The sequence below is a fragment of the Neovison vison genome, chromosome 6 (genome assembly GCF_020171115.1).
Source record: "Neovison vison isolate M4711 chromosome 6, ASM_NN_V1, whole genome shotgun sequence".
NCBI lineage: Eukaryota > Metazoa > Chordata > Mammalia > Carnivora > Mustelidae > Neogale > Neogale vison.
Window position 1 is genome coordinate 135017489 of NC_058096.1, and position 144179 is coordinate 135161667.

At 39.3% G+C, this 144179-nt stretch overlaps 1 pseudogene; it reads right to left on the reverse strand.

Annotated features, from left to right (window-relative positions):
* Positions 1–124851: 124851 nt before the first annotated feature.
* LOC122910137 lies at positions 124852–125801 on the reverse strand (annotated as a pseudogene).
* Between the last annotated feature and the right edge of the window lie 18378 nt (positions 125802–144179).

Below are 144179 nucleotides of genomic sequence, written 5' to 3' on the forward strand. Positions count from 1 at the left end.
AAAATGTTACCACTCATCTCCCCATTTCTGTATGTCTCCTTCTTCTGACTGTACTAATGGTTGTAGTGGCTAACCTTACTTACTGTGTGTTAGGGACAATGCAAAGAACAGGGGCGTTCTTGTTATTAGTTGTCATGGAAGCATCATGTAGCAGATATTATTATAATTTTCATTTTATAGAAAAATAGATAAACTATAGATAGTTATTAGCTGGTAGAGCAAATTTTAAAGCAAGTATGCTTGACTTAGAGGGCTGCTTTTATCCAGTACACAATGCATTTTTCTGCCTTTAGCCACAGTTAGAGACACCCCTGGAAGTTTGTTTCCCCTCGGGTAACTACTATAGTTATCCTGGGAATCTTTAAGCTGTGTCCCATGAGCACTCATTAATAAAATTCTAAAGTTAACCTGAGGAATCTACCCTTTCCCCACTCATAATCTTTTCTATTTTTTTAAAATTAATTTGTTTATTTTCAGAAAAACAGTATTCATTATTTTTTCACCACACCCAGTGCTCCATGCAAGCCATGCCCTCTATAATACCCACCACCTGGTACCCCAACCTCCCACCGCCCCCGCCTCTTCAAAGCCTTCAGATTGTTTTTCAGAGTCCATAGTCTCTCATGATTCACCTCCCCTTCCAATTTACCCCAACTCCCTTCTCCTAACACCCCTTGTCCTCCATGATATTTGTTATACTCCACAAATAAGTGAAACCATATGATAATTGGCTCTCTCTGCTTGACTTATTTCACTCAGCATAATGTCTTCCAGTCCCATCCATGTTGTTACAAAAGTTGGGTATTCATCCTTTCTGATGGAGGCATAATACTCCATAGTGAATATGGACCATATCTTCCTTATCTATTCATCCGTTGAAGGGCATCTTGGTTCTTTCAATAGTTTGGCAACCATGGCCATTGCTGCTATAAGCATTGGGGTACAGATGGCCCTTCTTTTCACGACATCTATGTCTTTGGGGTAAATACCCAGGAGTGCAATGGCAGGGTCATAGGGAAGTTCTATTTTTAATTTCTTGAGGAATCTCCACACTGTTCTCCAAAGAGGCTGCACCAACTTGTATTCCCACCTACAGTGTAAGAGGGCTCCCCTTTCTCCACATCCTCTCCAACACATGCTGTTTCCTGTTTTGTTAATTTTGGCCATTCTAACTGGTGTAAGGTGATATCTCAATGTGGTTTTAATTTGAATCTCTCTAATGGCTAGTGATGATGAACATTTTTTCATGTGTCTGATAGCCATTTGTATGTCTTCATTGAAGAAGTATCTGTCCATATCTTCTGCCCATTTTTTGATGTGTTTGCCTGTTTTCTGTGTATTGAGTTTGAGGAGTTCATTATAGATCCTGGATATCAACCTTTTGTCTGTACTGTCATTTGCCAATATCTTCTCCCATTCCGTGGGTTGCCTCTTTGTTTTTTTGACTGTTTCCTTTGCTGTGCAGAAGCTTTTGATTTTGATGAAGTCCCAAAAGTTTATTTTCACTTTTGTTTCCTTTGCCTTTGGAGACATATCTTGAAAGAAGTTGCTGTGGCTGATATTGAAGAGATTACTGCCTATGTTCTCTTCTAGGATTCTGATGGACCTATCTCACGTTGAGGTCTTTTATCCATTTTGAGTTTATCTTTGTGTATGGTGTAAGAGAATAGTCGAGTTTCATTCTTCTACTTGTAGCTGTCCAGTTTTCCCAGCACCAGTTATTGAAGAGACTGCCTTTTTTTCCACTGTATATTTTTTCCTGTTTTGTCGAAGATTAATTGACCATAAGGTTGAGGGTCCATATCTGGGCTCTCTACTCTGTTCCACTAGTCTATGTATCTGGCAAAATCTTCTTTATTGTCTTAAGATCAACTCAGGAGCCACCATGTCTCAGAACTCCTCCCTGTTTGCTACAACCAATAAGTTGCCCTCCTCTGTGCTTCCATAATGCCTTTGACTTGTCTGCAATGCTGCCCTGATATGTTGTATTATTAATATTGCATATGTATCTGTTTATCTCACTAGACAATTGAGTGCATTATGCAGTTGAAGAAACCGATTGTTATTCATCTTTGTGCCCCAGCACAGTGCCTGGCATTTAGTACCAGGTCAATAAATGTTAAATAATAAATAACTCCTATGAGTCTAACTAGAATAACTGGGGGGGGATGGATGACTCAGTAAATCTTCCTTATTACATTTCCCCTGACCTTCTTACATTTCTCCTTCCTTATTACATATCCTAAGTAAATCTTCCTTATTACATTCCCCAGATCACACCTTTATCATCTCTCACCTGGACTCCTAAAACAGCTTCTTAACTTTTTTATTGTGGAAAAATATATGTAATATTAAATTTACCATTTCAATCATTTTTAAGTGTAGAAACCCTTTAACTCTTAACCCATGTCCCTGACTTCACCAAGTCCTTCTCAATTCCAGCTTTCACTTGGTTGCTCAAATGAACTAAAATCACATTTACCTGCTGTTTACGATGCTTCACTGACTCCCCTTTGCCAACAGAATATAATGCCAATACCTTTAAAAATGTCCTATAAAATCCATGTCTGCAACTCCTTAGACCTAGACAAGTAGGTTATAGTAGACTTTCAGTAGGTCTATGCAGAATTGATATGAATATTTATGGAGATGTCCAGTTACAACATCAAGGCTTATTTGTCCCCAGCAACCATAACATCTCTTAACAAACTGACTTCTTACCCTGACTTCTTCAGTTTTCTCTTTTCCTGGGTGAGAAACCTAAAGGCCTATGCCTCTCTCATCCCATTATATCTTGACTGTTGTCAAGCTGTGTTTCTTTTTCCCTTTGAAATATCTCACAATTTTCCTTTAATCTCTGTCACTTCCTAGCTTTATGATTTTGGATAAGTTACCCAATCTCTCTCTATTTCAGCTTCCTTATGTTTGAAATGGGATAAAAAATAATGTGTGTTTTACATATATCCTTTTTAATCCCTTAGTCTGGGGTTCTTGCGAGAATAAGTTAATATATTTGAAACACTTAAAACAGTGCCTGGCACTTTTGGTTATGGAATGAAAATGTCATGGAAATAAAAGATATAGCATGGGGAATATAGTCAAAGTGGTGTATGGAGACAGATGGTAGCTGTACTTGTGGTGAGCATAGCATAATGTATAAACTTGTGGAATCACTATGTTGTACAATTTAAGCTTAAGGTAACATTGTGTGTCAACTATCCTTCTATTAAAAAAACCAAAAAACTGGGACAAGATGGCGGGGGAGTAGGAAGAGGCGCCTTTTCAGCCGGTACCCCAAATTGAGCTGATTACCTACCAAAGAACTCCGATCACCCATGAAATCAGCCTGAGATCAGAATTATACACATCTGGATCTCTACAGGGGCAGAAGACGCCAGTGGGCAGGTAAAGCAGAATGGGAACAGCTGACCGATATCGGAAGATAAACAAAAGGGGAAGGGAGCCACCAGAGGCGACTGGTTGGAAAGTAATACCCCAATACAAGTGAGAGTGCCCTGCGTTTGGGGACCAGCATTAACTTGGAGACTGGTTGAAAGCACTCCAAAAGAGCAAAGGATTGTGGGGGGAAATTGTGGGAATCGGGACGGCTAGGGACAGGGGCTTAAGTCCCCGGTCCCAGACAGCCTCCCCGGCACTGAGGAAGAGAGAGTGCAGCGGAGAAACCACTCTTGGTCCCTAAGCCACCAGCGCGGCCGAGAATGCGTGGGTTCTGGCTCCTGTGAGGGGATGGGAGCCGAGCTGGTCAGCAGAAAGCGCGCTAGGCCTACCACAAAGCTTGAGAAACGCGCGCACGTCCCTCATGCTCCCCTGAGTTACAAAGGCCCAACCGGCGCTCTTTTACCCGCGCCATTGTTTCAAAGCCTAAGACGTGCGACAGAAACTCTTCCCCTGACAGAGGGGGACTTACGGACCAGCCTGGGGCTTACGGACCAGCACCCTGTTCTCAGTGCCCCAGAAGTGTGCCCGACCCATAGCCGCCTCTGAAAAGAGGTGCGCACAAGCTGGGCACTCCCAACCCGGGCCAGAGGCAAAATCTCAGTGTGCGATCACTGCTTGGAACCTCTCTGGCGATCGGGAGCTCCCAGACAGCCGCCACTGCCTTGGCTTTGGGTACAAGAAAAGATCCTGCTCCCCCAGGGTCTGCAACTTAGAAACTGCATTGCCAGTGGCCAAGGGGGAACTTATTCAGCTTCTGCACCCAGACTGAGGCTTCTCTCTGAGAGGGAGATCAGGGTGCGGTTAGATTTCTTCTAATACTACAAACAACATCAAAGGCGGTCAAGGTGAGAGGAAAAAAAGTGAACAAGCATAAAAACCGCCAGAGAACAAAAGCCTGAAAAAAACCAGTTTCCCCAGAGCCCACCCCCTGAGGGGGGCGGGGGGACTCAACTCAGGAAACATCATTGACTGACAACCCACGTGGCAGGCTCCTCCCCCAGAAAACAAACCAACAAAGAAAAAAAAAAAGGACTACAAGAGAACAACCACTACTTCATAGGAAAACTTGTATTGTTCACTTGTTCACACTATTCCGGTTCATATTTTTTTTTACACATAGGTAATTTTTTAAACCTATTTACCATCACAGCGAGGTGTACAGTACATCAAATTCCATAATACCTTTTTAACCTGAACTTTTTGATACATACACCTCTGTTTTTCTTTTGCATTTTTATTTTTTGAATTCCTTTTTTAAAATTTTAGTTTAGTTTAGTCTAGTTTATTCCTTTTTATTTTTTATACTCTAATATTCATATAGAGTTAAAATTCAAAGTAATACCCTTTCCCCAATCAATACTACCCCTATAGGTAAACCAATTTTTAATCCCTTTTATCTTAGGAAAGTTGAGTCCTTTAACAAAGATATCAAGATACATCCAGGAAGAATCAAAACAACTTTCCTCGCACACACTGAGAATTTATAAGAACTCTCCCATCTTCTTCCACGAGTGTTTCTGTGTTTTTTCTGTTTGTCCTGATAGCATATAAATTTTACACTTGTGGTTCTTTTGGACGAGGTTCTTTCTTTAATTGCATATATATATATTTTTTTTCTCTTGCTATATACTTGTATCAGTCTTTTTATTGTCTACTTCATAAATCTTGCCTTGGGGCCCATCTGGGCTGAACCTTCTTTTTCATCATCCCCTTCTTTCCTGTCTCTCTCTCTATATATTTTTTTCTTTTTCTTTTTCTTCTTTTCTTTTTTTTCTTTTTCTTTTTCTTTTCTTTTGTCTCTTGTTTGGGTGGGGAATCCTGATTGCTCAGAAGTGTTCCAGGGTGCCGCTTGACTGCACCAGAGTTGATACATCCAGCTACATCTGTTCAGTCATCTCCCACCAAAATCACTAGGAGGAGGAATGCCCAACAGAAGAAAAATACAGAGGATGGACCTTCTGCTACAGAACTAATGGCTATCAACATAGACAATATGTCAGAAAGAGAATTCAGGTTAACAATTATCCAGGCAATAGCTAGGTTGGAGAAAGCCATGGATGACCAAACAGAATTGATTAGGGCCGAACTGAAAGCGACCAGACGTGATGTTCACAATGTTAGGGTGGAGCTTAAAGCTACCAGGGAGGAGGTTCACAATGCTCTCAATGAGTTCCAATCTAATCTAAACTCTCTTAAAGCTAGGGTAACTGAGACAGAAGATAGAGTTAGTGATCCGGAAGACAAACAGATAGAGAGAAAGGATCAGGAGGAAGCCTGGAACAAACAGCTTAGAAAACACGAAAACAGAATCAGGGAATAAATTGTGCCATGAAGCATTCCAACGTCAGAATTATTGGAATTCCTGAAGGGGAGGAGAAACAAAGAAGTCTAGAAGATATAGTGGAACAAGTCCTTCCTAAAAATTTTCCCTATCTCGTGAATGGAACCAGCGTTCATGTACTAGAGGCTGAACGGTCTCCACCCAAGATTATACATTCCAAAAAAACATCACGACACCTGATAGTCAAATTGAGGAATTATAATTGTAGGTATAATCTCTTGAAATCCGCCAGGGCAAAGAGGCTCCTTACTTACAGAGGGAAGCCCATCAGATTAATGTCAGACCTGTCCACAGAGACCTGGCAAGGCAGAAGAGGCTGGTAAGATATATTCAGGGCACTAAATGAGAAGAACATGCAGCCAAGAATACTTTATCCAGCAAGACTGACATTCAAAATGGATGGAGAAATAAAGAGTTTTCAAGACCGGCTAGGCTTAAAAGACTATGCAACCACCAAGCCGGCACTGCAGGAAATATTAAGGGGGGTTCTATAAAAGGGGAAAAATCCCAAGAATAGCATTGAACAGAAATATAGAGACAGTCTACAGAAAGAAAGATTTCAAAGGTAACTCGATGTCAATAAAAACGTATCTATCAATAATCACTCTCAATGTGAATGGCCTAAATGCACCCATGAAACGGCACAGGGTTACAGATTGGATAAAACGACAGGACCCATCCGTATGTTGTCTACAAGAGACCCATTTTGAACCTAAAGATACACGCAGACTGAAAGTGAAGGGATGGAGAAGCATCTTTCATGCCAATGAGCCTCAAAAGAAGGCTGGGTAGCGATTCTCATATCAGATAAATTGGACTTCAAACTAAAGACTGTAGTCAGAGATACAGAAGGACACTGCATAATCCTTAAAGGGACTATCCACCAAATGATCTACCAATTGTAAATATCTATGCTCCCAATATGGGAGCAGCCAATTACTTAAGAAAACTGTTAATCAAGATAAAGAGTCATATTGATATGAATACACTAATCGTAGGAGATCTTAACACGCCTCTATCAGAATTAGACAGATCATCGAAGCAGAAAATCAATAAACAAGAGCATTGAATGACACATTGGACCAGACGGACCTCATAGATATATACAGAACATTCCACGCTAAAACAGCAGAATACTCATTCTTCTCAAGTGCACATGGAACCTTCTCCAGAATAGACCACATACTGGGTCACAAATCAGGACTCAACCGATACCAAAAGACCGAGATGATTCCCTGCATATTCTCAGATCATAATGCTTTGAAACTGGAGCTCAATCACAAGGAAAAGTTCCGAAGGAACTCAAACACCTGGAAGCTAAAGACCACCTTGCTTCAGAATGCTTGGACCAACCAGGAGATCAAAGAAGAACTGAAACAATTCTTGGAAACTAATGAAAATGAAGACACTTCGTCCAAAACCTATGGGATAGAGCAAAGGTGGTCCTAAGGGGAAAATACATAGCCATCCAAGCCTCCCTCAAAAAAATGGAAAAATCTAGAATACACCAGCTGTCTCTACACTTTAAAGGACTGGAGAATCAACAACAAATCAAACCAACTCCACACATAAAAAGGGAAATCATCAAGATTAGAGCTGAGATCAATGAGGGAGAAACCAGAGATACAATAGAACATATCAATGAAACTAGAAGTTGGTTTTTTTAAAGAATCAATAAGATAGATAAGCCACTGGCTACAATAATCCAAAAGAAAAGAGAGAAAACCCAAATTCATAAAATTATGAATGAAAAGTGAGAGATCACAACTAACACCAAGGAAGTAGAAACAATCATCAGAAGTTATTACGAACAGTTATATGCCAATAAGCTTAGCAACCTAGATGAAATGGATGCATTCCTGGAAAAATATTAACTACCAAAACTGAACCATGAAGAAATCGACAACCCAAATAGACCAATATCTAATAACGAGATTGAATCAGTGATCAACAACCTCCCAAAGAACAAGAGCCCAGGACCTGACGGATTCCCTGGGAAATTCTACCAAACCTTCAAAGAAGAAATAACACCTCTTCTCCTGAAGCTATTTCAAAAAAATTGAAGCAGAAGGAAATCTTCCTGACTCTTTCTATGAAGCCAGCATTACCCTGATCCCCAAACCAGGCAAGGACCCTACCAAAAAGGAGAATTCCAGACCAATATCACTGATGAATATGGATGCTAAGATTCTCAACAAGATCCTAGCCAACAGGATCCAACAGCACATTAAAAAGATTATCCACCATGATCAGGTGGGATTCATCCCTGGGCTACAAGGATGGTTCAACATTTGCAAATCAATCAATGCGATACAACAAATTAATATGAGAAGAGAGAAGAACCACATGGTCCTCTCAATTGATGCAGGAAAAGCATTTGACAAAATCCAGCATCTGTTCCTGATTAAAATGCTTCAAAGTACAGGGATAGAGGGAACATTCCTGAACTTCATCAAATCTATCTATGAAAAACCCACAGCAAATATCATCCTCAATGGGAAAAAGCTTGCAGCCTTCCCATTGAGATCAGAAGAAGACAAGGATGCCCACTTTCACCACTCTTGTTCAACATAGTATTAGAAGTCCTAGCAACAGCAATCAGACAACAGAGAGAAATAAAAGGTATCCAAATTGGTAATGAAGAAGTCAAACTCTCTCTCTTCGCAGATGACATGATTCTTTATATGGAAAACCCAAAAGACTCCACCCCCAAACTACTAGAACTCATACAGCAATTTAGCAACGTGGCAGGATACAAAGTCAATGTGCAGAAATCAGTGGATTTCTTATACACTAACAATGAAAATACAGAAAGGGAAATTAGAGAATTGATTCCATTTACTATAACACCAAGAACCATAAGATACCTGGGAATAAACCTAACCAAAGAGGTAAAGTATCTATACGTGAGGAACTACAGAACACTCATGAAAGAAATTGAAGAAGACACAAAAAGATGGAAGACCATTCCATGCTCTTGGATTCGAAGAATAAACATTGTTAAAATGTCTATACTGCCTAGAGCAATCTATACTTTTTTTTCCCAATTTATTTATTTTCAGAAAAACAGTATTCATTATTTTTTCACCACACCCAGTGCTCCATGCAAGCTGTGCCCTCTATAAAACCCACCACTAGAACTCATACAGCAATTCAGCAGCGTGGCAGGATACAAAGTCAATGTGCAGAAATCAGTGGCTTTCTTATACACTAACAATGAAAATACAGAAAGGGAAATTAGAGAATCGATTCCATTGACTATAGCACCAAGAACCATAAGATACCTGGGAATAAACCTAACTAAAGAGGTAAAGGATCTATACTTGAGGAACTATAGAACACTCATGAAAGAAATTGAAGAAGACACAAAAAGATGGAAGACCATTCCATGCTCTTGGATCTGAAGAATAAACATTGTTAAAATGTCTATACTGCCTAGAGCAATCTATACTTTTAATGCCATTCCGATCAAAATTCCACCGGCATTCTTCAAAGAGCTGGAGCAAATAATCCTAAAATTTGTATGGAATCAGAAGAGACCCCGAATCGCTAAGGAAATGTTGAAAAACAAAAATAAAGCTGGCGGCATCACCTTACCTGATTTCAAGCTTTATTACAAAGCTGTGATCACCAAGACAGCATGGTACTGGCATAAAAACAGACACATAGACCAGTGGAACAGAGTAGAGAGCCCAGATATGGACCCTCAACTCTATGGTCAATTAATCTTCGACAAAACAGGAAAAAATATACAGTGGAAAAAAGACAGTCTCTTCAATAAATGGTGCTGGGAAAACTGGACAGCTATATGTAGAAGAATGAAACTCGACCATTCTCTTACACCGTACACAAAAATCAACTCAAAATGGATAAAAGACCTCAACGTGAGACAGGAGTCCATCAGAATCTTAGAGGAGAACATAGGCAGAAATCTCTTTGATATCAGCCACAGCAACTTCTTTCAAGATACGTCTCCAAAGGCAAAGGAAACAAAAGCGAAAATAAACTTTTGGGACTTCATCAAAATCAAAAGCTTCTGCACAGCAAAGGAAACAGTCAAAAAAACAAAGAGGCTACCCACGGAATGGGAGAAGATATTTGCAAATGACAGTACAGACAAAAGGTTGATATCCAGGATATATAATGAACTCCTCAAACTCAACCCACACGAAACAGACAAACACATCAAAAAATGGGCAGTAGATATGAACAGACACTTCTCCAATCAAGACATACAAATGACTATCTGACACATGAAAAAATGCTCATCATCATTAGCCCTCAGGGAGATTCAAATTAAAACCACATTGAGATATCACCTTACACCAGTTAGAATGGCCAAAATTAACAAAACAGGAAACAACATGTGTTGGAGAGGATGTGGAGAAAGGGAAACCCTCTTACACTGTTGGTGGGAATGCAAGTTGGTGCCGCCTCTTTGGAGAACAGTGTCGAGATTCCTCAGGAAATTAAAAATAGAGCTTCCCTACGACCCTGCAATTGCACTCTTGGGTATTTACCCCAAAGACACAGATGTCGTGAAAAGAAGGGCCATCTGTACCCCAATGTTTATAGCAGCAATGGCCACGGTCTCCTAACTATGGTAAGAACCAAGATGCCCTTCAACGGATGAATGGATAAGGAGGATGTGGTCCATATACACTATGGAGTATTTTGCCTCTATCAGAAAGGATGAATACCCAACTTTTGTAACAACATGGACGGGACTGGAAGACATTATGCTGAGTGAAATAAGTCAAGCAGAGAGAGTCAATTATCATATGGTTTCACTTATTTGTGGTGCATAAACAATAGCATGGAGGACATGGGGAGTTAGAGAGGAGAAGGGAGTTGGGGGAAATTGGAAGGGGAGTTGAATCATGAGAGACTATGGACTCTGAAAAACAGTCTGAGGGGTTTGAAGTCGCAGGGCAGGTGGGAAGTCTGGGTACCAGGTTGTGGGTATTATAGAGGGCACAGGTTGCATGGAGCAATGTGTGTGGTGAAAAAATAATGAATACTGTTTTTCTGAAAATAAATAAATTGAAAAAAACTAAAACTTAAAACAAAACAAAAGAAAAAAACCATGGCTTGGCATATGGGATTAAATAAATGTTAGATGTAATTGTTACCATTACTATTTCTAGTATCATTACACTACTATAGGATTATTATGATACTCTCCTTGGAGGTTTCCTTACCCATACTCTAGCCTTCTTGAATAAACCTTCCCAATCATTCTTCTAAAACCACTTGAATCATATTTTTATCATGAAAGGCTTTTAAGGCCTTCACACTACTTATTTAATCTAGCCAATTTTTTTGCCTCATTTTTTCACATAACATGGCCTTGCCTTACTTAGCATTCATCATTCATTCCTTAATTCATTTATTCACACATGCCTGCATGCAACAAGCATGTGCCAGCCACTATGCTAAGCGTTAGGGATATGATGAGGGATACGGATAAGACATAGTTTCTCCCTGAAGGAATTCACAGTCCTGCATTACTATATTTCATTTCCAATGGAGGCACATGTTTTCTAGGGTAGGCTCCCCATTGGTAGGCTCCAATGGGGAGACTACCCTAGAAAACATGGCCCAGCCTGAACGGAGCCTCAAGAGGAAAAAGCAATTATCAAAACAAAGATAAGAGGTAGAGGGGTAATCATGAACGGATGTTGGATTTTGTCAAATGCTTTTTCTGCATCAATTGAGAGGACCATGTGGTTCTTCTCTCTTCTCATATGAATTTGTTGTATCACATTGATTGATTTGCGAATGTTGAACCATCCTTGTAGCCCAGGGATGAATCCCACCTTATCATGGTGGATAATCTTTTTAATGTGCTGTCGGATCCTGTTGGCTAGGATCTTGTTGAGAATCTTAGCATCCATATTCATCAGTGATATTGGTCTGAAATTCTCCTTTTTGGTAGGGTCTTTGCCTGGTTTGGGGATCAGGGTAATGCTGGCTTCCTAGAAAGAGTCTTGAAGTTTTCCTTCTGCTTCAATTTTTTGAAACAGCTTCAGGAGAATAGGTGTTATTTCTTCTTGGAAGGTTTGGTAGAATTCCCCAGGGAATCCGTCAGGTCCTGGGCTCTTGTTTTTTGGGAGGTTCTTGATCACTGCTTCAATCTCGTTATTAGATATCGGTCTATTTAGGTTGTCGATTTCTTCCTGGTTCAATTTTGGTAGTTTATATTTTTCCAGGAATGCATCCATTTCATCTAGTTTGCTAAGCTTATTGGCATATAACTGTTCGTAATAACTTCTGATGATTGTTTCTATTTCCTTGGCGTTAGTTGTGATCTCTCCCTTTTCATTCATAATTTTACGAATTTGGGAAGTGTATTTCTGTTGTTTCAGCCACCCAGCCTATGGTATTTTGTTGTGGCAACCTGACTCAACTGAGACAAGTAATTTAGTAGCTGGGGAGAAGGATGGAAGCGGGGAAAAGGCAAGAGATAAGGTTGAAGACTAAGTGACAACTATACTATAAAAGGTCTTGTATCCCATGGTTGGGCTTCTTCCTGGAGATAGTAGGTGAGTCACTGAATGATTTTAAGCAGAGGAGTTAGTATCTGGTCAATTTAATATGGATAAGGTCATTCTGTGGAGGACAGATTCAAGAAAGACAATAGTGGAGGCTGGGAGAGCGATTTGCTGGCTGTAGAAGAAATAGGGGTGAGCCCTGATGGGGTTCTGAGTTAAGGTGGAGGTGGGTAGGGATGCAGAGAAGTGGATGGATTTGAAGTTCCTCCTGATGAGAGCTATAGCTCTGAGTACATTTGCAGGGATGTAGGAAGACTCTTGAAGACACCAGGAGGAGCAATCAGTCAGTCTCACTTTGGAGAAGCCTCCTCTCTCTGATATGCTTGTCTCTATGACTTTCACCTGTCAAAACATCCTCAACACTGAATTGCCCCACTTCTACAAAATGTTCCAAGACTGACGTGAAGTCATTCCTCCCTGGGTCCTCCTCTCCCCAAGGTCCATTATCTAAACTCCATAATTTAGCTCTTAATTATATCTTATCCATATGGTTATTTGATAGACACTGCTAATTATAAACTCCTTAAGGCCAGGAGCCATGTCTTAACTTTCTTGTAATTATCAAAGTCAACATATCATTGCATGTACCAGGGCACCTGTTCTCAGTGCCCTCTTTCTCTCTGTGAAATGTGATGTTTGCATATCCCTTGTGAAAAATCTGAGTGTCACTGTAATTCTACCCACTTCTCTCTCACTCAAGAAAGCAAATCAGAATAATACACATACAACTATAGGGATGACTTTAAATGTGGTCTAGTTTATAAAGAAGAAAGGAAATTATTCACTCTCTTTAGTAGGTCAGTAATGGTACCATTGATGGTAAGAAATTACTTTATAATTGATGTGTGATGATGCCAGTAAAAAACTTGTACCAAGAAAGTAAATTCTTAGAGGGCAAGGACTTTGTCTCACTCATCCTCATATGGCCTGCCTTAACTTCAAACACACATGCTAGAGAGGTAAATGCTGTGACACTAGGGGATAGGAGTCCAATGATAAACTATGGTGGAAATGCTGATGTGGGAACAGGTGTTTCTGCTCCATGACATAAAAGTTGCTCTGGTGTATTCCAAGTTTTGAGACAAGAATATTTTCTGACTTTAAACAGCATTTCTAGGAAATGTATAGTTTCTGGGAGTCAGACGTAGCTAGCAGAATTTATTTCCTGTGAACTGACGTCAAATAGGAGAGAATTTTCCTCACTCTGAATAAGACAGTGGTGACGATTGTAGAAAGGTTGTCATATGGCTATGAGGGCTAATAACAGGACTTCTCTTGTATTTCAGAGAAAGAAAGAAAAATAAAAAAAATTTTCTTGTGCTCCCTCTTCACTCCTCAAAAGAATTTTTATATGATGAGCACAGGAAATAGAGCTGGAGGTCCTTTCTATTAGCAGGGTTTAGACTTCAGTGACAAAGTTCTACATAGTTGGTATGTGTTTGGCAGGTTTAGAGGAAGAAGAAGTTCTGGGTCATTGTGCCTTTCCTTTTACATGTGAGTGTAGCTTGTAACCCATCCATGACCTGGAGATGAAGTAGGGAGGCAATTTGAAAGGATGACTAGGAAGGTAAACCCTAACATCAGCCCTATAGAGCAAGTGCAGATAGATTGTTCCAGAAGTTCTGAAAAGGAATTCTGTAAAATCAAAACAGAAATCTGTAAAAACCAAAACAAAACAAAAACACCCAGAAACCTGTTTAAAAAAAAAGTCTATCATTGTTTTTTTACATATTTTACTCATGAGGAAATTGAACCCCAGAGGGTTAGGTGATTTGCCCAGAGTTGCTTGGGAGATGAAACTGAATTGCAAAACAAGTTTTCTGACTCCAGACTTACAGCAGAGCAGGGAGTGGGTCTTTGTGTAGAATTTGAAACATAATAAGTGCTTGGTATGTATAAGGCAAGTTACAATTAGGGGATTCCATCTCTAGGCTGTCTCACTATACTGCATTGCTTTTTACTAGTTCTCACCTTTGTATTATTACTCAGGAGGATACTGAGGCTTCCTCATTATCAAGATTAGAGCTGAGATCAATGAGGGAGAAACCAGAGATACAGTAGAACTTATCAATGAAACTAGAAGCTGTTTTTTTGAAAGAATCAATAAGATCGATAAGCCACTGGCTACACTAATCCAAAAGAAAAGAGAGAAAGCCCAAATTCATAAAATTATGAATGAAAAGGGAGAGATCACAACTAACACAAAGGAAGTAGAAACAATCATCAGAAGTTATTACGAACAGTTATATGCCAATAAGCTCAGCGACCTAGATGAAATGGATGCATTCCTGGAAAAATATAAACTACCAAAATTGAACCAGGAAGAAATTGACAACCTGAATAGACCGATATCTAATAACGAGATTGAATCAGTGATCAAAAACCTCCCAAAAAACAAGAGCCCAGGACCTGACGGATTCCCTGGGGAATTCTACCAAACCTTCCAAGAAGAAATAACACCTATTCTCCTGAAGCTGTTTCAAAAAATTGAAGCAGAAGGAAAACTTCCAGACTCTTTCTAGGAAGCCAGCATTACCCTGATCCCCAAACCAGGCAAAGACCCTACCTAAAAGGAGAATTTCAGACCAATATCACTGATGAATATGGATGCTAAGATTCTCAACAAGATCCTAGCCAACAGGATCCGACAGCACATTAAAAAGATTATCCACCATGATAAGGTGGGATTCATCCCTGGGCTACAAGGATGGTTCAACATTCACAAATCAATCAATGTGAAACTACAAATTCATATGAGAAGAGAGAAGAACCACATGGTCCTCTCAATTGATGCAGAAAAAGCATTTGACAAAATCCAGCATCCGTTCCTGATTAAAACACTTCAAAGTATAGGGATAGAGGGAACATTCCTGAACCTCATCAAATCTATCTATGAAGGCCCCCAGAAAATATCATCCTCAATGGGAAAAAGCTTGCAGCCTTCCCATTGAAATCAGGAACAAGACAAGGATGCCCACTTTCACCACTCTTGTTCAACATAGTATTAGAAGTCCTAGCAACAGCAATCAGACAACAGAGAGAAATAAAAGGTATCCAAATTGGTAATGAAGAAGTCAAACTCTCTCTCTTCGCAGATGACATGATTCTTTATATGGAAAACCCAAAAGACTCCACCCCCAAACTACTAGAACTCATACAGCAATTTAGCAACGTGGCAGGATACAAAGTCAATGTGCAGAAATCAGTGGATTTCTTATACACTAACAATGAAAATACAGAAAGGGAAATTAGAGAATTGATTCCATTGACTATAGCACCAAGAACCATAAGATACCTGGGAATAAACCTAACCAAAGAGGTAAAGGATCTGTACTTGAGGAACTACAGAATGCTCATGAAAGAAACTGAAGAAGACACAAATAGATGGAAGACCATTCCATGCTCTTGGATTCGAAGAATAAACATTGTTAAAATGTCTATACTGCCTAGAGCAATCTATACTTTTAATGTCATTCCAATCAAAATTCCACCGGCATTTTTCAAAGAGTTGGAGCAAATAATCCTAAAATTTGTATGGAATCAGAAGAGACCCCGAATCGCTAAGGAAATGTTGAAAAACAAAAATAAAGCTGGCGGCATCACCTTACCTGATTTCAAGCTTTATTACAAAGCTGTGATCACCAAGACAGCATGGGTCTGGCATAAAAACAGACACATAGACCAGTGGAACAGAGTAGAGAGCCCAGATATGGACCCTCAACTCTATGGTCAATTAATCTTTGACAAAACAGGAAAAAATATACAGTGGAAAAAAGACAGTCTCTTCAGTCCCAGTGCTGGGAAAACTGGACAGCTATATGTAGAAGAATGAAACTCGACCATTCTCTTACACCGTACACAAAGATCAACTCAAAATGGATAAAAGACCTCAACGTGAGACAGGAATCCATCGGAATCCTAGAGGAGAACATAGGCAGTAATCTCATTATCACTCTAAAATCTCAAGGACTTGGAGATGGAAGAAATGGTGGATTTTGTCAGCGACGTGTTGAGTCATGTGCTGAAACGACCAGGAAATGGTGTGTGATTGTGCAGCATGAGAACAAAAGAGTTGGAAATTTACCAAACTCTAACTAAGGCAATCAAAGCAATAATTAAGAGGCCAGGCTGAAATAGGAATTTACTTTAGCAAGGGGAAATCTAGTCAAATTTATTATACCAGATTTGGAGACAGACTATATGAATTGGCCAGGTTGCAGGGGATCTTAACCTGAGTGGACTGAACTATGTTTCATTATAATGGTTTCATTTATAATCCTATGTGTTGTTGTAGGTATTTAAAATTACTATTCTAAGAAGGGATTCAAGGGCTTTGTCGGATGGCAAAAGAAGTTGGTGGCCAACAAAGTTAATAATTTCAGACGAGTAACATAAAAAAGGGACACAGAAGGCCAGAACTAGGTGACGGTGCTCAACCCTAGCCTGTTTAGAAGAGAGTGTGTCCTGTCAGGCCTGTGAAAGGGACCATATCCATGCAGAAGCCTGCCCATGCTAGAGATGGAATTCGTGAGGTAACACAGCCTGATGCCACAAATTTAAAAATGGACACTTTACCCCCTTTCCCTTTTGATCTGTTCAAATGAAGAGCCCCTTGGAATATGGCCTTTCATGCACCCTGCCTCTTGGGAGACCTCACTCAAGCAGATGTGAATTGCCTGCCACCTGGTGGTGACATTGTTAATGTAAATTTTTAGAAACCAGCATTCTATTCCAGATGTCCATCTATGTGAGTCTGCAAATCTGAGGTCCAACCTTGCCCTGTTGGGGAATTCTCCACTCGCTGCCATTTTGTGAGTGCCTGGTCGACTAGCTGGCCTTCTCCTGGGAAGTGAGAATTGCTTCTATTGCAAACTACAGGGCGTTTCTACCTAGGAATTTGTAGAGTTATCTTTTGCTTGTTCTTCATAATGAGGTATTTGTTAACAATTATAGTCAAAAGAGATTACTTTTGGTTAGTTCACTGATTACAGGTGGGGAAGTCACACAAAACCATAAATCTAAGACAATGCAGTTCCAAGTGTGCATCTATATAAAGGCCAGACCAGGCTCCTTGACAACCTAGACTTAAGAAGTGGTGATCAGTGTCACAGTCCAATAAGAGAGCAGGAGGGGAGCGGGTTGGGGGCCTGGTGTTGATACAGCTCCTGCAGTGGCCCAAACAGCCAGGAGCGGCACTTCAATAAGTCTGTAAGGCCCAATAAGTCTGTAAGTCCAATAAGCCTGTAAGGCCCTACATAAGTACAAAGATCACTAATGCATTTCTGGTGCTCAAGGTTGTGTTGATGCAAATATTGTAGTGCTATGCTCAGCGGGAATGAAAATCTATAAGCATTCCTGTTTCTTAAAAGTTACTTGCAATGATTTTCCCAAATTGTGACCAATTTTGTCTTAGCACAATTCTGACACATGGTCCATATTCAGCTGTTTTGGCAGAGATGAAATGGAATGCTACCTTAGTGTTTGAATTTTCTCCAGGCCCTATATCCCTCTGTCATTATCCTACATGTGCAAAAAGAACATCCCTGATGGGGATGACCTTCCTTTGTACCAATGCGGTTTCAACACAGAACCTGTGTTTTGTTTTGTCTTGTTTTGTTTTGTTTTCAAGTTGCAAGGCTCAGAGACTGTACCTGCTCACTGATCTCAGAAAAGCATCATCAGGGTTAGGAGTTTTTGTAGGGATACATAGGGAAATGACACCTGCAATTTCATAGCCAGGCACCTAAGGAAGTGAAGTGCCGCTCCTAGCTGTTTGGGCCACTGCAGGAGCTGTATCAACACCAGGCCCCCATCCCCCTCCCCACCCGCTCTCTATTTTAATTACACCACTATTCTGGACCCTCAGTTTCTATTGCTTCGCTTTATGCCAAGCTACAGCTTCTCTGTCACCTCCTACTGCCTTCTTCACTGTTCTCTTGCATTCTATATCACAGTTTGTGTCTGCTTCTGGATGCTTCTGCTGCCTGGCTTCTGCTTCCACTGAGACTTCTAGAGAGAATAGGTTATTGGACTGCGCTGACACTCTTGAGTGCAGCGTGCCTCTGTGGGGTTCTCAGGCTAAACTGGGCCATTGGCTGCTGATCACGGATGTTGGCTCAGCCCCAGGCCCTGATCCCATTTGCTTGTGGCCAAGATGATGGGTCACACAATACAATATATGAAACATGTGGGTGAGAAAGTTCTGCTGGCTGCTTGGATGCTGGGGCGGGGGGCCGGGGTTGGTGAGGAAGGCGTTTATAATTCAGGGACTGTTCATTACACTCCCCAAAGCATCAGTGTTTCCTCAGACCAAAGCTTGACCATATCTGACTCCATTCCAGAAGGTAATGTGCAGCTGAGTACATGCATATTTAGGTGTTATTATTGAGAAACTGTGTCCTTAATTATAGACTGCCTGCTGATAATTTACCGCACCATATATTCCAGAGCCAGAACTAAAGCTGTCGGTTTCCACTTTGATTCACATGTGGCTCACAATTAATGTTTTCCGTAGGACCTGCTGCCCAGTGTGTAGGTGGTGATGGCTCCCTCCAAACCTTTGTATTGTATGAAGGGTTTCATTTGCTTCTGTAATTACCTATTTTGGGAAAGACAGAGGAACTAAAAAGCTGGAAAATACTGTTCAGCTGTAAAGTCCATATGCAATGATTTGTTTGTTCCAGCAAAAATGATAATAATGACACTCAAAATAATATTCCAGTCTTGACATTTCTCATTTAGAAAAAATGGAATCCTTTAGCAAGACTGTTTCCTGTTCAAAGCTTTTATATCACCTTCTAGGGATATCTCTTTGGGGTTCAAGTCCTAGAGGAATTGTTTCCTGCCCTGAGGGAAGAGCATGCTCCTCCCATTTTCTGTATTCAAGGCTCACTTTATGCCATGCTCAGTATTGAGTTTCCCCTACATGGGGCTATGCAAGTGAGAAATAAAGTCCATTCTCTTACTCTCTTAGGTGAAGTTAAAACTGTGGCTTAGGGCCTGAGTAAGGCTCTGTATTTCATACAGCATTGATGGCAAGATGGAACAGTCCATGCTTCAGGCTATTCTAATCTTATCCAGTCTGTGTCAAACCAATCAAAGCTCTGAGAAATGGAAGGCTGCTAAGAGGCACCTTAGTTCCTGTGTTCACCTGAAATTGAGGCTACACTCAATCTTTCAAAAGTGATTTCCAAAAAAAGATTATCTTTATTCTGGATTGTGGCCAACTCTTACACCTCAGGGCAAGATCTTACATGCTGTGACTGGTGGAAGAAGGGGTAGAGTTGCTTACACTTTAGTTCTTGAAGCTTCTCAGTCTTTTTTTTTTTTAAAGATTTTATTTATCTGACAGGGAGAGATCAGGTTTTTTTTTTTAAGATTTATTTATTTATTTGAGTGGTGGGGATGGGCAGAGGGAGAGGGAGAGAGAAACCCAAGCAGACTCTGCACTGTGCATGGAGCCTGACAGGGTCTTTTTCTTTTTTATAAAGATTTATTTATTTATTTGAGTGGTGGGGATGGGCAGAGGGAGAGGGAGAGAGAAACCCAAGCAGACTCTGCATTGTGCATGGAGCCTGACAGGGTCTTTTTTTTTTTTTTTCAATTTATTTATTTTCAGAAAAACAGTATTCATTATTTTTTCACCACACCCAGTGCTCCATGCAATCCGTGCCCTCTATAATACCCACCACCTGGTACCCGACCTCCCACCCCCCCGCCACTTCAAACCCCTCAGATTGTTTTTCAGAGTTCATAGTCTCTCATGATTCACCTCCCCTTCCAATTTGCCTCAACTGCCTTCTCCTCTCTAACTCCCCATGTCCTCCATGTTATTTGTTATGCTCCACAAATAAGTGAAACTATATGATAATTGACTCTCTCTGCCTGACTTATTTCCCTCAGCATAATCTCTTCCAGTCCCGACCATGTTGCTACAAAAGTTGGGTATTCGTCCTTTCTGATGGAGGCATAATACTCCATAGTGTATATGGACCACATCTTCCTTATCCTTTCGTCCGTTGAAGGGCATCTTGGTTCTTTCCATAGTTTGGCGACCATGGCCATTGCTGCTATAAACATTGGGGTACAGATGGCCCTTCTTTACACTACATCTGTATCTTTGAGGTAAATACCCAGGAGTGCAATGGCAGGGTCATAGGGAAGTTCTATTTTTAATTTCTTGAGGAATCTCCACACTGTTCTCCAAAGTGGCTGCATCGACGTGCATTCCCACCAATGGTGTAAGAAGGTTCCCCTTTCTCCACATCCTCTCCAAAACAGGTTGTTTCCTATCTTGCTTATTTTGGCCATTCTAACTGGTGTAAGGTGGTATCTCAATGTGGTTTTAATTTGAATCTCCCTGAGGGCTAGTGATGATCAGTGTTTTTTCATGTGTCTGATAGCGATTTGTATGTCTTCATTGGAGAATTTTCTGTTCATATCTTCTGCCCATTTTTTGATATGATTTTCTGATTTGTGTGTGTTGAGTTTGAGAAGATCTTTATAGATCCTGGATATCAACCTTTTGTCTGTACTGTCATTTGCAAATATCTTCTCCCATTCCGTGTGTTGCCTCTTTGTTTTGTTGACTGTTTCCTTTGCTGTGCAGAAGCTTTTGATTTTGATGAAGTCCCAAAAGTTAATCTTCCCTTTTTATCCTTTGGTGTTGGAGACATATCTTGGAAAGAAGTTACTGTGGTTGATATCGAAGAGGTTACTGTCTATGTTCTCCTCTTGGATTCAGATGGATACCTGTCTCACATTAAGGTCTTTCATCCATTTTGAGTTTATCTTGGTGTACAGTGTAAGGGAACTGTTGAGTTTCATTTTTCAACATATAGCTGTCCAGTGTTCCCAGTGCCATTTATTAAAGAGACTTTCTTTTTTCCAGTATATATTTTTTCCTGATTTGTCTAAGATTATTAGATCATAGACTTGAGGGACCATATCTGGGCTCTCTACTCTGTTCCACTGGTTTATGTGTCGGTGTTTATGCCAGTACCATGCTGTCTTGGTGATCACAGCTTTGTAATAAAGCTTGAAATTAGGTAACGTGATGGCCTCAGTTTTATTTTTGTTTTTTAACATTTCCTTAGAGATTCGGGGTCTCTTCTTATTCCATACAAATTTTTGGATTATTTGCTCCATCTCTTTGGAAAATACCCGTGGAATTTTGATCGGAATGGCATTAAAAGTGTAGATTTTCCGAGGCAGTATAGACATTTTAACCATGTTTATTCTTCTGATCCAAGGGCATGGAAGGGTCTTCCATCTTTTTATGTCGTCTTCAGTTTCTTTCATGAGTGTTCTGTAGTTCCTCAAGTACAGATTCTTTATCTCTTTAGTTAGGTATATTCCCAGGTATCTTAAGGTTCTTGGTGCTATAGTAAATGGAATTGATTCTCTAATTTCCCTTTCTGTATTTTCATTGTTAGTGTATAAGAAAGCCACTGATTTTTGCACATTGACTCTGTATCCTGCCACGTTGCTGAATTGCTGTATGAGTTCTAGTAGTTTGGGGGTGGAATCTTTGGGGTTTTCCGTATAAGGAATCATGTAACCTGTGAAGAGAGATAGTTTGACATCTTCTTTGCCAATTTGGATATCTTTTATTTCTTTCTGTTTTCTGATTGCTGTTGCTAGGACTTCTAATACTATGTTGAACAAGAGTGGTGAAAGTGGGCATCCTTGTCGTGTTCCTGATCTCAACAGGAAGGTTGTGACCTTTTTCCCATTGAGGATGATATTTGCTGTGTGTCGTTCATAGATAGATTTTATGAAGTTAAGAAATGTTCCCTCTATCCCTATACTTTGAAGCATTTTAATCAGGAATTGATGCGGGATTTTGTCAAATGCTTCTTCTGCATCGATTGAGAGGACAATGTGGTTCTTCTCTCTTCTATTATTAATTTATACTCTCACATTAATTGATTTGCAAGTGTTGAACCATCCTTTTAGCCCAGGAATGAATCCCACCTGGTCATGGTGGATAATCTTTTTAATGTGGTGTTGGATCCTGTTGGCTAGGATCTTGTTGAGAATCTTAGCATCCATATTCATCAGTGATATTAGTCTGAAATTCTCCTTTTTGGTAGGGTCTTTGCCTGGTTTTGTAATCAAGGTAATGCTGGCTTCATAGAGAGAGTCTGGAAATTTTCCTTCTGCTTCAATTTTTTGAAACAACTTCAGGAGGATAAGTGTTATTTCTTCTTTGAATGTTTGGTAGAATTCCCCAGTGAATCCATCAGTTCCTGGGCTCTTGTTTTTTGGGAGGTTTTTGATCACTGCTTCAATCTCGTTACTAGATATCAGTCTATTCAGGTTGGCAAACTCTTCCTGATTCACTTTTGGGAGTTTGTAGTTTTCTAGGAATGCATCCATTTCATTTAGGTTGCTTAGCTTATTGGCATATAACTGTTGAAAATAACTTCTGATGATTGTTTCTACTTTCTTGGTGTTAGTTGTGATCTCTCCCTTTTCATTCAAAATTTTATGAATTTGGGCTTTCTGTCCTTAATTTTGGATTGTTGTGGCCAATGGTTTATCGTTCTTATTGATTGTTTCAAAAAACCTGCTCCTAGTTTCATTGATATGATCTACTGTATCTCTGGTTTCTACCTCATTGATCTCAGCTCTAATCTTGATTATTTCCCTTCTTATGTGTGGAGTTGGTTTGCTATGACTCTCCAGTTCTGTAAGGTGTCGAGACAGCTGGTGAGTTCTGGATTTTTCCGTTTTTTTAAGGACGGCTTGAAGGGCTATGTATTTCCACTTTAGGACCACCTTTGCTGTGTCCCATAGGTTTTGGACTGAAGTGTCTTCATTCTCATTGTTTTCCATGAATTGTTTAAGTTCTTCTGTGATCTCCGAGTTGATCCAAGCATTCTTAAGCAGGGTGGTCTTTAGCTTCCAGGTGTTTGAGTTCCTTTCTAATTTTTCCTTGTGATTGAGCTTCAGTTTCAAAGCATTGTGATCTGAGAATGTGCAGGGAATAATCTTAGTTTTGGTATCAGTTGAGTCGTGATTTGTGACCCAGTATGTGGTCTATTCTGGAGAAGGTTCCGTGTGCACTTGAGAAGAATGAGGATCCTGTTGTTTTAGGGTGGAATGTTTTGTATATATCTATGAGGTCCATCTGATCCAATGTGTCTTTCAAAGCTCTTGTTTCTTGCCAGCTTCAATGATCTATTTCTGAGAGAGGCATGTTAAGATCTCCTACTATTAATGTATTAATATCAATATGATTCTTTATCTTTTTTTTTTAAAGATTTTATTTATTAATTTGACAGAGAGAAATCACAAGTAGACAGAGAGGCAGGCAGAGAGAGAGAGAGGGAAGCAGGCTCCCTGCCAAGCAGAGAGCCCGATGCGGGACTCGATCCCAGGACCCTGAGATCATGACCCGAGCCGAAGGCAGCGGCTTAACCCACTGAGCCACCCAGGCGCCCCAATATGATTCTTTATCTTGATGAACAGTTTTCTTATGTAATTGGTTGCTCCCATATTGGGGGCATAGATATTTAAAATTGTTAGATCATGTTGGTGGATAGTCCCTTTAAGCATTATGTAGTGTCCTTCTATATCTCTGACTATAGTCTTTAGTTTAAAATCTAATTTATCTGATATGAGAATCGGTACCCCGGCCTTCTTTTGAGGCCCATTAGCATGAAAGATGCTTCTACATCTTTTCACTTTCAGTCTGGGTGTATCTTTAGATCAAAATGGGTCTCTTGTAGACAACATATGGATGGGTCCTGTCGTTTTATCCAGCCTTTAACCCTGTGCCATTTTATGGGCACATTTAGGCCATTCACATTGAGATTGATTATTGATAGATACATTTATATGTACATCGTGTTACCTTTGAAGTCTTTCTTTCTGTAGATTGTCTCTATATTTCTGTTCAGTGCTATTCTTAGGATCTTTCCTCTTTTATAGAACCCCCCTTAATATTTCCTGCAGTGTCGGCTTGGTGGTTACATAGTCTTTTAAACCTTGCTGGTCTTGGAAACTCTTTATCTCTCCATCTATTTTGAATGTCAGTCTTGCTGGATAAAGTATTCTTGGTTGCATGTTCTTCTCATTTAGTGCTCTGAATATATCTTGCCAGCCCTCTCTGGCTTGCCAGGTCTCTGTGGATAGGTCTGACGTTATTCTGATGGGCTTTCCTTTGTAAGTAAGGAACCTCTTTGTCCTAGCGGCTTTCAAGTGATTATACCTACAATTATGATTCCTCAATTTGACTATCAAGTGCCTTGATGTTTATCTAGAATCTATAATCTTGGGTGGAGTCCTTTTGGCCTCTAGTACATGAACGCTAGTTCCATTTTCGAGATTGGGAAAATGTTCATGAAGAACTTGTTCCACTATATCTTCTAGACTTCTTTCTTTCTCTTCCCCTATAGGGATGCCAATAATTCTGATGTTGGGATGTTTCATGTCCTCATTTATTTTCCTGATTCTGTTTTCGTGGCTTCTAAGCTGTTTGTTCCAGGCTTCCTCCTGATCCTTTCTCTCTATCTGTTTGTCCTCCAGATCACTAATTCTGTCTTCTCTCTCAGTTACCCTAGCTTTGAGAGAATTTAGATTAGATTGGAACTCATGGAGAGCACTGTGAACCTCATCCCTGGTAGCTTTCAGCTCTTCCCCAACATTGTAAACATCATCTCTGGTCGCTTTCAATTCGGCCCTAATCAAATCCATTTGGTCATCCATGGCTTTCTCCAACCTAGCTATTGTCTGGATAATTGTTAGCCTGAATTCTCTTTCCGACATATTGTCTATGTTAATAGCCATTAGCTCTGTTGCAGAAGGCCCATCCTCTGTATTTTTCTTCTGTTGGGCATTCCTCCTCCTAGTCATTTGGGTGAGAGATGGCAGAACGGATGTAGCTGGATGTATCAACCATGGTGCAGTCAAAGTGCACCCAGGAATGCTTCTGAGCAATTAGGATTTCCCACCTAAATGAGAGAAAAAAGAAAATAAAAAGAAAAAAAGAGAGAGAGAGAGAGAGACAAGAAAGAGAGGGAAGATAAAAGAGAAGGTTCAGCCCAGATGGGCCCCAAGGTAACATTTATGAAGTATACAAACAAAAAGACTGATAAAAGTATATGACAAGAGGAAAATAATTATATATATATGTATCAATATATATATATTTTTTCTCTTATCATATACTTTCTTTACATATATATACATATATGTATGTATATATGTAATATGTATATTAAATAAATGTATATTTATATTATAAATGTACATTTATATTAAATAAATATATATTAAATATATGTAAATAAACAAAGAACCTCTTCAAAAAGAACCCCAAGTGTAAGATTTATATACTATCTGGACAAACACAAAAACACAGAAACACTGGTGGAAGAAAAAAATGGGAGAGTGGTTATAAATTCTCAGAGTGGACGGAGAAGTTTGTTTTGATTCTTCCTGGATGTACTTTGATATCGTTGTTGAAGGACTCAACTTCCCTAAGATAAAGGGTGAATGAAAATGGTTTACCTATAGGGGTTGCATTTATTGGGGAAAGGGGATTACCTTGAAGTTTAACTCTATATGAATATTAGAAAGTAAAAATAAAAAGGGAATAAACTAGACTAAACTAAACTAAAATTAAAAAAAGAAATTTAAAAAATAGAAATGCAAACGAAAAATACAGGTGTATGTTTCAAAAAGTTCAGACAAAAGGTTATTATGGAATTTGATGTACTGGACATCTCATTGTGATGGTAAATAGGTTAAAAAATATCTATATAAAAAATGAACCAGGGCACCTGGGTGGCTCAGTGGGTTAAGCCACTGCCTTTGGCTCAGGTCATGATCTCAGGCTCCTGGGATCGAGTCCCACATCGGGCTCTCTGCTCGGCAAGGGAGCCTGCTTCCCTCTCTCTCTCTCTCTGCCTTCCTCTCCATCTACTTGTGATCTCTGTCAAATAAACAAATAAAATCTTTAAAAAAAAATGAACCAGATTGTGGGAACGAATTAAAAATAAACGTTGTCCTATGAAGTAGCGGTGGTTGTTCTCTTGTCGTCTTTTTTTTTTTTTTTTTTCCTTTCCTGGTTGGTTTTCTGGGGGAGGGGCCTGCCATGTGGGTTTTCAGTCAATGATGTTCTCTGAGTTAAGTCCTCCCACCCACCTCAAGGGGGTGGGCTCTCAGGAAACTCTTTTTTTCAGGCTTTTGCTCTCTGGAGGTTTTTCTGTTTGTTCACTTTTGTTTTCCTCTCTTGCCTTGACCACTTTTGATGGTTTTTGTAGGTTTAGAGGAAAGCAAACTGCACCCTGACCTCCCTCTCCAAGAGAAGCCTCAGTCTGGCTGCAGAGTCCAAATAAATTCCCCCTAGGCCACTGGCAGAGCAGGTTCCGAGTTGTGGTCCCTGGGGACGCAGGGTTTTTTGCTTCTACCCAAAACCACAGCAGCAGCTGTCTGGGCAGCTCCAGACCGCCAGAGAGGTTCCGAGCAGTGATCGCACACTGAGATTTTCCCACTGGCCTGGGTTGGGAGTGCCTGGTCTTTCTGGGTCCAAAGAGCACCGGGCTGGCCCCTGTGTGCACATTTCTCAGGGGAGGGTGCAGTGTGCGACCCAGACTCTGATAGCACGACACGGCACTCAAGTGGGGACTTCAAAAAGGCTGTGCTTTTGCTGGCTGGCGAGGCCCCTAGCCCCTCATGGGAGCCGGATCCCACGCTCTCTCAGGCGCGCTGGTGGCTCAGGTACCAAGACCTGGTTTCTCCACTGCCCTCTCTCTGCATCTGCACCCAGGGTGTCTGTCCTGGCTCTGGGGACTTAAGCCCCTGTCCCTAACACCCCAATTCCCACAATCCCCCCGCCCCGTGATCCTTTGCTCTTTTTGAGTACTTTCTACCAGACTCCGAGTTAATGCTGGTCCCCAGACGCAGGGCACTCTCGTATTGGGATATGACTTTTCACTGGGTCACCTCTGGTGGCTCCCTCCCACTTCTGTTTATCTTCCGATATCAGTCCGACTTTCCCACTCCAATTTACCTGCCCAGTGACATCTTCTGCTCCTGTAGAGATCCAGACGTGTATAATTCTGATCTCAGGCTGATTTCGTGGGTGATCGGAGTTCTTTAGAAGGTAATCAGCTCACTTTAGGGTACAGGTTGAAAGGGCGCCTCCTCCTTCTTCCCCGCCATATTTTCTCCCCAGAGAATTTGCCTTCTACATTGCCAATTTGAATTCTGTTGTTTCTCTTTGTGTCTGATTGCTGTTGGTAGGACTTCTAATATTATGTTGAACAAGAGTGGTGAGATTGGGCATCCTTGTCGTATGCCTGATCTCAAAAGGAAGGCTGTCAGCTTTTTCCCTTTGAGGATGATATTTGTTGTGTGTTTTTAATAGATACAATTTTGTGACGTTGAGGAATGTTCCCTTTATCCCTATACTTTGAAGCATTTTATTCAGGAACAGATGCTGGATTTTGTCAAATGCTTTTCCTGCATTCACTGAGCGGACCAAATGGTTCTTCTCTTTTCTTTTATTGATTTGTTCTATCACATGGATTGATTTGTGAATATTGAACTATCCTTGCAGCCCAGGGATGAATCTCACCTTGTATTGGTGGGTAACCTTATTAATGTGCTGTTGGATCCTATTAGTTAGGACCTTGTTGAGAATCATAGAATCCATATTCATCAGTGGTATTGGTCTGAAATTCTCCTTTTTGGTGTTTGCATTGTTTGGAGATCAGGGTGATGCTGGCTTCTAAAAAGAGTCTGGAAGTTTTCCTTCTGCTCAGTTTTTTTGAACCAGCTTCAAGAGAATAGGTATTATTTCTTCTTTGAAGTTTGATAGAATCCGCAGGGGATCCCCCAGGTTCTGGGCTCATGTTTTTTCTGAGGCTTTTGATCACAGCCTCAATCTCGTTACTAGATATTGGTCTATTGAGGTTGTCCATTTCTTCATGGTCCAGTGTTGGAAGTTTACAGTTTTCCAGGCATGCATCCCTTCCATCTGTGTTGCTTAACTTATTGTCATATAACTGCTGATAATAATTTCTTATTTTTAAATTTTTAAAAATTTATTTATTTTCAGCATAACAGTATCAATATTTTTTCACCACACCCCGTGCTCCATGCAATCCGTGCCCTCTATAATACCCACCACCTGGTACCCTGACCTCCCAACCCCCCACCACTTCAAACCCCTCAGATTGATAATTTCTGATTATTGTTTCTATTTCCTTCGTGTTCATTGTGATCTCTCCCTTTTCATTCATAACTTTATTAATTTTGGTCTTCTTTTTTTTTCCTTTTGGATTAATTTGGCCAATGGTTTATCGACCTTATTGATTCTTCCAAAAAACAGCTTCTAGTTTCATTGATGCCTTCTACTGTATCTCAAATTTTTATCTCATTGATCTCTGCTCTAATCATGATTATTTCCCGTCTTTTGTGTGGAGTTGGCTTAATCTGTTGTTGATTATCTAGTTCTTCAATGTGTAAAGACAGCTGATGTATTCTGGATTTTTCAATTTTTTTGAGGGGGTTTTGATGGCTATGTATTTCCCCTTAGGACCACCTTTGCTGTATCCCATAGGTTTTGGACTGAGGTGTTTTCATTCTCATTGGTTTCCATGGATTGTTTAATTTCTTCTTTGATCTCCTAGTTGATCCAAACATTCTTAAGCAAGGTGGTCTTTAGCTTCCAGGTATTTGAGTTCCTTCCAAATGTTTTCTTGTGGTTGAGCTCCAAATTCAAAGTATTGTGATCTGAGAATATGCAGGGACTAATCTCAATCTTTTGGTATCAGTTGAGCCCTGATTTGTGACCCAGTATGTGCTCTGTTCTGGAGAAGGTTCCATGTGCACTTGAGCAGAATGAGTATTCTGTTGTTTTAGGGTGGAAGGTTTTGTATGTATATATGAGGTCCATCTGTTCCAATGTTTCATTCAATGCTCTTGTTTCTTTATTGATTTTCTGCTTAGACAATATGTCTATTATGGATAGTGGTATGTTAAGATCTGCTACCATTAATATCTTTCTATCAATATGACTCTTTCTCTTGACTAACAGTTTTCTTATGTAACTGGCTGTTTCCATAATGGGGGCATAAATATTTACAATTGTTAGATCTTCTTTGTGGATAGTCCCTTTAAGAATGATGTAGAGTCCTTCTGTATCTTTGACTACAGTCATTAATTTAAAATCTAATTTATCTGATATGAGAATTGCTACATTAGCCTTCCTTTGAAGCCCATTGACATGAAAGATGCTTCTCCATCCCTTCACTTTTAGTCTGGGTGTATCTTTAGGTTCAAATTGGGTCTCTTGTAGACAACATATGGATGGTTCTGCCATTTTATCCAATCTGCAACCTTATGTCATTTCATGGATACATTTAGGCCATTCATGTTGAGAATGATTATTGAGAGATATGTTTTTATTGACATCGTGTTACCTGTGAATACTTTGTTTGTATAGATTGTCTCCATATATTTCTGTTCAATGATATTCTTGGGTTTTTTCCCTCTTTTATAAACACCCTCTTAATATTTCTTGTAGTGCTGGCTTGGTGATCACATACTCTTTTAAGCCTTGCCAGTCTTGGAAGCTTCTTATGTCTCCATTCATTCTGAATGTCATTCTTGATGGATAAAGTATTCTTGGTTGCATTTTCTTCTCATTTAGTGCCCTGAATACATCTTGCCAGCCTTTTCCGGCTTGCCAGGTCTCTGTGGACAGGTCAGGTGTTATTCTGATTGACCTTTCTCTGTATTTAAGGAATCTCTTTACCCTAGCTGCTTTCAGGAGCTCCTGTCTAAAATTATGGATCATCATTTTCACAATCATGTGCCTCAAGGTCTTTCTAGGTTCTGTGATCTTGGGGGCAGACCTTTCAGTCTCTAGGACAGGAACGTTGGTTCCATTCACTCGATTGGGAAAATTTTCATGGAGAGTTTGTTCAACTATATCACCTAGTCTTCATTCTTTCTCCTGCCCCTCAGGGTTTCCAATAATTCTCACGTTGGAATGTTTCATGGCATCATTTAATTCCCTAATTCTGTTTTCATGGCTTCTAAGTTGTTACTTCCAGGCTTCCTCCTGATGCTTTTTCTCTTTCAGCTTGTCTTCCAGATCACTAATTCCATCTTCTGCCTAAGTTACCCAAGCTTTTAGAAAATTTAGATTAGATTGTAACACATTGAAAACTTTGTTAACATCATCCCAGGTGGCTTTCACTTCTGCCCTAACCAATTCCATTTTGTCATCCATGGTTTTCTCCAACCTACCTGTTGCCTGGATAATTGTTAACCTGAATTCCATTTCTGACATACTGTTTATGTCCATATCCAATAGCTCTGATGGAGAGGGCCCAGTCTCTGAATTGTTCCTCTGTTGGGCATTCCTACTCCTAGTCATTTTGGTGAAAGATGGCTGAATGGGTGTGTAGCTGAGTATATCAACAGTGATGCAGACAAGGTGCACTCTGGAAGTCTTCTGAGAAATCAGGGTCCCCACCAAATAGAAAGAAAAAGGAAAAGAAAAGAGAGGGGGGGCAGAAAAAAATAAAGAAAGAGAGAAAAAAATAAAAGGGAAGGCCTAGCCCAAATGAGCCCCAAAGATATGATTTATGAAGTATAAAAACAAAAACAGATGAACAAAAAGACAGACAAAAGTAGATGACCAAAAAAAGGATAAATAAATAAAGAAAGAACCTAGCCAAAATTAACCCCAAGTATAAGATTTATATACTACCAGAACAAAAACAAATACACAGAAACACTGACAGAAGAAAAAGTTGGGAGGATGGTTATAAAATCTCTGTTTGGGCTAGGAAAGTTATTTTGATTCTTCCTAGATATATCTTGATATCTTTGTTAAAGGATTCACCTTCCCTGAGATAAAAGGGGATTAAAACTGGTTTACATATATGGGTATCATTGATTTGGGAAAGGGGACTGCCTTGAAGCTTAGCTCTATATGAATATAAAATAATAAATAAAATAAAATAAATAAATAGAAAAGCAAAACAAAACAAAACACAAGTATATACGTCAAGAAAGTTGAGATTTAAAAGTCATTATGGGATTTGATGTACTGAATCTCATTGTGATGGTAAATAGGTTAAAAATTACATTAAAAAAAGAAAAGAACCTGAATAGTGGGAACAAATTAAAAATAAAAGTTGTGTTTGTATCTATGAAGTAGTGGTGGCTGTCCTCTTGTTTGTTTGATTGTTTGTTTTTGTTTTTTTGTTGTTGGTTTTTTGTTGTTGTTGTTGTTTTGTATTTTGGGGGGTTTTTTTGGTTGGCCTTCTGGGGAAGGGGTCTACTGCATGGTTTTTCAGGGAGTCTTGCTAGAGTTGAGTCATCCTACTCCCATCAAGGGGCTGACTGGAAACCATTTTTCAGGCTTTTATTCTCTGGAGGTGTTTTGTTTGTTTGTTTTTTTCTTCCCTTGACAGCTTTTGGTGGTTCTTTGGAGGTTTAAAGGAAAGAAAACTGCACCCAGATCTCCATCTTTGAGTGTCGCCTCAGTCTGTTGCCCTCTGGGTGTTCCAGAGCACATATATTCCCCCTTTGCCACTGGCAGATCATGTCCCCAGTCATGGTCTCTGTGGTCACAGGAACTCCTGCTTGTACCCAAACCCATAAGAAAGACTAGCCGAGGGGCGCCTGGGTGGCTCAGTGGGTTAAGCCGCCGCCTTCGGCTCAGGTCATGATCTCAGGGTCCTGGGATCGAGTCCCGCATCGGGCTCTCTGCTCAGCAGGGAGCCTGCTTCCTCCTCTCCCTCTCTGTCTGCCTCTCTGCCTACTTGTGATCTCTCTCTGTCAAATAAATAAATAAAATCTTAAGAAAAAAAAAGAAAAAAGAAAGACTAGCCGAGGCTCTCTGGGCAGGTCCAGACCCCCAGAGAGGTCCCAACCAGAGATAGCCCACTGAAATTTTCAGGCTGCCCCGGGCTGGCAGTATTCAGAATCTTGCAGTCCTAGAGAGCACCGGCTAGCACCTGCAGGGACCTCTCTCAGGGGAGGGTGTGGAGCCTGACTCAGACCCTGGTCTCACAGTGCCCGTGCAGAGTGCAAAAGGGTGTGGTTTTAGAGAGCATTGGCTGGCATCCACACCAGACTCCCTCTCGGGTGCCGTCATCCAGTTGCTCACAGGCGCACCTGTGGCTCAGGGACCAGGACCTGACTTCTTTCTGCACTCTCTAGTTCTGCGCCAGCAGTGTCCTTCCTGGGTTCTCTTTGGTTCTTTTTAAAATAAATTTGTTTATTTGCTTATCTCTGTGATTTATGAGTTATTTGTATTTTGGATAAAATACATTTTATCAGATGTGCCATTGATAAATACTGTCTCCCAGTTTGTGGTTTCTCTTCCTTTTTTTTTTTTTTTTTTTTTTTTTGATATTGCATTTCTCAGATCGGGGGTTTCTTATTTTAATGAAGTCCAGATGAGCAGTTTTTGCTTTTGTGGGTCATGACTTTGGTGCCATGTCTAAAAAGCATCATTGGGCACCTATGTGATTCAGTCAGTTAAGAATCTGACTCAAGATTTCACGTGAGGTCCTCGTCACTCAATGGAGAGTCTGCTTGGGATTTCCTGTCTCCTTCTCCATTCTTCCCTTCTCCCCTACACTCTCTATATATAATAAATTAGTAAATATAAATATTAAAAATAAAAAAGACAAAAGAAACCTCATCATACCCAAGGTGATCTAGGTTTTCTCTCATGTATATTCTAGGATATTGATATGATATGATATTTTAGCCTATATCAATTTTGAATTAATTTTTGAAGAGTGGAGGTTCTATGCAATTTTTTTAACATACAGATGTCCAGTTACTTTGCCCCATTTGTTGAATATACAATTATTTACATTGGATGCCTTTGATCCTTTTTCAAGGATTTGTTGACTACATTTATGAGTGTCTATTTCTGGATTCCAAAATCTATTCCCTTGATCTTTTTGTATTTTTTTAACAATACTAAGTTCTTTTGATAATTGTAGCTTGTAAGTGTTAAACTTTGTGATGTCAGTCATCAAGCTTTTTTTCTTTTTTTAAAAAAATAATATTAGCAATTCTGGAAATTTTTATTTTGATTGGTATTGCATTGAATCGTTACTTTTTTAAAAAAGATTTTACTTATTTATTTGACAGACAGACATCACAAGTAGGCAGAGAGGCAGGCAGACAGAGTGGAAGGGAAGCAGGCTCCCGGCTGAGCAGAGAGCCCAATGTGGGGCTCGATCCCAGGACCCTGGGATCATGACCTGAGCTGAAGGCAGAGGCTTTAACACACTGAGCCACCCAGGCCCCCCTGAATCTTTACATTTAAAGGTTTATTTATTTTAGAGAGAGTGAATGACAAGGGGCAGAGGCAGAGAGAGAGAAGCAGTTTCCCCACTGAGTGTGGAGCCAGAGTGGGGCTTGATCTCATGACCCTGAGATCATGACCTGAGCTGAAATCAAGAGTGGGACACTCAGTTGGTTGAACAATCAGCCAACTGAGCCACCCAGGTGCCCCTGCATTGAATCTTTAGAACTGATATCTTGACAACATCAAGTTTTAAAATCCATCAACACTCCATTTAATTTATCGTTTATTTTGTTTTTCAGTTTTGTAATTTTCTCATTTAGATCTTCTATATGTTTTCCTAGATATATACTTAAGTGTTTCATATTGAGAGGTTTATTGTATATGATATTGTTTTTAAATGTAAATTCAATTTGTCACTGCTGACATATAGGAAAGTCATCCATCATTGCATATTAACTGTTGTCCTGCAGACTTGTTATAATTACTGATACATTCCTAGGGCATGTTTTTTAGAGTTTTTGAATTGTCCTTCTTTTTTTTCCCTTTGTTTTTTATAAATTAATTTATTTATTTTCATAAAAACTGTATTCATTTTTCTTCACCACACCCAGTACTCCATGCAATTCGTGCCCTCCATAATACCCACCAATCAGTACCCCAAACTCCCACCCCCCCGCCACTTCAAACGCCTCAGATTGTTTTTCAGAGTACATAGACTCTCATGGTTCACCTCCCCTTCCAATTTCTCCCAAATTTATTCCCCTCTCTAACACCCCTTGTCCTCCATGCTTTGTTATGCTCCACAAATAAGTGAGACCATATAATAATTGACTCACTCTGCTTGACTTATATCCCTCAACATAATCTCGTCCAGTTCCGTCCATGTTGCTACAAAAGTTGGGTATTCGTCCTTTCTGATGGAGTCATAATACTCCATAGTGTATATGGACCACATCTTCCTTATCCATTCGTCCATTGAAGGGCATCTTGGTTATTTCCATAGCTTGGCAACCGTGGCTATTGCTGCTATAAACATTGGGGTACAGATGACCCTTCTTTTCACAAAATCTGTATCTTTGGGTAAATACCAAGGAGTGCAATTGCAGGGTCATAGGGAAGCTCTATTTTTAATTTCTTGAGGAATCTCCACGCTGTTCTCCAAAGAGGCTGCACCAACGTGCATTCCCACCAACAGTGTAAGAGGGTTTCCCTTTCTCCACATCCTCTCCAACACATGTTGTTTCCTGTTTTGTTAATTTTGGCCATTCTAACTGGTGTAAGGTGAATCTCAATGTGGTTTTAATTTGAAACTCCCTGAGGGCTAGTGATGATAAACATTTTTTCATGTGTCTGATAGCCATTTGTATGTCTTGATTGGAGAACTGTCTGTTCATTTCTTCTGCCCATTTTTTGATATGTTTGCCTGATTCGTGTGTGTTGAGTTTGAGGAGTTCATTATAGATCCTGGATATCAACCTTTTGTCTCTGCTGTCATTTGCAAATATCTTCTCCCATTCCATGGGTTGCCTCTTTGTTTTTTTTTTTTTTTTGACTGTTTCCTTCGCTGTGCAGAAGCTTTTGATTTTGATGAAGTCCCAGAAGTTTATTTTCACTTTTGTTTCCTTTGCCTTTGGAGACATATCTTGAAAGAAGTTGCTGTGGCTGATATCGAAGAGATTACTGCCTATGTTCTCCTCTAGGATTCTGATGGATACCTGTCTCGCATTGAGGTCTTTTATCCATTTTGAGTTTATCTTTGTGTATGGTGTAAGAGAATGGTCGAGTTTCATTCTTCTACATATAGCTGTCCAGTTTTCCCACTTATTGAAGAGACTTATTGAAGAGACTGTCCTTTTTCCACTGTATATTTTTTCCTGTTTTGTCGAAGATTAATTGACCATAGAGTTGAGGGTCCATATCTGGGCTCTCTACTCTGTTCCACTGGTCAATGTGTCTGTCTTTATGCCAGTACCTTGCTGTCTTGGTGATCACATCTTTGTAATAAAGCTTGAAATCAGGTAAGGTGATGCCGCCAGCTTTACTTTTGTTTTTCAACATTTCCTTAGCGATTCCGGGTCTCTTCTGATTCCATACAAATTTTAGGATTATTTGCTCCAGCTCTTTGAAGAATACCGGTGGAATTTTTATCGGAATGGCATTAAAAGTATAGATTGCTCTAGGCAGCATACACATTTTAACAATGTTTATTCTTCTGATCCAAGAGCATGGAATTGTCTTCCAACTTTTTGTGTCTTCTTCAATTTCTTTCATGAGTGTTCTGTAGTTCCTCGAGTACAGATCCCTTACCTCTTTTGTTAGGTTTATTCCCAGGTATCTTGTGTTTCTTGGTGCTATAGTAAATGGAATCGATTCTCTAATTTCCCTTTCTGTATTTTCATTGTTAGTGTATAAGAAAGCCACTGGATTTTGCACATAGACTTTGTTGTATGCTGCCACATTGCTGAATTGCTGTATGAGTTCTAGTAGTTTGGGGGTGGAGTCTTTTTGGTTTTCCATATAAAGAATCATGCCATCTACGATTAGAGAGAGTTTGACTTCTTCATTGCCAATTTGGATAATTTTATTTCTCTTTCTTATCTGATTGCTGTTGCTAGGACTTCTAATACTATGTTGAACAGGAGTGGTGAAAGTGGGCATCCTTGTCTTGTTCCTGATCTCAATGGGAAGGCTGCAAGCTTTACCCATTGAGAATGATATTTGCTTGGGTCCTTCATAGTTAGATTTGATGAGGTTCAGGAATGTTCCGTCTATCCCTATACTTTGAAGCGTTTTAATCAGGAACGGATGCTGGATTTTGTCAAATGCTTTTTCTGCATCAATTGAGAAGACCATGTGTTTCTTCTCTCTTCTCATATTGATTTGTTGAACCAGGGATGAATCTCACCTGATCATGGTGGATAATCTTTTTAATGTGCTGTTGGATCCTGTTGGCTAGGATCTTGTTGAGAATCTTAGCATCCATATTCATCAGTGATATTGATATGAAATTCTCCTTTTTGGTAGGGTCTTTGCCTGGTTTGGGGATCAGGGTAATGCTGGCTTCATAGAAAGAGTCTGGAAGTTTTCCTTCTGCTTCAATTTTTGGAAACAGCTTCAGGAGAATAGGTGTTATTTCTTCTTTGAAGGTTTGGTAGAATTCCCCAGGGAATCCGTCAGGTCCTGGGCTCTTGTTTTTTGGGAGATTTTTGATCACTGCTTCAATCTCGTTACTAGATATCGGTCTATTCAGGTTGTCGATTTCTTCCTGGTTCAATTTTGGTAGTTTATATTTTTCCAGGAATGCATCCATTTCATCTAGGTTGCTAGGCTTATTGGCATATAACTGTTGATAATAACTTCTGATGATTGTTTCTACTTCCTTGGTGTTAGTTGTGATCTCTCCCTTTTCATTCATAATTTTATGAGTTTGGGCTTTCTCTCTTTTCTTTTGGATTAGTGTGGCCAATGGTTTATTGATCTTATTGATTCTTTCAAACAAACCAGCTTCTAGTTTCATTCTCATTTGTTTCCATGAATTGTTTCAGTTCTTCTTTGATCTCCTGGTTGATCCAAGCATTCTTTTTTTTTCCAATTTATTTATTTTCAGAAAAACATTATTCATTATTTTTTCACCACACCCAGTGCTCCATGCAAGCCGTGCCCTCTATAATACCCACCACCTGGTACCCCAAGCATTCTTAAGCAAGGTGGTCTTTAGCTTCCAGGTGTTTGAGTTCCTTCCCAACTTTTCCTTGTGATTGAGCTCCAGCTTCAAGGCATTGTGGTCTGCGAATATGCAGGGAATCATCTCAGTCTTGTGGTATCGGTTGAGTCCTGATTTGTGACCCAGTATGTGGTCTATTCTGGAGAAGGTTCCATGTGCACTTGAGAAGAATGAATATTCTGTTGTTTTAGGGTGGAATGTTCTGTATATATCTATGAGGTCCATCTGGTCTAATGTGTCATTCAATGCTCTTGTTTCTTTATTGATTTTCTGCTTCAATGATCTGTCTAATTCTGAAAAGGCGTGTTAAGATCTCCTACGATTAGTGTATTTATATCAATATGACTCTTTATCTTGATTAACTGTTTTCTTAAGTAATTGGCTGCTCCCATATTGGGAGCATAGATATTCACAATTGTTAGATCATCTTGCTGGATAGTCCCTTTAAGGATTATGTAGTGTCCTTCTGTATCTGACTACAGTCTTTAGTTGAAAGTCTGATTTATCAGATATGAGAATTGCTACCCCAGCCTTCTTTTCTGGCAGATTGGCATGAAAGATGCTTCTCCACCCTTTCACTTTCAGTCTGGGTGTATCTTTAGGTTCAAAATGGGTCTCTTGCAGACAACATATGGATGGGTCCTGTCGTTTTATCCAATCTTCAACCCTGTGCCGTCTTATGGGCACATTTAGGCCATTCCCATTGAGAGTGATTTTTGATAGATACATTTATATGTACATCGTGTTACCTTTGAAGTCTTTCTTTCTGTAGATTGTCTCTATATTTCTGTTCAGTGCTTCTTAGGATCTTTCCTCTTTTATAGAACCCCCCTTAATATTTCCTGCAGTGTCGGCTTGGTGGTTGTATAGTCTTTTAAACCTTGCTGGTCTTGGAAACTCTTTATCTCTCCATCTATTTTGAATGTCAGTCTTGCTGGATAAAGTATTCTTGGTTGCATGTTCTTCTCATTTAGTGCTCTGAATATATTTTGCCAGCCCTCTCTGGCTTGTGAGGTCTCTGTGGATAGGTCTGACGTTATTCTGATGGGCTTTCCTTTGTAAGTATGTAGCCTCTTTGCCCTGGTGGCTTTTAAGAGATTATAACTACAATTATAGTTCCTCAATTTGACTATCAGGTGTCGTGATTTTTTTTTTTTGAATGTATAATCTTGGGTGGAGACCTTTCAGCCTCTAGTACATGAATGCTGGTTCCATTCACAAGATTGGGAAAATTTTCATGAAGGACTTGTTTCACTATATCTTCTAGACTTCTTTCTTTTCTCCTCCCCTTCAGGGATTCCAATAATTCTGACATTGGAACACTTCATGGCTTCATTTATTTCCCTGATTCTGTTTTTGTGGTTTCTAAGCTGTTTGTTCCAGGCTTCCTCCTGATCCTTTCTCTCTATCTGTTTGTCCTCCAGATCACTAATTCTATCTTCTGTCTCAGTTACCCTAGCTTTGAGAGAGTTTAGATTAGATTGGAACATATTGAGAGCATTGTGAACCTCCTCTCTGGTAGCTTTAAGCTCCACCGTAAAATTGTGAACATCCTGTCTGGTCGCTTTCAGCTCGGCCCTTATCAATTCTGTTTGGTCATCCATGGCTTTCTCCAACCTAGCTATTGCCCAGATAATTGTTAGCCTGAATTCTCTTTCTGACATATTGTCTATGTTGATAGCTGTTAGCTCTGTTGCAGAAGGTCCATCCTCTGTATTTTCCTTCTGTTGGGCATTCCTTCTCCTAGTCATTTTGGTGGTAGATGACTGAACAGATGTAGCTGGATGTATCAACTCTGGTGCAGTCAAGGTGCACCCTGGAACACTTCTGAGCAATCAGGATTCCCCACCCAAAGAAGAGACAAAAGAAAACAAAAAGAAAAAGAAAGAAAAACAAAGAGAGAAAGAGAAACACAGGAAAGAAAGGGAAGATGAAAGATAAGCTTCAGCCCAGATGGGCCCCAAGGTATCTTTTATGAAGTAGGCAAACAACTAGAGACAAAAAGACTGATACAAGTATATGACAAGAGAAAAAAATATATATATATATATATGCAAATAAAGAAATAACCTCGTCAAAAAGAACCCCAAGTGTAAGATTTATATGCTATCAGGACAAACACAAAAACACAGAAACACTTGTGGAAGAAGAAGATGGGAAGAAGAAGATTGGGGAAAGGGGATTACTTTGAAGTTTAACTCTATATGAATATTAGAGGATAAAAATAAAAAGGAATAAACTAGACTAAACTAAACTAAAATTTAAAAAAGGAATTCAAAAAATAAAAATGCAAAAGAAAAACGTAGGTGTATGTATCAAAAATTTCAGGTTAGAAGTGTATTATGTAATTTGATGTACTGTACAGCTCACTGTGATGGTAAATAGGTTAAAAAATTACCTATGTGTAAAAAAAAATATTCCGGAATAGTGGGAATGAGTCAATAATACAAGTTTTCCTATGAAGTAGTGGTTGTTCTCTTGTAGTCCTTTTTTTTTTTCCTCTTTTTTTTTCTTTCTTGGGTTGTTTTCTGGGGTAGGGGCCTGCCACGTGGGTTGTCAGTCAATGATGTTTCCTGATTTAAGTTCTCCCGCCCCCCTCAAGGGGGTGGGCTCTGAGGAAACTGTTTTTTTTTTTTCAGGCTTTTGTTCTCTGGCGGTTTTTATGCTTGTTCATTTTTTTTTCTCTCACCTTGCCCGCCTTTGATGGTTTTTGTAGTATTAGAGGAAATCAAACCGCACCCTGATCTCCCTCTCATAGAGAAGCCTCAGTCTGGGTGCAGAACCTGAATAAGTTACCCCTTGGCCACTGGCAGAGCAGGTTCCAAGTTGCAGACCCTGGGCGCAGGATCTTTTGCTGGGAAGGCAGCGGCGGCTGTCTGGGAGCTACCAACCGCCAGAGAGGTTCAAAGCAGCAATCGCACACTGAGATTTTGCCGCTGATCTGGGCTGGGAGTGCCTGGTCTTGTGGGGTCTAAGAGTGCCCAGCTTGCGCGCACCTCTTTCAGGGGTGGCTATGGATCGCACGCGTGTCTCAGGCACTGAGAACGGGGCGCAGGTCCAAGAGCACCAGGCTGGCCTTTTGCACACCTCTGTCAGGGGAGAGTTTGGGGCACGCGGCTTAGGCTTTGAAACAATGGCGTGGGTCAAAGATCGCCGGCCCAGCCTTTGTAACTCTCTCATGGGAGTATGAGGGGCATGCGCGCGTATCTCAGGCTTTGTAGCAGGGCTCGCGCATTCTGCCAACCGGTGTGGCATCCATCCCCTCACAGGAGATAGAACCCATGCATTCTCAGGCGCGCTGGTGGCTTAGGGACCAAGACCTGGTTTCCCCGCCACACTCTTTCTGCCTCAGTGCCAGGGAGGCTGTCCTGGGACCAGGGACTTAAGCCCCCGTCCTTAGCTGCCCCGATTCCCACAATTTCCCCCCACGATCCTTTGCTCTTTTGGAGTGCTTTCATCCAGTCTCCAAGTTAATGCTGGTCCCCAGATGCAGGGCACTGTCGCTCATATTGGGGTATTACTTTCCAACTGGTCGCCTTTGGTGGCTCCCTCCCCCTTTTGTTTATCTTCTGATATTAGTCCACCTTCCCACTCCGCTTCACCTGCCCACTGGCATCTTCTGCCCTTGCAGAGATCCAGAGGTGTATAATTCTGATCTCAGGCTGATTTCATGGGTGAATGAAGTTCTTTGGTAGGTAATCAGCTCACTTTGGGGTACCGGCTGAAAAGGCTCCTCCTCCTGCTCCCCCGCCATCTTGTCCCAATCCTGAATTGTTCTTCTTAAACAGTTATGCTATTTGTAAAGAAAAAGCTATTTTAACTTTTGCATACCAATGGTATAACTTTAAAAATAAACACTCATTGAGCACTTACTATTGGTCAGGTGTGGTTCTAGGTGCATGGGATACATGGTGGAACAAATCTATTAAATTTCCTGCACACATAAAATCTGCTCTCTAGGGGCGCCTGGGTGGCTCAGTGGGTTAAGGCCTCTGCCTTCAGCTCGGTCATGATCCCAAGGTCCTGGGATCAAGCCCCACGTCGGACTCACTGCTCTGCAGGGAGCCTGCTTCCTCCCCCCCTCTCTCTCTGCCTGCCTCTCTACCTACTTGTGATTTCTCTCTCTCTGTCAAATAAATAAAATCTTAAAAAAAATCTGCTCTCTAATGGGAGAAAGGTGACTGTCAACAGACTATAAAGAATAACATCATGATTTTGTAAATCACATTGCAGTTAGAAAAGTGTTAGTAATTTGGGAAAAATAAAGAAGGTAATGGTGATCAAGAGTGCTGAAGAACTAGTTATAAGTTTTAAAAGGTGGTGCAAATCTAGTATTTGAATGAAGACTTGCAGAAAATACTAAATGATCTCTATCTTTCCTTTTTTTTAAATTATCATGAAAGAAAAATTGTTCTCTGACATCTGGAAATGCTTATTGATCCTCATCCAGCCATATAATGATGAAATCATACAACTGAGTCAATCTTAAATATCACCTAAGCACATGGGAGACACGTCTTTGGCACACTGAGGAATTGTAATAAAATTATCCAAGATATAGATCCATTTCAATTTATCTGCTTAATTATATTTTGTTCAACAGCTTGGATGACCTGAAAGGGTAAAATGGTACATTAAACAAGTCAAGTAAAACAGATATCTTGTGATTTTACTCACATGCAGAATTTAAGGTAGAAAGAGAGAGAGAGAGAGAGAGAGAGATCAGCAAAAACCAGACCTAACTACAAAGAATAAAGTGGTGATTGCCAGGCAGGAAGCGAGTTGGGTTGAGATAAATAAGTTAAGTGAATGAAGAATGCACTTATCAGGGCACCTGGGTGGCTCAGTGGGTTAAAGCCTCTACCTTCGGCTCAGGTCATGATCCCAGGGTCCTGGGATCTAGCTCCAAATCAGGCTCTCTGCTCAGCAGGGAGCCTGCTTCCTCCTCTCTTTCTGCCTGTCTCTCTGCCTACTTGTGATCTCTGTCTGTAAAATAAATAAATAAAATCTTTTAAAAAAGAATGCGTGAATACTGTTTTCTGAAAATAAATAAATTGGAAAAAAAGAAAATAAATAAATATATTAATCAAAAACAAACAAACAAACAAAAATAGAATGCATTTATCACGAGTAATTTATAGAATTATTGAATCGTTATATTATATACGTCAAACTAATATAACACTAAATGTGAATTACAATTGAATTAAAAAAAAAATAGAAGTAACCCACGGAATGGGAGAAGATATTTGCAAATGACAGTACAGACAAAGGTTGATATCCAGGATCTATAATGAACTCCTCAAACTCAACACACACAAAACAGGCAATCATATAAAAAAAAATGGGCAGAAGATATGAACAGACACTTCTCCAATGAAGACATACAAATGGCTATCAGACATATGAAAAAATGTTCATCATCACTAGCCCTCAGGGAGATTCAAATTAAAACCACATTGAGATGGCCCTTCTTTTCACGACATCTGTATCTTTTGGGTAAATACCCAGGAGTGCAATTGCAGGGTCATAGGGAAGCTCTATTTTTTAATTTCTTGAGGAAAATCCACACTGTTCTCCAAAGAGGCTGCACCAACTTGCATTCCCACCAACAGTGTAAGAGGGTTCCCCTTTCTCCACATCCTCTCCAACACATGTTGTTTCCTGTTTTGTTAATTTTGGCCATACTAACTGGTGTAAGGTGATATCTCAATGTGGTTTTAATTTGAATCTCCCTGAGGGCTAATGATGATGTACCCCAATGTTTATAGCAGCAATGGCCACAGTCGCCAAACTATGGAAAGAACCAAGATGCCCTTCAACAGATGAATGCATAAGGAAGATGTGGTCCATATACACTATGGAGTATTATGCCTCCATCAGAAAGGATGAATACCCAACTTTTGTAGCAACATGGACGGGACTGGAAGAGATGATGCTGAGTGAAATAAGTCAAGCAGAGAGAGTCAATTATCATATGGTTTCACTTATTTGTGGAGCATAACAAATAGCATGGAGGACAAGGGGCATTAGAGAGGAGTAGGGAATTTGGGTAAATTGGAAGGGGAGGTGAACCATGAGAGACTATGGACTCTGAAAAACAATCTGAGGGGTTTGAAGTGGTGGGGGGTGTGGGAGGTTCGGGTACCAGGTGGTGGGTATTATAGAGGGCACGGCTTGCATGGAGCACTGGGTGTGGTGAAAAAATAATGAATATGTTTTTCTAAAAATAAATAAATTGGACAAAAAAACACATTGAGATATCACCTTACACCAGTTAGAATGGCCAAAATTAACAAGACAGGAAACAACATGTGTTGGAGGGGATGTGGAGAAAGGGGAACCCTCTTACACTGTTGGTGGGAATGCAAGTTGGTGCAGCCTCTTTGGAGAACAGTGTGGAGATTACTCAAGAAATTAAAAATAGAACTTCCCTATGACCCTGCAATTGCACTCCTTGATATTTACCCCAAAAATACAGATGTCACGAAAAGAAGGGCCATCTGTACCTCAATGTTTATAGCAGGAATGTCCACGGTCGCCAAACTATGGAAAGAACCAAGATGCCCTTCAATGGATGAATGGATAAGGAAGATGTGGTCCATATACACTATGGAGTATTATGCCTTCATCAGAAAGGATGAATACCCAACTTTTGTAGCAACATGGACGGAACTGGAAGTGATTATCCTGAGTGAAATAAATCAAGCAGAGAGAGTCAATTATCAAATGGTTTCACTTATTTGTGAAGCATAACAAATATCATGGAGGACAAGCGGTCTTAGAGAGGAGAAGGGAGTTGGGGTAAATTGGAAGGGGAGGTGGATCATGAGAGACTATGGACTCTGAAAAACAATCTGAGGGGTTTGAAGTGGCGGGGGGTGGGAAGTTGGGGTACCAGGTGGTGGGTATTATAGAAGGCACGGATTGCATGGAGCACTGGGTGTGGTGAAAAAATAATGAATACTGTTATGCTGAAAATAAATAAATTTAAATTTAAAAAATAGAGGTAAGATGGTAGTGGGGTAGGATGACTCTAAGCTTGCCTTGTACCATGAATACAAACATAACAATCAAATCATCCTAAATACCCTAGAAATTAACCTGAAGATGGGAAGAAAAAGCTACACAACTAAAGGTAGAGATGACACCATAATGAAGGAGGTAGGAAGTGTGGAAAAGTGGTTTGGGAGAGAAATGAATCATGGTCCACACAGTAGGGCAAGAAGAAATGAAAAGAAAACTTCCAAATTCTATTAATGGGGTCAACATTACCATTATATAAAAAGCAGATAAAGAATTCACCAAAACAAAGGACTTCAGGCCAAAGTCCCTGATGAACATGAAACCAAAAATTCTCAATAAAATGGTAGGAAACCAAATCCAACAGTGCTGCATTAAAAGAATCTTTCACCATGATCAAGTTGGGTTTATACCTGAGTTGCAAGGGTTGATGAATATTCACAAATGAATTTATTTTATAGAATGGATAACAGCAATATGATCATTTCAATAGGTGCCGAAAGACATTTGACAATGTACCCTTCTTCTGATGGTGGAAACCCTCAGCAAAAATAAGTTTAGAGGGAACACACTTTAACATAATAAAGACTATATATGAACACACTATGGCAAACATCCTTCTGGGAAAAACCTGACAGCTATTACTTTACATTCAGGAACAATACTTAGATATCCATTCTCACCACTATTATTTAACATAATACTAGAAGTACCAGCCACAGCAATTAGACAAAACAAAGAAATAAAATGTATCCAAACTGACATGGAAGGATTCAAAATTTCACTATTTGCACATGACATGATACTTTATAGAGAATACCCAAAAGACTTCTCCAGAAAAAAAAAAATCCTGGAACTGACACACACATTCATAGAATGTAAAATAAAATTTCAGATATCTGTTGCCTTTTTACACACCAATTCAGAAAAATAAATGAAGAAATCAATCCCATTTACAACTGCACCTTAACCCATATGATACTTAGGAATAAGCTTAACCAAAGAGGTAAAAGACCTGTACCCTGAAAATTATAAAATACTGATAAACAAAATTGAATGGGTGACTGAATGGCTGAGTCAGTAGAGCATGTGCCTCTTGATCTTGGGGTTTTGAAATAAATAAATAAAATCTAAAAGGAAAAAGGAAATGGAAAAAATCTTCCATGCTCATGGATTGGAAGAAGCAATATTATTCAAATGTCTATATTACCAAAAGGAATCTACACATTTAAGTCATTCCCTATCAAATGTCAACAGCATTTTCCATGGAACTAGAAGAAACCATCCTAAAATTTGTGTGGAACCACCAAAGACCCCAAATCACCCAAGCAACCATGAAAAAGAAAAATCAAAGCTGGTGGCATCACAATTCCAGGTTTCAACATACATTACAAAGCTGTAGTGATCAAAACAATATGGTACTGGTAAAAAAAACAGACCACAGATCAATAGAACAGAATAGAAAATGCAGCAATGAACCCATAACTATATGGCCAATCATTCTTCAACAAATAGGGAAAAAAACATCCAATGGGAAAAATAATGTCTTTCCAACAAGTAGTGTTGGAAAAACTGGACAGAAACATGCAAAAGAATGAAAGTGTACCACTTTATGACACCATACACAAAAACAAATTCAAAGTGGATTAAAGAACAAATGTGAGAACTGAAACCATAAAAATCCTAAAGGAGAATACAGGCAGTAACCTCTTTGACATTAGCCTTAACCATTCTTACTAGCTAGGTCTCCTGAGGAAAGGGGGGGAAAAGCAAAAATAAACCATTTGGGCTTCACCAAAATAAAAAGCTTCCTCACAGCAAGGGAAACAATCAGCAAACCTAAAAATCAAGCTACAGAATGGTAGGCGATAATTGCTATTGATCTATGTGATAAAGGGTTAGTATCCTAAATATACAAGAAATTTATACAACTCAACATCCAAAATAAGAATGATCCAATTAAAAAAAAATGGGCAGAGGACTGAATAGACATTTTCCTGAAGAAAACATCCAGATGGGCAACCCACACATGGAAGTATGTTCAACTTTACTGATCATCATGGAAATATAAATCAAAACTACACTGAGATGTTGCTTCACACCTGTTAAAGACTAGAATTAATGACACAAGTAACAACAGGTCTTGGGAGAATATGGCGAGAGGGCCACCTTCTTACACTGTTGCTGTGAATGCAAACTGGTGTAGCCACTCTGGAAAACAGTATGGAGGTTCCTCATAAAATTAGAAATAGAACTACCCTGTGATTCAGTAATTGCAGTACTTGGTACTTATCCAAAGAATACAAAAATACTAATTTGAAAGGATACATTCTCCCTGATGTTTATAACAGCATTATCTACAGTAATCAAATAATGGAAACAATCCATGTCCATCAACTGATCAATTACATATATATATATATATATATATATATATATATATATATTTCACCTAATATAATCCCTCCAACTCAAAGGAAACAGTTAACAAAACTAAAAGCAACCGATGGCATGGGAGAAAATATTTGCAAATAACCTTACAGATAAAAGGCTAGTATCCAAGATCTATAAAGACCTTCTCAAACTCAATCCCCCCCAAAAAAATAATAATCCAGTCAAGAAATGGGCAGAGAGGAGTATGGGGAGGAGAGAAGATGGCAGGAAGTAGGAGAATTCTCCATTTAACCTGTACCCTAAAATGAGCTGATTACTGACCAAAGAACTCTGATCACCCATGAAATCAACCTGAACATAGAATTATACATTTCTCAATCTCTGTGGAGGCAGAAGACGCCAGTGGGCAGGTAAAGCAGAGTGGGAACATCGGTCTGATACCTGAAAATAAACAAAAGGGAGAGGGAGCCACCAGGAGTGACCCATTGGAAAGTCATACCCCAATACAAAAGTGTCCTGCAATTGGGGACCAGCATTAACTTGGAATCTGGTTGTAAGCACCCCAAAGAGCAAAGGGTCCTGGGGAGAAATTGTGGGAATCAGACAGTAAGGGATGGGGGCTTATGTCCGAGGACCCAGGACAGCCACCGCTGGTGCTGAGCCAGAAAGAGTGCAGTGGAGAATCGAGGTCTTGGTCCCTGAGTCACCAGCATGCCTGAGAGCATCTGGGTGGTGGTGCCAGTGAGGGTGAGAGAGCCTCGCTAGCTGGCAGAACCACAGCCTTTTGCCCTCTCCACACACGTGCTGTGTGACCAGAGTCTAAATTGTGCCCCACACCCTCCTCTGAGAGAGATGCGTGCAGGCACAGCCAGCACTCTCTCAGACCCCTGAGAGTCTGAGCACTCCCAGACTGAGCACAAAGCCCAGGCAAGTGGGAAACTCTCAGGGAACTGTCGCTACTTGGGACCTCTCTGGTGGTCTGGAGCTGCCCAGATAGCTGCGGCTAGTATTTCTTGTGGTTTTGAGTACAAGCAGGAGTTCCTGTAACCCCAGAGACTGTGACTGGAAATGTGTTCTGCCAGTGGCAGAGGGGGAATTTATGTGCTCTGGAGCACTCAGAGGGGAACAGACTGAGGCTTCTCTCTGAGAGAGGTCTGGGTGCAGTTGGCTTTCCTCTAAACCTCCAAAAACCATCAAAAGCTACCAAGGGAAGAGAAAACAAACAAACAAAAAAACAAACAAAAAAAAACCCCTCCAGAGAACAAAAGCCTGAAAAACCGGTTTCCTCAGAGCCCACCCCATGATGAGGGCAGGAGGACTTAACTCTAGCAAGACTCCTTGAGATCATGCTGAGTGAAATAAGTCAAGCAGAGAGAGTCAATTATCATATGGTTTCACTTATTTGTGGAGCATAACAAATAGCATGGAGGACAAGGGGCATTAGAGAGGAGAAGGGATTTTGGGTAAATTGGAAGGGGAGGTGAACCATGAGAGACTATGGACTCTGTAAAACAATCTGAGGGGTTTGAAGTGGCGGGGGGGGGGGGGGTAGGAGGTTGGGGTACCAGGTGGTAGGTATTATATAGGGCACAGCTTGCATGGAGCACTGGGTGTGGTGAAAAAATAATGAATAATGTTTTTCTGAAAATAAAAAAATTGGAAAAAAAAAAAAAGACTCCTTGAAAACCCATACTGAGACCGACCCGTCTACCAGAAAGCAAAAAAAAAAAAAAAAGAGGGCAACCACCACTACTTCACCACTTCATACATACAACTTTTATTTTTAATTCGTTCCCACTATTTTGGTTCTTTTCATTTTTTCTATATATAAATTTTTAACCTATTTACCATCACAATGAGATGTCCAGTACATCAATTTCAATAATAAACTTTAAACCTGTACTTTTGGATACATATACATGTTTTTTTTTCTTTGCTTTTCTATTTTTTAAAATATTTTTAAATTTAATTTACTTTTATTTTAGTTTATTCTTTTTTAATATTAATATAGAGATAAGATTCAAAGTAATCCCCTTTTCCTAATCAATGCTACCCCTATAGTTAAACCAGATTTTAATCCCCCTTTATCTTAGCAAAGTTGAATTCTTTAACAAAGATATCAAGATACATCTAGGAAGAATCAAATTAAAATTCCTCACCCACACTGTGAATTGATAATCACTCTAGCACTTTTTTTTTTTCTACAAGTGTTTCTGTGTATTTGTTTTTGTCTTGGTAGTATATATCTTATACTTAGGGTACTTTTTGATGAGGTTCTTTTTGTATTTATTTATTTATTTATCTCTTGTCATCTACTTTTGTTGGTTTTTTGTTTTTTTGCTTTCGTTTATATACTTCATATATCTTTTCGTAAAATATTTTATTTATTTATTTGACAGAGAAAGATCACAAGCAGGCAGGGAGGCAGGCAGAGGGAGAGGAGGAAGCAGGCTCCCCACTAAGCAGAGAGCCTGAAATGGGGCTCGATCCCAGGACCCTGAGATCATGACCCAATCCAAAGGCTGCAGCTTAACCCACTGAGCCACCAAGGCACCCCTATATTTCATATATCTTACCTTCGGGCCCATTTAGGCTGGGCCTTCTCTTTTATATTATTTTTCTTTCTTTTTTTCCTCTCTCTCACTCTCTCCCTCTTTTTCCTTTAGTCTTTGGGGACTCTTGATTGCTCAGAAATGTTCCTGGGAGCACCTTGCCTGTGCCACGGTCAATACATTCAGCTACACATCCATTCAGTAATCTCCCACCAAAATGACTAGGAGGAGGATGCCCAACAGAAGAAAAACTCAGAGACTGGGCCTTCTGCATCAGAGCTGTTAGATATGTAAATAGAAAGTATGTTGGAAAGGGAATTCAGGCTAACAATTATCCAGAGAATAGGTAGGTTGGAGAAAGCCATGGATGAAAAAAGGAATTGATTAGGGCAGAAGTGAGAGACACCAGGGATGATGTTAACAATGATCTCAATGAGTGCCAATCTAATCTAAATTCTCTAAAAACTAGGGTAACTCAAGCAGAAGATAGAATTAGTGATCTAACCCCAAGGGTAAAATTTATATGCTATCAGGACAAACACAAAAACACAGAAACACTGGTGGAAGAAGATGGGAGAGTTCTTATAAATTCTCAGTGTGTGCGAGGAAGGTTGTTTTGATTCTTCCTGGATGTACCTTGATATCTTTGTTAAAGGACTCAACTTTCCTAAGATAAAGTGGATTAAAAATTGGTTTACCTATAGGGGTAGTATTAATTGGGGAAAAGGGATTACTTTGAAGTTTAACTCTATATGAATATTAGAGGATAAAAATAAAAAGAAATAACCTAGACTAAACTAAACTAAATTTTTAAAAAAGGAATTCAAAAAATAAAAATGCAAAAGAAAAACAAAGGTGTATGTATCAAAAAGTTCAGGTTAGAAAAGTATTATGGATTTTTTTTTAAGATTTTATTTATTTAATTGATAGACAGAGATGACAAGTAGGCAGAGAGGCAGGCAGAGAGACAGGAGGCAGCAGGTTCTCCACGGAGCAGAGAGCCCGATACGGGGTCTCATGATCCCAGGGCCAAAGGCAGAGGCTTTAACCCACTGAGCCACCCAGGCGCCCCGGTATTATAGAATTTGATTTACTGTACAGCTCGCAGTGATGGTAAATAGGTTAAAAAAATTACCTATGTGTAAAATAAAAAACCAAAAGAACCGGAATAGTGGGAATGAGTGAACAATACAAGTTTTCCTATGAAGTAGTGGTTTTTCTCTTGTAGTCCTTTTTTTTTTTTTTGTCTCTTTCTTTCTTTTTTTTTTTTTTCTTTCTTGGTTTGTTTTCTGGGGGAGGGGCCTGCCACGTGATTTGTCAGTCAATGATATTTCCTGAGTTAAGTCCTCCCCCCCCCTCAAGGGGGTGGGCTGAGGAAACTGGTTTTTTTCACGCTTTTGTTCTCTGGCAGTTTTTATGTTTGTTCACTTTTCTTTTCTCTCACCTTGACCGCCTTTGATGATTTTTGTAGTTTTAGAGGAAAACAAACCTCACCCTGATCTCCCTCTCATAGAGAAGCCTCAGTCTTGCTGCAGAGCCTAAATAAGTTACCCCTTGGCCACTGGCAGAGCAGGTTCCAAGTTGCAGACCCTGGGGGCGCAGGATCTTTTGCTTGTACCCAAAGCCAAGGCAGTGGCAGCTGTCTGGGAGCTCCCAACTGCCAGAGAGGTTACAAGCAGCGATCACACACTGAGATTTTGCCACTGGCCTGGGCTGGGAGTGCCCGGCTTGCATGCACCTCTTTCAGAGGCGGCTATGGGTTGCGTGCACGTCAGGCACTGAGAAGGGGGCGCAGGTCTGTAAGCACCAGGCTGGGCTTTTGCACACCTCTGTCAGGGGACAGTTTGGGGCGCGCGGCTTAGGATTTGAAACAATGGTGCGGGTCAAAGAGTGCCCACCCGGCCTTTGTAACTCAGAGGAGCATGAGGGACGTGGCCACGTATCTCAGGCTTTGTGGTAGGGCTCGCGCGTTCTGCCAACTGGCGTGGCTCCCATCCCCTCACAGGAACTAGAACCTACGCATTCTCCGACGTGCTGGCGGCTTAGGGACCAACATCTGGTTGCTCCACCGCAATCTCTCTGTCTCAGTGCCGGGGAGGCTGTCCTGGGACCGGGGACTTAAGCCTCTGTCCCTAGCTGCCCTGATTCCCACAATTTCCCCCCGTGATCCTTAGCTCTTTTGGAGTGCTTTCAACCAGTCTCCAAGTTAATGCTGGTCCCCAGATGCAGGGCACTGTCGCTCGTATTGGGGTATTACTTTCCAACCAGTCGCCTCTGGTGGCTCCCTCCCCCTTTTGTTTATCTTCTGATATCAGTCCGCTGTCCCCACTCCGCTTTACCTGCCCGCTGGCGTCTTTTACCCCTGTAGAGATCCAGACGTGTATAACTCTGATCTCAGGCTGATTTCATGGGTGATTGGAGTTCTTTGGTAGGTAATCAGCTCACTTTGGGGTACCGGCTGAAAAGGCGCCTCCTCCTACTCCCCCACCATCTTGTCCCCTTTTGTGTATACTTTTGATAAGAAGTCTGTTTTCATTCCACCATAAGAAATATTTCTGTGTATTATGGCCATCTTCATTTTTTTTTTAATATTTGGTTTTCAATACTGTATGTTTCAGACAAAATTTTCTTTGCTTATATTTCCTTGATTATTTTTTTTAGTCTCTTGAATATATGTGTGTGTTTCTTTTTTTCATTAACTATTTTGGGAAAATTCTCAGTCAATACTTTTTCATTCAAAGAATTATCTTTGCCTTGTTCTCTCTATATCTTACCTTTCTGTCTCTATTTACTCATAGGTTAGATGATTGAAACTTTTGTTTGTTGTTGTTGTTGTTTACTTTTTTCTTTATTATGTCCATTTTCTTATGTACATCATTAGATTTTGATGTACTGCTCTTCTTTGCTCTTATTTTACCACCTGTAATTTGGATGAATTCCACTGTTTTCTAGCTTCAAGTTTACTCATTGTTCTCCCTCTGCTCTGTTCAAAGAACAATAGTGACAATTAAATAAAATGCAAATCTATAAATCGTCCAGCTTCTTCTTTGATGAGGCACAAGAGTTGGGAGAACAGTCATTAGTTGAGCTGTGACTGAGTTTTGTTGTTTATATAATTACCTCCTATGTTCCATGAACTTTGCAATTTCCTATTAGTGGGTTACAGCATGCTGAGTACAGGAATTAAGGCATATATAAGTATACACTTTATATAAATTTAGTATTCCTTTTCCACCCCATCAGTTAGCATGTACTGCAAGATCAAAGCCTGAATTTTTAAATCCATTTAGTTAAATGACTATGTAAAGGAAACCCTTCTTTTGTACTACAGCTGGGGGCCTTTCTCCATGACCTTGAATTTGAAACCATGGGTAACTGGCCTGTGATAAGTACAGGATATTATCAGTTCTGTTTCAGACTTTTACCAAGCATGGCCTGTGAAGTGAAGTTTTAGAAATGAGGCTTTTTCTGCAACTTTTCTTTCCCCACTACATGACATAAAACTATTTTTCCCCCTATCAATAGCAGGACAGAGAATGGCATTTTTGCAAATATACCAAAGAGGGTAGACCGCTACTAAGAATCTGTAGATAATCTTGTATATGACTATTTTTCTAGCCACTATGCTCCCAATTGGCAGATGGCCTTTGCTTTTGTCTTCCTTCAACAGAAGCAAAAGTTTGGCTTCAACTAGGTGTAGAACAAATTTTTTTTATTTTATTTTTTCAGTGTTCAAAAATTCATCATTTATACACCACACCCATTGAATGCTCCATGCAATACATGCCCTCCTTGATACCCACCACCAGGCTCAATCAACCCCCACCCCCTCCCTTCCAAAACCTTCAGTTTGTTTCTCAGAGTCCGCAGTCTCTCATGGTTCATCACCCCCTCCAATTTCCCCCAATTCACTGTTCCTTTCCTTCCCCAAATGTCCTCTGTGCTATTCCTCATGCTCCACAAGTAAGTGAAATCATATAATTGACTTTCTCTGTTTGGCTTATTTGAAGTAAGTCGAGCAGAATTTCTCTGCTTGACTTACCTGAAATAAGTCAAGCAAAGTAGGAAGATTTTTAACTCATAGTGGTAAATGCCTTTTGCTCACACTTGCCTCAAGGGCATCAGGCCTTTGACTTATAGAGGAGGCAGGAAGTCTTGGTTATTCCTTCTTACTCTGAGGTTGACAATTCTTGGGCAGCTGGGTGGGTCAATCAGTTACACATGTGCCCTTAGCTCAGGTCATGATCCCAGGGTCCTCTGAACAAAACTCTGGTCAGGCTTCCTAATAAGCAGGAAGTCTTCTCCCTCTCCTTCCCACTCGTACTTTCCTTCCCTATTGCTGTCACTCTCTCTCTCTCTCAAATAAATAAAATATATATAAAATAGTTGATAATTTTTGCTTTACATGAGAGAAGGTTCTGGGACCTAGGTTGGGGAAACTTTTGACACCTTCTTGGTGGATCCAGTTGGAGATCTGTGTAAAGAAAATGGCAGAAAGTTAAATACTGTTTTCTTTGGGAACTCAGAAATTTTGTAAGCCCTCATCGCAGACCACATCAGGACTTTAAACAGTGTTTAATATTTTTTATTTTATTTTATGACCCCTGTTTCTGTCTTTATACTCTACCAACATGAAAGAATTCATACAATTTCTCTCTTCTTGTGAAAATTTATTGTCCTTTGGTATTTAGTGCACCTCCTGGCCTTAAAAACTTATAAACATATAAAAACATAACCTTTCAGAATACTTAGCTTTTTCTGTTGTCAGGATGGATAGGTGTAGTGTTGCTTGGAAATTTCTACCTCTTAAGCAGAAGCAAAACTCACTATTTTTTTTTTTTTATTTTAACACTAGCTCTATTGTTGGCTTTTATATTCTAATGTATTTATTCATGTTTCATCCACTTTGCAATCATTTGATGATATTTATTTTATTTTAATAAAGCCTCCTTTATTATTTTTAGATTTTTATTTAAAATCTGCAAATGATTCCTTATACATCTTTTTTTTTAAAGATTTGATTTATTTATTTGACAGACAGAACACAGGTAGGCAGAGAGGCAGGCAGAGGTAGAAGGAGAAAGAGGCTCTCTGCTGAGCAGGGAGCCCAACAGGGGGCTCAATCCCAGGACCCTGGGATCACGACCCAAGCTGAATGCAGCCGCCTAACTGAATGAGTCACCCAGGTGCCCCTATACATCATTTAAAAAAAATAAACAAATAAAAATAAATAAATTTAATTAGACAACATACACTACAATATTAGTTTCAGATATAGTATTTAATAATTCATCTGTTCCGTGTAACAACTAGTGATCATCAAATCATGTACCCTTCTTAATGTCCATCATCCAATTACCCCATCCCCCCAATCCTCTACCCTCCAGCAACCCTCAGTTTGTTTTCTATACTTAAGCTTCATTGATGACTTTTCTTCCTCTCTGATGACTTCTCAATTTTCCCTCCATTCTCCTATGATCCTCTGTGCTGTCTCTTATATTCCACATATGAGGGAAACAGTATGATAATTTTCTTTCTCTGATTCACTTATTTCTCTCAGCATAATATCCTCCAGTGTCATCCACATCAATATAAATAAATGGTAAGTATTCATCCTTTTTGACAGCTGAGTAATATTCCATATCACATCTTCTTTATCCAAACATCTATCAATGGACATCTTAGCTCTCTTCATGTCTTGGCTATTGTGGACATTGCTGCTACAAACATTGGGGTGCAGATGCCCCTGTGGGTCGATACATTTGTATCATTGGGGTAAATACCGAGTAGTGCAATTGCTGGGTCATATGTTAGCTCTATTTTTAACTTATTGAAGAACCCCTATGGAGTTTTCCAGAGTGGCTATACCAGGTTGCATTCCCACCAACAGTGTATGAGCATTCCCCTGTCTCCACATCCTCACCAACATTTGTTGTCTGTTGTCTTATTCATTTAAGCCATTCTGATGGTATGAGGTGATAGCTCATTGCGGTTTCAATTTGTATTTCTCTAATGCCAAGTAATGTTGAGCATTTTTTCATGTGTCTGATGGCCATTTGAATGTTTTCTTTGGAGAAATGCCTGTTTATGTCTCCTGCCTTTTTTTGAGTGGGTTATTTGGTTTTGGGTATTAAGTTTGATAAGTTCTTTATAGATCTTGGATACTAACCCTTTATCTAATATGTCATTTGCAAATAAGTTATCCCATTTTGTAGGTTACTTTTTGGTTTTGTTGACTCTTTCCTCTGCTACAGAAGCTTTTGATCTTGATGAAGTTCCAATTGTTCATTTTTGCTTTTGTTTTTGGGCATGTGTCTAGAAAGTTTCTGGGACTGATATTGAAAAACTTGCTGCCAGTGTTCTCTCTTTTATTTTCTTTCTTTTTTTCCTCTCTCTCTCTCTCTACTATGCTTTTAATGGATTTCTCTCTCACATTTGGATCTTTCATCCATTTTGAGTTTATATTTTTTGATATGGTTTAAGGGAATGATTCAGTTTCACTCTTCTGTATGTGACTGTCCAATTTTCTCAGCACCATTTATTAAAGAGACTACCCTTTTCCATTGGATGTTTTTTCCTGCTTTGTCAAAGATTAGTTGAACATATAGTTGTCAGTTTATTTCTGAGTTTTCCATTCTGTTCCATTGAACTATTTGCCTGTTTTGTGTCAGTATCATGCTGGGTTGATGATTAAAGATTTGTAATAGAGCCTGCAGTCTAGCATTGTGATACCACTAGCTTGGTTTTCTTCTTCAACATTCCTTTGGCTATTTTATTTTTTCTATGTTTCCATACAAATTTTAGCATCATTTGTTCAAGCTCTGTAAAAAATCTTGATGGTATTCTGATAGGGATTCCATTGAATTACATTGAATTCCATTGTGTAGATTGCTTTGGGTAATACAGACTTTTAAACAATATTTATTTTTCCAATGCATGAATATGAAATATTTTTACTTCTTTTTGTTCTCCTTCATTTCTTTCATAAGTGTACTGTAGTTCTTTTTTTCAAAAGATTTTATTTATTTGACAGAGAGAGATCACAAGCAGGCAGAGAGGCAGGCAGAGAGAGCGAAAAGGAAGCAGGCTCCCCGCTGGGCGGAGAGCCTGATGCGGGACTTGATCCCAGGACCCCAAGATCATGACCTGAGCCGAAGGCAGCGGCTTAACCCACTGAGCCACACAGGCGCCCCTACTGTAGTTCTTAGAGTACAGATCTTTTACCATTTTGGTGAGGTTTATTCCTTGGAATCTTTTTTTTTTTTTTGGTGCAATTGTAAATGATATCTATTCTTTTAATCTTTCTTTCTTCTGTCTCATTATTAGTGTATAGAAATAGAAATGATTTCTGTGTGATGATTTGATATTCTCCCATGTTGTTGAATTCCCGTATGAGTTTCAGCAATATGAGGGTGAAGCCCTTTGTTTTTTCCACATAAGGTATCATGTCATCTATGAAGAGTGAAATCTTGACTTCTTATTTTTCAACTTTAATGTCTTTCATTATTTTTGTTGTCTGGTTTCTGAGACCAAGACGTTTTTAAACAATGGTGGTGAGAGTGAAGCTCTCTGTCATGGTCTTGACTTTAGAGGAAAAGATCTTTTGTTTGTTTGTTTGTTTTTGTTCTGTTTTGTTTTCTCATGGAGAGTAATATTTGCTCTGGGTGTTTTGTAGATGGCTTTTTTGGTAATGAGATATATCTACTCTATCCCTACACTGCGGAGAGTTTAAATCAAGGATTCTGTAGTTCCTTAAATGCTTTTGTTGCATCAGTTGAGAGGATTATATGGCTCCTGTCCTTTCTTTTACTAATGTGATATATCACATCCATTGATTTGCAGATTTTGAAACACCCTTGCAGCCCAGGAATAAGTGATGCTTGTTTGTGGTTAATAGTCTTTCTAATATACTTTTGGATCCTATTATCCTATTGGCTAGTATATTGGAGACTTTGGCATCCATGTTTATTAGGGATATTAGTCTGTAATTCTTTTTGGTGGTGTCTTTGTCTGGTTTTAGGATCAAGCAAATCCTGAGTTTGGAAGTTTTCCTTCAATTTCTACTTCTTGAAACAGCTTCAGAAAGTTAGGTATTACTTTTTAAATTTTGGTAGAGCTGTATTGGCACCCATCTCACTTATCAACAAGCCTACAAAACATGCCGCTAGGCCTCTTAGTAAGCCATGCCATGGGTGGGCCAACCCAGCTAATGAGTGCACCCACAGTAGACATAGTTAGTGTAGCCCACTGGATCGAGAGCCGACCCTCACACCAGTGCACGCAAAGTAAGCATTGTCCAGCCACAAGATAAGGGTACACACAGTTCACCAATAAAAACCTTTGGAATACCTGGTTTTGGTGACCATTGAGATAGCACTATTGAACTCAATGGGATGCCTGCTACACCAGGTCACTCTTTCCAAACTAGCATAATAAGATGACCTGCCTAATAAATAAAAATGAACAGAAATTCAGACAAAATGAGGAAGCAGAGGGATAGGTTCTAAATTTAAAAAGGTGAAAACTCAGAAAAAGAACTAAATGAAATGGAGATAAGCAAGCTATCAGATAAGGAGCTGAAAGTAATGGCCATGAAGATACTAATCAGTCTCAAGAGAAAAGTAGATGAACACAGTGAGATCTTCAACAAAGTGCTAAAAAAGAACCAATCAGAGCTGAATAATACAATAACTAATATATATATGTATATATATTAGACAAAATCAAGAGCAGATTGGGTGATGCAGAAGAACAGAGTAATATTGATGACAGAATAGTAGAAATAATCCAAACCAAAGAGAAAAAAAAGATAAAAGAAAAAGAAAAAGAATTAAAAATTAATTTAAAAAGATAAAAGAAAAAGAAAAAGAATTAAAAATTAAAATAAGCTACAAGAATGCTGGGAAAACATAAACTGTACTAACATTTATATTGTAGGGGTACTAGAAAGTGAAGAGAGGAAGAAAGAGTTAGAAAATACATTTAAAGAAATAATAGTACTTGAAATCATCTCTAACCTGGAGAAGGAAACAGACACCAAAGTCCAGAAAGTACAGATACTGAAAAAAGATGGAGTGAGAACTGAAGGAGGTCCACTACAAGATACATAATTAAATGCCAAATAATAAAGATACAGAGAATCTGAAAAGCAGCAAGAGAAAACCAATGAGTTACATAAAAGAGGAACTCTATAATGTTATCACCTGATTTTTCAGCAGAGGAAAATTTGTAGGCCACAAAGTAGGGCATGATGTGTACAATATGCAGAAACAAAAAGGCAAAACAACAAGAAAACTAAAACAAAAACAAAGCAAAACTAAACTAAACTAAGAAAACAAAACAAAACCTGTAAAACCATGAGTACTACCCAGATAAACTATCATTAATAAATAATAGAGTTTCTCAGGAAAACAAGTTAAAATTTATCAATATTTGATTGGGCTTACAGGAAATGTAAGCAGAAAAAGCCTTAATTAAAGTTAAGAAAATTATAAAAGGGAAAATATTGTACTGGTGAATGGAAAAGCAAACATATATTAGGGACCTAATTGTTAATCACATATAAAGCTAGTAAGAAGACTAAAAAAAAATCAATTATATTTTCAGTAATTACTCAGAGGATACACAAAATAAGGAACTGCAATATATGCCATGTACATTAAATGTGAATAAAGGAGTAAAAATGTAGTGCCTTAAGAATGTGTTCAAACTTAGGTGACTATCAACTTAACATAAACTGCTTTGTAAACATTTATTATATGGTCCTCATGATAACTGAAAGTTGAAAACATGTAAGATATCAAGTGATAGATAAAAATACAAGCATTTTAAGGACACCATCAGGTTGCAAGTGAAGATTTCTCCATATGCTCCATACAGCAGACTAACTTCAGACCTAAGGACACATACAGACTGAAAGTAAAGAAATGGAAAACGATAATTTATGAAAATGGAAATGAAAAAATAAAACTGGGATAACAAAATTTATATGACTCAAAATCGACTTTAAAACAAAGACTGTGGTTTGGGAAGATGGTGATGTAGTAGGAGGTGACCTCCTCCCGTGAATACAACTAAATAACTATCAAATCATCCTAATTATCCCCATCCTAAATTGAGTCTGAAGATGATAGAACCAACTCCACAAGCAAAGGTAGAGAAGAAATCACATAGAAGAATGTAGGGTGTAAATAAACATGGGTTGGGAGAGAAATGGAACATTCCTGCTGTTATCAGAGGGAAATATGGCTGCGGAGAAGGGCAAGAGACAGACTAAAACACAAGGGAGCCCATGGTGAAAAGAATGCCCATAACACTGAGCTCGGGAAGTGAGAGGATCTGAAAGTGCTCAGTTCTTGCAACTAACAGGGAGTTTTAAAGGTCAGTGCTTGTGGCTAGAATAGAACCCAGAAGAAATTCTTTTGCTCTTTGAGAGAAGGTAAGCAAACAACCCATTGATTTGCAACATGCAAACACAAATCTGAAGACTTTCAGATTTTGGCAGCATTCCCAGTATGATTCATCCAGAAGCAAAGGAAATTAAAGGTGTCATTTCCCTCCCCAACCACTCAACATAGACACAGAACTACCTGTGGGAATGAACCCAGCACTAGCACTCCCTATCTAATTTGCTTACACATGTACCCCCTGGTCCTTTGGATACTCGCTTCCCACCCAGTGTTGTTTTAGGCCCAGCATGACAGACAGCTTCCCAAAAGACCAGCCAAAACTCCAACTTAAACTGCTTCTCTCACATCAGCGGCTTTGTGCAGCTTTCCTTCTAGACACAGGGATTATAGGTCTCATATCTATCAAAAAGTATACCAGAGCACAGCTGGATAAAAAGTGCCATACATATAAGAAAACAAAAGAAAATAGGGAGAGAGAAACGGAGCACCTTGATGGTTCAGTTGGTTAGGTGTCCAACTCTTGATTTTTGCTCATTTCATGATCTCAGTGTTGTGAGATTGAGCCCCATGTCAGGCTCCATGCTAAGTGTGAAACTGCTTATTCTTTCTCTTCCTTTCTTTCTGACCCCCATGTGACCTCTCTCTGTCTCACTGTCTCTCTCTCTCTCTGAAATAAATTAATTAGAAAAAAAAGACTAGGATAAATGAAATCACAAATGAGAGAAGAGAAAAAATCAACACCATAGAAATACAATTATAAAGTAATGTAATGAAAAATTACATGCCACCAAACTGGAAAACCCGGAAGAAATGGATTAATTCTAGAAACATATGAATTATCAAACTGAAAGAGGAAGTAATAGAAAAATTGAACAGAATTATAATAAGCAAAGAAATTGAATCATTAATCAAAGATCTTCCAACAAAGATGATCTAGGACCATATGACTTCACAGATGAATTCAACTAAATTTATATAGAAGAGTTAAAATCTATTCATCCAAAACTATTCCCCCAAAAATAGAAAACATAAGGAATGCTTCCAAACTCATTCTATGAGGCCATCAATACCCTGATATAAAACAAAATAAAGGTTCTAAGAGGTGCCTGGGTGGCTCAATGGGTTAAAGCCTCTTCCTTCGGCTCAGGTCCTGATCTCAGGGTTCTGGGATCAAGCCCCACATCAGGCTCTCTGCTCGATGGGGAGCCTGCTTCCCTCTCTCTCTCTCTCTCTCTGCCTGCCTCTCTGCCTACTTGTGATCTCTATGTCAAATAAATAAATTTAAAAAAACTCTACTAAAAAATACCTACAGGCTAATATCTCTGCGATACATAGATGCAAAAATTCTCAGTGAAATAGTAGAAAACAAAATCCAACAACACATCAAAAAAATTCATGCACCATGATAAAGTGGGGTTTATTCCTGTGTTTTGAGTGTGGTTCAGTATCTGCAAATCAATCAATGTGCTAGATCACATCAGTAAGAGAAAGGAAAAGAACCGTATAATCATTTCAATAGATGCATGGAAAGCATTTGACAAGTCACAACATACATTCATGATAAAAATGTTCAACCAAGTAGTTTGGAGAGAACATATCTCAACATAATAAAGGCCATTTATGAAGATCCCACAGCTAACATCATCTTCAATGGGGAAAACCTGAGAGTTTTTCCTCTATGGTCAATAACATGACAGGTATGTCCAATCAAACAACTGGTACGTAATATAATAATTCAATTCCTAATCAGAGCAATCTGAAAATAAAAATAAATAAAAGATATCCAAATTGGCAAGGAAGAAGTATAAATTTCACTATTTGTAGATGACATGATATTCTACATAGAAAACCTACAACCACCAAAAATTGCTAGAACTGATACAAAAATTTAGTAAAGTCACACGATACAAAATCAAGGTAGTGAAATCAGTTGCATTTCTACACACAATAATGAAGCAGCAGAAAAAGAACTTATATAAAAAAACAGTTTATAATTGCACCAAAAATAATAAGATACCTAGGAATAACCTAACCAAAGTAGTGAAAAATCTTTACCCTGAAAACGATAAAACTCTGATGAAATAAATTGAAAAAGACACAAAGAAATGGAAAGACATTCCATGCTTATGGATTGGAAGAATAAATATTATTAAAATGTCTAAATTACCTAAAGCAATGTGTACATTCAATGGATTCTCTATCAAAATGCCAACAGCAGGGAACCTGGGTGGCTCAGTCATTAAGCATCTGCCTTTGGCTCAGGTCATGATCCTGGGGTCCTGGGATGAGTCCCACATCAGGCTCCCTGATTGGTGGAGAGCCTTCTTCTCCCTCTCCCTCTACCACTGCTTGTGTTCCCTCTCTGGCTGTCTTCTTTTGTCAAATAAATTTAAAAATATTTAAAATATCTTTAAAATATTTAAAATAAAGTATTTTCCACAGAACTAAAAGAAATCATCCTAAAATCTGCATGGAAACACAAAAGTCCTCGAATAGCCAAAGCAGTCTTGAGGAACAAAAGCAAAGTTGGAGACATCACAATCCCAGACTTCAATTATATTAAAAGGTGGAGTAATAAAAAAAAACGTGATACTGGCATAAAAATAGATATGCATATCAATAGAAAAAATAGAAAACCCATAAATGAACCCACAACTGTATGGTCAATTACTCTTTGACAAAGAAGAAAATAATATCAAATATTAAAGAGACAGTCTTTTCAACAAATGGCTTTAGGAAAACTGGGCAGCTACATGCCAAAGAATGAAACTTTACCACTTCCTTGCACCATACACAAAAATAAATTCAAAATAGATTAAAAACCTAGATGTGAAACATGAAGTCATTAAAATACTAGAAGATAATACAGGTAGTAACTTAGTTTCACTCAGTCCTAGCAACTTAGTGTAGATATGTCTCCTGAGGCATGAGAAACAAAAGCAAAAATAAACTGTGGGACATCAGAACAAAAACTTCTACACAGGGAAGGAAACAATCAACAAAGCTATAAGGCAACTTACAGAATGGTAGAAGAAATTTGCAAATGGGATACCTCATAAAGGGTTCTTATCTCAACTACTTATAAAACTTATCCAAAGGGAAAAAAAAACACAAATATTCCAATGAAAATTTGGCAGAATACATAAAAAAGCCATTTCTCCAGAGAAAACATACAGATGGTCAACAGACACACATAGATGCTCATTATCATTTACCAAAAATCAAAAATCAAAACTACACTGTGCTATCACTTTACCCCTATCAGAATGACTAAAATAAAAAACACAAGAAACAATAGGTATTGGTGAGCATGTAGAGTTAAAGTCAACCTCTAACACTGTTTGTGGGAATACAAACTGATGCAGTTTGGAGGCTCCTCAAAAAGTTAAAAATCAAGCTACCCTATGATCCAGCAATTATACTACTGAATATTTGCCCAAATAAAGAAACCCCACAATAATTAAAAGGGATACATGCACCCCCATATTTATAACAGCATTATTTACAATATCCAAATTCATGGGAAAAGCCCAAAAGTCCATCAAATGATGAATAGAGAATGAAGAGGTGGTGTATATATACAATGGAATATTGCTCATCCATCAAAAAGAATGAAATCTTACCATTTACAATGATATGATTGGAGCTAGAGTGTATTGTGCTACGTGAAAGAAGTCAGTCAGAGAAAGACAAATATCATAATATTTCACTCATATCTAGAATGTAGGAAACAAAACAGATGAACAGTAGGGAAATAAATAGACAACAGCAACAACAACAACAACAACAATAATGAGAGAGAGGAAACGTAAGAGAGTCTTAACTATAGAGTACAAACTGAGGTTTGCTGGAGGGGAGGAAGGGTTGGACTAAGTGAGTGATGGTTATTAAGGAAAACACTTATGATGAGCTCAGGATATTGTATATAAGTGATGATCGGTAAACTCTACTCCTGAAACTAATTATACTATCCATTAACTAGCTAGAAATAAAAAAAAAGAAACCTTAAAAAAAGTTTTACGCCTAAAGCTAATATAATATTGTATATCAACAAAACTTCAAATATTTTTTTTCTAAATTCCATGAAATATATAAAACATTATCTCAACCATCTACCTGTCAAAGATAAATGCATACACACAGAATATACACAGACACAAGCAATTCAACAAAATCTATCATATATTGCTAACGGATGAGTTAAGGGGCCCCTGGGTGGCTCAGTGGGTTAAGCCACTGCCTTCAGTTCAGGTCATGATCCCAGAGTCCTGGGATCGAGTCGCACATTGGGCTCTCTGCTCATCAGGGAGCCTGCTTCCATTTCTCTCTCTCTGCCTGCCTTTCTGCCTACTTGTGATTTCTGTCTGTCATCTAAATTAATAAAATATTTTAAAAACAATAAAATAAAAAATAAAGGTTGAGTTAAATAAAAAACCTTAAAAACAATTCAAAACTAAAGACAATGTAATTTGTCTTTTAATTACAAATTATTAATTTGTCTTTTAATCTGTCTTGTAATTTGTCTCCTCTTTTAGTGTTAACATTTAAACAAAAATAGTACTGTGGATTTTTATAAAATATGTAAAATTGTATTATACTACAAGATTAGCACAAAGGTTAAGAAAGTAAATAGGAACATATATATTACATATGGAATAGTAATATCTATATATGAAGATATAGATTAATAGGTTAAAATTCACATTGAATTCCCTAGAGCTCCCACAAAAAGGAAAACGACAAATATATATATATAACCAATGAGATAAAAATGAACATAAAATGAGATATTAAAATATTTCATTAACTTTAGATGTTTTCCATAGTAGGATGCACCAATTTATATCCCCAACAGTGTATAAGAGTTCTCTGTTCTCCATAAACTTACAAACACTTGTTATTTTTTCTCCTTTATTTTTAAATTTTTATTTATTTTTTAAATTTCTTTTCACTGTTCCAGAATTCATTATTTATTTATCACACCCAGCGCTCCATCCAATACATGCCCTCCATAACACCCATTACCAGGCTCACCAACCTCCCACTCCCGCCCCTCCAAACCCCTCAGATTGTTTTTCAGAATCTATAGTTTCTCATGGTTTATCTCCCTACCCAATTTCTCCAAACTCCCTTCTCTTCTCCTTCTCCCCATGTCCTCCAAGTTATTTTTTATGCTCCATAAATAAGCAAAACCATATGATAATTGACTCTCTCTGCTTAACATATTTCACTCAGCATAATCACTTCCAGTCCTGTCCATGTTGGTACATGGATAATTCCTTTCTGATGGAGGCATAACATTCCATTGTATATATGGACCACATCCTCCTTATCCATTGGTCCACTGAAGGGCATCTCAGTTCTTTCCACAGTTTGTTGACTGTGGCCCTTGGTGATATGAACACTGGGGTAGAGAAGTCCCTTCTTTTCAGTACATTTGTCTCTTTGGGGTAAATACCCAGTAGTGCAATTGTAGGGTCATAGGGAAGCTCTATTTTTAATTTCTTAAGGAATCTCCACAGTGTTTTCTGAAGTGGCTGTACCAACTTGCACTCCCATCAACAGTGTAGGAAGGTTCTCCCCTTGCCACATCCTCTACAACACACGTTGTTAACATTCTTGTTAATTTTGGCCATTCTAACTGGTCTAAGTTGGTATCTCAACGTGGTTTTGATTTGAATCTCCTGATGGCTAGGGATGATAAACATTTTTTTCATGTGTCTATTTGCCATTTGTATATATTCATTGGAGAAGTGTCTGTTCATGTCTTCTGTCCATTTTCTGATATAATTATCTGTTTTGTCTGTGTTGAGGTTGAGTAGTTCTTTATAGATCCTGGATATCAGCTTTTTCTCTGTACTGTCATTGGTGAATAACTTCTCACATTCCATGACTTGCCTCTTTGTTTGGATGACTGTTTCCATTGCTGTGCAGAAGCTTCTGATCTTGATGAAGCCCCAGAAGTTCATATTCGCTTTTGTTTCCTTTGTCTTTGAGACATATCTTGAAAGAAGTTGCTGTGGCTGATGTTGAAGAGGTTACTGAATCTGTTCTCCTCTAGGATTCTGTTGGATTCTTACCTCACGTTGAGATCTTTTAAAATCATTTTGAGTGTATCTTTGTGTATGGTGTAAGAGAATGGTCGAGTTTCATTCTTCTACACTTAGCTGTCCTATTGTACCAGCACCATTTATTGAAGAGATTCTTTTTTCCACTGTATATTTTTTCCTGTTTTGTCGAAGATTATTTGACCATAGAGTTGAGGGTCCATATCTGGGCTCTCTACTCTGTCCCACTCGTCTATGTGTCTGTTTTTATGCCAGTACCATGCTGTCTTGGTGATCACAGTTTTGTAGTAAAGCTTGAAATCAGGCAACATAATGCCCCCAGTTTTGTGTTTCTTTTTCACCATTTCCTTAGCAATTCGGGGTCTCTTCTGATTCCATACAAGTTTTAAGATTGTTTGCCCCAGCTCTTTGAAAAATGTCAGTGGAATTTAAATCGGACTGTCATTGGAGTACAGATTGCTCTGAGCAGTATAGACATTTTAGCAATGTTTATTTGTCTGATCAATGAGCATGGACTGTTCTTTCATCTTTTTGGGTTTTATTGGATTTCTTTCATGAGTGTTCTGTAGTTCCTTGAGTACAGATCCTTTCCCTCTTTGGTTAGGTTCATTCCTATTAATCTTATGGTTCTTGGTGCTATAGGAAGTGGAATTGATTCTCTAATTTCCCTCTCTGTATTTTCATTGTGAGTGTATAAGAAAGCAACTGATTTTTGTACATTGATTTTGTATCCTGCCACACTCCTGAATTGCTGAATGAGTTCTAGCAGTTTGGGGGTGGAGTCTTTTGGGTTTTCCACATAGAGGACCATAGCATCTGTGAAGAGAGAGAGTTTGACTTCTTCATTGCCAATTTGAATACATTTTATTTCTCTTTGTTGTCTGATTGCTATTGTTAGGACTTCTTTTTGTTGTTGTTGTTGTTGTTAGGACTTCTAATACTATGTTGAACAAGAGTGGTGAAAATGGGCATCCTTGTCGTGCTCCTGATCTCAATGGGAAGGCTGCAAGCTTTTTCCCATTGAGGATGATATTTACTGTGCATTCTTCATAGATAGATTTTATGAAGTTCAGGAATTTTCCCTCTATCCCTATATTTTGAAGCATTTTAATGAGGAATGGATGCTGTATTTTGTCAAATGCATTTTCTGCATCAATTGAGAGGACCATGTGGTTCTTCTTTCTTCTCTTATTGATTTGTTCTATCACATTGGTTGATTTGCGAATGTTGGGCCATCCTTACAACCCAGGTATGAATCCCACCTGGTCATGGTTGATAATCTTTTTAATGTGCTGTTGGATACTGTTTGCTAGGATCTTGTTGAGAATCTTAGCATTCATATATTCATTAGGGATATTGGTATGAAATTCTCCATTTTGTTGGGGTCTTTGCCTTGTTTGAGGATCAGGGTAATGTGGCTTCATAAAAAGAGTCTGAAAGTTTTCCTTCTGCTTCAATTTCTGAAAGAGCTTCAAGTAAATAAGTAGTATGTCTTCTTTGAAAGTTCTGTAAAGCTCCCCCAGGGAATAATCAAGTCATGGGCTCTTGTTTTTAGTGAGGTTTTTGATCACTGCTTCAATTTCATTACTAGGTATTGATCTATTCAGGTTGTGAATTCCTTCCTGAATCCATTTTGGAAGTTCATAGATTTCCAGGAAGGCATCCATTCCATCTAGGTTACTTAACGTACTGGCATATAACTGTTGATAATAATTTCTGATGATTGTTTCTGTTTCCTTCGTGTTCGTTGTGATCTCTTCCTTTTCATTCATAATTTTATTAATTTGGGTCTTCTTTCTTTTCTTTTGCAATAGTTTGGCCAATGGCTTATCGATATTATTGATTCTTTCAAAAAACCAGATTCTGGTTTCATTGATGCTTTCTTCTCTATCTTTAGTTTCTATCCAATTGATCTCTGCTCTAATCTTGATTATTTCCCTTCTTGTGTGTGGAGTTGGCTTAATTTGTTGTTGATTCTGTAGTTCTGTAAGGTGTAGAGACAGCTGGTATATTCTGGATTTTTCAAAATTTTTGAGGGAGGCTTGAATGGCTATGTATTTCCACCTTAAGACTGCCTTTTCTGTATCCCATAGGTTTTCGACCAAAGTGTCTTCATTCTCATTGGTTTCCATGAGTTGTTTTAGTTTTTCTTTGATTTCCTGGTTGATCCAAGCTTTCTTAAGCAAGATGGTCTTAACTCCCAGGTGTTTGAATTACTTCCAAACGTTTCCTTGTGGTTGAGCTCCAGTTTCAAAGCATTGTGATCTGAGAATATGAGGGAATAATCTCAATCTTTTGGTATTGGTTGAGTTCTGATTTGTGACCCAGTATATGGTCTATTCTGGAGAAGGTTCCATGTGTACTCAAACAGAATGAGGATTCTGTTGTTTTAGGGTGGAATGTTCTGTATCTATCTATGAGGTCCATCTGGTCCAATGTGTCATTCAATGCTCTTGTTTCTTTATTGATTTTCTGCTTGGATGATCTATTACTGAGAGTGGCATGTTAAGATCTCCTATTATTAATGTATTCATATCAAAATGACTCTTTATTTGATTAACAGTTTCCCAATGTAATTGGCTGCTCCCACATTGGGGGCATAAATATTTATAATTGTTAGATCTTCTTGGTGGATAGTCCCTTTAAGAATAATGTAGTGTCCTTCTGTATCTCAGACTACAGTCTTTAGTCTAAAATCTAATTTATCTGATATGAGAATCATTACCCCAGCCTTCTTTTGAGGTCCATTGGCATGAAAGATGTTTCTCCTTCTCTTCAGTTTCAGTCTGGATGTATCAATAGGTTCAAAATGTGTTGTGGCTGGCACGACAACACGACCAGGTTCGAGAGGGTAAGAGGATGGTGAGACAAAGACAAGAGGTAAAGAGATGGGGATAAGAGGGACACAGTGGATGATGTCTAAGTAGTGACAACTTTATTAAGAAGTGTGCATAATTATATAGAAAGCAGAAACATTTTGGGAGACTAACCGCCCTCCACATACCAAAAATAGTTTTTCCAGGCTCTTGTTTACCAGTTCCCTTAGGTTAAACATGCAGACATCCTGCCACCAGCATGTTGCTTACTTATGGATAAGTTCCCCATTGATGAAGGGCCTGAAGAAGGGCACCAGGTGCATTTTATGATCCATGCAAGAACAGCAAGGTCCAGGCATGGATTTAAGACTTAGGCCTGCATTGTCATGTGCCTGATAAACCCCAATGGGTAGTCACGTAGGCGATCATGAGACTCATAGCACAGACCCTTTCTCAACGCTATTCAACCTTTCCATTGCTGAGGTTGCTTAACCCCTTAATGTCAGGAAGGCACAAGTCAGGGCCTGGTTTGGCTCATATCTTAAGCTTCTGTGTGGCTTCCCACAAAAATGTGTGTCTTGTAGACAACATATGGATGGTTCCTGTCATATTATCCATTCTGCAACCCTGTACCAGTTTATGGGCATATTTAGGCATTTCACGTTGAGAGTGATTATTGAGCGACACGTCTTTATTGACTCGTGTTAACTATGAAGTCTTCGTCTCTGTACACTGTCTCCATAAATTTCTGTTCAATGATATTCTTCATGTTTTTCCTCTTTTATAGAAGCCTTCCCTTTAATATTTCTTGTAGCCTGGTGGTCACATACTCTTTTAAACCATGCCAGTCTTTGAAGCTCTTTATCTCTCCATCCATTTTGAATGTCATTCTTGCTGGATGAAGTATTCCTGGTTGGTTTTTCCTCTGTTGGACATTCCTCCTCTTAGTCATTTTGTTTAAAGATGGCTGAATGTATGTGTAGCTAAATATATCAACCATTGTGCAGGCAAAGTCTACCCTGTTCTTCTCATTTAGTACCCTGAATACAGATTGTCAGCCCTTTCTGGCTTGCTGGGTCTCTGTGGATAGGTCTAATGTTATTCTTACTGGTTTTCCTCTATATGAAAATTATCTCTTCCCCCAGCTGTTTTCAAGTGCTCTTATCTCTAATTTGATTCATCATTTTCACAACCAGTTGTCTCGAGGTCTTTCAAGAGTCTATGATTTTTGGGGCAGATTTTTCTGCCTCTAGTACATGAACGCTGGTTCCATTCACCAGTTTCAAAAAATTTTCATAGAGAATTTGTTCAACTCTATCCTCTAGTCTTCTTTCTTTCTCCTCCCCATCAGGGATTCCAATAATTCTGACGTTGGAATGTTTCATGGCATTATTTATTTCCCTAATTCTGTTTTCATGGCTTCTAAGCTGTTTCTTTCAGGCTTCCTCTGGATGCTTTTTCCCTATCACTTTGTCCTCTAGGTCACTAATTTTATCTTCTGCTTCAACTACCTTAGCTGTTAGAAAAGTTAGATTAGATTGGAATTCATTGAGAGCATTGTTAACATCTTCTCTGGTGTCTTTCACTTCTGCCCTAATCAATTCCATTTTGTCATCAAAGGCTCTCTCAAACCTACCTATTGCCTGTATAATTTTTAGCCTGAGTTCCCTTTCGAAAATACTGTTTATGTCAATATGCAATAGCTCTGATGGAGAGGGCCCAGTCTCTGAAATTTTCCTCTGTTGGACATTCCTTTTCTTAATCCTTTTGTTGAAAGATAGCTGAATGTATGTGTAGCTGAATATATCCACCATTGTGCAGGCAAACTCTACCCTGGATAGCTTCTGAGCAATCGAGAGTCCCCGCCAAAATGAAAGAAAAAAGTAAAAAATGAGAGAGAGAGAGAGAGAGAAGAAATAAAAAAAGAAAAATATAAATAAAAGAGAAGACCCAGCCCTAATGGGCCCCAAAGGTAAGATTTATAAAGTATATAATCAAAAATGGACAAAGAAAAGATTGACAATAGTAGAGGACAAGAAAAATAAATATGTTAAAAAACCCAGCCAAGGGGGGACAAGATGGCGAGGAAGTAGGAGGAGGTGCCTTTTCAACTTGAACCCCAAAATGAGCTGATTACCTACCAAAGAACTCCAATCACCCATGAAATCAGCCTAAGATCAGAATTATACACGTCTGGATCTCTACGGGGGGAGAAGACGCCAGTGGGCAGGTAAAGCAGAGTGGGAATGGCAACTGATACCAGAAGATAAACAAAAGGGTGAGGGAGCCACCAGAGGTGACCAGTTGGAAAGTAATACTCCAATACAAGCTAGAGTGCCCTGCGTCTGGGGGGCAACATTAACTTGGAGACTGGTTGAAAGCACTCCAAAAGAGCAAAGGATCTCAGGGGGAAATTGTGGGAATCAGGATGGCTAGGGACAGGGGCTTAAGTCCCTGGTCCCAGGACAGCCTTCCCTGGCGCTGAGGCAGAGAGTGCAGCAGAGAAACCAGCTCTTGGTTCCTAAGCTGCCAGCGCGCCCGAGAACGAGAACGCGTGGGGTTAGTTTCCTGTGAGGGAATGGGAGCCACGCCCGGCGGCAGAACTCGAGAGCCCTGCTATAGAGCCTGAGATAGACCCCTGAGAGAGGTATAAAGGCCCAGCCGGTGCCCTTTGATATGCGCCACTGTTTCAGAGCCTGCACCAAACTCCCCCCACCCAGAGAGGTGCGCGAAGGCCCAGCCTGGTGCTCTTGGATCTGTGCCCCGTTCTCAGAGCCTGAGACCCACGCGCGAACCTCAGCCTCCCCTGAAATTGGTGTGCGCAAGCCGGGTGCTCTTAGACCCAGAAAGAACAGGCACTCCCAACCCCGGGCCAGCGGGAAAATCTCAGTGTGCGATCACTGCTTGGAACCTCGCTGGCAGTCTGGAGATGCCAAGAAAGCCGCCGCTGCCGTGGCTTTGGGTACAAGCAGAAGATCCTGCATCCCGAGGGACTGTGACACGGAACCTGCTCTGCCAGTGGCCTATGGGAAATTTATATGGGCTCTGCAACACCCTCAGAAGAACAGACTGAGGCTTCTCTCTGAGAGGGAGGTCAGGGTGCAGTTTGCTTTCCTCTAAACTACAAAAACCATCAAAAGCAGTCAAGGCTAGAGGGGGAAAAAAAAAGTGAACAAACATAAAAACCTCCAGAGAAAAAGCCTGAAAAAATAAGTTTCCTCAAAGCACACCCCCTTGAGGGGCCTGGAGGACTTAACTCAGGGAACATCATTGACTGAAAACCCGCATAGCAGGCCCCTCCCTCAGAACACCAACCAGGAAAGAAAAAAAAAAAAAAAAGACTACAAGAGAACCACCAATACTACTTCATAGGAGAACTTTTATTTTTAATTTATTCCCACTATTCTGGCTCATTTTTTTTCATATAGATAATTTTTAACCTATTTACCATCACAGTGAGATGTCCAGTACATCAAATTCCATAATAACCTTCTAACCTGAACTTTTTGATACATACACCTGTATATTTCTTTTGCGTTTCTATTTTTTGAATTTCTTTTTTTAATTTTAGTTTAGTTTAGTCTAGTTTATTCCTCTTTTATTTTTATTTTCTAATATTCATATAGACTTAAATTTCAAAGTAATCCCCTTTCCCCAATCAATACTACTCCTATAAGTAAACCAATTTTTAATCCCCCTTTATCTTAGGAAAGTTGAGTCCTTTAACAAAGATATCAAAATACATCAGAGAAGAATCAAAACAACCTTCCTCACCCACACTGAGAATTTATACCACTCTCCCATCTTTTTCTTCCACCACTGTTACTGTGTTTTTTTGTTTGTATGAATAGTATATAAATCTTAACTTGGGGTTCTTTTTGACGAGGTACTTCCTTTATTTGCATATGTATATAATTGTTCTCTTGTTATATACTTTTATCAGTCTTTTTTTTCTGTTTTCTTTCTATACTTCAAAAAACTTACCTAGGGCCCATTTGGTCTGAACCTTCTCTTTCATCTTCCCTTTCTTTCCTATCTCTCTCTCTCCCTCTCTCTTTATTTTCTTGTTATTTTCTTCTTTCTCTCATTTGGGTGGGGAATCCTGATTGCTCAGAAGTGTTCCAGGGTGCGCCCAGACTGCACCACAGTCGATACATACAGCTACATCTGTTCAGTCAACTCTCACCAAAATGACTAAGAGGAATGCCCAACAGAAGAAAAATACAGAAGATGGACTTTCTGCAACAGAGCTAACAGCTATCAACATAGACAATATGTCAGAAAGAGAATTCAGGCTAACAATTATCCAGGCAATAGCTAGGTTGAAGAAAGCCATGGATGACCAAACGGAATTGATTAGGGCCAGGCTGAAAGCGACCAAACAGGATGCTCACAATGTTAGGAAAGAGCTAAAAGTTAGCAGGGATGAGCTTCACAATGCTCTCAATGAGTTCCAATCTAATCTAAATTCTCTCAAAGCTAGGGTAACTGAGACAGAAGATAGAATTAGTGATCTGGAGGACAAACAGATAGAGAGAAAGGATCAGGAGGAAGCCTGGAACAAACAGCTTAGAAACCACGAAAACAGAATCAGGGAAATAAATGAGGCCATGAAACGTTCCAACGTCAGAATTTTTGGAATCCCTGAAGGGAAGGAGAAGTAAAGAAGTCTCAATCTCGTGAATGGAACCAGCGTTCATGTACTAGAGGCCAAATGGTCTCCACCCAAGATTATACATTCCAGAAAATATCAAGGCACCTGACCGTCAAATTGAGGAATCATAATTGTAGATATAATCTCTTGAAAGCCACTAGGACAAAGAGACACTTTACTGACAGAGAAAAGCCCATCAGAATAATGTCAGACCTGTCCTCAGAGAACTGGCAAGCCAGAAGGGGCTGGCAAGATATATTCAGGGCAATAATGAGAAGAACATGCACACAAGAATACTTGATCCAGCAAGACTGACATTCAAAATGGATGGAGAGATAAAGAGTTTCCAAGATCGGCAAGGCTTCAAACACTATGCAACCACCAAGCCGACACTGCAGGAAATATTAAGGGGGGGGGTTCTATAAAAAAGGAAAAATCCTAAGAATAGCGTTAAACAGAAATATAGAGAAAATCTACAGAAAGAAAGACTTCAAAGGTAACACGATGCCAATTAAAATGTATCTATCAGTAATCACTCTCAATGTGAATGGCCTAAATGCGCCCATAAAACGGCACAGGGTTGCATATTGGATAAAACGACAGGACCCATCCATATGTTGTTTACAAGAGACCTATTTTGAACCTAAAGCTACACCCAGACTGAAAGTTAAGGAATGGAGTAGCATTTTTCATGCCAATGGGCCTCAAAGAAGGCTGGGGTAGTGATTCTCATGTAAGATAAATTAGATTTTAAACTAAAGACTGTTGTTAGAGATAAAGAAGGACAGCACATAATTCTTAAAGGGACTATCCACTAAGATGATCTACAATTGTAAATATCTATGCCCCAATATGGAAGCCACCAATTACATAAGAAAACTGTTAATCAAGATAAAGAGTAATATTGATATGAATACATTAATAGTAGGAGATCTTAACACAACTCTCTCATAAATAGAAAGATCATCAAAACAAAAAATCAAAAAGAAACAATAGCATTGAATGTTACATTGGACCAGATGGACCTCATAGATATACACAGAACATTCCACCCTAAAACAACAGAATACACATTCTTCTCAAGTGCACATGGAACCTTCTCCAGAATAGACCACATACTGTGTCACAAATCAGGACTTAACCAATACCAAAAGAATGAGATTATTCCCTTCACATTCTGAGATCACAATGCTTTGAAACTGGAGCATGATCACATGGAAAATTACAGAAGGAACTCGAACACCTGGAAGCTAAAGACCACCTTGCTTAGGAATGCTTGGAACAACCAGCAGATCAAAGAAGAACTGAAAAAATTCATGGAAACCAATGAGAATGAAGACACTTCAGTCCAAAACATATGGGATATAGCAAAGGAGGTTCTAAGGAGGAAATACATAGTCATTCAAGCCACCCTCAAAAAATTAGAAAAATGCAGAACATATCAGCTGTCTCTACACTTTAAAGAACTGGAGAATCAACAACAAATCAAACCAACTCCACACATAAGAAGGGAAATAATCAAGATTAGAGCTGAGATCATGAGGTAGAAACAAGAGATACAGTAGAACGTATCAATGAAACTAGAAGCTGGTTGTTAGAAAGAATCAATGAGATAGATAAACCATTGGCCACACTAATCCAAAACAAAAGAGAGAAAGCCCAAATTCATAAAGTTATGAATGAAAAGGGAGAGATCACAACGAACACCAAGGAAGTAGAAATAATCATCAGAAGTTACTATCAACAGTTATATGCCAATAAGCTCAGCAACCTGGATGAAATGGATACATTCCTGCAAAACTATAAACTCCCAAAATTGAACCAGGAAGAAATTGACAACCTGAATAGACCGATATCTAGTAACGAGATTGAAGCAGTGATCAAAAACCTCCCAAAAAACAAGAGCCCAGGACCTGATGGATTCCCTGTAGAATTCTACCAAACTTTGAAAGAAGAAATAACACCTCTCCTCCTGAATCTGTTTCAAAAAATTGAAGCAGAAGGAAAACTTCCCGACTCTATGAAGCCAGCGTTACCCTGATCCCCAAACCAGGCAAGGACCCTACCAAAAAGGAGAACATCAGACCAATAATGCTGATGAATATGGATGCTAAAATTCTCAACAAGATCCTAGCAAACAGTATCCACAGCACATTTAAAAGATTATCCATCATGACCAGGTGGGATTCATTCCTGGGCTATAAGGATGGTTCAACATTCACAAATCAACCAATGTGATAGAACAAATCAATAAGAGAAGAGAGAAGAGCCACATGGTCCTCTCAATCGATGCAGAAAAGGCATTTGACAAAATCCAACATCTGTTTCTAATTAAAACGTTCAAAGTATAGGTATAGAGGGAACATTTCTGAACTTCATCAAATCTATCTATGAAAGCCCCACAGCAAATATCATCCTCAATGAGAAAAAACTTACAGCCTTCCCATTGTGATCAGGAACACGACAAGGATGCCCACTTTCACCGCTCTTGTTCAACATATTATTAGAAGTCCTAACAACAGCAATCAGACAACAAAGAGAAATAAAAGTATCCAAATTGGCAATGAAGAAATCAAACTCTCTCTCTTCACAGATGACATGATTCTTTATATGGAAAACCCAAAAGACTCTATTCCAAACTCCTAGAACTCATACAGCAATTCAGCAACATGGCAGGATACAAAGTCAATGTACAGAAATCAGTGGCTTTCTTATACACTAACAATGAAAATATAGAAAAGGAAATTAGAGAATTGATTCCATTTACTATAGCACCAAGAACAATAACATACCTGGGAATAAACCTAACCAAAGAGGTAAAAGATCTATACTCGAGAAATTACAGAACACTCATGAAAGAAATTGAAGAAGACATAAAAAGAAGAAAGACCCAGGTGCCCCTGGGTGGCTCAGTGGTTTAAGCCGCTGCCTTCGGCTCGGGTCGTGATCTCAGGGTCCTGGGATCGAGTCCCGCATCGGGCTCTCTGCTCAGTGGGGAGCCTGCATCCTCCTCTCTCTCTGCCTGCCTCTCTGCCTACTTGTAGTCTCTCTCTGTCAAATAAATAAATAAAATCTTTAAAAAAAAAAAAGAAGAAAGACCATTCCATGCTCTTGAATCAGAAGAATAAACATTATTAAAATGTCTATACTACCTAGAGCAATCTATACTTTTAATGCCATTCCAAACAAAATTACACCGGTATTCTTCAAGGAGCTGGAGCAAATAATCCAAAAATTTGTATGGAATCAGGAGACCCCAAATCTGTAAAGAAATGTTGAAAAACAAAAATAAAACGGGGGACATCACGTTACCTGATTTGAAGCTTTACTACAAAGCTATGATCAACAAGAGTGCATGGTACTGGCATAAAAGCAGTCACATAGACCAGTGGAACAGAGTAGAGAGCCCAGATATGGACCCTCAACTCTATGGTCAAATAATCTTCGACAAAATAGGAAAAAATATACAGTGGAAAAAAGACAGTCTCTTCAATAAATGGTATTGGGAAAACTGGGCAGCTATATGTGGAAGAATGAAACTCGACCATTCTCTTACACCATACACAAAGATAAACTCAAAATGGATAAAAGATCTCAATGTGAGACAGGAATCCATCAGAATCCTTGAGGAGAACATAGGCAGTAATCTCTTCGATATCAGCCACAGCAACTTCTTTCAAGATATGTCTCCAAAGGCAAAGGAAACAAAAGCGAAAATAAACTTTTGGGCCTACATCAAAATCAAAAGCTTCTGCACAGCCAAGGAAACAGTCAAGAAAACAAAGAGGCAACCCACAGAATGGGAGAAGATATTTTCAAAATGACAGTACAGACAGAAGGTTGATATCCAGGTTCTATAAAGAACTCCTTAAATTCAACACACACAAAACAGACAATAGTATGAAAAAATGGGCAGAAGGTATGGACAGACAATTCTCCAATGAAGACATACAAATGGCTAACAGACACATGAAAAAATGTTCATCATCACTAGCCCTCAGGAAGATTCAAATTAAAACCACTTTGAGATATCATCTTACACCACGTAGAATGGCCAAAATTAGCAAGACAGGAAACAACATGTGTTGGAGAGGATGTGGAGAAAGGGGAACCCTCTTCCACTGTTGGTGGGAATGCAGATTGATGCAGCCTCTTTGGAGAACAGTGTGGAGATTCCTCAAGAAATTGAACATAGAAGTCCCCTAAGACCCTGCCATTGCACTCCTGGGTATTTACCCCAAAGATACAGATGTAGTGAAAAGAAGGGCCATATGCACCCCAATGTTTATAGCAGCAGTGGCCACGGTCGCCAAACTGTGGAAAGAACCAAGATGTCCTTCAACGGACGAATGGATAAGGAAGATGTGGTCCATATACACTATGGAGTATTATGCCTCCATCAGAAAGGATGAATGCGCAACTTTTGTAGCAACATGGACGGGGCTGGAAGAGATTATGCTGAGTGAAATAAGTCAAGCAGAGAGAGTCAATTATTATATGGTTTCACTTATTTGTGGAGCATAACAAATAGCATGGAGGGACATGGAGAGTTAGAGAGGAGAAGGGAGTTCGGGAAATTGGAAGGGGACGTGAATCATGAGAGACTATGGACTCTGAAAAACAATCTGAGGGTTTGAAGGGGCGGGGGGGTGCGAGGTCAGGGTACCAAGTGGTGGGTATTATAGAGGGCACGGATTGCATGGAGCACTGGGTGTGGTGCAAAAATAATGAATAGTGGTATGCGGAAAATAAAAAATAAATTAAAAAATAATTTAATAACTATTTAATAAATAATTTCCTATTAATAACATAACACATGATACATTATCTTAGGTTGCTGGGGGGAGGGGGGTTGGGAGAAGGGGGGTAGGGTTATGGACATTGGGGAGGGTATGTGCTTTTGGGTAAATTGGAAGGGGAGATGAACCATGAGAGACTATGGACTCTGAAAAACAATCTGAGTTGTTTGAAGTGGCGGGGGGGTGGGAGGTTGGGGTACCAGGTGGTGGGTATTATAGAGGGCACAGCTTGCATGGAGCACTGGGTGTGGTGAAAAAATAATGAATACTGTTTTTCTGAAAATAATAAATTGGAAAAAAAAAGTAAAAACAGAAATAGAACAACAACAAAAAATGATACATTATCTTATATTATTATAATTATAATTATTATAATATTATTATAATTTTATATTATATATAATATAACTATTGTATTAATTATTTTATTAATTCAATAATTAAATAATCAATAATTAATAATTTATTTAATTATTATATTATAATATAATTAATTATATATTATAGTGTTGTAATTATAATTATAGACATTATATATGTATTGTATATGTATAATGTATATAATATACATTATACATATATACACACACATATACCTCTATATATGTATAATGTATAAGTGTATAGGCATATATGTGTGTGTGTGTGTGTGTGTGTGTGTGTATATGTATAAAATTTCTTTTTAAGTAAAACATTTACAAAGGGACAGTCATGTATATTGTTGAAATTCTTTATTGGATCTAATCATCCACCATTCCCATTGTTGATTCAAGTGATTCTGATGTGTAACTTACACATCTGCTCGTCTTCTTCCTGGAATTCAGCACGATTTATACAGCCTGTAAAGATTCGGCATGTTTGTTTGTTGATTCATCTCTAAGATTCCTTAAGTAAAAATATGAACTATTGTTTCTGTTGATTAAAATTATAATTTTCCAGTATTTTTATTGTTTCCCCAGCATGATCTGCTTGAGGAAAATACCCACTCTGAAGCATACATTTGTACTGTAAACTCAGCATTAAAATATTATTTTATTTTATCAAAGCCAGCTCAATGTTTAACAAGAAATAGATGACATATACTTAATTGTTGAATTAGTGGATATTTAGCATCACCAGTTTATTATTTTAAAAATAAGTCTAAATTTACAAAAAACATTGAGAACTTGATGATAGCTTATCATTTTGCTTATTTCATATCATTTATAAGATAGTGACATGTTATTATTTCATTAAAAAGCTAGTCACTATAATTGTAAATATAACTATTACTTAATTCTTAACAATGTGAGCAGTACACAGTAAAATATATATATTATATATATACAATATATATATATATGTATATAATCATATCTTAAGGAAAGAGTTTGACTTAATTTCAGAAAACATAAGGGTCAGATTTCAAGAGATTCTTTGTTGTCAACCTGAAGGAGCTGGCATAGTATGTATTCAAGGAAAGATCATAAAGGAGCTATGGAACTCAAGTGTTGATAAGATTTCTTTTATGTTAAGTAACTCCAGAATTTGAATGATAAAAGAGATATGGGAAATGGTGGGCCTTTTGCAGATTTGCTCAGATATTCCCCAGCCACCATCTCTGGTAAGAGTAATATACTTTGTTTATACTATTGAAGAATGTGCCATGCTCTCTTGCTGCAAATATTCCCCTTGGAACCAACTAACACATATTCCCTTGGAACCAACTAACACATATTCCCTGGGAGCCAACTAACACATATGACAGAATACATCTGTCGATAGATTTATACATACTCCATATTATGTTGTTTTGCATGTAAATATAATTTTTATTTAGATTTTCCTAATAATATCATACCACATAATCATGTAGGTGAAAGAGTATCAGATTTTAATGTGTTGATTATTCAAATGGGAGCTTTCTGCTTAGCAGATCAGAATGTGTCCTGAGATTCTGCTTTTCCAAAATCCCTAGTTGATGCTGAGGTTGGTGCTTCCAGTGTGTGGATCCACTTAAAGTAACAAGGCAACATAATCCCCTTTACTTGCTAGATATCTATGTCTGTGTCCTGGATAGCAAGGTGCACTTTCCATACATTCATGCTTTCAGAACATAAGGTACACCCATTTTAGAGAATAAATATATATTATGCTCTGAAGTGTACTAAAATTCTATCTTTAGCTTTGTAGCGGACTAAGTAAGATTTATAAGATGTAGGGAATTCAATGCCTACAAGGTAACATTATTCAATGTTTAATCCATTATTATAAAACAAAAATACAATATGAAAAAATAGACAACAATTCCATACAAGGGGTGGGATGCCAAAGTAATACTGTGTGGAAGGATTTGTAAGGTATTGCATAGTGACTGTAGTTAGTAATCCTGGATGATATAATTGAACTTGTTAAAAGACTGGATCTTAAATATCTTAACACACACACACACACACAATCACACAAAAAACACAATTATGTGATACAATGGAAGTGTTGGCTAACCTTTTTGACAATCCTATTGCAAAATATATGTAGGTTAAATCATCATGTCATATACTTTAACCTTACACATTGTTATAGGACAATTATATATTAATAAACCTAGAAAAAAACACAAATTACATAAAGATAATTGGTTGGTTTCATTTGGTTTACATTATTTTGAAAGCTTTTAGTGGCAAAGAATGCATAAACATATCACTATGGACAGAGCTACCCAAAGTACAGAGCAGTCTGTTACATGTTCTCTCTCAGTAGTTCTCCCAATATCTCATAGGATTATAGTTGCTCATGGTGCTACTCTTTGGTGGCAGTAAACATAATAAACATCTTTATTAGTAAAATTGTTTTCACTTTCTAATTATTTAACTATATTTCTTGGCACTCATGGGTATTTAAGAGACTGCTCCCTAGTTTTCTGATTAAGTAGGAGTTATTAGAAAATAAATTAAAGCCACTCTTGACCTTCAACTCTGAGTTTGGTAAATCAAAGATCACTTTTTAGAACAAAGCTTGGGGAGTCTGAACAAAAGAAATAGGTTGAAAGATCCATGTCATTCATTTAAGAAAAATTCAGAGAAGCCAGTGGTAGCTGGCACACCAGGGCAACTTCCTCCATGAGAGGTATCCATCTCTTCTCAGGGCCATCTACTTCATCCACCTTATTTCCTAACACTATCCCAAAAGAAGGGAGCAGAATGCTTTAACTCATGAGACTGAGTTAACTCCACACTGTGAATTCACAAGACTGTTTGTTTACATGCACACACACACACACTAATTTTGTTTTGTTTTCTGATTATAAAAAAACCCACATTATCTTTTCAAGATCATATGCATACTAAATTTTAATGGAAACTAATATATTACTGACTTTCTGGTATATGGATGTTTATGGATATTTGGAGGTAACATCATGCCCTGAACATTCTGGAGGAAATCTTCTTTGATCACATTAATATATGGTTTGTCTTCCTATCATAGAGGTATCTTTTGATACCTTTCTCTATAAATTTTCCATATTAAGTAGCATTCTCACCTTAAATGATGGCTTTCCAGGTGACCTCTGAAAGGCAGGGCAATGGAATCTTTGAAATAGACATCCTTAACCCAAAGCCAGATACAACAGTGTATTCTCCCTATGTACTTGGTGATGAATTATTTGAATCATCAGTGCAACCCAGAACATTTAGAATATCATGCAACATTCTGACTGAAAGCAAAAGTACAGTGAAATTTTGTGTATTAAGTTTTTCCATTTCATGAGCCCCGAAGGCCTGACCTTTATTGTTCCTGAGCACAGACAGCCCTTAAATTGCCTCGGCTGCCTAGATACATTTCCTGCTGAATACTTTGAAAGTGTCTCATCTCTTTCAGCAAGTCAATGTCACCATGTCCAGAATTCTAACGAACTACTTCTAAAATGATTTTATTTATTTATTTGACAGAGATAGAGACACATTGAGGCAAAGAACACAGCAGAGGGAGTGGAAGATGGAGAAGCAGACTTCCTGCTGAACAGGGAGCCTGATGCAGGGCTCAATCTCAGGATCCTGGGATCATGACATGAGCCAAAGTCAGATGCTTAAGGACTAAGCCACCCAGGTGCTCCCTAACAAACTATTAATAATGGGAAGGCATTACAAGAAATAAATTGGTGTAAATATGTATGGAGTATACAAAGTGTAATTAAAATTCCTGGGGAAAGAGTTGAGTGCGTTCAAATTTTAGAGTGGATGCTTGTTAGGTGTTAAACTATAGGAGTGAAATTCAAAGGAAGAATAATAAACCAAATGTCTTTCAGTAATAATAAGCGGCTCTCTGAAGCAAAAATTATATTTGACTATAACTTTATTTTTTAAATATTTATTTATTTATTTTGAGAGAGAGCTAGAGCACACAAGCGGGAAGGGCAGAGGGAGAAGGAGAGAGAATCTCAATCAGACATCAGACTCCACACCCAGCACAGAGCCTCATATGGTGCTTGATTTCTTGACACTGAGATCACAACATGAGCCAAACTCAGGAGTTGAACATTTAACTGACTATGCCACTCAGGCACCACTATAATTTTGATTTTCTGAAATATAACTCCAGTCCTCCTTCATAGCCTCCTGGAATTTTTATATTTATAGATAATACATAGAAAATAACAAAACCCTGCCTTTTTAGACACATCCCCTGGGGATCAGGAAACAAGTCAGATAAAGGAAACCTTCATAAAGGAGGTAAACTAAGTGGGTCAAAATTGGGAAGTTCATGGACAGCTGAATAACTGCCCAGGCAATAGGAAAAAAAATCCAGAGGAAGTTTTTCCCTATTAAGAGTGTCACCATCTTCTCAGGAATAATCATAATTACTTGCATCCTCAACCTGACAAGTATCCAGGATGTATGTTAAAATCCACTAACTGGAAAAAACAAACAAACAAGCAAACAAACAAACAAACAAACAAAAAAGGGGTGATTCAAGATTTTGATCTGGAGAGAGGCTGAATTATGTTTTCACATGTCAATAAGCCATTTCTAACTATTCAGCAGGCTAATTGTCCTTGTTGCTTATTTTACTTAATTATTTGAATAAAATTGTTCATAATTTTAATGAATATATGTTTATTAGATATATTGAATGCAATTATTTTGAAAACATCAGATGTATTATATTGAATATATACTCATTTAAAAAGTTCATTTCTCTTTTTTTGTGCTTTTAAATATTCATATCTATTATTTAATACCCAGGCTATTGTCCAGAACAGCCTATTGTCCAGAACATATTTGAATGATAATAATCATCATCTTTTTTCCTGATTTTAATGGGGAGCCTGGTAGTAGATGTTTAATTTTGTTAACAAAAATATTTTGAGGGACGCCTGGTGGTTCAGTGGGTTAAAGCCTCTGCCTTCAGCTCAGGTCATGATCCCAGGGTCCTAGGACTGAGCCCTGCATCAGGCTCTCTGGTCAGCAGGAAGCCTGCTTCCCATCCTCTCTTTCTCTCTGCCTGACTTTCTGCCTACTTGTGTTCTCCGTCCAATAAATAAAATCTTTAAAAAATATTTTGATAGTAGTAATAATTCATCATATAGGAGACACAAATATTCACAAGGAAGGAATGCAGAAATTTATAAATATATATTTACCTTTCCATAGACAGTCTTAGCAAATATTTTGAACTTCCACTTCCTGATTAAAAAAAGTCCATACTCAAGTCACATCTAGGTACATTAGGTAACAAGTGTTCTCAATTTTTTAAATGTATATTGAAGCCCAACAGGATTTGACACCTTCGTTTTTTCATATCTGGGTCCCTGCATTTATCATGTTTGGCTGGCAAATGGGCACACTGGGGAAGGTGTAAGGAGAGGGAAGATACATCAGCCAACGGTCACCCGGGATTAACTTCAGTCTAAGTGTGCAATTACTTTTTCCTAATCTTGGAAAACTGGAACCAGTAACCACAAATTCGACAGCATATTGATGGCTCTAGACATTCATTACATCCATGGCAAACTGAATATCTATTCTTCTCTGAATGTGCAGTCTCTTTATAAGTTTGGTCTCATTTTTCTCTAGGCAAATGTGATTGTGTTGATAATGTTTCTGTGATAGTTTCAGAAATGCAGGAAATATGGTGGTTTTACCAAGCTTTCTATGTCCATTTTCCCCCATATAGTCTCTCTTATTATCCTCCTTTCCATTTGATAGGAGGCGTATCTGGTGTGTTGTAACCGGAACAGCAGGAGGGAAAAGGACCAAAGCTGTTTCTGTACCATGACCAGAACACCACTTGAAAGCTTTACACAAACTTTCCCATTTACCTGAACATTGTGCAAATTGCTCGCTTCTCAAGAAAATCCCTTTTCATGTTTTTTTTCCTTAATTCATTTTTCAAGTGTTTATTTAAATTCCAGTTAACACACAGTGTAATGTTGGTTTCAGGTTTAGAATTTAGTAATTAAATACTTAGACACAACACCCTGTCCTAATCATAATAAGTGCCTTTCTTAATTCCCATTACCTGTTTAATCCAATGTTTCCCTCATCTCCCCACTGTTGGTGATCAGTTTGTTCTCTATAGTTAAAAGTCTATTTCCTGGTTTTCATCTGGTTTTTGTTTAACTTTGTTTTGTTTCCTAAACCCACATGAGTGAAATCCTTAGATACTTGTTTTTCTCTGATTTATTTCATGTAACATAAGTAACTCTATCTTCATCCATGATGTTGTAAGTGGCAAGATTCCATTCTTTTTTTCTGAGCCATATTCCACTGTGTGTACACACACACACACATCACAACTTTATCCATTCATCAACTGACAACACCTTGTCTGTTGTAGATAATATTGCTATAAACATGGGGTGAATGATGTATTTTTGTATGCTTTGGATAATTAGCTAGTAGTGCAGTTAGCTAGTAATGCAATAACAATCATATTTTACTTCTATTTTTTAACTTTCTGAGGACCCTCCATAGTGTTTTCCAGACTGGCCACACCAGTTCGCATTCTCACCAAAAATGTGAAGGTTTCCCTTTGTCAACACCCATTCCAAGACTGGTTGGTTCTTGTGTTGTTACTTTTAACCATTCTGACAGGTGTGAGGTGATATCTCATTGCAGTTTTTTTCTTTTTAAGATTTATTTATTTGCCTCTTTATTTGAGAGAGAGAGAGAGAGAGAGAGGAAGCGGTGGGGTGGAGTAATGAGAGAGAAAGAGAGAGTCCCAAGCAGATGCCAGGCTGAGTACAGAGCTCAACCCAAGGCTTGATCTCACAACCCCAAGACCATGACCTGAGCTGAAACCAAGAGTCAGACACTTAACCAATTCTGCCACCCAGGTGCCCAGGTGTTCCATGCATTGTAGTTTTGCTTTGTATTTCCCTGATCAGTGATATTGAGCATCTTCTCATATGTCTTCTGGCCATTTCGATGTCTTCTTTGGGTAAATGTCTTTTTATGTCTTCTGACATTGTTTTATTTAAAATGTGTGTATGTATGTATGTACCTATGTATGTATGTATTTAGATCAAGTTACTGGAGGGAGCAGCAGAGGGAGAGAAAATATCAAGCAGACCTCTGTTCTGCGTATGAGGTTTGATCCTTGAGATCATGACCTTAATCAAAACCAAGAGTCAGACACTCAACCAACTAAGTCACCCAGGATCCACTACCAATTATTAATTGGATTAGATTTTTGGATATTGAGCTTTAAAAATTCTTTATATATTTTGGATACTAAACTTTTACCAAACATGTCATTTTTTTAAAAGATTTTATTTATTTATTTGACAGAGAGAAATCACAAGTAGACGGAGAGGAAGACGGGGGGGGGGGGAAGCAGGCTCCCTGCTGAGCAGAGAGCCCGATGTGGGACTCGATTCCAGGACCCTGAGATCATGACCTGAGCCGAAGGCAGCAGCTTAACCCACTGAGCCACACAGGCGCCCCCAAATATGTCATTTTTAATTGAGTTATTTGTTGTTTGGATGTTGAACTTGGTAAATTCTTTATATATTTCAGATACTAACATTTTATTAAAATATGTCACTTGCAAATATCTTCCCTCATTTTTTAGGTTGCTTTTAGGTGTATTGACAGTTGCCTTTGTTGTGCAGAAGCTTTTAAATTTTTTCCAATTTATTTATTTTCAGAAAAACAGTATTCATTGTTTTTTCACCACACCCAGTGCTCCATGCAAGCCGTGCCCTCTATAATACCCACCACCTGGTACCCCAACCTCCCACACCCCCACCACTTCAAACCCCTCAGATTGTTTTTCAGAGTCCATAGTCTCTCATGGTTCACCTCCCCTTCCAATTTACCCAAAAGCACATACCCTCCCCAATGTCCATAACCCTACCCCCCTTCTCCCATTTTTTCCCAATTTATTTATTTTTAGAAAAACAGTATTCATTAATTTTTCACCACACCCAGTGCTCCATGCAAGCCGTGCCCTCTATAATACCCACCACCTGGTACCCCAACCTCCCACCACCCCGCCACTTCAAACCCCTCAGATTGTTTTTCAGAGTTCATAGTCTCTCGTGGTTCACCTCCCTATCCAATTTACCCCAACTCCCTTCTCCTCTCTAACTCCCCATGTCTTCCATGCTATTTGTTATGCTCCACAAATAAGTGAAACCATATGATAATTGGCTCTCTCTGCTTGACTTATTTCACTCAGCATAATCTCTTCCAGTCTCGTCCATGTTCCTACAAAAGTTGGATATTCGTCCTTTCTGATGGAGGCATAATACTACATAGAGTATATGGACCACAACTTCCTTATCCATTCATCCGTTGAAGGGCATCTTGGTTCTTTCCATAGTTTGGCGACCGTGGCCATTGCTGCTATAAACATTGGGGTACAGATGGCCCTTCTTTTCACGACATCTGTGTCTTTGGGGTAAATACCCAGGAGTGCAATTGCAGGGTCTTAGGGGACTTCTAAGTTTAATTTCTTGAGGAATCTCCACACTGTTCTCCAAAGAGGCTGCACCAACCTGCATTCCCACCAACAGTGTAAGAGGGTTCCCCTTTCTCCACATCCTCTCCAACACATGTTGTTTCCTGTTCTGTTAATTTTGGCCATTCTAACTGGTGTAAGGTGATATCTCAATGTGGTTTTAATTTGAATCTCCCTGAGGGCTAATGATGATGAACATTTTTTCATGTGTCTGATAGCCATTTGTATGTCTTGTTTGGAGTAGTGTCTGTCCGTATCTTCTGCCCATTTTTTGATATGATTATCTCTTTTGCGTGTGTTGAGTTTGAGGAGTTCATTATAGATCCTGGATATCAACCTTTTTTTTTTTACATTTTTTTAAAATTTATTTATTTTCAGAAAAACATTATTCATTATTTTTTCACCACACCCAGTGCTCCATGCAAGCCATGCCCTCTATAATACCCACCACCTGGTACCCCCAACCTCCCACCCCCCCCGCCACTTCAAAACCCTCAGATTGTTTTTCAGAGTCCATAGTCTCTCATGGTTCACCTCCCCTTCCAATTTACCCAAATTCCCTACTCCTCTCTAACGCCCCTTGTCCTCCATGCTATTTGTTATGCTCCACAAATAAGTGAAACCATATGATAATTGACTCTCTCTGCTTGACTTATTTCACTCAGCATCATCTCTTCCAGTCCCGTCCATGTTGCTACAAAAGTTGGGTATTCATCCTTTCTGATGGAGGCATAATACTCCATAGTGTATATGGACCACATCTTCCTTATCCATTAATCCGTTGAAGGGCATCTTGGTTATTTCCATAGTTTGGCGACCGTGGCCATTGCTGCTATAAACATTGGGGTACAGATGGCCCTTCTTTTCACGACATCTGTGTCTTTGGGGTAAATACCCAGGAGTGCAATTGCAGGGTCATAGGGAAGCTCTATTTTTAATTTCTTGAGGAATCTCCACACTGTTCTCCAAAGAGGCTGAACCAACCTGCATTCCCACCAACAGTGTAAGAGGGTTCTCATTTCTCCACATCCTCTCCAACACATGTTGTTTCCTGTTTTGTTAATTTTGGCCATCTCCCAATTTTTTAAAATTTTTTTAGAAGCTTTTAATTTTGATAAAGTACCAATAGTTTACTTTTTGATTTGGTGTCCCTTTCATCAGAAGACATAGCTAGAAGTAAATTGTTATGGACAATATCAAAGAGGTTACAAACTGTGATCTCCTCTTTTTAAAGATTTTTTTTCTCGTATTTAAACATTTAATCCATTTTGAATTTATCCAGTATGGAAGAGTGACACAGTTTCATTATTTTATAAGTTGTTGCTATGTTTCCCCAACACTGTTTCCTAAGACATTTTCCCTTTGGATATTCTTTCCCTCTTTGTCAAATATTAACTGACCATACAGTCATGGGTTTATTTCTGGATTTTCTGTTCTGTTCCATTGACCAATGTGTCTATGTTTTTGTGCCATTACCATACTGTCTTGATCACTATAGCTTTGCATTAGGAGTTTAAGACTGGGATTGTGATGCCTTTACCTTTGTTTATATTTTTCACAGTTGCTTTGTCTATTTGGGAACTTTTCTGGTTTCATACAAATTTTGTGATTGTTTGTTCTAGCATGCTGGAAAATGTTATTGATATTTTGATAAGGATTGCATTAAATATATAGATTGCTTTGGGTAATATAGACATTTTCACAATATTTGTTCTTCCAATCCATGAATATGGGATTTTTTTCTTCATTTATTTGTGTTATCTTTTATTTCTTACATCACTATTTCATAATTCTCAGAATAGAAGTCTTTTACCTCTTTGGTTAGGTTTATTCCTAGGTATCCTATGGTTTTTGGTAAAATTGTAAGTAGATTGATCCCTTGATTTCTCTTTCTGCTGCTACATTATCAGTATATAACAATGCAACAGATTCCCATACTTTGATTTTTTATTCTTTGACTTTACTCAGTTTGGGTATCAGGTCTGTCAATTTCTTGGTGAAGATTTTCAGGTTTTCTATATAGAGTATTATACCGTCTACAGCTAATGAAAGTTTTATTTCGCCATTGCCTATTTGGATGTCTTTTATGTCTTTTTTATTTTTAAAAAATATTTTATTTATCTGACAGAGGGAGACGGAGAGCACAAGCACTGCGAGCAGTGGACAGAGGGAAAAATGAAGCTGATGGGCTTCCCCTATGGGCTCTATCCCAGGATGCTGGAATCGTAACCTGACCTGAGCTGAAGACAGATTTTTTTAAATTATGTTATGTTAGTCACCATAAAATACATCACTACTTTATGATGCAGTTTTCAAGATGTACTGTTTATGTACAACACCCTTTGCTCTATTTAATATATGCCCTTATTAATATCCACCATCAGGCTCACCCATCCCCCCATTCCCTCCCATCTAAAACCCTTAATTTATTTCTCAGAGTCCACAGTCTCTCATCATTAATCTCCCTTCCAATTTCCCCTGAATCAATTTTCCTTTCTTTCTCCTAAGGTCCTCCATGTTATTCCTTATGTTCCTCAAGTAAGTGAAACCATATGGTAATTTACTTTCTCTGTTTGACTTATTTATCTCAGAATAATCTCCAGGCCTGTCTATGTTGATATAAAAGTTGGGTATTCATCCTTTCTCAAGGAGATGTAATATTCCACTCTATATATCTTTATCCATTCATCTGTTGAAGGGCATCTTGGCTCTTTTCACAGTTTGGCAGTTGTGGATACTGTTGTTATGAACATTGGGATGCATATGACCCTTCATTTCACTACATCTGTATCTTTGTGGTAAATACCCAGTAGTGCAATTGTCAGGTCATAGGGTAACTCTATTTTTAATTTTTTTGAGGAATCCCCACACTGTTTTCTAAAGTGGCTGCACCAACTTGCATTCCCACCAAAAGTGTAGGAGGGTTCCACATTCTCCACATCCTCCCCAACATTTGTTGTTTCCTGTATTGTTGATCTTTGTCATTCTAACTGGTGTAAGGTGGTGTCTCAATGAGGTTTTGATTTTAATTTCCCTGATGGTGAATGATATTGTACATTTTATTCATGTGTCTGTTAGCAATTTGTATGTCTTCATTGGAGAAGTGTCTGTTCATGTCTTCTGTCCATTTTTTAAACATGATTATCTGTTTTTTCGGTGTTGAATTTGATGATTTTTTAAATATTTTATTTATTTATTTGACATACAGAGATCACAAGTAGGCAGAGAGGCAGGTAGAGAGAGAGAGGAGGAAGCAGGCACCCCGCTGAGCAGAAAGCCTGATGCAGGGCTCTATCCCAGGACCCTGAGATCACTACCTGAGCCAAAGTCAGAGGCTTAACCCACTGAGCCACATAGGCACCCCTAGAAGTTTTTTTGTAGATCTTAGATATTAGTCCTTTGTCTGTAATGTCATTTGAGAATATCATCCCATTCCATGCGTTAACTCCTGGATTTGTTGATTGTTTCCATTGCTGTGCAGAAGCTTTGATCTTGATGAAGTCCCAAAAGTTTACTTTCACCTTTCTTTACTTTGCCTTTGGAGATGTGTCTTGAAAGAAGTTGCTGTGGCTGGGGCATCTGGGTGGCTCAGTGGGTTAAGCCACTGCCTTTGGCTCAGGTCAGGATCTCAGGGTCCTGGGATCGAGTCTTGCATCTGGCTCTCTGCTCAGTGGAGGGCCTGCTTCCCTCTCCCTCTCTCTCTGCCTGCCTCTCTGCCTACTTGTGATCTCTCTGTCAAATAAATAAATCAAATCTTTAAAAAGAAAGTTCCTGTGGCTGATGTGAAAAAGGTTACTGCCTATGCTGTCCTCTAAGATTTTGAGGGATTTCTGTCTCACATTGAGGTCTTTCATCCATTGTTGAATTTAACTTTGTGTATGGTGTAAGATAATGGTCGAGTTTCATTCTCATACAGAGCTGTCCAATTTCCCAGCACCATTTATTGAAGAGATAGTCTTTTTTCCACTATATATATTTTCCTGCTTTGCTGAAGATCATTTGACCACAGAGTTAAGTGTCCATGTCTAGGCTCTCTACTGTGTTCCATTGATTTATGTGTCTGTTTTTTATTTGAGCCAGTACCATGCTGTCTTGATGATCAAAGCTTTGTAGTAAAACCTGAAATCAGGCAACATGATGCCCTCAGCTTTGTTTTAATTTTCAACACCTCCTTAGCAATTCAGGGTCTTTTTCTGGTTACCTACAAATTTTAAAACGATTTGTTCCAACACTTTGACAGGTGCCAGTAGAATTTTGATTGGGATAGCATTGAAAATATAGAATCATATGAGCAACATAGACATTTTAACAATGATTATTTTTCCTATCCATAAGCATGGAATGTTTTTCCATCTTTTTGTGTTTTCTTCAGTTTCTTTCACGAGTGTTCTGTAGCTCATTGAGTATAGATTGTTTACCTCTTTGGTTAGGTTTATTCCAAGGTATCTTATGGTTCTTGGTGCTATTGTAAATGGAATCAATTCTCTAACTTCCCTTTCTATATTTTCATTAGTGTATAAGAAAGCAACTGATTTCCCATGCATTGATTTTGTATCCTGCCACATTACTGAATTGTTTTATGAGTTCTAGTAATTTGAGGGTGGAGTCTTTTGGGTTTTCCATATAAAGGATCATGTCATCTGTAAGGACAGAGAGTTTCACTTCTATGTCAATTTGAATACCTTTTATTTCTTTTTCTTGTCTGATTGCTGTTCCTAGGACTTCTATTATTGTTGAACAACAGTGGCAAGAGTGAATATCCTTGTCATGTTCCTGATTTCAATGGGAAGGCTTTTACTTTTCCAAAGTAAGAATGATATTCACTGTGGTTTTTTCATAGATAGATTTTGTGAAGTTGAGGAATGTTCCCTCCATCCATATACCTTGAAGAGTTCTAATCATAAAAGAATGCTGTATCATGTCAAATGCTTTTTCTCCATCAACTGAGAGGACCATGTGTTTATTCTCTCTTATTGATGTGTTCCATCACACTGATTGTTTTGAGAATGTCGAACCACCTTGCATCCCAGGGATAAATCCCACCTGGTCATGGTGGATATTATTTTTAATGTACTGATGAATCCTATTAGCTAAGATCTTGTTGAGAATCTTGGCATCCATATTCATCAGGGATATTGGTCCAAAATTCTTCTTTCTGATGGGGTCTTTGCCTGGTTTGGAGATGAAGGGAATGTTGGAATCATAGAAAGAGTCTGGAAGTTTTCCTTCTGTTTCTATTTTTGGAACAATTTCGGAAGAATAGGCATTATTTCTTTTTTGAGTTGAGAGATGAATGAATGGATGTAGCTGGATGTATTAACCATGGTGCAGTCAAGGTGCACCCTGGAATGCTTCTGAGCAATCAGGATTCCCCACACAACCGAGAGAAAAAAGAAAAGAAGAAGAAGAAAGAGAGAGAGAGAGAGAAAGAAAGGGAAGATAGAAGAAAAGGTTCAGCCCAAATGGGCTCCAAGGTAAGATTTATGAAGCATACAAACAAAAACAGGCAAACAAAAAGACTGATAAATGTATAGGACAAGAGAAAAATATATATATATGCAAATAAAGGAAGAACCTCATCAAAAAGAACCCCAAGTGTAAGATTTATATATTATCAGGACAAACACAAAAACACAGAAACACTGTCAGAAGAAAAAGATGGAGAGTGGTTATAAATTATCAGTGTGCATGTGGAAGGTGGTTTTGATTCTTCCTGGATGTATCTTGATATCTTTGTTAAAGGACTCAACTTTCCTAAGATAAAGGGGGATTAAAAATTGGTTTACCTATAGGGGTAGTATTAATTGGGGAATGGGAATTACTTCGAAGTTTAACTCTGTATGAATATTAGAAAATAAAAATAATAAAAGGAATAAAGTAGGCTAAACTAAACTAATATTAAAAAAAAAGAAATTTAAAAAAGAGAAATGCAAAAGGAAAACACAGGTGTATGTATCAAAAAGTTCAGGTTAGAAGGTTATTATGGAATTTGATGTACTGGACATCTCACTATGATGGTAAATAGGTTAAAAAATAATCTGAGGGGTTTGAAGTGGCGGGGGGGTGGGAGGTTGGGGGTACCAGGTGGTGGGTATTATAGAGGGCACAGCTTGCATGGAGCACTGGGTGTGGTGAAAAAATAATGAATACTGTTTTTCTGAAAATAAATAAATTGGGAAAAAAAAAACTTAAAGAACCACTATCACCCAAAAAAAAAATAATAATCTGAAAAAATAATGAATACTGTTTTTCTGAAAATAAGTAAATTGAAAAAAAAATAATCCGTATTAAAAAAATGAACCAGAATAGTGGGAACGAATTAAAAATAAATGTCCTATGAAGTAGTGATGGTTGCTCTCTTGTAGTCTTTTTTTTTTTTCTTCTTTCCTGTTTGGTTTTCTTGGGGAGGGGCATGTCACGTGGTTTTTCAGTTAATGATGTTCCCTGAGTTAAGTCCTCCCGCCCCCCTCAAGCTCTGAGGAAACCAGTTTTTCAGGCTTTTGTTCTCTGGAGGTTTTCATATTTGTTCACTTTTTTTTTTCTCTCTCTCGCCTTGACTGCTTTTGATGGTTTTTGTAGGTTTCGAGGAAAGCAAACTGCACCCTGAGCTGTCTCTCAAAGAAAAGCCTCTGTCTGCACTCCTGAGGGTGCTGCAGAGCCCATCTAAATTCCCCCTCTTGGCCACTGGCAGATCAGGTTCCGAGTCATGGTCCCTGGGGATGCAGGGTCTTCTGTTTGTACCCAAAAGCATTGTAGCGGTGGCTCTCTTGGCAGCTCCAGTAACCAGAGAGGTTACAAGCTGTGATTACACACTGAGATTTTCCTGCTGGCGCCGGCTTGGACTACCTGATCTTTCTGGGACTAAGAGCGCCAAGCTTGGGCGCACCTCTCTCAGGTGAGGCTGTGGTTGGTGTGTGTGCATCCCAGGCTCTGAGAGCAGGGCACAGGTCCGAGACCACGGGGCTGGGGCTTTGTGCACCTCTCTCAGGGGAGAGTTTGGGGGCACATGTGCATCTCAGGCTCTGAAACAATGGCGCTGGTCTAAGAGAGCTGGGTGGGCCTTCGCACAACTCTTTCCAGGGAGGGTGAGGGGCATACGTGTCTCAGGCTCTGTAGCACGGCTCAGTGTTCTGCCATCTGACGAGGTTCCCAGCCCCTCATAGGAGCTGGACCCCATGCAATCTCAGGCATGCCAGCAGTTCAGGGACCAAGACCTTGTTTCTCTGCTGCACTCTCTCTGGCTCAGCACCAGGGGAGGCTGTCCTGGGTCCGGGGACTTAATCCCCTGTCCCTAGCTGCCCCGATTCCCACAATTCCCCCCCCACCCCATGATCCTTTGCTCTTTTTGAGTGCTTTCAAACAGTCTCCACATCAATGCTGGTCCCCAGATTCAGGGTACTCTCGTATTAGGGGTATTATTTTCCAATAATACCTATCTTGTGGCTCCCTATCCCTTTTCCTTATCTTCCGATATCAGTCCTCCATTCCCACTCCGCTTTACCTGCCCACTGGCGTCTTCTGCCCCTGTAGAGATCCAGACGTGTATAATTCTTTTTTTTAAGATTTTATTCATTTATTTGACAGACAGAGATCACAAATAGGCAGAGAGGCAGGCAGAGAGAGAGGAGGAATCAGGTTCCCTGCCAAGCAGAGAGCCTGCTGCGGGGCTCGATCCCAGGACCCTGGAATCATGACCTGAGCTGAAGGCAGAGGCTTTAACACACTGAGACACCAGGCGCTCCCAGACGTGTATAATTCTGATCTCAGGCTGATTTCATGGGTAATCAGAGTTTTTTGGTAGATAATCAGCTCACTTTAGGCTACAGGTTAAAAAGGCACCTCCTCCTACTTCGCCGCCATCTTGTCTCCCCCTGATGTATAGCCTTTTGGTTTGATCATTTGGTTGTTTTGATGCCAAGACTTAGTACCTGCCTCTTTCCCCCCCCCAAAATCTACAATGGTGTGTATAATATTGGAGATGTAGTTCAGGTCCATGAGGCAGCTAAGTAGAAAATACATGGGTGTGTGGAGATGGGTGTCCAGAAGGATGAGGATGATCATGGACAGGTTAGCAAAGAGGGCCATTATGAAAATGAGAAAACTGAAATTGAAGAAAAACAGGCAAATTCTTGATGGTAATAATAACCCCCAAAAGAAGAAATCTGTTGATTTTCCATGGGATGTTAATTTAATTTTCCCTAAAGAGAGACACATATTAAGTACAGAAAAATAATCTCTTATTAATTCATTATTTTAGTTCCATATGATTTATTCAAGACACATTACAGCTCTAAAAATATAGATATATTTTTTAAAGTCATAATTAAAATCATGATGACACATAAACATCCGTCTCCAAAATATTTTGTGGAAATTTGTAATTGGTATGGATAATATATTTCTGTGACTTTATTAAGATACATATATTTGATTTTCCTGTGTAAATTTAGTTATTACCAACATCAGGTTTTGTACTTGTGTAGTATGCATTATAACTCAATGTAAATGCATAAATTACAGATCCATTCTTGAAAATATTTTATGCCCCTTAGGTAATTTTTTTTCATTTTATAATTAAGCCCTAATATTTCTGCAACTATAGTGTTTGTAAGGTCAAGCTGTATATATATATATATATATATATATATATATATATATATATATATATACTTTTTGTTTGTTCATTTGTTTTGTTTTGATGCCAGGACTTCATATCTGCTTCTTTTCCCCCAAGAGATCTACAATGAATAGTTATTGCCAACTAAAATTTAAGTGAAGCAGATTTCTCCTTTCTTGCTCAATATTCAAATGCTTTCAATTGACTCCTTTCCTGATAACTTTCTCTAAAATTTTATTGCAGGTCCCTGACTCTGCTCAAGTTCTCTGAACATATCTGTATTGTTCTGAATCTCCCTCATAGCTAATGATGATTAACATTTTTTCATCTGTCTGTTAGCCATGTGTATGTCTTCTTTGGAGTGGTAACTGTTCGTGTCTTCTGCTCATTTTTTGACATGATTATCTGTTTTGTGTGTGTTGAGTTTGAGGACTTCTTTATAGACCTTGGATATCAGCCCTTCGTCTGTAGTGTCATTTGTGAATATCTTCTCTCATTCTCTGGGTTGGCTCTTTCTTTTATTGACTGTTTCCTTCGCTTTGCAGAAGTTTTAATCTTGATGAAGTCCTAAAAGTTCATTTTTGCCTTTGTTTCCTTTACCTTTGGATACATATTTTGAAAGAAGTTGCTGTGGCTGATGTTGAAGACATTACTGCCTATGTTCTCCTCCAGGATTTTGATGGATTCCTGTCTCACATTGAGGTCTTTCATCCATTTTTGAGTTTATCTTTGTGTATGGTGAAAGAGAATGGCTGAGTTTCACTCTTCTGAACATGGTGGCCCAATTTTCCAAGCACCATTTATTGAGGAGGCTGTCCTTTTTCCACTGGATTTTTTTCCTTCCCTGTCAAAGATTAGTTGACCATAGAGTAAAGGGTCAATACTTAGGGTCTCTACATTCCTCAATTGGTCTATGTTTCTGTCTGCATTCCAGTACCATGCTGTCTTAATGATCACAATTTGTGATACCTTGGAATAAACCTAACAAAAGAGGTAAAGGATCTATACTTGAGGAACTATGTAACAATCATGAAAGAAATTAAAGAAGACACAAAAAGATGGAAAAACATTCTATGCTCTTGGATCAGAAGAATAAACATTGATAAAATGTCTATGCTACCCACAGCAATCTATATTTTCAATACAATCGGCACTTTTTGAAGTACTGGAACAAGCAATCCTAAAATGTATGTGGAATTAGACCCTGAATCTCCAACAAAATGCTGAAAAAGAAAACAAAGCTAGGGATATTTTATTCCATCATTCAAGGTTTACTACAAAGCTGTGATCAACCAGTATGAAATCTGTTTTGGAGAAAGTTATGCTGGCATTCAACAACAATGGCATTCTGTGGTTTTAGGAATGAATGTTCTGTTTATATCTTTGAAGTCCAACTGTTCCAGGGTATCATTCAAAGCTCTTGCTTCTTTTTGAACAATTTTCTACTTAGATGATCTATTTCTGTAAGTCGGGTGTTGAGGTCTCTGCCTATTCATGTATTATTATGAATAGGATTCTTTATTTTGTTTAACAGTTGGCTGATGTAGTTGGCTGCTCCCATGTTGGGGACATAGATATTTACAAATACAAGATTTTGCTGTTGGATAGACCCTTGAAGTATGATATTGTATCACTCTACACCTCTTACTGCAGTTTTGGTTTAAAATCTAACTTGTCTGATATGAGAATTGCTATCCCAGCTTTCTTTTAAAGTCCTTTGGAATGAAAAATAGTTCTCCATCCTCTAATTTTCAGTCTGGAGGTGACTTTAGATTCAGAATGAGTGCATATGCAGGGGACCTGTCATTTTTATACAAATTGAAAAACCTTTGATGTTTCATGGGAGCATGTAGCCTGTTCACACATTCAGTAACTATTGAAAGATATGATTTTATTTTTTTTGAAAGATATGATTTTATTGCCACCATGTTGCCTGTGAAGTCCCTGTTTCTATAGATTGCTTCCGTAAATATCTGGTCTGTATTACTCTTGGGGTCTTTTGTCTTTCATAGATCCCCCCTTAATATTTCTTGCACGACTGGCTTGGTGTTAACAAATTATTTCAGTTTCTGGGGTACTTGTCTCTTATTCCATTCTGAAAGGCAGCCTTGATGAATAACATATTTTGGATGCATGTCCTTCTCTTACAGTACAATTAATATGCCTTGCCGACCCTTTCTGGCTTGTCAGGTCTCTGCGGACAGGTCTAATGTTATTCTAATATTCCTCACATCGTTCTTTGGCGCTAAGATTTGCAAGTTTCACTATTATATGCCAGGACATTGGTCTATATATTTTGAAGTTTGGAGGAGTCCTCTCTGCCTCATGAACATGAATGCTTATTTCCTTCCCCAACTTGGGAAATTTCTCTGCTATGGTTTTTTCAAATTTAACTTCTAGTCTCTCTCTTCTTTATCACATGGATCCCAGTAATTCTGAAATTGGACCATTTTATGGCATCATTGTTCTCTTTAAGTTTGTTCTCATGAGCTTCTAGCTGTTTGTCCCTATCCTCCTCAGCTTCCTTTTTTCCATCAGCTTATCTTCCAGCTCACTAATTCATTCTTTTTCCTTTTTTACCCTGGCTGTTTGAGTTTCCAGTTAAGAGTGCATCTCATTCATAACATTTTCAAGGTCATCCTAATTAGGTCTCATTTCTGCCCTTCTAGATTTTATGTTGTCCCTAATTCTTTTTTTCAAGCGTAGCTATTGACTTCAGAATTGCTACCCTGAAGTCTATCTCTGATATCTGGCTTATATACATACCTATGGATCTGTGGCAGAGACCACTCTCTCTGGTTCTTTTCTTGGTTGGACGTGCTTCACCCTTGTCATTCTGTTGAGGTATGGTTGAAGGAATATACAGAATGCAAAATATCAGCCACAACCCAAGTGAAATGCACACATGAAAAAATCCAAAGTGATCAAAAGCAACCACCGATGCGCCATTAAATCAATACGATCTGATACAATAAAAAATAAAGAACAAAGGAACAGGGAAAAAATAGGGGAGAGACGAGAGAAATTATAATATCTCAGAGTGGAAACAGCAGGATGATCTGCCAGTTCCTGCTTGATCTTTGGTAGAAGTCACTGTATCCCAAAATTGTGAAGAAGTCAGAAGTTAGATATATAGCAAGATAAAGTTGAATAGAGTGAAAAATGGGCTGGTATAAGGCATAAATCTATAACACATATATGTAAAAAAAAAAGTTAAGGAGGGAGGGGCAAGATAGCAGAGAAGTAGAAGACCTTGTTTCAACTGGTTCCCTGAATGGACCTAAATATCTATCAGAACACTCTGGACACCCATGAAATCAGCCTGAGATGTAATATTATATACTTCTGGATCTCTACAGGGGCAGGGGATTTTCAGTGGAGAGGTGCAGTGAAGTGAGAGCACTCAGACTGATATTGGAGGAGATATCAGAAGGAGAAGGGAGCCACCAGAAGTGACTTATTGGAAAGTAAATACTCCAATACAAATTATCTTTGTGCCTGAATGCCAGCACTAACTTGGAGTCAAGTTAAAGCATTCAAAAGTAACAGATAGTCCTAAAAGGCAATTGGTGGAATTGGGCAGCCACAGGCATAGACGTAAGCCCATGGTCCCACGGTGGTCACAACCAGTGCCCATCATGCCTGAGAGTGCTCATCCAGGACTCCCATTGGTGGTCTTTGAGCCCACAGCTTTCTGCTACTTGCACCAATGCGGAGGCTGTGCACACCCCTGCCCGCACCTAAGAGAACCTGGTGCAGACTCCTGCCAGAGGTCCTTGGTACTGCAGCCTTCTACAATCTGCACTGCCACCTTCCACAACATGTGCTGCCACTAGTCTGTGGATATGGACTACAGAGAGCCGTCCCAACAACGTAGCCACCAGGATCGGGTCTGCCAGATAAGTATCACTCCTGGATTTAGTGGCACAAGGGTGCAGAAACAAGCAGGGAACTCAAGCAATCACTGAGAGAGTGGCTGTGGTGCACAATGCTTATAGGAGTTTGCAGTATTCAGCGGAGTTTGCAGAGGTGGAGTTTGTGTGTTCTGGATCATTCATGGGGGAGGAGACTAAGGCTTCTCTCTGAGGTGGAGTTCCAGGGGTAGACAGTGTACTTTCCACTATTACTCTGAAAAGCCACAAAAATTCATGAAAGAACAAAACCTCCAGAGAACCAAAGCCTGAAAAATAGGTTTCCACAAAACCTAGCCCATTTATAGGGGGCAGGGTGACTCAGCCCAGCAAGATTGACTGAAAAACAGTGCAGAAGGCCACTCCCTGAGAAGACAAGCCAAAAGAGCAAGAGGAAAAAAATCACAGGGTCCCCATAAAACTGTAAAACCCCAACATTAGTGGAAAACCATATCTTACATTCCTGGTATAGCATTCACACCTGTATCTTTCATACAAACAACTTCTTTTTAATTAATTCTCTCTATTCTTATTTTCTTTTTTAACCTACTTAGCATTACAACTAGATGTTTAATGCAACATATTACAGAATAAATTTAAACTTGAACTTTTTTAATACATGTACTTATGTTTCTTGTTCTATTTCTCTCTCTATATATAACGTTCAAAGTAATCTTTTTGCCATTGAATACTACCCCAATATTTAAACCAGTTTTAATTTTTGTGTATCTCTGGAATGTTGAATCCTTCAACAAATACAACAATATACACCCCGTAAGACCTGAAATAACCTTCCACACTCACATTGAGGGTTTATAAATACCTTCCCATCTTGTTCTCCGGTCACTGTTTCTGTACATTTGTTTTTCCTGTTTGTTTATTTTTGTATTGTATAAATCTTGTTCTTGGGTTAATTGTGGCTGGGCTTTTCTTTTTATTTTCATTTAATTTTGTCAGTCTTCTTGTCTTTTATTTTTCTTTATATACATAACAAGACTTAATTTGGGGCTCATTTTTGCTGGTTATTTCATTTTTTTTTGTCTCTCTCTCCTCCTCCTCCTCTCTCTCTCTCTCTCTCTATCTCTTTCTTTTTTTGTGGTGACTTCTGATTGCTTCAAATTGTTCCCAGGTACACCTTGACTGGAAGGTGGTTGATATTTTTGGGTATAAATACCCCTAACCAACTATCACCAAAATAACTAAGAGGAGGAACAATTAAGAGAGGAAAATTTCAGAGACTAGGACCTCTGCCACAGAACTATTCAATATGCACATAAACAATATGTCAGGAAGGGAATTCAGAGTAACAGTTATTCAGGCAATGGTTAGGCCGGTGAAGACCATTAGTGAAAATGCAGAAACTCGATAGACAGAAGTGAGGGCTGATTTGGCAGTATTTAAAAAGTGGTATCAGTGGGGAGCCTGGGTGGCTCAGTGGGATAGGCCTCTGCCTTCGGTTCAGGTCATGATCAACAGGGATTGAATGATCAACATGACCAACATGATCAACAGAGATTGAAACCCAAGTCAGTAACTCTGCTTAGCAGAGAGCCTGCTTTCCCCCTCTCCCTCGCCTGCCTCTCGGCCTACTTGTGCTCTCTATCTCTCTGTCAAATAAATAAATACAATCTTTAAAAAAAGATATTAATTATATCCAATCTAATCAAAATACTTTAACACATAGGGTAGCTGGGGCAGACGATAAAATTAGTGATGTAGAAAACAAACTGATAGAAAAGAAAGATCAGGAGGAGGTCTGCAACAAACAACATAGAAACCATGCAAACAGATTTAGGGAAATGACCCTATGGAACGTTCCAATATCAGGATTATTGGGATTCCTTAGGGATGGAGAAATAGTGAAGACTAGAAGATATTGTTGAAGAAATTCTGGATGAAAATTTCCCCAATTGGTGGGGGGGTTGGAAAAGTGTTCATATCCTAGAGACAGAAAGGATATCCCCTAAGATCAACAAGTCTAGAAAGATCACCAGTTACTTAATTGTGAAATTCAATAATCATAATTATAGACAGGAGTTTTTGTTCCAATTTATTTATTTTCAGAAAAACAGTATTCATTATTTTTTCAGTGCTCCATGAAAGCCGTGCCCTCTATAATACCCACCACCTGGTACCCCAACCTCCCACACCCCCACCACTTCAAACCCCTCAGATTGTTTTTCAGAGTCCATAGTCCCTCATGGTTCACCTCCCCTTCCAATTTACCCAAAAGCACATACCCTCCCCAATGTCCATAACCTAGACAGGAGTTTTTAAGGACATCTGGGGGAAGAAATTCCTTATGTCCAGAGGAAGGACCATCAGAATAACATCAGACTTTTACAGAAACTTGACAAGCAAGAAAGGTGTGGCAAGATATATTCATGGCATTAACTGTGAGGAGCATGCAGACAAGAATACTTTACCCAGTAAGGCTGACATTCAGAATGAATGGAGAGATAAAGAGCTTTCAAGACTGGCAAGATTTAAATGACCTTGCTGGGGCTCTATAAAAGAAGAAGGAACACAAGAGTGACATACAATAGAAATTTACAAAGAAAATCTATAGAAACAAAGACTTCACAGGCTACATGATGTCAATAAAAGCTTATTTTTCAATAATCACTCTCAAGGTGTAAGACTGAATGGCTCCCATAAAACTGCAAAGGGTACAGACTAGACAAAATGATAGGACCTGTCCATATGCTGTCTACATTTGGAACCTAAAGATACATCCAGAATGAAAGTGAAGGAATGGAGAACAATCTTTCAAGCCAAGGTGTCTCAAAAGAAAGCTGCGGTAGTGATCTCATAACATATAAATTGGATTTTACGCTAAAGACTGTAGTCAGAGATGCAGAAGGAAACTACATCATTCTTAAAGGGCTTACCCACCAAAAATAATTAACAATTGAAACTATTTATGCCCCAACATGGGAAAAGCCAAGTTCAAAAGTCAAATGTTAATCAAAATAAAGAGCCATATTGAAATGAATATGATAATTGTAGGGGGAATTTTTTAAGATTTTTATTCATTCATTTGACAGAGGGAGATTACAATAGGCAGAGAGGCAGGAAGAGAGAGAGAGGAGGAAGAAGGCTCCCTGCTGAGCAGAGAGCCTGATGCGGGACCTCGATCCCAGGACCCTGAGATCATGACCTGAGCAGGAAGGCAGCGGCTTAACCCACTGAGCCACCCAGACGCCCAAGGGGATCTTTTTTTTAATTAAATTTATTTATTTTCAGCATAACAGTATTCATTATTTTTTCACCACACACAGTGTTCCATGCAATCTTTGCCCTCTATAATACCCAACACCTGGTACCCCAACCTCCCACCCCCCACCTCTTCAAATCCCTCAGATTATTTTTCGGAGTCCATAGTCTCTCATGGTTCACCTCCCCTTCCAATTCCCCCCAACGGCCTTCTCCTCTCTAACTCCCCATATCCTCCATGCTATTTGTTATGCTCCACAAATAAGTGAGACCAGATGATAATTGACTCCCTCTGCTTGACTTATTTCACTCAGCATCATCTCTTCCAGTCCGTCCATGTTGCTACAAAAGTTGGGTATTCACCCTTTCTGATGGAGGCATAATACTCCATAGTGTATATGGACCACATCTTCCTTATCCATTCATCTATTGAAGGGCATCTCGGTTCTTTCCACAGTTTTTGTGACTGTGGCCATTACTGCTATAAAACATTGGGGTACAGATGGCCCTTCTTTTCACTGCATCTCTATCTTCGGGGTAAATACCCAGTGGTGCAATGGCAGGGTCATAGGGAAGTTCTATTTTTAATTTCTTGAGGCATGTCCACACTGTTCTCCAAAGAGGGCTGCACCAACCTGCATTCCCACCAACAGTGTAAGAGGGTTCCCCTTTCTCCACGTCCTCTCCAACACACGTTCTTTCCTGTCTTGTTAATTTTGGTCATTCTAACTGGTGTAAGGTGATATCTCAATCACCCTTGAGGGCTAGTGATGATAAACATTTTTTCATGTGTCTGATAGCCATTTGTATGTCTTGATTGGAGAAGTGTCTGTTCATATCTTCTGCCCATTTTTTGATATGTTTGCCTGTTTCGGTGTGTTGAGTTTAAGGAGTTCATTTTATATCCTGGATATCAACCTTTTGTCTGTACTGTCATTTGCAAATATCTTCTCCCAATCCATGGGCTCCCTCTTTGTCTTCTTCACTGTTTCCTTTGCTGTGCAGAAAGTTTTGATTGTGATGAAGTCCCAAAAGTTTATTTTCGCTTTTGTTTCCTTTGCGTATGGAGACATATCTTGAAAGAAGTTGCTATGGCTGATATTGAAGAGATTACTGCCTATGTTCTCCTCTAGGATTCTGATGGGTTCCTGCATCACACTGAGATCTTTTATCCATTTTGAGTTTATCTTTGTGTACGGTGTAAGAGAATGGTCTAGTTTCATTCTTCTACATATCGCTGCCCAGTTTTCCAAGCACCATTTATTGAAGAGATTGTCTTTTTTCCACTGTATATTTTTTCCTGCTTTGTCGAAGATTATTTGACCATAGAGTTGAGGGTCCATATCTGGGCTCTCCACTCTGTTCCACTGGTCTATGTGTCTGTTTTTATTCTGTCTTGGTGACAACCCTTTATTTTTTTGAAATAAAGCTTGAAACCAGGTAATGTGATGCCCCCAGTTTTATATTTGTTTTTCAGCATTTCCTTAGTGATTCGGGGTCTCTTCTGATTCCATACTAATTTCGGAATTATTTGCTCCAGCTCTTTGAAGAATACCGGTGGAATTTTGATTGGAATGGCATTAAAAGTATAGATTGTTCTAGGCAGTATCAACATTTTAACAATGTTTATTCTTCTGATCCAACAGCATGGAATGGTCTTCCATCTTATTGTGTCTTATTCTGTTTCCTTCATGAGTGTTCTGTAGTTCCTCAAGTACAGATCCTTTACCACTTTGGTTAGGTTTATTCCCAGGTATCTTATGGTTCTTGGTGCTATAGTAAATGGAATCGATTCTCTAATTTCCCTTTCTGTATTTTCATTGTTAGTGTATAAGAAAGCCACTGATTTCTGCACATTGACTTTGTATATTGCCATGTTGCTGAATTGCTGTATGAGTTCTAGTAGTTTGGGGGTGGAGTCTTTCGGGATTTCCATATAAAGAATCATGTCATCTGCGAAGAGAGAGAGTTTGACTTCTTCATTGCCAATTTGGATACATTTTATTTCTCTTTGTTGTCTGATTGCTGTTGCTAGCACTTCTAATACTATGTTGAAGAAGAGTGGTGAAAGTGGGCATCCTTGTCTTGTTCCTGATCTCAACAGGAAGGCTGCAAGCTTTTTCCCTTTGAGGATGATATTTACTGTGGGTCTTTCATAGATAGTTTTGTTGAAGTTAAGGAATATCCCTCTATCCCTATATTTTGAAGCGTTTTAATCAGGAACGGATGCTGGATTTTGTCAAATGCTTTTTCTGCATCAATTGAGAAGACCATGTGGTTCTTCTCTCTTCTCATATTAATTTGTTCAATCACATTGATTGATATGCGAATGTTGAACCATCCTTGTAGCCCAGGGATGAATCCCCCCTGGTCATGGTGGATAATCTTTTTTTTTAAAGATTTTATTTATTTATTTGAGAGAGAAACAGTGAGAGAGAGCATGAGCGAGGAGAAGGTTAGAGAGAGAAGCAGACTCCCCATGGAGCTGGGACCCTGATGCGGGACTCGATCCCAGGACTCCGGGATCATGACCTGAGCTGAAGGCAGTCGTCCAACTAACTGATCCACCCAGGCGTCCCGGTGGATAATCTTTTTAATGTGCTGTTGGATCCTGTTTGCTAGGATCTTGTTGAGAATCTTAACATCCATATTCATCAGTGATATTGGTCTTGAATTCTCCTTTTTGGTGGGTTCTTGCCTGGTTTGGGGATCAGGGTAATGCTGGCTTCATAGAAAGAATCTGGAAGGTTTCTTTCTGCTTCAATTTTTTGAAACAGCTTCAGGACAATAGATGTCACTTCTTCTTTGAAAGTTTGGTAGAAATCCTCAGGGAATCCGTCAGGTCTGGGGCTCTTGTTTTTTGGAAGGTTTTTGATCACAACTTCAATTTCGTTACTAGATATTGGTCTATTCAGGTTTTCGGTTTCTTCCTGGTTTAATTTTGTGAGTTTATAGTTCTCCAGGAATGCATCCGTTTCATCAAGGTTGCTAAGCTATTGGCATATAACTATTGAGAATAACTTCTGATGATTGTTTCTACTTCCTTGGTGTTTGTTGTGATCTCTCACTTCTCATTCATAATTTTATGAATTTGGGCTTTCTCTTTTTTCTTTTGGATTAGTGTGGCCAGTGGCTTATTGATCTTATTGATTCCTTCAAAAAACCAACTTCTAGTTTCATTGATACGTTCTACTGTATGTTTGGTTTCTACCTCATCCATCTCAGCTCTAATATTGATGATTTCCCTTCTTATGTGTGGAGTTGGTTTGATTTGTTGTTGATTCTCCAGTTCTTTAAGGTGTAGAGAAAGCTGCTGTGTCCTGGTTTTTTCAAATTTTTGGGGGGAGGCTTGGATGGCTATGTGTTTCCCCCTTAGGACCAGCTTTGCTGTATCCCATAGGTTTTAGACCGAAGTGTCTTCATTCTCATTGATTTCCATGAATTGTTTCAGTTCTTCTTTGATCTCCTGGTTGATCCAAGCATTCTTAAGCAAGGTGGTCTTTAGCTTCCAGGTGTTTGAGTTCCTTCTGAACTTTTCCTTGTGATTGAGCTCCATTTCAAAGTGTCGTGATCTGAGAATATGCAGGGAATAATCTCAGTCTTTTGGTGTCAGTTGAGTCCTATTTGTGACCCAGTATGTGGTCTATTCCGGTGAAGGTTCCATGTGCACTTGAGAAGAATGAGTATTCTGTTGTTTTAGGGTGGAATGTTCTGTATATATCTATGAGGTCCATCTGTTATAATGTGTCATTCAATGCTCTTCTTTCTTTATTGATTTTCTGCTTTGATAATCTGTCTATTTCTGAGAGAGGCGTGTTAAGATCTCCTAAGATTAGTGTATTCATATCAATATGACTCTTTGTCTTGGATAACAGTTATCTTATGTTATTGGCTGCTCCCATATTGGGGGCATAGATATTTACAATGGTTAGATCATCTTGGTGGATAGTCCCTTTAAGGATTATGTAGTGTACTTCTGTATCTCTGACCACAGTCTTTAGTTTGAAGTCTAATTTATCTGATATGAGAATCGCTACTCCAGCCTTCTTTTGAGGCCCATTGGCATGAAAAATGCTTCTCCATCCCTTCACTTTCAGTCTGCGTGTATCTTTAGGCTCAAAATGGGTCTCTTGTAGCCAACATATGGATGGGTCCTGTTGTTTTATCCAATCTGCAACCCTGTGCTATTTTATGGGTGCATTTAGGCCATTCACATTGAGAGTGATTATTGATAGATACGTTTTTATTGACATTGAGTTACCTTTGAAGTCTTTCTTTCTGTAGACTGTCTCAATATTTCTGTTCAATGCTATTCTTAGGATTTTCCTCTTTTACAGAACCCCCCTTAATATTTCCTGCAGTGTTGGCTTACTGGTTGCATAGACTTTTAAGCTATGGAAACTCTTTATCTGTCCATCCATTTTGAATGTTAGTCTTGCTGGATAAAGTATTCTTGGCTGCATGTTCTTCTCATTTAGTGCCCTGATTATGTCTTGCCAGCCTTTTCTGGTTTGCTGGTTCTCTGTGGAAAGGTCTGATGTTATTCTGATGGGCTTTCCTTTGTAAGTAAGGAGCCTCTTAACTCTAGCAGCTTTCAAGAGATTATACCAACAATTATAATTCCTCAATTTGACTATCAGGTGTCGTGATGTTTTTTTGGAATGTATAATCTTGGGTGGAGACCATTCAGCCTCTAGTACATGAACGCTGGTTCCAATCTCAAGATTGGGAAAATTTTCATGAAGGTCTTGTTCCACTATATCTTCTAGACTTCTTTCTTTCTCCTCCCCTTCAGGGATTCCAATAATTCTGACGTTGGAATGCTTCATGGCATCATTTTTTCCCCTAATTTTGTTTCGTGGTTTCTAAGCTGTTTGTTCCAGGCATCCTCCTGATCCTTTCTCTCTATCTGTCCTCCGGATTACTAATTCTATCTTCTGTCTCAATTACCCTACCTTTGAGAGAATTTAGATTAGATTGGAACTCATTGAGAGCATTGCGAGCCTTCTCCCTGGTAGCTTTAAGCTCCGCCCTAACATTATGAACATCCTGTCTGGTTGCTTTCAGCTTGTCCCTAATCAATTCTGTTTGGTCATCCATGGCTTTCTCCAACCTAGCTATTGCCTGGATAATTGTTAGCCTGAATTCTCTTTCTGAAATATTATGTATGTTGATATCCGTTAGCTCTGTTGCAGAAGGTCCATCCTCTGTATTTTTCTTCTGTTGGGCATTCCTCCTGCTAGTCATTTTGTTAGGAGGTGATTGAACAGATGTAGCTGGATGTATTAACCTTGGTGCAGTCACAGTGCACCCTGGAACACTTCTGAGCAATCAGGATTCCCCACCCAAATAAGAGACAAAAGAAAAGAAAAAGAAAAAGAAAAAAAAGAGATAGAGAGAGAGACAGGAAAGAAAGGGAAAATGAAAGAGAAGGTTCAGCCCAAAGGTCCCTGGAGACACAGGATCTTTTGCTTCTACCCAAAGCCAAAGCAGTGGCGGCTGTCTGGGCAGCTCCAGACCACCAGAGAGGTTCCAAGCAGCAATCACACACTGAGATTTTCCTGCTGGCTTGGGCTGGGAGTGCCAGGTCTTCCTGGGTCTAAGATCATCCAGCTTGTGCGCACCAATTTCAGGGGAGGCTGAAGTTCGCACGTGGGTCTCAGGCTCTGAGAACGGGGCACAGGTCTGAGAGAACCAGGTTGGGCCTTCGCACACCTCTGTAGGGGGAGACTTTGGTGCAGGCTCTGAAAAAATGGCGCGTATCAAAGGGCACCGGGTGGGCCTTTATACCTCTCTCAGAGGACTATCTCAGGCTCTGTAGCAGGGCTCTTGCGTTCTGCAGCCCTGTGTGGCTCCCATCCCCTCACAAGAAACGGACCCCATGCGATCTCGGGCGCGCTGGTGGCTTAGGGGCCAAGAGCTGGTTTATCCACCGAAATCTCTCTGCCTCAGCACCAGGGGAGGCTGTCCTGGGACCGGGGACTTAAGCTCCTGTCCCTAGCCATCCCGATTCTCACAATTTCCCCCCGCGATCCTTTGCTCTTTTGGAGTGCTTTCAACCAGTCTCCAAGTTAATGCTGGTCCTCAGATGCAGGGCACTCTCGCTCGTATTGGGGTATTACTTTCAACTGGCCCCCTCTGGTGGCTCCCTCCCCCTTTTATTTATCATCCGATATCAGTCCGCCATTCTCATTCCTCTTTACCTGCCCACTGGTATGTCTTCTCCCTGTAGAGATCCAGACATGTATAATTCTGATCTCAGGATGATTTCATGGGTGATTGGAGTTCTTTGGTAGGTGATTGATCAGGGAGCATGAGTCTGGCTGAAGACAAAGCAAAAGCTGGTGCCTTACATCCCCCTCTCCATCCATTCTCCCTCAGTCATATGTGTAGCCTCCCTCAGGCAGCCCTGACTTCCATGAGCAATAAGAAATAGTTAAAGATTTTATTTATTTATTTGAGAGAGAGAGAGTGTGTGAGAGAGAGCATGAGCGAGGAGAAGGTCAGAGAGCGAAGCAGACTCCCCATGGAGCTGGGAGCCTGATGTGGGACTCGATCCCGGGACTCCAGGATCACGCCCTGAGCCGAAGGCAGTCGTCCAACCAACTGAGCCACCCAGGCGTCCCAATAAGAAATAGTTAACTTGCAGAGTTCACAATCCTGCTAGACAGGAGTCTCCCTTAGCTTACAAATGTCCTAAATCTCACTAACAAAGACGATTGATAGCAGGATTGTGACATCCCACCAAAAAGTCTCCCAACTATCTTAATGTTAATGGCTGGTCTAAAGACAGCATTGATCAAGACAGAAGGGCAAGGCCTCCGGTAGGCCTTGGATATTCTGGCACCTTGTAGGTCCTCTTTAGCACATGAAAACTCCATTGAAACCTTCCTTCCCCTCATCATCCCCCAACCGCAGGGTACATAACCTGCCATCCCTCTCAACCCGGGGCAGCAACTCTTCCTGCCCAGAGCAGGAAAGACTCCCTGGAGGACCGGGCAGTCCGATACCGTTTCCTCCAAGATGTGACAACGTTGGTGGTGGCAGGGCGTATGCCGGGGAAGGAGTGGGGACAGTGTGCAGGGTTCTTGTCCACTCTCCTCTCCTTTAGGGAAGGCACTGGCCTAGTCCCCGATCCGGCCTGAGTGCCAGTAGAAAAGGCCCCTTGGCCACTGGCAGAGCAAGTTCCCCCTTGGCCACTGGCAGAGCGAAAACCTCTTTGCCCGGGCATCCCTTTTGGGAAGGCCCAGCTTTCTTTGGGAAATCAAAGTCAGGTCTGAGGGATGCTGCTGCTGCTTGCTTGAGCTGGTCTCCCCTGCACGTTGTAATAAACCCGCATGGAGCGAAATCCTCTATGCGCAGGTTCCAATTCATGGAGGCCAGAGCAGGTTGGAAGGAATTCAAACACTTGGAAACTAAAGAACATCCTTCTCAAGAATGGCTGGATAAACCAAGAAATCAAAGGAGAACTTAAAAAATACATGGAAAACAATGATAATGAAGACGCATTGGTCTAAAACCTATGGGATACAGCAAAGGCAGTCTTAAACCCCAAGTCCTAAGGGGGAAATATATAGCCATCCAAGTCTCACTTAAAAAAAAATTAAAAATCCCATGTATACCAACTGTCTTACACCTGAAAGATCTGAAGGATCTGGAAAATCAACAACAAATTAAGCCCACTCCACACAAATTAAGGAAAATAATCAAGATTGCAGCAGAGATCAATGTGTTAAAAACCATATATGATAGAACACATCAACGAAACCAGAAGCTGCTTTTTTTTTCCAATTTATTTATTTTCAGAAAAACAGTATTCATTATTTTTTCACCACGCCCAGTGCTCCATGCAAGCCGTGCCCTCTATAATACCCACCACCTGGTACCCCAACCTCCCACCCCGCACAGCAACATCTTCCTAGGAACATCGCCAAAAGCAAGGGAAGCAGAAGCTGCTTTTTTGAAGGAATTATGGAGGGCACATATTGCATGGAGCACTGGGTATGGTGCGTAAACAATGAACTCTGGAACACTGAAAAGAAATTATTAAAAATTTTTTTAAAAATTTAAAAAGAATCAAGAAGATCAATAAAGCATTGTCCAGACTAATCTAAAAGAAAAGAGAGGTCCCAAATTAATAAAATTATGAATGAAAGGGGAGAGATCATGACTAACACTAAAAAAATAGAAACAATCATCAGAAATTATTATCAGCAGCTATATGCCAACAAGTTAAACAACTAGAAGAAATGGATATATTCCAAGAAACGTATACTCTTCCAAAATTGAAGCAGGAAGAAATTGACAAACCTGAATAGACCAATATCTGGTAATGATATTGAAGCAGTGATCAAAACCCCCCACAAGCTGTGCCTGGGTGGCTGAGTGGGTTAAATCCTCTGCCTTCAACTTAGGTCATGACCTCAGGATCCTGGGATCCAGCCCTGCATCAGGCTCTGGGCTCAGCAGGGAGCCTACCTCCCTTCCTCTCTCTCTGCCTGCCTCTCTGCCTACTTGTGATCTCTGTCTGTCAAACAGATAAATAAAATCTTTGAAAAAATTTTAAAAAAAGAACAAATAAATAAATAAAAGGAAAACCTCCCACAAAACAAGAGCCTAGGACCTAATAGATTCCCTGGGGAATTCTACCAAACAGTCAAAGAACAAATACTACCTATTATCTTGAATCTGTTTTAAAAATAGAAATTGAAGAAAAACTTCCAGACACTTTCTATGATGCCAGCATTACCTTTATCCCAAAACCAGGCAAATGCCTCATCAAAAGGAGAATTTCAGACCAATATTCCTGATGAATATGGATGCGAATATTCTCAAAAGAATCCTAGCTAATAGGATCCACCAGTACATTAAAAAGATTAGCTACCATGATCTGCTGGGGTTTATCCCTGGGTTGCAAGGGTGGTTCAACACTCGCAAATCAATGTGATAGAACAAATCAATAAAAGAAGAGAGAAGAAAGACTTGGTCCTCTCAATTAATGCAGAAAAAGCCTTTGTCAAAATACAGCAATAGTTCATGAATAAAACTCTTCCAGGAATAGGGATAGAGGGAACATTACACAACTTCATAAAATCTGTCAATGAAAACCCACAGCAAATATAATTCTCAGTTAGGAAAAACTGACAGCATTCCCATTGAGATCAGGAACATGACAAAGTTACCCCCCCTTTTACCACTGTTGTTCAAAACAGTAATAGAAATCCTAGCAACAGCAATCAGACAACAAAAATAAATAAAAGGTATTCAAATTGGCAATGAAGAAGTCAAACTCTCTCTCCTCGCAGATGACATGATAATTTATATGGAAATCCCAAAGGACTCTACACCAAAACTCCTACATCTCCTACAGGAATGCAGTAATGTGGCAGGAGACAAAATGCACAGAAATCTGTAACTTACTTATACAATAACACAGAAAATATATAAAGATAAATTTAAGAATCGATTTCATTTAATATAGTATCAAGATCTATAAGATAACTTGGAATAAACTTAAGCAAAGAGTTAAAGATCTGTATACAAAGAACTACAGAACACTCACAAAAGAATTTGAAGAAGACACAAAAAGATGGAAAAGCATTCCATGCTAATGGATCGGAAGAATAAACCTTGTTAAAATGTCTATACTGCCCAAAACAATCTATAATTTCAATGTCATCCCAATCAGAATTCCACTGACATTTTTCAAAGTGCTGGAACATACAATCCCCAAATTAGTGTGAAACCAGAAGAGACCCTGAATAGTGAATGAAATGTTGAAAATGAAAAACCAAGCTGGAGGCATCACATTACCCACTTTCAAGCTTTACTACAAAGCTGTGATCACAAAGACAGCATGGCACGGGCATAAAAACAGACACATAGACCAGTGGAACACATTAGAGAGCCCAGATATGGACCTCTACTCAATGGTCAAATAATCTTTGACAAAGCAGGAAAAATATACAGTGGGAAAAAGACAGTCTCTTCAATTAATGGTACTGGGAAAATTGAACAGCTATATGTAGAAGAATGAAACTCTTCTCTTCTCTTAAACCATACACAAAGATAATCTTGAAATGGATGAAATACCTCAATGTCAAGCTGGAGTCTATCAAAATCCTAGTGGAGAACATACGCAGTAACTTCTTTTACATCGGCCACAGCAACTTCTTTCAATATGTGTCTCCAAAGGCAAGGGGACTTCATCAAGATCGAAGCTTCTGCACATGAAAAGCAACAGCCAACAAAACAAAGAGGTGACCCACAAAATGGGAGAAGATATTCACAAATAACACTACCGACAAAAGGCTGATATCCAAGATCTATAAAGAACTCCTCAAATTCAATACCCCTAAAACAGATAATCATGTCAAAAAATGGGCAGAAGATGTGAACAGACAGTTTTCCAAAGAAGACAATCAAATGGCTATAAGACATAAAAAAAGGTTCAACATCACTAGGCGTCATGGAAATTCAAATCAAAATCAAATTGAGATCCCACATTACATAAGTTAGAATGGCCAGATTAACAGGACAGGAAACAACTGTTGGTGGAAATGCAAGTTGGTGCAGCCACTTGGAAAACAGTGTGGAGATTTCTCAAAAAATTTATAAAAAGGAGCTACCCTATGACCCTGAAATTGCACTACTGGGTATTTACCAGAGGATACAGATGTAGTGAAATGAAAGGCCATTGTACCCCAATGTTCAGAACAGTAATGGCCACAATCACCAAATCACGGAAAGAGCTTAGATGCACTTCTGAGACCAATGGATTTAAAAAACGTAGTCCATATATACAATGGAATGTTACACAGACATCAGAAAGGATTAATACCCAGCTTTTGTATGAACATGGTCATGAGTAGAAGAGATTATGCTAAGTGAAATAAGTCAAGCAGAGAAAGTCAATTATCATATCGTTTCACTTACTTGCAGAACATAAGGAATAACTTGAAGGACATTATGAGAAGGAAATAAAAAGTGAATTAGGGTAAGTCTTAGGGGGAGAGGAACCATGAGACATGGAGGACTCAGAGAAACAAACTGAGGGTTTTGTAGGGGAGGCAGTGAGGGATGGGTGAGTCTGGTGTTGGGTATCAGGGAGGGCAGGTTTTGCACGGAACACTGGTGTGGAGAATAAAAAATGAATCTTGGAACACTGAAAAAATTAAATTAAAATTAAAGGAAAGAAAATTGAAGAAGTGATTTAAAAACATACATTGCAAATAAAAACAAATTGGGAATTATAAAGTGTTTATATTTATATAAAATATAAAATATAAAAACTATTTGAAATGCGAGCAGCGTTTAAAAAAATAGAAAGAAAAAAAAAAAGAATAAAAAAAGACACTGAAAAGAAAGTAAAATTATAGGCTGAAGTATAAGCAAGTCATAAGGAACACCTGGAGCTTATTTTAATATTTTTCCCCTGGTGCTGGAGTTTTTTTTTTTTTTTTCCAATTTATTTATTTTCAGAAAAACAGTATTCATTATTTTTTCACCACACACAGTGCTCCATGCAAACCGTGCCCTCCATAATATCCACCACCTGTTACCCCTACCTCCCGCCCCCCCCGCCACTTCAAACCCCTCAGACTGTTTTTCAGAGTCCATAGTCTCTCATGGTTCACCTCCCCTTCCAATTTACCCAAATTCCCTACTCCTCTCTAACGCCCCTTGTCCTCCATGCTATTTGTTATGCTCCACAAATAAGTAAAACCATATGATAATTGACTCTCTCTGCTTGACTTATTTCACTCAGCGCAATCTCTTCCAGTCCCGTCCATGTTGCTACAAAAGTTGGGTATTCATCCTTTCTGATGGAGGCATAATACTCCATAGTGTATATGGACCACATCTTCCTTATCCGTTCATCCGTTAAAGGGCATCTTGGTTCTTTCCATAGTTTGGCGACTGTGGCCATTGCTGCTATAAACATTGGGGTACAGATGGCCCTTCTTTTCACGACATCTGTGTCTTTGGGGTAAATACCCAGGAGTGCAATTGCAGGGTCATAGGGAAGCTCTATTTTTAATTTCTTGAGGAATCTCCACACTGTTCTCCAAAGAGGCTGCACCAACTTGCATTCCCACCAACAGTGGAAGAGGGTTCCCCTTTCTCCACATCCTCTCCAACACATGTTGTTTCCTGTTCTGTTAATTTTGGCCATTCTAACTAGTGTAAGGTGATATCTCAATGTGGTTTTAATTTGAATCTCCCTGAGGGCTAATGATGATGAGTATTTTTTCATGTGCCTGATAGCCATTTGTATGTCTTGATTGGAGAAGTGTCTGTTCATATCTTCTGAGCATTTTTTGATGTGTTTGTCTGTTTCGTGTGGGTTGAGTTTGAGGAGTTCATTATAGATCCTGGATAACAACCTTTTGTCTGTACTGTCATTTGCCAATATCTTCTCCCATTCTGTGGGTTGCCTCTTTGTTTTTTTGACTGTTTCCTTTTCTGTGCAGAAGCTTTTGATTTTTTTTTTTGTAGACTTCATATTTTTATTTTATTTTATTTTTTTTTTTTTTTTTAATTTTTTTTCCCAATTTATTTATTTTCAGAAAAACAGTATTCATTATTTTTTCACCACACCCAGTGCTCCATGCAAGCTGTGCCCTCTATAATACCCACCACCTGGTACCCCAACCTCCCACCCCCCCGCCACTTCAAACCCCTCAGACTGTTTTTCAGAGTCCATAGTCTCTCATGGTTCACCTCCCCTTCCAATTTACCCAAATTCCCTACTACTCTCTAACGCCCCTTGTCCTCCATGCTATTGGTTATGCTCCACAAATGAGTGAAACCATATGATAATTGACTCTCTCTGCTTGACTGATTTCACTCAGCATAATCTCTTCCAGTCCCGTCCATGTTGCTACAAAAGTTGGATATTCGTCCTTTCTGATGGAGGCATAATACTCCATAGTGTATATGGACCACATCTTCCTTATCCATTCATCCGTTGAAGGGCATCTTGGTTCTTTCCATAGTTTGGCGACTGTGGCCATTGCTGCTATAAACATTGGGGTACAGATGGCCCTTCTTTTCACGACATCTGTGTCTTTGGGGTAAATACCCAGGAGTGCAATGGCAGGGTCATAGGGAAGCTCTATTTTTAATTTCTTGAGGAATCTCCACACTGTTCTCCAAAGAGGCTGCACCAACTTGCATTCCCACCAACAGTGGAAGAGGGTTCCCCTTTCTCCACATCCTCTCCAACACATGTTGTTTCCTGTTCTGTTAATTTTGGCCATTCTAACTAGTGTAAGGTGATATCTCAATGTGGTTTTAATTTGAATCTCCCTGAGGGCTAATGATGATGAGTATTTTTTCATGTGCCTGATAGCCATTTGTATGTCTTGATTGGAGAAGTGTCTGTTCATAACTTCTGAGCATTTTTTGATGTGTTTGTCTGTTTCGTGTGGGTTGAGTTTGAGGAGTTCATTATAGATCCTGGATATCAACCTTTTGTCTGTACTGTCATTTGCCAATATCTTCTCCCATTCTGTGGGTTGCCTCTTTGTTTTTTTGACTGTTTCCTTTTCTGTGCAGAAGCTTTTGATTTTGATGAAGTCCCAGAAGTTTATTTTCGCTTTTGTTTCCTTTGCCTTTGGAGACATATCTTGAAAGAAGTTGCTGTGGCTGATATCAAAGAGATTACTGCCTATGTTCTCCTCTAAGATTCTGATGGATTCCTGTCTCACATTGAGGTCTTTTATCCATTTTGAGTTGATCTTTGTGTACAGTGTAAGAGAATGGTCGAGTTTCATTCTTCTACATATAGCTGTCCAGTTTTCCCAGCACCATTTATTGAAGAGACTGTCTTTTTTCTACTGTATATTTTTTACTGTTTTGTCAAAGATTAATTGACCATAGAGTTGAGGGTCCATAACTGGGCTCTCTACTCTGTTCCACTGGTCTATGTGTCTGTTTTTATGCCAGTACCATGCTGTCTTGGTGATCACAGCTTTGTAATAAAGCTTGAAATCAGGTAACATGATGCCCCCGGCTTTATTTTTGTTTTTCAACATTTCCTTAGCGATTCGGGGTCTCTTCTGATTCCATACAAATTTTAGGATTATTTGCTCCAGCTCTTTGAAGAATGCCCGTGGAATTTTGATCGGAATGGCATTAAAAGTATAGATTGCTCTAGGCAGTATAGACATTTTAACAATGTTTATTCTTCCGATCCAAGAGCATGGAATGGTCTTCCATCTATTTGTGTCTTCTTCAATTTCTTTCATGAGTGTTCTGTAGTTCCTCAAGTACAGATCCTTTACCTCTTTGGTTAGGTTTATTCCCAGGTATCTTATGGTTCTTGGTGCTATAGTCAATGGAATCGATTCTCAAATTTCCCTTTCTGTATTTTCATTGTTAGTGTATAAGAAAGCCACTGATTTCTGCACATTGACTTTGTATCCTGCCACGTTGGTGAATTGCTGTATGAGTTCTAACAGTTTGGGGGTGGATTCTTTTGGGTTTCCATATAAAGAATCATGTCATCTGCGAAGAGAGAGAGTTTGACTTCTTCATTACCAATTTGGATACATTTTATTTCTCTCTGTTGTCTGATTGCTGTTGTTAGGACTTCTAATACTATGTTGAACAAGGGTGGTGAAAGTGGGCATCCTTGTCTTGTTCCTGATCTCAATGGGAAGGCTGCAAGCTTTTTCCCATTGAGGATGATATTTGCTGTGGGTCTTTCATAGATAGATTTGATGAGGTTCAGGAATGTTCCCTCTAACCCTATACTTTGAAGTGTTTTAATCAGGAACGGATGTTGGATTTTGTCAAATGGTTTTTCTGCATCAATTGAGAGGACCATGTGGTTCTTCTCTCTTCTCATATTAATTTCTTGTATTGATTGATTTGCGAATGTTGAGGCATCCTTGTAGCCCAGGGATGAATCCCACTTGATCATGGTGGATAATCTTTTTAATGTGCTGTTGGATCCTGTTTGCTAGGATCTTGTTGAGAATCTTAGCATCCATATTCATCAGTGATATTGGTCTGAAATTCTCCTTTTTGGTAGGGTCCTTGCCTGGTTTGGGGATCAGGGTAATGCTGGCTTCATAGAAAGAGTCTGGAAGTTTTCCTTCTGCTTCAATTTTTTGAAACAGCTTCAGGAGAATAGGTGTTATTTCTTCTTTGAAGGTTTGGTAGAATTCCCCAGGGAATCCGTCAGGTCCTGGGCTCTTGTTTTTTGGGAGGTTTTTGATCACTGATTCAATCTCGTTATTAGATATCGGTCTATTCAAGTTGTCAATTTCTTCCTGGCTCAATGTTGGTAGTTTATATTTTTCCAGGAGTGCATCCATTTCATCTAGGTTGCTAAGCTTATTGGCATATAACTGTTCGTAATAACTTCTGATGATTGTTTCTACTTCCTTGGTGTTAGTTGTAATCTCTCCCTTTTCATTCATAATTTTATGAATTTGGGCTTTCTCTCTTTTCTTTTGGATTAGTGTAGCCAGTGGCTTAGCGATCGTATTGATTCGTTCATAAAACCAGCTTCTAGTTTCATTGATACATTCTACTGTATCACTGGTTTCTCCCTCATTGATCTCAGCTCTAATCTTGGTTATTTCCCTTCTTATGTGTGGAGTTGGTTTGATTTGTTGTTGATCCTCCAGTTCTTTAAGGTGTAGAGACAGCTGGTGTGTTCTGGATTTTTCAATTTTTTTGAGCAAGGCTTGGATGGCTATATATTTTCCCCTTAGGACCGCCTTTGCTGTATCCCATAGGTTTTGGCCCGAAGTGTCTTCATTCTCATTGGTTTCCATGAATTGTTTCAGTTCTTCTTTGATCTGCTGGTTGATCCAAGCATTCTTAAGCAAGGTGGTCTTTAGCTTCCAGGTGTTTGAGTTCCTTCGGAACTTTTCCTTGTGATTGAGCTCCAGTTTCAAAGCATTGTGATCTGAGAATATGCAGGGAATCATCTCAGTCTCTTGGTATTGGTTGAGTCCTGATTTTTGAACCAGTATGTGGTCTATTCTGGAGAAGGTCCGTGTGCACTAGAGAACAATGAGTATTCTATTGTTTTAGGGTTGAATGTTCTGTATACATCTATGAGGTCCATCTGGTCCAATGTGTCATTCAATGCTCTTGTTTCTTTATTGATTTTCTGCTTCGATGATCTGTCTAATTGTGAACGAGGCGTGTTAAGATCTCCTAAGATTAGTGTATTCATATCAATATGACTCTTTATCTTGATTAACAGTTTTCTTAAGTAATTGGCTGCTCCCATATAGGGAGCATAGAAATTCACAATTGTTAGATCATCTTGCTGGATAGTCCCATTAAGGATTATGTAGTGTCCTTCTGTATCTCTGACTACAGTCTTTAGTTTGAAGTCTAATTTATCTGATATGAGAATCGCTACCCCAGCCTTCTTTTGAGTCCCATTGGCATGAAAGATGTTTCTCCATCCCTTCACGTTCAGTCTGCGTGTATCTTTAGGTTCAAAATGGGTCTCTTGTAGACAGCATATGGATGGGTCCTGTCGTTTTATCCAATCTGCAACCCTGTGCCGTTTTATGGGTGCATTTAGGCCATTCACATTGAGAGTGATTATTGATAGATACGTTTTTATTGACATCGAGTTACCTTTGAAGTCTTTCTTTCTGTAGACTGTCTCTATATTTCTGTTCAATGCTATTCTTGGGATTTTTCCTCTTTTATAGAACCCCCCTTAATATTTCCTGCAGTATCGGCTTGGTGGTTGCATAGTCTTTTAAGCCTTGCCGGTCTTGGAAACTCTTTATCTCTCCGTCCATTTTGAATGTCTGTCTTGCTGGATAAAGTATTCTTGGCTGCATGTTCTTCTCATTTAGTGCCCTGAATATATCTTGCCTGCCTCTTCTGGCTTGCCAGGTTTCTGTGGACAGGTCTGACGTTATTCTGATGGGCTTCCCTCTGTAAGTAACGAACCTCTTTGCCCTGGCGGCTTTCAAGAGATTATAACTACAATTATAATTCCTCAATTTCACTATCAGGTGTCGTGATGTTTTTTTGGAGTGTATAATCTTGGGTGGAGACCGTTCAGCCTCTAGTACATGAACGCTGGTTTCATTCGCGAGATTCGGAAAATTTTCATGAAGGACTTCTTCCACGATATCTTCTAGACTTCTTTCTTTCTCCTCCCCTTCAGGAATTCCATTAATTCTGACGTTGGAACGCTTCATGGCATCATTTATTTCCCTGATTCTGCTTTCATGGGATCTAAGCTGTTTGTTCCAGGCTTCCTCCTGATCCTTTCTCTCTATCTGTTTGTCTTCCAGATCACTAATTCTATCTTCTGTCTCAGTTACCCTAGCTTTGAGAGAGTTTAGATTGGATTGGAACTCATTGAGAGCATTGTGGACCTCCTCCCTGGTAGCTTTAAGCTCCGCCCTAACATTGTGAACATCCTGTCTGGTCGCTTTCAGTTCGGCCCTCATCAATTCTGTTTGGTCATCCACGGCTTTCTCCAACCTAGCTATTGCCTGGATAATTGTTAGCCTGAATTCTCTTTCCGACATACTGTCTATGTTGATAGCCGTTAGCTCTGTTGCAGAAGGTCCATCCTCTGTATTTTTCTTCTGTTCGGCATTCCTCCTCCTAGTCATTTTGGTGGGAGAAGACTGAACAGATGTAGCTGGATGTATCCACTCTGGTTCAGTCAAGGTGCACCCTGGAACTCTTCTGAGCAATCAGGATTCCCCACCCAAACGAGAGACAAAAGAAAAGAAAAAGGAAAAGAAAAAAAAGAAAAAGAAAAGAGAGAGAGACAGGAAAGAAAGGGAAGATGAAAGAGAAGGTTCAGCCCAGATGGGCCCCAGGTACGATTTATGAAGTAGACAAACAAAAAGAGATAAAAAGACTGATACAGTTATATGGCAAGAGAAAGAAAAAAAATATTTATATATATGCAAATACAGAAAGAACCTCGTCAAAAAGAAACACAAGTGTAAAATTTATATATTATCAGGACAATCTCAAAAAACACAGAAACTCTGGTGGAAGAAGATGGGAGAATTCTCATAAATTCTCAGTGTGTGCGAGGAAGGTTGTTTTCATTTTTCCGGGATGTATATTGATATCTTTGTTAAAGGACTCAACTTTCCTAGGATAAAGGGGATTAAAAATTGGTTTACGTATAGGGGTAGTATTGATTGGGGAAAGGGGATTACTTTGAAGTTAACTCTATATGAATATTAGAGGATAAAAATAAAAAGGAATATACTAGACTAAACTAAACTAAAATTTTCAAAAAAGGAATTCAAAAAATAAAAATGCAAATGAAAAACATAGGTGTATATATCAAAAAGTTCATGTTAGAAAGGTATTATGGAATTTGATGTACTGTACAGCTCGCGGTGATGGTAAATAGGTTAAAAAATTTACCTATGTGTAAAATATATATATATATATATATATATATATATATTTATATATGGACCGGAATAGTGGAAACGAGTGAATAATACAAGTTTTCCTATGAAGTAGTGGTGGTTCTCTTGTAGTCCTTTTTTTTTTTTCTTTCTTGGTTGGTTTTCTGGGGGAGGGGCCTGCCACGTGGGTTGTCAGTCAATGATGTTTCCTGAGTTGAGTCCCCCCGCCCCCCTCAAGGGGGTGGGCTCTGGGGAAACTGGTTTTTTAAAGGCTTTTGTTCTCTGGCGGGTTTTTTGCTTGTTCACTTTTTTCCCTCTCACCTTGACCGCCTTTGATGGTTTCTGTAGTATTAGAAGAAATCAAACCGCACCCTGATCTCCGTCTCAGAGAGAAGCCTCAGTCTGGGTGCAGAAGCTGAATAAATTCCCCCTTGGCCGCTGGCAGTGCAGGTTCCAAGTTGCAGACCCTGGGGGCGCAGGATCTTTTGCTCATCCCCAAAGCCAAGGCAGTGGCGGCTGTCTGGGAGCTCATGACCCCCAGAGAGGTTCCAAGCAGCGATCGCACACTGAGATTTTGCTGCCGGCCCGGGCTGGGAGTGCCTGGATTGCGCGCACCTCTTTTCAGAGGCGGCTGTGGGTCGGGCGAGGGTCTGGGGCACTGAGAATGGGGCGCTGGTCCATAAGCCACAGGCTGGGCTTTTGCGCGCCTCTGTCCAGGGAAGAGTTTCGCGGGCGCGCGACTTAGGCTTTGAAACAATGGCGCGGTTCAAGGAGCGTCCGCCGGGCCTCAGTAACCCAGTGGAGCTCCAGCGACATGGGCGCGTATCTCAAGCTTTGTGGTAGGGCTAGCGCGCATTCTGCAGATCGGTGCAGCTCCCATCCCCTCACAGGAGCCGGAACCCACGCGCTCTGGGGCGCGCTGGCGGCTTAGGGACCAGGAGCTGGTTTCTCTGCTGCACTCTCTCTGCCTCCGCGCCGGGTAGGCCGTCTGGGACCAGGGACTTAAGCCCCGGTCCCTAGCCGCCCCGATTCCCACAATTTCCCCCCACGATCCTTTGTTCTTTTGGAGTGCTTTCAACCAGTCTCCAAGTTAATGCTGGTCCCCAGACGCAGGGCACTCTCGCTTGTATTGGGGTATTACTCTCCCACCGGTCACCTCTGGTGGCTCCCTCCCCCTTTTGTTTATCTTCCGATATCAGTCCGCAGTTCCCATGCCGCTTTACCTGCTCACTGGCGTCTTCCGCCCCTGTAGAAATCCAGACGTGTATAATTCTGATCTCAGGCTGATTTCATGGGTAGGTAATCAGCTCACTTTGGGGTACCAGCTGAAAAGACGCCTCTTCCTACTACCCCGCCATCTTGTCCCCCATCTGGTGCTGGAGTTTTATAGTTTTTTGGGAAATAAGCTTATCATTCAGTTGTTCTTCCAGTCAGGTGTCCTTGATTGGTGGAGTTGTCCAATTCCCTCAACAGGGGAATGGGCTTAATATGAGCAGGTTGGCTGCTCAGCTATTTTTCCCCCAGAGTATTTCTGCTTCTCTTTAAAGGGTCAGAGGAAACATGGCAGTGAAGAGACCTCTGGCCCAGAGCATCAACATCACAGTCCCTTCTCTCCTTTGCAACAAATCTTCTAGGTCATTCTGTGTCCACTGGGGGTGTCATGGTGAGCTGAGAGCATCTCTGAGATTTGTGGGTTCGCAATTGACAGTGGCCATGGACTCACATGTGCATCCGTTATCTGCATCTCCTAGGTTACAATGAGGCGGGAACCCCAGCATCTCCTCATGGGCTACACTGCTCAAGAGTTGTCCCTGTAATGGGCACAAATATCCCCTAGGATTTAGACAGCTCACGACTCCTAGCCCTTTTCAGAGTGGTCAGGCAGAGGGCAGTCTCCCTACCGGCTCAGCCCATAGTTTATGGTGTTTGGAACTGAAAATCACCTCTAGGGTCACTGACCATAACCAGTTTTCCTGCTCCACTATTTGGGCAATCTATCAGATTGGGCTCCCTCGTTATCCTGAATCTCCAGGAATCCTGGAATCTCCCTCATTTTCCTGAATCTCCAGGAATCCTCGAATCTCCCTCATTTTCCTGAATCTCCTGGAGATCACAAAGATCCCCCTACAGCTCTGGCTACTTGTCCCCTATACCATTTTAAAAAAGGGGTGCCTCTAACTCAAATAGATTTCTAAGGGTCTCTCTTTTTTTTATTTTTTGCTCCTCTGTTATATCAATTTCTCTTTTTAATTTGTTTTTAATTATTAAATTTATTTTCAGTGTACAACAACTCATTGTTAATGCACCACACGCAGTGCTCCATGCAATAAGTGCCTTCCGTAATACCCAACACCAGGCTCACCGAACCTCCAACCAGCCGCCCCTTCAAAACCCTCAGATTGTTTTCCAGAATCCATAGTCTCTCATGGTTCATCTTCCTTCCGTTTCCCCCAAAATCCTTTCTCATCTCCATCTCCCCATGTCCTCCGTGTTATTTGATATGCTCCACAAATAAGTGAAACCATATGATAATTGATTCTCTCTGCTTGACTTACTTCACTCAGCATAATCTCTTCCGGTCCCATCTCATGTTGATACAAATCTTGGGTATTCATCATTTCTGAAGGAGGCATAATAATCCATAGTGTCTATGGACCACATCTTCCCTATCCATTTGTCCTTTGAAGGACATCTTGGTTCTTTCCACAATTTGGTGACTGTTACAATGGCTGCTATGAACAATGGGGTATATGTGGCCCTTGTTTTCACTACATCTGTATCTTTGGGGTAAATACCCAGTAGTGCAATTTCAGGGTAATAGGGAAGCTCTATTTTTAGTTAGCAAAAATGTTTAAAGTATAAGTATGTAAATGTATCCCCAAGCTACTTGAAAATATTTTCAGCAAAATTTTGGTCTGATGACAAGTATAATGTATCTATATTTCCCTTGCCAAATGAACAACTTGTGTAAATATTTCTGATCCTCTCATACATGACTCCATAACCCCACCAAATTCACTTCTTTTTTTTTTTTTTTGCTGCACTGCATCCATATATCATGATATTCAGATGAACCTATACTTTTCATATTTACTTTTGAATGATTGTGACAATTTCTTCTATACTACTCTTTAGTACTAGGTTATTAAATATTTAAATTATGATAAATACTAAACAGAAGCTTACTATAAAAAGCCTCTAAGGATACATTTTTGTCTTTTTAGACTTAATTTTTTAGTGAGTGTTCTTTTTTTAAGATTTTATTTATTTATTTGATAGACAAAGATCACAAGTAATCAGAGAAGCAGGCAGAGATAGAGGAGGAAGCAGGCTCCCTGCTGAGTGGAGAGCCCAACAGGGTGCTGATCCCAGGACCCTGGTATCATTACCTGAGCCAAAGGCAGAGGCTTTAACCCACTCAGCCACCCAGGTGTCCTTTAGTGAGTGTTCTTAAGTTGTCAAAGCATGAATAGGGATTTCTTATTTGTAATATTAGATCCTTTTCTCAGTGACATACTCAGATAATTCAACAGTTCAGAAGGGAAATTATATTGATAAATGATATATTTTAATGGCATTATTTATTATTGTCAGTTATGTTGATAGAATTCCAATCAATTTCTCAATTTATTGCTGAAAACATGACTTTTAGAGTAGAATGAGCCTCAGCAATTTCCTATACATTTCCTAAATAAACATTCTCCTCATGTCATTAATGGCATATTTCCTTTGTTCATTTCTAAGACTGTAGATAATAGGGTTGAAGAGTGAAGGGTTATGGAATAGAAGACAGAAAGGACCATGACCTGGATAGTGGACTATCAGATGGCCTCAGGTATACATAAAATTCTGACACCACAAGGAAGTAAGGGACAGAAGTAGAAAAAGTTTTTTTTTTTTCTGTCTGCTCCACTTGGAAATGTGAGAATGGTAGAAAATATGTGAATGTAAGACCTGATGATGAAAATGAAACAGTGACCACCAATCCCCAGATCAGAGGCAATGATCACTATCTCATTACTAAAGACATCAGAGCAGGAGAACTTTTATCAGTGAGGTGATATCACAAAACATAACAAAACAAAACAAAAAAAAAACCTGATGGATGGCATTAGGTAGACAGAAGGGCAGCAGGAATGTGTTGTCAGTGTGCACATCCTCATATATGAGACCACTGAGTATGGAAGCCAGAGTCATTTGGATGCAGATTTGAGGGTTCATGATCATAGGGTAGTGAAGTGGTTTGCAGATTGACACATGGCAGTCATGGACCATGATAATCAGAAACAGAAGCTCCATATACACAAAGAAAACCACTAGGAAGTCCTGAGCTACACACCCAGCCTTTGAAATGGTACTGCTGTCAAGCAGGGAATTGATGCATGAGTTGGGAACTGTTACAGAAATGTCGCAGGCATCCAAGATGGACAGATTCCTGAAGACTCCTGTCAAGGTTGGTGACAGTAACAGTGATAATGTCCCCATCAGAGTGACTACATACCTCAGAGACAAGGTTATGGAATGCAAAATCTATAATTCCCACACATCAGAAAACCCCATGAGGAGAAATCCCATCATGATGGTGGAATTTAACATTTGTGGGTAATGCACTTTTTACCTGGAAAGTAGGAAGTGAAATCCAGAGCTCATGAAGAATCAAATTATGAAAATATCGTTCTTAAATAGTTTAGTCTTGACCCCTACCTAATTCTAATCTATATTGAAACCCCTAATTTAAAAAAAAATTAAAATTTTTTATAAACAGATAATGTATTATTAGCCCCACGAGTGCTGGTCTGTGAATCGCCAAGTTTACACACTTCACAGCACTCACCATTGCACATACCCTCCCCAATGTCCATAACCCCAGAAGCCCCTAATATTTTTGAGAGAAAATTAAGTGGTCCTCCTTTAGTCTATGGGGTATTATTATTTTTCCTTTATAGTATTTTATTTCAACAATAGTAATGAAGTGAAAATTACAATTTACAATAAACATATACAAGTTCAATCCATATTTCTATACATTCCATTGGAGGATGTACTTTTCTCATGATCAGTTATGTATAAATATAGACATAGATTACATAAATAAAGTTGCATTTGAATGAAATTTTGGAGATAATGTTTTTGAACACTGGATAATTAGAATAAAATATTTTTGTTGTTTTTAGTCTTACATTTTTATTTGGGGGTATGGACAATATGGGATAAAATGATTTTTTTCTGGGGGCGCCTGGGTGGCTCAGTGTGTTAAGCCGCTGCCTTCGGCTCAGGTCATGATCTCAGGGTCCTGGGATCGAGTCCCGCATCGGGCTCTCTGCTCGGCAGGGAGCCTGCTTCTCTCTCTCTCTCTCTGCCTGCCTCTCCATCTACTTGTGATTTCTCTCTGTCAAATAAATAAATAAAATCTTTTAAAAAAATGATTGTTTTCTGGAACTAATGTTCTATGCAAAATAGTGAAAAATTATCTTCTATTCCTATGACAAAATATTGATATCATTTGTAACCTTACTTACTCTAATATCTCAAATGGAGTATAAACCCATAAGCTGATACATTTACCTACACTGACTTTATTCCTAATTTTTGGTTACATTTTTATACTTCAAATTTTTTTTTCTGGTTCATTTATCTCTACTCTTAAAGAAAGAATGAAAGGGCCAAGTATTATTATTTCCTGAGTGCCTCTTGAAATTACCCCTAATGCTCTTTCTTTATCATCTTCAATTTTCCAACTTTTCAAAACTTCTTTGATTCTACTAGCTGAAAACAAAGCAACAAAATTATAGCACAATATCTTCCAATAGTAATTTAGCCTTTTTTTCTGTTAAATTACAGACTGTTTTTCTCACTTTAATCTTCAGCTTGTTCAACAACTTTTTTTAGAATTTCTTTTTGTGATTCTGCATAACTTAACAAGTTGTTGATCATTGCCACCGCATCTTTATTGTTTATGTCATTACCTCCTCTTGGTTTATTCACTAGTGGTTGAATTCACCAACTTTCATCTTAACTTGCCTGTGTTACATGTATTTTCCTGGATCTCCTCTATTATTCTTTTACAACTTTTTTTTTCTCATTTCCAATAATAATAATAACAACAACAACAATAATTAGACCATGAAAAACTACCTTGCTTATGGTTTATTTGAAAATAAATTCTTCTAAATTCTGTTCAAAATCTTCTAGTCCAGATTCTTTCACATTGATCTGTTACCTATAACACCATTTTGTTAGTATTTTGTCATAAACTTATTAAATATCTTGCCTGTGAAGTTCTTAGACAACCTATCCAATCTCACGACTTGTTTTTTACATCAGTTTTTCAAGACATGTTTCACAAACTGTTTCACACTGAAAAGAAATCAAGCAGATGTCCTTCTTATTTTGTTGTTATTGTTATTGATAAATTCCTCAAGGATTGAACTGTATACAACTTTGTGTTCTTCAAGGGACAGGTGAAGTGGTTTTTGTTTTACAAATATCTGATATTAAATGTAGGTTTTAAATATTTAATAAGCTCCCACACTATTAATGCATTCTTATCATTCTTTATGTATATGGCTTCTGATGAAAAGGAGAAAACCATACCATTATTACCAAGATACTGCCTCTACATGTTTAACAACTAAACCAAAGCAACTTATATTCGCAGTAGTTTTGAGGTTGTTCAAAGAGATAAACAATAATTTGTAATGTTTACCAGTATGTCTTTAATTTCCAGTTATCTATATGAAAATGTTGGTTTTCATCAATGTATGATATGACCATTTCAAAGTTGAAGCTCAGTCTATATTTTTTAATTATTATTCTTTATTATGTTATGCTAGTCACCATACAGTAGTACATAATTTGTTTTTCACATAGTGTTCTGAGATTCATTGTTTACGTAGAACACACAATGCCCTATGCAATTCATGCCCTCCTTAATAGCCATCACCAGGTCTCTATATCTTCATCAAACCAGGATGATTGTACTTTATCTGATAGCATCTGGTCAAAACTAGTTATGACAATATGTTTCAAGACAATACGTCTAAGAAATGTGCCCAAGAAATCACAAATGCACCTTAAATATCCCTTGATACAGTTTTCAGAAATACTAGGATTATTATTTCAGTTCCATTATTTTCAAGGCGTATACTACTATTCAATATTTTCTAAGTCAAATTTATACATTAGTTTTAAATATCACAAAAATAGTATTACATTCCTATTTAGAGACAGAAAAATCTTGCCTAAGTTTAATAGCTCCTGTTTCATCACAAAAAAAAAAAAAAAAAAAAAAAACCTGTTTCTCGCATGGTTCTCAAACACAAACACATTAAGCAGGTGGGAATTGTCCAGTTCAGTGCCTCTATAGGTTTCCAAAGAATGTACACTTTTTTGATAATGCAATAATTATAATTTCCCTACTTTAAGTTTACTATATGATTACCTCAGGCATATATAGCCTGTATCCAAAATTCTCTTATGGAAGGGTCACCAGGACCTTGACTCTAGAATCAATAGACAGTAGGATTGGGAAATGTCACCACCACTTACCAGGCTTTTGAAGTTGGAAATACACTTCACCCAAGATGAAATTCCATTATCTGTAAAAAATGGGATAATTATGTGAGCTGTCATAATCAACTTTTTAAATAATATGCGTCTTTATTCCTTGAATTGATGATTCAATAATATGTTTGTTTATTCCTTGAATAATGATTCAACAAACATGTATATGTATGTATGCATATATATAAAAATACATATATATATATATATATGGTCAAGAGTTTGTGAATAATAAGTGTGAATAAATATGTCAAGAGTTTGTGAATAAATAAATAAATAAATAAATAAAGCAAAATAATTCCCTACACCCATAAAATCTGCATTCTTTTAGAAGCTAAGAGCGAACAGTTAAAATTTGATGGAAAATCAAATATTTCAGTCGGTTTAATGAATTTCGGTCAGAATTTATGGGGTAAGATGTAAGGAAGTATGTGACTGAGGGAAGTGATCTGGGATTGGTCAGGTAAATTAAATTGTTTGGAAGTCAGAAAATAGCTAGGGAAACAGAGACACATATTTTTACTTTTCCCCACCAGACTAATGTTTTCCCATTTTTTTGTGCATAGAAAGACCCTGTATATATGTCTTGAAGAGATTTTAAAATAAGATTAACACTTGATTTTCCAGACTAGATAATACTTCACACATTTTCTAAATTGATGTTTTTCTACACATTGGTTTGAGTGAGAGACTTTAAATTCTAATCTCACAAAATAGTTAAAAACACTTTTATACATAATACCCTGATCCTGAGTAAAGAACTAAGATCAGAGCGCCTGGGTGGTGCAGTGGGTTAAGCCTCTGCCTTTGGCTCAGGTCATTATCTCAGGGTCCTGGGATCCAGCCCTGCCTTGGGCTCTCTGCTCAGCAGGGATCCTGCTTCTCTCCTCTCCCCCGGCCTGCCACTCTGACTACTCTTGACCTCTGTATGTCAAATAAATAAATAAATAAAACCTTAAAAAAAAAAAAAAGAACTAAGACCATGGCAACAATTTCTTAATGTTTGATTTTTGACTAAATTTTCATTCTTTTACAGATTTTCTCATTGTTAGTAAAATTCTGAATTGGTTTATCTGAAATATTTGTATATAATTGTTTTCAGAAGTTACAAAAGAAATTCCTTTTGTCATAAAATTAGCATACCTTACACTGTTGACATTCTGAGAGCTTTCTGAGTTTTACCTGGAATATTTCCTAAAAAGCCACAATTGTATTGATGAGGGAGCATGAGGCTGGCTCACAACAAAGCAAAAGCTGGTGCCTTGCACCCCTCCCCCATCCACTCCCCCTCAGTCATATGTGTAGCATTCCTCAGGCAGCCTGACTGCCATGAACAATAAGCGAATAGTTAACTTGCAGAGCTCACAAGCCTGCTAGACAGGAGTCTCCCTTGGCTTACGAATGTCCTAAATCTCACTATCAAAGACGATTGATACCAGGATTGTGACATCCCACCAAAAAGTCTCCCAACTATCTTAATGTTAATGGCTGGTCTAAAGACAACATTGATTAAGCCACAAGGAGGTAGGCCTCCAACATCCTGGCACCTTGTAGGCCCTCTTTAGCATATGAAAACTCCGTTGAAACCTCCCTTCCCCTCACCTTCCCCCAACCGCAGGGTACATAACCTGCCACCCCTCACAACCCAAGGCAGCAGCTCTTTCTGCCCACGGGTCCTGTCCCTGTGCTTTAATAAACCACCATTTTGCACCAAAGATGTCTCAAGAATTCTTTCTTGGTCATCGGCTCCGGACCTCAGCCCACAGAACCTCACCTAGGTTCTAAAACTTCATCAGTATCATTAAATAACATAATCATTTTCAGGGCGCCTGGGTGGCTCAGTGGGTTGGGCCGCTGCCTTCGGCTCAGGTCATGATCTCGGGGTCCTGGGATCGAGTCCCGCACCGGGCTCCCTGCTCGGCAGGGAGCCTGCTTCCTCGTCTCTCTCTCTCTGCCTGCCTCTCTGCCTATTTGTGATCTCTCTCAGTCAAATAAATAAATAAATAATATTAAAAAAAACAATCATTTTCATTGTCCTGTTAATAGACTTCAACACTTAGGGAACTTAAGCTTTTGTTTCATTTGCATAGGAGTTAAAAAATTTACCATAACTTTTCCTAATGGAAAGATTAGGTGTGAACTGGCCACATTTGAGTTTATGAAACTTTTCATTAGAAAAGAAAACCTGGACTATAAGGAATTCAACTCATTTTGTTAACATATACTTTGAGAACTTGCAAACATTTCTTTCTATTTTAGTAAATCTTTGATAAATTATAACTTTATTTTTTTTCTAAGATTTTATTTTATTTATTTATTTATTTATTTATTTATTTTGTCAGAGAGATATACAGGAGAGAAGGAACAAATGCAGGGAAAGTAGAAGAAGGAGAAAAGGCTTCCTGCAGAGCAGGGAGCCCAAGGCAGGGCTTGATCCCAGAACCTGCTCATCTCATGACCTGAGCAGAAGGCAGGCACTTTTTTTTCTAATTTATATTTATTTTTTCAGTGTTCCAAGATTCATTATTTATGCGTCACACCCAGTGCTCCATGTAATATGTGCCCTTCTTAATACCCACCACCAGGTTCACCCATTCCTCCACCCTCTCCCTTCCAAAACCCTCAGTTTGTTTCTCGAATCCAGTCTCTCATGAATTGTCTTCCCCTCTTATTTCCCCAACTCACTTTTCCTTTCCTTTTCCAATGTAGAAAGCAGACACTTAATAACTGAGCCACTATACCAACAATTCCCTTATAATAAATTTAAACAATTTTTGTTTTATTTTTTCTTCCAAGACTATACCTTTTTAATTAGTCAAAATCTGGATATTGAAAGCATTTTTATATTCACAAGTAAAACACATAAAAGCTTTTCTCAGTTAGTCATTCACCATTAGTAAACAGCTTCTTTTTTCATGGCTCACTTAAAAGAATTATGTGACCAGTTATTTTTAACTTAGATCACTCAACCTATAAAGGTAAATACTGGGCATACTTCTCTTCTTTTATAATTAGATATTTTTAGGACTTCTAAAAATGGACATCAGGTTTCAAAAGTAAAAACACCTGAAATCTTCATAAATGAATTAAAATTAGCAAAAAGCTCCAGACTGCCTCAAGTTGAAGTCATTAAATACTTGAAAAACCAATCAATTTCTTACTTATAAAATAATTTTTTAAAATTAATTATTTATTTATTTGGAAGAGAGAGCACAAGTAGGAGGAGTGGCAAGCAGAGAGAGAGAGAGGGAGAAACATGTTCTTTCTGCTGAGCAGGGAGCCTGATGCAAGCCTCAGTCCCCAGGACCCTGGGATCATGACCTGAGCCAAAGGTAGATGCTTAAATGACTGAGCAATCCAGGCACCCCCAACATCTTCTTTTAACTTGGATTTCTATGTGATAAAGTAACATACCTACAAGAGCAGACAATTTTGGTTTAAAAAAATGGTTTATTGCATTTTATCCATTCAAAGCAATGCTTATCAAAACACTACCAGCATTTTGCACAGAGCTGGAACAAGCAATCTTAAAATTTGTAGGAGCCATAAAAACCCCAGAGAGTCAAAATAATGTTGAAAAGAAAACCAAAGCAGGAGGTGTCACAATTCTGGACTTCAAGCTGTATTACAAGGCTATAATCATTAAGACAGTGTGATACTGACATATGTATGTAAGGACCTATTTTATTTTTTTATATTTTAGCCAGAGGCTTCCATTGAGGTTAAACAATAACCTTGTTGTTTAACCCTTCAACTGTCCCCGCTCCCCTTCCCCCAGGGTACTTACTTAAAAACAAGTCCCAGAAACCAGCCTCAGGTAACAAAGCTCAAATACAAGGGTTAGTCAGGCCAGGTGGAGACATCTGATCAGTGGAGGGATGCACACTGTCTCCCCAGTTACCAAGGAGTATGGGCCAAGCCCATTGGCAGCCTTTTAGGCGCCAATCCTAATCAAGGTAATAGGTTGGTTCAAATGTCTACTAGGGTAAATTGTAATTGCATGACTGTGCAGCTTTCTCTGTTACAGTTTCATTGGCCACCTGTGCATGGCATGGCCTTTGCCCTTAAAAGCTTGTCTGTAAAACAGAGAAGGGTTGCCGTCTCTGTAAGAGGTACGGCCCTGGCTGGTCACTTTGATTCTTGATGCTTGGCATGAAATAAAGCTTTGCTTGACCTTCACTTTGTATCAGTCTCACTCCTTTCATCACGGATCCATTATTGGGGCATATACTAGGAGGGCTTGTCCAGGATTAAATGACGAGAACTGGGACAGCATCAGAATTTCCGGGAAAAGCCTCTAGAGGTAAGAGGTAAGATCTGGGGATCCCATCTGTAGGGGGCCAGGAAACCCCCGCCAGCGGCAGGCTCTTGGTGAGGGCTGCTGGGTCCGGTTCTGTTCTGTGGCTCTTCCTGGCGAGCATCTGTAGCTTGTCCCAGCAAGCGTCTGTAGGGGGGCCGGGAAACCCCCGCCAGCAGCAGGCTCTGGGTGAGGGCCGCTGGGTCTGGTTCTGTCTGTCTGATTGCAGAGCTCCGGGTATAGCCCACCAAGGAGAATCTGGATGCAGCCATGCTCCCCAGGGCTGGAGAGGATGTGGGGGCACCCCTTCCCTCCACTGGTAGATTGCCAAGGGTTTTGAGTCCCCCTTGACAGTCGGGAGGTTTGAATCCCCCTAGGCGGTCACGGTCAGGGGGTTTGAGTCCCCCTAGACAGTTGGGGGGTTCAAGTCACCCTAGGTGGTCACGGTCTGGGGATTTGAGTGCACCTAGGTGGTCACTTCTGGTTCTGAACCATTGGGCCTGAGGTTGTCTTTGTTTTGTCTTTTTGTTGTCTGTTCTGTTGTTCATTCTGTTTGTAGGGGATGGAGAAAACTCCCACCAACAGCAGGTTCTGAGTAAGAACTGCTGGGCCTGTGGTTGTCTTTGTCTTGTCTTTTTGTTGTCTGCTGTGCTGTTTGTTGTGTGTGAAGGAATGGGGCAAGCAGAGAGTTAGGGGACTCAGACTTTCTTCTCTCCATTCCTCCTAATAGATGTGGGGCTTTTCCCTCACTCATTTCGTGTGTTAAGGGCTATAACTGGAGCCAGCTGGGGCTAGTCTAACTCGAGACAGAGACTTTAAGGAATATTCCCAAGCAGCTGCCAAAACAAACTTTGTTTCATTCCTTGCCTTCACTGGCTGGACATGGACTGCCTAGCCCCTCCCCCTTGCTGGCGGGGAAACCATGATGTATGCTCCTCTCTTGGAGCTGATGAGCCTTAGAACTGGGAACACTTTCTCTGCGTTCTGGTGGCACTTTGTTCTGTTCTTCACTGTTGGAAAACAAAAAGAGCACCCCCTGGACCTAACACCCCCACTCCGGATCTTCCAAACCAGGTCTCAGATAAACATTCGAAACGGAGTGGGCCCAGGTGGAACATATATCAGTATTTGAACTAAGTTAAATTTGTTGGGTTAATTAGGATAAATATGTCTTTTGAGTTAACAGTAGTAAATGTGAAACTTCAGAATTTTTACTTCAGGTCAAATAAGCTCATGTTATTGTTAAAACCTGTGTTAAATCTATTAACAAAGAGATGACTAAACTGATGGTTAATTGCCTGTCTCAAAGTTTTAATAGGTAATTGTTAAAGTAGCTTTCGAAGTCTTTGGTAAACCTGAAACTTTAACCAAATGGGATAAAATGCTAGACGCTGGTTGCTGGTGCTTTTGAAATCTGTTGGTAAACATGTTTTGTGCTTAACTAATTGTTAAATTTGCCATCTAAAAAATTCTATTGTAACAGTCCACGATTGGTTTATATTTAGTCTTCAGTAGAAGTTAAGGTATTTCTAAGAGTACAAAATTCTGCTAAATGTAACTAAGACTGATAGAAATGAGGGGAGCAACTCTGTTTGTAAAAAAGTAGGAGATATGTAAAAGGAGAGGGAAAGACCTGATGCGTGAACCTGTTAGAAAAAATAAAGAGAGAAAAACAGCCCCGAGTCCACTGTCGTAGCTACATCCATTCATAAAAAATGGAAGGGGAGTCTGATCGCCTCCCATTAGCCAGGGATACCCAGAGGGGGGTGTCCAACCTGTTCTAATGAAGAGTGACTGTGTGAATCTGTCTGTATGGCTCCACCGCTTCAGCTACGGAGTCTGAGTGAGCTGCACCCTGAGTCTCGAGGGGCATTGAAGAGACCCCTCTTCCCTTCCCCCTACTTGGACAATCCTCCCTTATCTCAGCACAGCCCTGGAGCTAGGAGGGGCAACGGCATGTTGCGGGGGAGATAGGTACGCTTGCCGCGCGCGGCTTGTAACGCGCAGATAGTCACGTGGGCAACGGGGGGTCGCCTAAGTATGTGGACCTAGTCACGTAGGCAGGATGTTTCTCTGCTAAGTAATAAGGTCCACTCCCCCTCCTCACTCCCCCTCCCCACCTTTCTCTTCGCGCGCCGGGGTCCTTCAAAGCCAATCTACAAACACTGAGTATGCCTTACATTCAAACCAGCCAATAAGAACCTTGTAACTATGTTTCTGCTTCTGTACGTATGCTTTTGCTTCCCCAAACCCCATAAAAAGGCCCTGAACAAAGGGCTGGCGCGCGAGTCTTCCTAAGACTTGATCGCCCGCAGGTACCTGTGTCAACTCAATAAACCTCGTGCTGTTTGCATCTGATCAGTGGACTCGGCTTGGTTTTTGGGTCCGGGGGTCTCCTCCTGAGAAGGGGTCCATTCCGGGGTGCTTGGAGCCCCGGGGGGATCTTTCAGCATCATATGGCATAATGGTCATCTACTCCACGGAGCAGCCTGGTCCAGGACTTATACAGACAGACCTTAGCTAAGACACTCCTAAGTTCCCGCGAGGGATGTGAGCAGGACAGCATCTGAAAGGTTCCCCTTCCCTTGTTTGTGATGTCATTCATGATGGGAGGGAAACCCAGAAAACTCTCAAGACTGCATCTTTAAGAAAAAAAAAAAAGGAAAGACACTGGTATAGAAAAGCTGGTTTTCTCTCTGTTTAAAAGGGAACAAGCTCAAATACAAGGGTTAGTCAGGCCAGGTGGAGACATCTGATCAGTGGGGGGATGCATACTGTCTCCCTAGTTACCAAGGAGTATGGGCCCCGCCTTTTAGGAGCCTTTTAGGTGCCAATCCTAACCAAGGTGATAGGCTGGTTCAAATGTCTACTAGGGTAAATTGTAATTCACTTGGTCACCTAGCATGACTGTGCAGCTTTCTCTGTGTGTAACAGTTTCATTTGCCACCTGTGCGTGGCATGGCCTTTGCCCTTAAAAGCTAGTCTGTAAAACAGAGAAGGGTCGCCCTCTCTGTAAGAGGCATGGACCTGGCCAGTCAGTTTGATTCTTGATGCTTGGCATGACCTTCACTTTGCTTGACCTTCACTTTGTATCAGTCTCACTCCTTTAATCACGGACCCATTATTGGGGCATGTCAATACACACACACACACACACACACACACACACAACTGACATAACGTGTGTGTGTGAGTGTGTGTGTATATACACACAACCAGTAAAGATTATTCATTAAAAAAAAGAGTCTCTTTAATAAATGATGTTCGGTGGGACGCCTGGGTGGCTCAGTTGGTTAAGTGTCTGCCTTTGGCTCAGGTCATGATCCCAGCGTCCTGGGATGGAGTCCCACATCGGGCTCCTTGCTTGGCAGGGAGCCTGCTTCTCCCTCTGCCTCTGCCTGCCACTCTGTCTGCCTGTGCTTGCTCTCACTTCTCTATGACAAATAAATAAAATAAAAATCTTTAAAAAAATAAATAATAAATGATGTTCGGAAAAATGGACAGCAATATGCAGAAGAGTGAAACTGGACCACTTCATTATACCATACACAAAAATAAATTTACAATGGATGACAGACGTAAATGTGGGACAGTAATCCATCAAAATTCCAGAGGAGAACATAGGCAGAAACCTCTTTGACCTTGGCTGCAGCAACGTTTTGCTAGATATGTCTCCAGAGGCAAGGGAAACTGAAGTAAAAATGAACTATTGGGACTTCATCAAGGTGAAAACCTTCTGCACAGCAAAAGAAAGAGTGAACAAAACTAAAAATCAACCTACAGAGTGGGAGAATATATTTGCAAATTATATATAAGATAAAGGACTAATATCCAAAATTTATATATAGCTTATCAAACCCACCCCAAAACAAAAGAAAATAAATTAAGTCAAAAAATGGGCTCAATGGGGCACCTGGGTGGCTCAGTGGGTTAAGCCACTGCCTTCAGCTCAGGTCATGATCTCAGGGTCCTGGGATCGAGTCCCGCATCGGGCTCTCTGCTCAGCGGGGAGCCTGCTTTCTCCTCTCTCTCTCTCTCTCTGCCTGCCTCTCTGCCTACTTGTGATCTCTCTCTGTCAAATATGTAAATAAAATCTTTTAAAAAAATGGGCTCAAGATAGGAACAGACATTTCTTCAAAGAAGATATACAGATGGCTAATAAACACATAAAAATGCTGAACATCACATGGAATCAAGGAAATAAAAATCAAAACCACAATGGGATACTACCTCACACTGGTCAGAATCACTCATATTAAAAACAGATGACAGACAAGTGCATTCCTTAATCCCCATCACCTATTTAACCCATTCTCCTCACCCACCTCCCCTCTGGTGAGTATCATTTTGTTCTCTACAGCTAAGAGCATATTTTTTGGTTTGCCTCCCTTCTCTTTTTCTCCCCTCTGCTCATTTGTTTTGTTTCTTAAATTCCACATATAGGTCAAATCATATATTTGTATTTTTCTGACTTATTTGTGTCACTTAGCATAATACCCAGCAGCTCCATTCATGTCATTGCATTGTAAGACTTCATGCATGTTTTAGAATTAAATTGTATAGAAACATTTCCAGATCTAGCAAGACACTAAAAATGGTAGATGTTTTAAAATCAACTCTTGTGACATATTGATCATGCGATATGGGTTGGTGTTCCCTTAGAAATTATAATTGTTACCTCAAAATAACAAAACAGTAATCTAATTTTCTACTTAAATAATCCACTCCTGGGGCACTTGCATGGCTCACTCAGTTAAGCATCTATCTTCAACACAGGTTATATCCCAGGGCCCTGTGTTCAAGCACCACATAGGGCTCCCTGCTCAGTGGGGAGCCTGCTTCTCCCCCTGGTGCTCCACCTGTTTGTGCTCTCTAGCTCTGTCAAATAAATAAATAAAATCTTTAAAAATAAAAGTTAAAAAAACCACTCCTTAAATTATCTAACTTAAAATATCTAGGTTGTTAAATTTATCCCCTAAAGTAATAATTTAATAAAAATAAACTGAACTAAAAACAAACAAAACCGGAGCTAATAATTTTGATTACTTCTTCCTCTTGTAATAATCTAATGAATGTTCTCCATAGTTTGCAAATATGAGTATCTTATTTATAAGAAGGTAAATAAATAATACAAAACTTTTTTTTTTCATCTTTGACACATCGTGACTATTTATTTCACCACATATATAAAATAAGACTAAGTACAAAGTAAATTGGGGACTAAAACTTAAGAACCAGAGATGATGGTTTTTCCCATTCTTTAAACATATTTCATATCATATTTGAAAGCATAAATGAAAATTCATATTGAACATGAAATAGACATTTATGTAATAATATAAGTATGATAGATGGGAAAAATTACCTGGGAATCTGGGCAATATGCCTAGACCAGAGAAACCACTTTTTGAAAGAAGAGTAACAGAATTTCTGTGAACTCAAAGCTTCTGCATAAAACGTCATCCGAATTGGATTGATTCTCTCTAAGAGGTAATAAGCCCGTGAGTCAACAGTGGGGTTACTAGAAAGGTAGCTACACAAAATACTTTCGGCTATAATTTAATTATATTCACATTCAACTTAAAAAGTCCCCTTTCTAAAAAAAAAAAAAAAAGGCCCCTTCTCATAAGACACGTTTTGTTTTGTTTCTTTTTTCCCTAATGAATCACTTCTCAGTATAAATCTCTGCTTTCTTTTTTTTTTGTTTATGCATTATTTTTTTTCCAAGTTATTTATTTTCAGAAAAACAGTATTCATTATTTTTTTCACCACACCCAGTGCTCCATGCAAGCTGTGCCCTCTATAATACCCACCACCTGTTACCCCAACCTCCCACCCCCTCGCCACTTCAAATCCCTCAGATTGTTTTTCAGTGTCCATAGTCTCTCATGGTTCATCTCCCCTTCCAATTTACCCAAAAGCACATACCCTCCCCAATGTCCATAACCCTACCCCCCTTCTCCCAACCCCCCTCCCCCCAGCAACCCACAGTTTGTTTCGTGAGATTAAGAGTCACTTATGGTTTGTCTCCCTCCCTATCCCATCTTGTTTCATGGATTCTTCTCCTACCCACTTAAGCCCCCATGTTGCATCACCACTCCCTCATATCAGGGAGATCATATGATAGTTGTCTTTCTCCACTTGACTTATTTCGCTAAGCATGATACGCTCTAGTTCCATCCATGTTGTCGCAAATGGCAAGATTTCGTTTCTTTTGATGGCTGCATAGTATTCCATTGCGTATATATACCACATCTTCTTGATCCATTCATCTGTTGATGGACATCTAGGTTCTTTCCATAGTTTGGCTATTGTGGACATTGCTGCTATAAACATTCGGGTGCACGTGCCCCTTTGGATCACTACGTTTGTATCTTTAGGGTAAATTCCCAGTAGTGCAATTGCTGGGTCATAGGGCAGTTCTATTTTCAACATTTTGAGGAACTTCCATGCTGTTTTCCAGAGTGGTTGCACCAGCTTGCATTCCCACCAACAGTGTAGGAGGGTTCCCCTTTCTCCGCATCCTCACAAGCATCTGTCATTTCCTGACTTGTTGATTTTAGCCATTCTGACTGGTGTGAGGTGATATCTCATTGTGGTTTTGATTTGTATTTCCCTGATGCCGAGTGATATGGAGCACTTTTTCATGTGTCTGTTGGCCATCTGGATGTCTTCTTTGCAGAAACGTCTGTTCATGTCCTCTGCCCATTTCTTGATTGGATTATTTGTTCTTTGGGTGTTGAGTTTGTTAAGTTCTTTATAGATTTTGGACACTAGTCCTTTATCTGATATGTCGTTTGCAAATATCTTCTCCCATTCTGTCTGTTGTCTTTTGGTTTTGTTAACTGTTTCCTTTGCTGTGCAAAAGCTTTTAATTTTGATGAAATCCCAAAAGTTCATTTTTGCCCTTGCTTCCCTTGCCTTTGGCGATGTTCCTAGGAAGATGTTGCTGTGGCTGAGGTCGAAGAGGTTGCTGCCTGTGTTCTCCTCAAGGATTTTGATGGATTCCTTTCTCACATTGAGGTCCTTAATCCATTTTGAATCTATTTTTGTGTGTGGTGTAAGGAAATGGTCCAATTTCATTTTTCTGCACGTGGCTGTCCAATTTTCCCAACACCATTTATTGAAGAGGCTGTCTTTTTTCCATTGGACATTCTTTCATGCTTTGTCGAAGATTAGTTGACCATAGAGTTGAGGGTCTATTTCTGGGCTCTCTATTCTGTTCCATTGGTCTATGTGTCTGTTTTTGTGCCAGTACCATGCTGTCTTGATGATGACAGCTTTGTAATAGAGCTTGAAGTCCGGAATTGTGATGCCACCAACTTTGGCTTCCTTTTTCAATATCCCTTTTGCTATTCAGGTCTCCTCTGGTTCCATATAAATTTTAAAATTATTTGTTCCATTTCTTTGAATAAGATGGTTGGTACTTTGATAGGAATTGCATTAAATGTTAGATTTCTTTAGGTAGCAAGGACATTTTCACAATATTTATTCTTCCAATCCAGGAGCATGGAACATTTTTCCATTTCTTTGTGTCTTCCTCAATTTCTTTCATGAGTACTTTATAGTTTTCTGAGTATAGAGTCTTAGCCTCTTCGGTTAGGTTTATTCCTAGGTATCTTATGGTTTGGGGTGCAATTGTAAATGGGATTGACTCCTTAATTTCTCTTTCTTCTGTCTTGTTGTTGGTGTAGAGAAATGCAACTGATTTCTGTGCATTGATCTTATATCCTGACACTTTACTGAATTCCTGTACAAGTTCTAGCAGTTTTGGAGTGGAGTCTTTTGGGTTTTCCACATAGAGTATCATATCATCTGCGAAGAGTGATAATTTGACTTCTTCTTTGCCGATTTGGATGCCTTTAATTTCCTTTTGTTGTCTGATTGCTGAGGCTAGGACTTCTAGTACTATGTTGAATAGCAGTGGTGATAATGGACATCCCTGCCGTGTTCCTGACCTTAGCGGAAAAGCTTTCAGTTTTTCTCCATTGAGAATGATACTTGCGGTGGGTTTTTCATAGATGGCTTTGATGATATTGAGGTATGTGCCCTCTATCCCTACACTTTGAAGAGTTTTGATCAGGAAGGGATGCTGTACTTTGTCAAATGCTTTTTCAGCATCTATTGAGAGTATCATATGGTTCTTGTTCTTTCTTTTATTGATGTGTTGTATCACATTGACTATATGGGGATGTCGAACCAACCTTGCAGCCCTGGAATAAATTTCACTTGGTCGTGGTGAATAATCCTTTTAATGTACTGTTGAATCCTATTGGCTAGTATTTTGGTGAGAATTTTTGCATCTGTGTTCATCAAGGATATTGGTCTATAGCTCTCTTTTTTGATGGGATCCTTGTCTGGTTTTGGGATCAAGGTGATGCTGGCCTCATAAAATGAGTTTGGGAGTTTTCCTTCTATTTCTATTTTTTGGAACAGTTTCAGGAGAATAGGAATTAGTTCTTCTTTAAATGTTTGGTAGATTTCCCCCGGGAAGCCATCTGGCCCTGGGCTTTTGTTTGTTTGGAGATTTTTAATGACTGTTTCAATCTCCTTACTGGTTATGGGTCTGTTCAGGCTTTCTATTTCTTCCTGGTTCAATTTTGGTAGTTTATATGTTTCTAGGAATGCATTCATTTCTTCCAGATTGTCAAATTTGTTGGCGTAGAGTTGCTCATAGTATGTTCTTATAATAGTTTGTATTTCTTTGGTGTTAGTTGTGATCTCTCCTCTTTCATTCATGATTTTATTTATTTGGGTCCTTTCTCTTTTCTTTTTGATAAGTCTGGCCAAGGGTTTATCAATTTTATTAATTCTTTCAAAGAACCAGCTCCTAGTTTGGTTGATTTGTTCTATTGTTTTTTTGGTTTCTATTTCATTGATTTCTGCTCTGATCTTTATGATTTCTCTTCTCCTGCTGGGCTTAGGGTTTCTTTCTTGTTCTTTCTCCAGCTCCTTTAGGTGTAGGGTTAGGTTGTGTACCTGAGACCTTTCTTGTTTCTTGAGAAAAGCTTGTACCGCTATATATTTTCCTCTCAGGACTGCCTTTGTTGTGTCCCACAGATTTTGAACCGTTGTATTTTCATTATCATTTGTTTCCATGATTTTTTTCAATTCTTCTTTAATTTCCCGGTTGACCCATTCATTCTTTAGAAGGATGCTGTTTAGTCTCCATGTATTTGTGTTCTTTCCAAACTTCCTCTTGTGGTTGAGTTCTAGCTTCAGAGCATTGTGGTCTGAAAATATGCAGGGAATGATCCCAATCTTTTGATACTGGTTGAGTCCTGATTTAGGACCGAGGATGTGATCTATTCTGGAGAATGTTCCATGTGCACTAGAGAAGAATGTGTATTCTGTTGCTTTGGGATGAAATGTTCTGAATATATCTGTGATGTCCATCTCATCCAGTGTATCATTTAAGGCCTTTATTTCCCTGTTGATCTTTTGCTTGGATGATCTGTCCATTTCAGTGAGGGGAGTGTTAAAGTCCCCTACTATTATTGTATTATTGTTGATGTGTTTCTTTGATTTTGTTATTAATTGGTTTATATAGTTTGCTGCACCCACGTTGGGGGCATAGATATTTAAAATTGTTAGATCTTGTTGTTGGACAGACCCTTTGAGTATGATATAGTGTCCTTCCTCATCTCTTATTATAGTCTTTGGCTTAAAATCTAATTGATCTGATATAAGGATTGCCACTCGTGCTTTCTTCTGATGTCCATTAGCATGGTAAATTCTTTTCCACCCCCTTACTTTAAGTCTGTAGGTGTCTTCGGGTTTAAAATGAGTGTCTTGTAGGCAACATATAGATGGGTTTTGTTTTTTTATCCATTCTGAATCCCTGTGTCTTTTGATTGGGGCATTTAGCCCATTAACATTCAGGGTAACTATTGAGAGATATGATTTTAGTGCCATTGTATTGCCTGTAAGGTGACTGTTACTGTATATTGTCTCTGTTCCTTTCTGATCTACCACTTGTAGGCTCTCTCTTTGCTTAGAGGACCCCTTTCAGTATTTCCTGTAGAGCTGGTTTGGTGTTTGCAAATTCTTTCAGTTTTTGTTTGTCCTGGAAGCTTTTAATCTCTCCTTCTATTTTCAATAATAGCCTAGCTGGATATAGTATTCTTGGCTGCATGTTTTTCTCGTTTAGTGCTCTGAAAATGTCATGCCAGCTCTTTCTGGCCTGCCAGGTCTCTGTGGATAACTCAGCTGCCAATCTAATACTTTTACCATTGTATGTTACAGACTTCTTTTCCCGGGCTGCTTTCAGGATTTTCTCTTTGTCACTAAGGCTTGTAAATTTTACTATTAGGTGACGGGTTGTGGGCCTATTCTTATTGATTTTGAGGGGCGTTCTCTGAACCTCCTGAATTTTGATGCTCGTTCCCTTTGCCATATTGGGGAAATTCTCCCCAATAATTCTCTCCACTATACCTTCTGCTCCCCTCTCTCTTTCTTCTTCTTTGGAATCCCAATTATTCTAATGTTGTTTCGTCTTATGGTGTCACTTATCTCTCGAATTCTCCCCTCATGGTCCAGTAGCTGTTTGTCCCTCTTTTGCTCAGCTTCTTTATTCTCTGTCATTTGGTCTTCTATATCGCTAATTCTTTCTTCTGCCTCATTTAACCTAGCAGTGAGAGCCTCCATTTTTGATTGAACTTCATTAATAGCTTTTTTGATTTCCACTTGGTTAGATTTTAGTTCTTTTATTTCTCCAGAAAGGGCTTTTATATCTCTGGAGAGGGTTTCTCTAATATCTTCCATGCCTTTTTCAAGCCCGGCTATAACCTTGAGAATTGTCATTTTGAACTCTAGATCTGACATATTATCAATGTCTGTATTGATTAGGTCCCTAGCCTTCGGTACTGCCTCTTGTTCTTTTTTTTTGTTGTGAATTTTTCCGCCTTGTCATTTTGTCCAGCTAAGAGTATATGAAGGAGCAAGTAAAATACTAAAAGGGTGGCAACAATCCCCAAAAAATATGCTTTAACCAAATCAGAAGAGATCCCAAATCGTGAGGGGGGATTTCTCCCCCCTCACGATTGGGTGAGGGATCTCCTCTGATTGGGATCTCCTTTGATTGGGATCTCCCAATCTCTTCTGATTGGTATCTCTTCTGATTTGGGGATAAAAAGAGGTTCAAAAAGAAAGAAAG